We start from the raw sequence: 144,179 nt of genomic DNA, 5'->3' as shown, positions 1-144,179 counted from the left end.
TGTAGCCTCCAAAACCAGTAGCTTCCTAAAGTCGTTGCACGTTGCCAAAACCTCGATGTTTGATACGACCTCATCCCTCCTCAGAGTCGACAGGTGGTCGCTATTCATCTGTCGTTTGGGTCCTTCGTCTTGAAGGTGGGAGGTGATTCTCCTGCTCAAGTTGGTGGAGGCGGGACTATTGTAGCTACTGCTGGGACGGAGTGCACAGTCTTGGGTGTTACATTTATATGTGTACACTACATTGGTCTTCAGCAATATTACATCGTGATATTGTTTTAATGTGTTGTGTCATTTAGTATCGTGTTAGAAGCAGTGAAAAGTTTTTATCGAGGATGTAAGGCATGTGTACGTGTAGGAAGAGAGGAAAGTGATTGGTTCTCAGTGAATGTAGGTTTGCGGCAGGGGTGTGTGATGTCTCCATGGTTGTTTAATTTGTTTATGGATGGGGTTGTTAGGGAGGTAAATGCAAGAGTTTTGGAAAGAGGGGCAAGTATGAAGTCTGTTGGGGATGAGAGAGCTTGGGAAGTGAGTCAGTTGTTGTTCGCTGATGATACAGCGCTGGTGGCTGATTCATGTGAGAAACTGCAGAAGCTGGTGACTGAGTTTGGTAAAGTGTGTGGAAGAAGAAAGTTAAGAGTAAATGTGAATAAGAGCAAGGTTATTAGGTACAGTAGGGTTGAGGGTCAAGTCAATTGGGAGGTGAGTTTGAATGGAGAAAAACTGGAGGAAGTGAAGTGTTTTAGATATCTGGGAGTGGATCTGGCAGCGGATGGAACCATGGAAGCGGAAGTGGATCATAGGGTGGGGGAGGGGGCGAAAATTCTGGGGGCCTTGAAGAATGTGTGGAAGTCGAGAACATTATCTCGGAAAGCAAAAATGGGTATGTTTGAAGGAATAGTGGTTCCAACAATGTTGTATGGTTGCGAGGCGTGGGCTATGGATAGAGTTGTGCGCAGGAGGATGGATGTGCTGGAAATGAGATGTTTGAGGACAATGTGTGGTGTGAGGTGGTTTGATCGAGTGAGTAACGTAAGGGTAAGAGAGATGTGTGGAAATAAAAAGAGCGTGGTTGAGAGAGCAGAAGAGGGTGTTTTGAAGTGGTTTGGGCACATGGAGAGAATGAGTGAGGAAAGATTGACCAAGAGGATATATGTGTCGGAGGTGGAGGGAACGAGGAGAAGAGGGAGACCAAATTGGAGGTGAAAGATGGAGTGAAAAAGATTTTGTGTGATCGGGGCCTAAACATGCAGGAGGGTGAAAGGCGTGCAAGGAATAGAGTGAATTGGAGCGATGTGGTATACCGGGGTTGACGTGCTGTCAGTGGATTGAATCAAGGCATGTGAAGCGTCTGGGGTAAACCATGGAAAGCTGTGTAGGTATGTATATTTGCGTGTGTGGACGTATGTATATACATGTGTATGGGGGTGGGTTGGGCCATTTCTTTCGTCTGTTTTCTTGCGCTACCTCGCAAACGCGGGAGACAGCGACAAAGTATAATAAAAAAAAAAATAATATATATATATATATATATATATATATATATATATATATATATATATAGGGATAGGGGATATATATATAGGATAGGGGAGAAAGAATACTTCCCACGCATTCCTCACGTGTCGTAGAAGGCGACTAAAGAGGACAGGAAAGGGGGACCAGAAACCCTCCCCTCCTTGTATTTAAACTTTCTAAAAAGGGAAGCAGAAGAAGGAGTCACGCGGAGAGTGCTCATCCACCTCGAAGGCTCAGATTGGGGTGTCTAAATGTGTGAGAATGTAACCAAGATGAGAAAAAAGGAGAGATATGTAGTGTGTTTGAGGAAAGGAACATGGATGTTTTGGCTCTGAGTGAACCGAAGCTCAAGGGTAAAGGGGAAGAGTGGTTTGGGAATTTCTTGGGAGTAAAGTCAGGGGTTAGTGAGAGGACAAGAGGAAGGGAAGGAGTATCACTACTCCTGAGATAGGAGTTGTGGGAGTATGTGACAGAGTGTAAGAAAGTAAATTCTAGATTGATATGGGTAAAACTGAAAGTTGATGGAGAGAGGTGGGTGATTATTGGTGCATATGCACCTGGACATGAGAAGAAAGATCATGAGAGCAAGTCTTTTGGGAGCAGCTGAATGAGTGTGTTAGTGGTTTTGATGCACAAGACCGGGTTATAGTGGTGGGTGATTTGAATGCAAAGGTGAGTAATGTGGCAGTTGAGGGAATAATTGGTATACATGAGGTGTTCAGTGTTGTAAATGGAAATGGTGAAGAGCTTGTAGATTTATTTGCTGAAAAAGGACTGGTGATTGGGAATACCTGGTTTAAAAAGCGAGATATACATAAGTATGCGTATGTAAGTAGGAGAGATGGCCAGAGAACGTTATTGGATTACGTGTTAATTGATAGGCGCGCGAAAGAGAGACTTTTGGATGTTAATGTGCTGAGAGGTGCAACTGGAGGGATGTCTGATCATTATCTTGTGGAGGCGAAGGTGAAGAGTTGTTGGGGTTTTCAGAAAATAAGAGAGAATGTTGGGGTGAAGAGAGTGGTGAGAGTAAGTGAGCTTGGGAAGGAGACTTGTGTGAGGAAGTACCAGGAGAGGACTGAGTACAGAATGGAAAAAGGTGAGAACAAGGAGGTAAGGTGAGTGGGGGAGGAATGGGATGTATTTAGGGAAGCAGTGATGGCTTGTGCAAAAGATGCTTGTGGCATGAGAAGCGTGGGAGGTGGGCAGATTAGAAAGGGTAGTGATTGGTGGGATGAAGAAGTAAGATTATTAGTGAAAGAGAAGAGAGAGGCATTTGGACGATTTTTGCAGAAAAAAAAATGGAAATGAGTGGGAGATGTATAAAAGAAAGAGGCAGGAGGTCAAGAGAAAGGCAAGAGGTGAAAAAGAGGGCAAATGAGAGTTGGGGTGAGAGAGTATCATAAAATTTTAGGGAGAATAAAAAGATGTTTTGGAAGGAGGTAAATAGAGTGCGTAAGACAAGGGAGCAAATGGGAACTTCAGTGAAGGGGGCTAATGGGGAGGTGATAACAAGTAGTGGTGATGTGAGAAGGAGATGAAGTGAGTATTTTGAAGGTTTGTTGAATGTGTTTGATGATAGAGTCGCAGATATAGGGTGTTTTGGTCGAGGTGGTGTGCAAAGTGAGAGGGTTAAGGAAAATGATTTGGTAAACAGAGAAGAGGTAGTAAAAGCTTTGCGGAAGATGAAATCCGGCAAGGCAGCAGGTTTGGATGGCATTGCAGTGGAATTTATTAAAAAAGGGGGTGACTGTATTGTTGACTGGTTGGTAAGGTTATTTAATGTATGTATGATTCATGGTGAGGTGCCTGAGGGTTGGCGGAATGCATGCATAGCGCCATTGTACAAAGGCAAAGGGGATAAGAGTGAGTACTCAAATTACAGAGGTATAAGTTTGTTGAGTATTCCTGGTAAATTATATGGGAGGGTATTGATTGAGAGGCATGTACAGAGGATCAGATTGGGGAAGAGCAGTGTGGTTTCAGAAGTGGTAGAGGATGTGTGGATTAGGTGTTTGCTTTGAAGAATATATGTGAGAAATACTTAGAAAAGCAAATGGATTGGTATGTAGCATTTATGAATCTGGAGAAGGCATATGATAGAGGTTGATAGAGATGCTCTTGTGGAAGGTATTAAGAATATATGGTGTGGGAGGCAAGATGTTAGAAGCAGTGAAAAGTTTTTATCGAGGATGTAAGGCATGTGTACGTGTAGGAAGAGAGGAAAGTGGTTTGTTCTCAGTGAATGTAGGTTTGCGGCAGGGGTGTGTGATGTCTCCATGGTTGTTTAATTTGTTTATGGATGGGGTTGTTAGGGAGGTGAATGCAAGAGTTTTGGAAAGAGGGGCAAGTATGAAGTCTGTTGTGGATGAGAGAGCTTGGGAAGTGAGTCAGTTGTTGTTCGCTGATGATACAGCGCTGGTGGCTGATTCATGTGAGAAACTGCAGAAGCTGGTGACTGAGTTTGGTAAAGTGTGTGAAAGAAGAAAGTTAAGAGTAAATGTGAATAAGAGCAAGGTTATTAGGTACAGTAGGGTTGAGGGTCAAGTCAATTGGGAGGTAAGTTTGGATGGATAAAAACTGTAGGAAGTAAAGTGTCTTAGATATCTGTGAGTGGATCTGGCAGCGGATGGAACCATGGAAGCGGAAATGAATCATTTGGTGGGGGGGGGGGCGAAAATTCTGGGAGCCTTGAAGAATGTTTGGAGGTTGAGAAGAAAGAAAGAAAAAATGGGTATGTTTGAAGGAATAGTGGTTCCAACAATGTTGTATGGTTCCGAGGCGTGGGCTATGGATAGAGTTGTGCGCAGGAGGGTGGATGTTCTGGAAATGAGATGTTTGAGGACAATATGGGGTGTGAGGTGGTTTAATCGAGTAAGTAATGTAAGGGTGAGAGAGATGTGTGGAAGCAAAAAGGGTGTTGTTGAGAGAGCAGAAGAGGGTGTTTTGAAATGGTTTGGGCACATGGAGAGAATGAGTGAGGAAAGATTGACCAAGAGGATATATGTGTCAGAGGTGGAGGAAACGAGGAGAAGTGGGAGACCAAATTGGTGGTTCAAAGATGGAGTGAAAAAGATTTTGAGTGATCGCCGCCTAAACATGTAGGAGGGTGAAAGGCGTGCAAGGAATAGAGTAAATTGGAACGATGTGGTATACCGGGGTCGACGTGCTGTCAGTGGATTGAACCAGTGCATGTGAAGCGTCTGGGGTAAACCATAGAAAGTTGTGTGGGGCCTTAATGTGGAAAGGGAACTGTGGTTTCGGTGTATTATTACATGACCGCTAGAGACTGAGTGTGAACGAATGGGGCCTTTGTTGTCTTGTCCTAGCGCTACCTCGCACACATAAGGGGGGAGGGGGTTGTTATTCTACGTGTGGCGATGTGGCGATGGGAATGAATAAAGGCAGACAGTGTGAATTATGTCCATGTGTATATATGTATATGTCTGTGTGTGTATATATATGTGTACGTTGAGATGTATAGGTATGTATATTTGCGTGTGTGGACGTGTATGTATATACATGTGTATGTGGGCGGGTTGGGCCATTTTTTCGTCTGTTTCCTTGCGCTACCTCGCTAACGCGGGAGATCGCGAGAAAGCAAAATAAATAGGAAAAAGATTATATATATATTGAAAACTACCAGTAAAATGAAACCCAATAGGTTCCCAAGTGCACTTTCGTGTAATGATTATATCTTCAGGGGAAATTCAAGAATGACGTAGAAGGGTTAAAACAGTCAGCTTATTTACAAAATACAGGCGGAGCTACGACGCCATTGGTACGCAAGTGTTCCCGGTTTTTGTTGTTCGGGTCTGTTACCATGACTGTCGTAAAATCTTATTATGTCAACAAGACAGGGAACCGTTTACAAATTTTGCCTACGACAAAGTTATCCAGCTTGTATAGACCTTCACAAATATCCATGTCACAAAATTTGTGTATTTGATAAGAGATGATTCGTTGATACAACTCTTGGTGGAGTTGCAGTCAATAATTGAATTAGCGTTACTCCAGTCGATATAAAGCGTTTGAATCTTGTCCTGTTCTTATGTTTTTTGTTCCTTAAGTCTAACGCAGAGATCCTTATCAGTCTGCCCAACATAGAACATCACACAGCTTTTACAAGGTATTGTATAAACAGCTTGCATAATTTTCTGGCGAGTTTTTGATTAAGGTATTCTTAATAGTGCTGTTATTGCTGAAGACTATATTCGCATCAAAGGATTTAAGCAACTTGGGAAGTAACAAAACTATCACAGAATGGGAAAACTTAAAGGTGTAAGTAGGTGTAATTAGGGTAAAGGGTGGGGGAATAGTTGTATTAGAGTGATTATATGTAGATTTTTTTTGTGACTGACCTCCTGTCAGGTATGGTAGGTTTGTGGCTCCTTTTTGCATAATGTTTCATGAGTATGATCGTGTGTTTTCTTGGAGATGGGATGTTACTGTATTTGGTGAGCAGGGCTTCTATGGATGACAAGATGGTATGGAATAGGTGATATGTGATATGTGCTGTTGTTTTATGGGTCATCATGCTCAGGTAAGAACGCTACTTTGCTTTTTTTTTTATTCATTAAGGTGATGATAGTATTATATAGAATGTGGATTTGTTCATATATCTGAGTAATGATATTGGCTGTGTGTTTTTGTTTGCTGAAGTTTTCGACGTGGGAAGATGTTAGGGATTTATTGTTTCCTGTCTATGTACAGTGCTTCCTTGTTTTGTTTTCTTGGCTTTCTGATGATGTCATTGAAGTGAGAGATGGCATGGTGTGGAGGTAGGAAAATGTCTTTAGTGAAGTCTTGGTGCTTAGATTCTGTATAATGAGTAAATGCTGGCCATTTTGCTTCTCTGTGCTTTGTGTATGATCTTACGTGAGTTGTTGATTGGGTTAAGTACAGTCAAATCAGGATGAGTCTGTGGTCAGGAATGTCTGGTTGGCTGATGGCGGAGACTAGGCTACTGACGAAGTTAAGCTGATCTACGATTAGTGTAAATCAGTAAGTCCCGGATGGTCAGGCAAAATGCCATAAATACGTGATTTTCCGTTTTTGCATTTTCAGTGTGAAGAGCTAGTTTGTCTTAATATGTATATTTTGCCTATTTTCCTTGATTCTTAATACATTATCGCTATGAGAGAAACTCCAGTGTTTATGAATTACTGTTTGGCAGTCCATGGAATTCAGAAAATGTCCCGCTCATTTCCACGAGGCAAATACCTACGTGTTAGAATGGAGCATTTCCTGCGGTACAGATCTGACCGGTACCAGACATGTGGCTGCATGACGGGTACAACACAGCTCTCCGTCCTCAGTCGCCTGTATCCTACTGGTTGAGTCAATATAATTTTTCTTTTAATGTTGGACACTTTTCACTTACAATGCCAAAAGTAGGTGCTTCTTCAAAACTTCATAATTTAGTTGAAGCGTTTATTAGCAATGTGTTCTCTACAGATGGGGCAATATAATATTATTTCGCCACATGTGCAAAAGAAAAACGTGAAATGATATATTTTACTAGTAATGTTTTAATATCATACAAAATGTTTTATGATTATTGAAGTGAAGCGATTAGTGACTTTACGGATTCATGTTGCATTTTCTGTTGCCTTCTTCAGCTGTTTGTTTTGCCTATTTGCCACCTTTCTCACAAATATTACGTGTCAGAACATCCAGCATCTAGTGATTACCTCATTGTAATTACCGATTTGTCCTGTGCGGGGAGGGAGTCATATCTTGAACATGTTTATGTAGTTACTATTTGTGTGTCACGGGGAATGAGTTTTACATTATTGTTGAACCGTCTAATGAATTTGTATGTATGTACCATGTGTTGTCACACACACACACGCACACACACACACACACACACACACACACACACACACACACACACACACACACACACACACACACACACACACACACACACACACACACACACACACACACACACTAGCCTAAGCCAGTTGCCTTTTTTTAGATTAATCCCGAATGAGAGAGAGAGAGAGAGAGAGAGAGAGAGAGAGAGAGAGAGAGAGAGAGAGAGAGAGAGAGAGAGAGAGAGAGAGAGAGAGAGAGAGAGAGAGAGAGAGAGAGAGAGAGAGAGAGAGAGAGAGAGAGAGAGAGAGAGAGAGAATGTGTGTGTGTGTGTGTGTGTGTGTGTGTGTGTGTGTGTGTGTGTGTGTGTGTGTGTGTGTGTGTGCGTGTGTGTGTGCGCGTGTGTGTGTGTGTGTGTGTGTGTGTGTGTGTGTGTGTGTGTGTCGCAACTCCTCTCAAGAGCTTTATCCTGAGTGTGTTGTGTGTGTGTGTGTGTGTGTGTGTGTGTGTGTGTGTGTGCGTGTGTGTGTCGCAACTCCTCTCAAGAGCTTTATCCTGAGTGTGTTGTGTGTGTGTGTGTGTGTGTGTGTGTGTGTGTGTCGCAACACCTCTCAAGAGCTTTATCCTGAGTGTGTTGTGTGTGTTGTGTGTGTGTGTGTGTGATTACCACGTATAAGAGCAGTGGTCTGTCCTCCACCCATCCCGCGACAGCACAGGTTCAAACGTAGTGCACACAGCGCGGGAATAAGCATGGGACAATTCCAAACATATTTCTGTCCAGGTGTGTTAGAGAGGAACCGACTTACGTGGAAAGGAACGTGAGTGATGTAGTGATGCTTAAACAACAGCTTTCCATCAATGAATACAAGCAACACTATCATAGGAAACTAGAAAAATTCTTCCTAAACCAAAGCCTCTTCTCTAAGAGTCAAGAAGGCCATCATACACACAAAAGAAAGTGCGAAACCTTCAGAAAATGAATGTGTGGCTAATAGCTCTATAATCACATCCTCGTTTACATAATGACGACATCATCTGCAAGTTGATAACGTGAAGCTTCCCTCCAAGATGTCCTCCCGGCCTGGGTGTGGGAGGATGGCTCGCGGGTCACTGGGTCAGTGTAGACGTGGAGATAGACGAGGGAGGAGGAGATGAGGAAGGAAGGATAGGGGAGGAAAACTGGAAGAAGAGGATAGCTAAGAATGAGACGATAGATAGAAAAGAGAGAGGGGAGGAGAGGAGGAAAAGAAGAGGAGAAAAGGAGAAGAAGGAGAACATGGAAGAGATAGAAAGAAGAGAAGAAGGAAGAAGTAGAAAAGAGCTGGAGACGAAGGAGGCCGAGAAGAAGGAACAAAGAAGAGAAAGGGAGATTGGAACCTAGATAAATGGAAAAGGCGAAGGAGGAGGATCTGATGATAGTGATGATAATGATACAGAGAGAATAGTAAGAGACGTAGCTAGAAACAGAGGAGGGAACCCTGTTCTGCCCGTCTTACAAGTGGATGAGTTAGGAGTCCTTGGACCGGGCGGTGTGGGGTGAAGCAAGTGGTCAGGTCTGGGTGGTTGACAGACCACGAACGAACACCCTCCCCTCCTCTCCAACAACAGGGGGACCACAATACACTAACACCAGCAATATGCCGGAAATAATCATACACTTAGCCGCTGTCTCCACCATCACTTCAAGCGTTGTCCTCACTGGTTCAACGGCGTCATACTGAGCGACCCCCAGCGGAGTTCGTTGGTTCACGGCGTCATACTGAGCGAGCTCTGTGACTGGTCGGGGTCTCGGCCAGCAACTGCAGGCAGCCTCCAGCTCTGGGTCATGATGCCTTTGTCTGCCGCCGCCACGCCCTGTTCCCTCCCACCTTCCCCCACTCCCACCTCCCCAGCCTCCCGCCTCCCTGGCCGCTTGCCACCAACCCTCTGCTCCCCTTCCATGGTACCCTACCCCTGGCCTTGCCTTTTCCCCCCCGTCCCATTCCCTAACTCCCTTCCCACCCTCCCCATCCCACCCCTGGTTCCCCCTCCCTTTCCTCCCCTGTATCTCCTATCCACCCCTCTCCTGTCTTCCCTCCCCTTCCTCTTCTCTGACTCTCTTCCCCCCTACCTTTCCCTCGTTCCCTCCCCCTCTTTGTACAAAGAAATTAATTTTCAAATTAAAAACAAATAAGTGCTAACAAGAAAACATTTCAACAATCACAGAATAAACTGGAATTTCCTAACAGGTGACGATGAAGGAAACAGACGATTTGTTTTCATATGTACTGTATTTAAAATCAGTTGATCCATGACCTGACGCGGGTAACTGTAATCTAGAATTAGGACCATCTACAGATAAAGATGAACTCTCTCTTCTGGGGTCGGCGAAAAGTTAGGTAAAAGCGATCACCAAGTCATTAGATTCACTGTCAAGTTCTACTTTGTTCGTAGAGATAAGGTCATGATGATGGTAAATTAAATCAGCTGATACTTCATGAAATGTTTTCGGGCATTAGAATATTTCGGGCATTAGCAATTTACGTAAACTGGATCAAACCTTTGGACGAAAATCCATCTAAAAAGATATGATGCAACTCTAGAAATAAAACATCTTTCCTTGAGGGTGATAATACCTCAAGAATAAAAGAGAAATGTCAAGATAGACAAAAAGAAATTGATTTAATGATCTCATTACATGTAAAAGAAATGCAAACTAGAAACCCAACGTAAGTGGCAATCAACAGGATCATGGAGTGTCAGAATACAAGGATAGTGTTGGAAGATTATTGGAATTAGGAACAGAGAATATGAAGTTGTTTTTTTTTTCCTTTTGTCTCAACGGAGAGAAGGACCTCAAAAAATTCTTTTAGATATAAAAAAAAGCAAATAGATATCAGATCCTGTGGACCCGTTTTCTAACGATTATGAAAACTGGATAAAGAACGAAAAGGGAACGGGATCTTTGTTATAGAGTGTTCAGTATCAACAATATATAGCACAATTACAAAGTGTGTTTCCAGGTATGTGGCTAGCATTACCGATCATGACGCATGCACTTCCTTTCCCTGGTAATGTGGGTTAATCTTTTCAACTTTAGAACATTAGATGAAACTAACACCAGATGTAGCAGTGACTACCACCAACTTTTAATCAAGCTTGGACAAACATTTCATTTATATCTAATACCAGTAAATAATCCTGCTCTAAGAAGAATTAATGCACTTTCTGCCTTTTCTTTAAGAGTATGAGGCAGTTTCTATTTGGATCAGGGAACATTTCCCGGTTAGTACTTTCCTACACAATTTCCAAGCAGTGTACTTTCTCCAAACTGTTCCATACTCCATAACTATCCCCCTGCTTGTTGTTGAACCACAGGGAGAGGTGTATGGAAAGATGCCTTCTGCTTTACAATCTTGCGTCTTCCACAGTTACGAATATGACCACAGGTAGTCTCGTCATAAAATATAATGACACCTGTGATTTGTCTTTTCCATGCGCTTTCTCCTTTTCTTTGGTTCTCTTTTTTTTTCCTTTTCACTGGTTCTCCCACTCCCCTCCCATGCCCTGGCCCTCCTACCTCGGGGTATCCTCCTTTACCATAATCCTCGTCATCCCTTCCAACCCTCGTTTCATATCTTGTTTCGTCGCTGCTTTGGTACGTTTCTTCTACATCCTTCTCTCCTCTGTCACATCCTTTTGGCTTCCTCTGCTTCACTCCTGCCTTGCTAAACTCTCCTCACTTCATCTTCCCACCTTTGTTTTAACATCTCGGGATAATTCTGTTACATCGTGCAAAACAAGCAAATGATTTCCTTCATTTCACTAATGCAGGAACACTATAACGCAGTCAAGTATTGGGAAAAAGTGTTGTCATTACAAAGACTACACCACCAGTATTACCAGCAATTCAGTACAGAGTGACAAGGAAAAACTACATACGATATTGTTTTAGAAAGCAAGCGTTCATATGATGTGTATGATGCATCAAGGAATACAAGGCTCAAGAAGAAAAATTCTAGAATAAAAGATGGTTTGCATCTTTAACCACACTGGCACCTGACAACCTTTTTGTGTTTTTTTAGTGTCCAATTTTATCTGCATAGTTTCTATGGAGATAATACGTTCGTCACTTCCACTGTCAAACTGCCCTCCAACCCCTTATCATCTTTCGTGACATACGTCTTAGGTAATCAGTGTCACTGTATACTCACATGCAAAATTCTTGGGAGGAGCCTGATCGAAACAGTGCTAAAGCATCAGTCATTGAAAGGTAGTGCTCGAGGGCTCGGATGGTTTCCCACAGGTGCCTTCCTGAGGCTTCGGGGATTCCGGCTGGTCCCAGGAGCTCTGTCGATGGTTGTGCTCCACATGACTTACAGGCTGCGATGCGAGACATACATTTCGACTCTAGTCACACATGTGTCTCATATGATCCAAGTCTCATCATTCCTGTCCCTTCTTATTTCTCTTTTTTTTTTTCATTTTGGAGGAACACACAGAAATGTTATTGGATTAGCAAAGCATCACACAATAAGGAAGAACATTTTCCTATAATCTCAAAGTCATGTAAGGTCGCTGATAACTGATAATGCGAGAGGGTGACATTTTGAACAGTGAAGCACACCACAGTGTAGCAGGCACATATAAATGGAAATTGTCGTCAAAAAGGCTGATATATTGTTCAACGTGGTACACACTGGTTGTCGGTACAGTCCAATTGAGCCACAGAATTTCAAAGCTTTTATGAGAAGTGATTTAAAGTCAAAAATTCAGTTGTGACTTATGACGCAAAATCTGCTAAGATTCCTATGAAAAATAAGTTCCAAAGGTAGAAAAGCAGGTCTTGTTGACGACATGTGTGAAAGTATCGAACTCTGCTATGAGGCAGAACTTCATCCTCTAATCTGTGACGCTACAAAAAAGTAAGAATTTTGATGACAGTATAGACCACTACAAGCACTGCTCCATCCACGCCACGGTCATCATCAACAAAGATCCGAGCGTATAGCGGAGAAAATCGTTGCGAGAATATATATATATATATATATATATATATATATATATATATATATATATATATATATATATATATATATATATATATATATATATATATATATATATATATATATTATCCTTGGGGATAGGGGAGCAAGAATACTTCCCACGTATTCCCTGCGTGTCGTAGAAGGCGACTAAAAGGGGAGGGAGCGGGGGGCTGGAAATCCTCCCCTCTCGTTTTTTTTTTTTTTTTTTTTTAATTTTCCAAAAGAAGGAACAGAGAATTGGGCCAGGTGACGGTAGTCCCTCAAAGGCCCAGTCCTCTGTTCTTAACGCTACCTCGCTAATGCGGGAAATGGCGAATAGTTTGAAAGAAAAAAGAAAATATATATATATATATATATATATATATAAATAAAGAGAGAGAGAGAGAGAGAGAGAGAGAGAGAGAGAGAGAGAGAGAGAGAGAGAGAGAGAGAGAGAGAGAGAGAGAGAGAGAGAGAGAGAGAGAGAGAATTGGAACGATGTGGTATACCGGGGTCGACGTGCTGTCAATGGATTGAACCAGGGCATGTGAAACGTTTGGGGTAAACCATGGAAAGTTTTGTGGGGCCTGGATGTGGAAAGGGAACTGTGGTTTCGGTTCATTATACATGACAGCTAAAGACTGAGTGTGAACGAATGTAGCCTTTGTTGTCTTTGCCTAGCGCTACCTCGCGTGCATGCGGGGGAGGGGGTTGTCGTTTTATGTTTGGCGGGGTGGCGACGGAAATGAATAAAGGCAGCAAGTATGAATTATGTACATGTGTATATGTGTATATGTATGTGTATGTATATACATGTGTATATATGTATATGTATGTGTATGTATATACATGTGTATGTGGGCGGGTTGGGTATTCTTTCGTCTGCTTCCTCGCGTTACCTCGCTAACGCAGGAGTCCGCGACAAAGTATGATAAATATAAACATATATATATATATATATATGTATATATATATATATATATATATATATATATATATATATATATATATATATATATATATATGTATATTATATATATATATATATATATATATATATATATATATATATATATATATATATATATATATATATATATATATATATATATATATATTCTTGCAATCCAATGTTCAACCGTCTTCGGTGGAGTGGTAAATGTATCGCAACTTCTCTGGTAGAGAGACGGAACGGATGTATTACCTGGCTGGAAAGAGACACAAATAACTTTATTGCGCATGACGGAGGTAATGATTCAGAGCTAATGTTTAGCTGGTGAGACACAGTGAATGTGAATGTTACTGCCCAAGTGTCGAAAGACCAGTATTGCTCTTTTCGTTTAGTTTAGAAATGAAATATCAAATTTCTAACTAAAAGACACACATCGTTTTAATAAAGCAAGTAACAACACATGTTCTAAACATCCAATGATATATTTTTCCCCTTCATCACTCGGAACCAAATCATAATCAGGTCATAACATTTTGCTAGAACCTGACTGTGTCCTGGATTGTCTAGATGTGGTACCCGGGTCTGTCATCACTCTTCCCTGAGCTTCACTGATGTCTCACTGAGATCACGTGATTTTTGGATGAAGTGACTATCTGCCGACTTTCCATCCTCTCTCATCTGAGATTTCTTAACCTGTTGTTCTTGCGTCAGACTAACATACATTTCTGTTCTCTGTAGCCCATATCACAGACACGCTGAACGTTACTGCATCATTGTTTAAATGTGAATGATTTACCGAATCACAGTTTTAGTTGATCATGTCACTGTTATGTGGGGATGAGGAAATAATCCTCAAACAAAGGAAAATGTATACCACTGCCAACAAGCTACGTATGTTGTTACTGTGAAGGATTTCCAGTCTGGGAAGATGCAATATTCTAATGTGGGTTTAGTTTAAACTACGAACACTTCTCATGTCAGTAGGTTATAAGAGTTAAAGTTTTTTTTACTCGATTACACATCAAACATATGGTACGGATCATGGCTCAATGAATAATGCCATTTTCTTTTTAACGTTGGTAATTATATATGTTAAAGCTCTGGTTAAAGTTAGAGAGAACATCACCAAAGCAATGATCCACGACCAAGTAAACAAGAGTTATCCACGTGCATCTCTGGTTGGTAAGATGGTTGTTTGGGATATAGGCTTATGACCCTCCAGGGTCACAATGGATGTCAGTGTCAAGCTACTGTGCTTCAACCAAGTGAAACATCTTTAACACCGTCATCACGTGTTAAGGACATGTTCTAACACTACGTGTTCTATCGCTGTGTATGTGGCCTTTTGCCTCTCATTGGTGAAAAGCAAGTATATAGATAATCCTGTATCTAGTTCTATATTCTTATTCAAGTGAACAAAATCTACCTATAATTTACTTATCAACGTTAAATCTAACTGTTCGAAATAATGTTATTTCGGTGAGGGTGCGTTAATACGTTAGCCACCTGCAAACAGTCATCAAGGGAAACAAGCCTCCCTTCACAGTCCTCGTTTTCTGTGAAGCCTTGCTCGCTCCGCTTGGGTGTGACACTTGTAACACTGATCCAGGCACGGTATTCCCTTCTCCCATACAGCTCCTCCTCCTGTTCAAACGAAATTATATGCATTGATTACTAAGGCTTGATTATCTAGGTGCTCATAGGGAAAGTATCTTAGCAAAAGTTTGAACGAAGGACACGCAACAAAGGGTATGCTGTCAAGCATGGAACTTGCAGTGGGTACTTACAATACATTGATATAGGAGGGTAGCAGGTAGGCCCGAGAGAATCCTAGGATCCACTGGGTCCTCATGCAGCTGGATAAGATGGAGCCAATGCTAACTATATTGATGTTAACATCAGAACAAAGAGGTACACTGGGTGAGATGGTGCAGAAGGAAGATGATAGTTTCACAACACATTTAACTGGTCAAGGGCATAACAAATTTTGGATGTAATTTAAAAGAATATCCTCAGTATCATTACCTCCAGGGATCACAAAGTTCTTGATCTCTCAGGTAATGAAGTCTGAGATCAGTGGTTTGCGACACTTAAGTGTTACGTTCAAGTGATTATCTATTACCATAAGAGGCAGCCAAAGGGTGTTTATACGTGTGTATCTGTACTATATGTTATAAACCAAGAGTGAGGATGTGAGAGCTTTGTATTTCCTGTATAATCATATGGACTAGAATAGTAAATGATAACCATACAGTAAGATCAGGACAAGGAGCACACAAAGGACAGGCCTTCAGCAGGTCAGCGCGTCAAATACATCACTGCAACCCTCGAACAAAACACTCTAATTTCGATGAGAGTGAGTCTATTATATTTTGCTGACACAAATTCTCTTTCTCTGATTTTTCTTTCTTCGTGTTGTAAAATGGCTTCAGGTAGATTATGTCTGTTGTAACTCTTGCTGTTGCTCTCGTTCAAAACATTTACGGAAAAATAACCGGATTTTCAACATAAAAATCATAAGATTGAATATTTGATCACAGCATCAGGGACACGAGCTTACACGTGTGACAGACCTCCCATGACATGACAGACCTCCCATCAAGCATATAAAAGGGAATCTAGATAAGCGCATTTCTTTTCATCAGCTTCTCTCATACAGGTTAGGTCACACCTTCTTCCAGAAGTTGGTGACGTCAGGTAGAAGAACACGGGGTACTGTCGAGGACTTGATGGTTCTCAGGTGGAGGAAGATGGGCTGCTGCAGATGAGGACTTGGTGATCCTTACGTGATGGAGGACAGGCTTCTGCCAAGGACTTGGTCGTTCTTATGTGTATCCTTACAACTATCCACATATCCCCAATGTCCATCCAATCATTACATATGTATGTATTCTATACTCTACTGCCTCTCTCGCATTAGCAAAGAAGCATCAGGAGAAAATTAAAAATGACCTCATTTCCATACATCCAGTCTCCAGCTGCTGCCTATAAAGTACCTACCATCCACGGCTAAACTCCACAGACCACACCATGGTTTATTTTCATTGCTTCATCCGCCCTGGTTCAGCTCACTGGAAGCACATCGCCTCCAACATACTGCATGAAACTAATGCTTTCCATCCAGTGCGTGCGTGTCACCCTACTAAATCTTAGGCCCCGATACACTAACGCCTCCATCATTCCATCTCTCCATGCCATACACAAGCAGTAGAGCGCCATATGAAATCAATTACAGAAGCATCAACTAAAGTGTGGCAATAATGCACAGACGGGTACATAAGAACAATCCTTCAAAGTAGAGAGGCTCAGCCAAAATTTGGCTCGAAAAAGGGATTCACGACATGAAAAAACACAGCTTCTTATATGGCTGGGTGGTTGAGGAGGAGTTAAGGTGGAACTCATAATGCAGTCACGTGGGTCCACGTCGTGAGTTCTGGGTTATTTCTGAAATATTGTACTTCTTATATCTGGATTAGTACGATACTAAAAAAGAAAAAGTGAAGAGCTCCATAAAATAGACTATTTGTTATATCTTAAAGGAAAACCACACAGTAAACTTCAAAGTTCATTTCATATCAATATTGAAATGACATATGAAATATAATGGCATTTATTTACGAATCTAATACTTCTGTAATGAAGAATGAGTTGTCATTTTTACCTAATGCTGTTCATATACTTCAATTACATTCAAGACATCATTGTTGTAACACATATAGCTGAAAAATATTACAATTAGATTTTAGCGGTTATCAAAATGAGTGGTAGTTATATATAGATGTTATATTTTCAATTTCATTGAGGGCTGAAGGAGTTGTTCAATTACTTCCAGATTTCAGAAATACTTTATTTAAGTGTATTTCCATAGAATTAACTCTACCCCATTCAAAAATAAACATATTTTCAGCTTTAGATTTTTTTCTATAAATGCTCGTTTTTGATACCTAATTTTTCATTTTTTTAGCTCCTCGTGGGGGCTAAAGATGTTGGCGCAGAGAACCCATATTTTTTGCAGAATTTTGTCTCATGGATCCACAACTTTTCGGTACTAACCTCATATGAAGATCACGATCCACCCTATCATTCATCTGTACTTGAAGCTACCTCACTAAAGCGGAAAATGGCGAATATGTATAAACATATACATGTAATATATGTATGTATGTATATACGTGTGTGTGTGTGTGTGTGTGTGTGTGTGTGTGTGTCTGTTTTACCGGACATCGCCTACTCGAGGTTACATCGCAAGTGAAGAATCGCATTTGGGAGGCTGCATCAATGGGACTAGAGTCTCGTCAGAGAAAGCCTCACTCGAAAGGAGTCCACATTTCCCTGCTGAAAGTAGCGCACCCTTGAGCTGCAGAAGACTGTAGAATGAGCTCCTGGGTGACACCAGGACTTCTTCTTAGACAGAGGACTTGGTGTCATGATGAATGAAAAGATATATAAACATACAAATGCATATATCATTGTTTGTACATAAATTCCTGTTACATACAGTTGAAAAATTGAACATAAACAGCATTTCAGTTCCAAGTGGATGCAGATAAAGATGTGAAAATGTTGACCGTTCAAATTAGTTTTCCGAGATGAAGAACTTTAGGAGGAATTCGTTCGAGTGTTCACAGGTGAGCAGATGGTGAGGGAAACAGAAGGGAAGGTGGAGGGTAGGTCGTAGGGCCTCAGGTAAACCATGATTGCGTCGATCTGAGTCATTTCTTTTATGTCTTATTCTCGTGTCTTCAGAGGTGTATGAACAAGAGCTTGATCACCAAGAGATATAAAGGTTATTAAATCAATTTACAATTATGTCAGTGGGAGATCGAATACATACCAGTCGTCAAGAAAGAATGAATAACAGTTCACTTATCTATAACGTCGTCTTCATGGTAACAATTCCACTCGACAAGAAGGTATCACTGGCCTAGCAAGAATCCTGGATGTTACAAAATCACACAATTTGTGTTGCTGACAGCGGAAGTCTCGCTGTTATGTTGTGTAAATAGAAATTCATTTCTATTTGTGAATGGTATCGACACGTTCGCTATGGCTTCCCTAATTCACACACCATATGATGTTCAACATGTAAAGCCCAATGTGCCCATGTGATAAGGCTTCATTTTGTACGAATTTGGAAACTTGGGGTAAAAAGGAATTTCTTGTCTCGTTTGTGGCCGAAGTATTTTTGCTGAACTCTCCCAAGTTCAGTCGTCCTCATTCACATAGTAAACTGAACTTCAGCTTTTGAATTTTGGTTTGCAATAAAAAAAAAGGATACGCAGTCTCCCGGATCAAACAATCATAAATGGAGGCGTATAGACATATATAGGCTGTTTGTTTAAGGTGTATATATATATATATATATATATATATATATATATATATATATATATATATATATATATATATATATATATATATGTATATATATATATACGTATATATATATATATATATATATATATATATATATATATATATATATATATATATATATATATATATATATATATATATATATATATATATGTATATATATATATATATATACATATAGTGTGTGTGTGTGTGTGTGTGTGTGTGTGTGTGTGTGTGTGTGTGTGTTTTACCGGACTCCGCCTCCTTCAGGTTAGGCACAAGTGACAGCCTTATCTTTAGTGAGGCTGTAGTATTGGACGTACAGTCTCGTCAAACGGCTTCTCGATAGTCCTAGATGAACACTAATCTAAACAACCTACACTTAATTTGTCGAACCACCTGGTCATCACTAAGCACAACCCACATGACCATCACCCAAGACTGACCACCTGGTCTTCGCCAAGGATAGGCCACCCGGTCTTCACCGGTGACAGGCCGCGTGGTTATTGGCAGGGATTAAGCACCTGAACATCGTCAAGGACTAACATTTCTGTCGTTGCAAAGATCTGGCTACTTGGTCACTGCCGAGGACTATTAACCTGGTCATCGCTAAGGATTAGCCACGTGGTCATCACCAGTCATCGGCTACATGGTCATTGCCAAGATTTGCCCACCTTATCATCGCCACAGTCTGGCCACCTGGTCATTCCCAAGTACAGGCTGGCAGGTGATTGCCAATGACTCGTCCCCTGGCCATCGCCTAGTTCTGATCACCTGGTCATCACCAAGAACAGGCCTCCCTTGGTTATTGCTAATGACTGACCACTTTGTCATCATCAACTTCGCCACAAAGGGAAAGGATCATCATTAGAACTCTCATTGCCAATTTTGCCACAGGAAAATCCCACTAAACGTGCATCGTGCTCCTCTGTCATTCGTTCGTAGAGGCATCTGATGAGCAAGATGTTTTCTACCATATGTGAAAGTGATCATCTGTAAAGGGTTTCAGACAGCTCACGTTTGCCACATTGACGTGTGGGACGGTCTTATTCAGGTGTCTCAGTCAATATGGTAAATCTCATTGTTTCTTATCCCCCAAAATAGGCGTCTGTTTATTCCAGTTCCGAATGTGGAATTTGTTTTATGTTCCTCTTCCTTTTTCCCTTCGTTATAAGTCTTCCACTGTAATATAAGATGACACTATCGCTGTAAGTGCTCCGAATATCTTTAGGCATTCCTATTTAGGTATTGTTTCTCTTTTCATTAAACAAGAATTCAGTGGTTGTTGTACAGATAAAAGAATGAATGGATAGCATTAATGATGATCAAACAACTAATAGATAAGGTAGATACATAAGTTTGATAGTTACATGATATCAGATCAGCTGGCGATCATAAACATAATATATTGCTTCTTGATCATTTTCCTGCTGTCACTGATCCACTGTACCAAACCCTCAAGGATTCACCAGTTACGTTTTTGAAAAATTACGACATAGTCTCAGATCTTCACTGAAATATAGATTCATCAATTCCTTCCAGTCATCTCTATTATGAAACTCTTTACGTCTCTGTCTTAAAGAAGTTCCATCTATTTTCTGCTTCTCATGATCACTTGTCCCCGTTAACTTCATCAGTTTCAGCAGCGTCAGAACTTTTCGTTACCATCATCCGTCAGCCACAATGTCTGTCATTTTCTCGTTGTCTTTCATTTGCGTTATATTTCCTTCATCACTTCCCTCATTCTCCGGTCCTTGGCGTCGTTCGCTTTCCCTCACTTGGCCCCATGCAATCCCTCCCCCTACGCCAACCCAAACGAGCCTCCCCCTGACCAGGGGTCGGCGTTGCACCTGCCTTGCCTTCACAACCCGCTCTCCCTTTAGTGCTTTCATATGGAAATTAGGTCGCCTTATATATGTCCCTTCGGACTCGCGGAATAAGATCACATATCCACTTCCACTAAGGTTGTCATTCACATGTTGATATGAGAGTTCATCGACCATCAGATAGTTGTGATGCTGGACTGCCTTTACTTGTCTTATTGAACGATGCGCGGTGGTGGACATGAGGGTAACGTCCTTGTGCTGCCTAGGTCTGTGATTCTCTTACACATATACAAGATAATCGACCATAACAACCCAAGCGAGATGATACTATTTCGAGCCTTTGTATAGCCTGCAGGGGACTGAATGTGATATTGGAGTATAACCTAACGTGTCTGTGGTAAAGGAAAACAGCGGGTGTTGGTGGCTCAAGACGAAACGTTCATACGAGCGGAGGCTAATTCGAATCCTTTACTGTCCACAACACACAGAAAGAAACTGCCCAGCAGGACGTCTCAGCAGATCCGGACCAATTACGGGAATCATTTTTCTTTTTTCCAGTTCATGAACGCCGGTTACCCGAAGCACTTATCCTGTTGCAGAGATAAGGAACTTAGCTGGCATTCAGCTGTGATGTTACACCACAATCATAGTACTACAGTAACACTGTAACAAGCACGACGCAATGCAACTACAGTAACGATAATGTAATACTAGGATGAACGATACAATGCGTCAACAAAAAAGACAGAACCAAGGTGAGAAAGATACAGAGATGTTGAATAGATTGTAAACGTATGTACTAAACCAACTTGTTTTATATTTTGTCATGATCAACTGCTCGGTTGCGTCTGAGAAAGACTCCTGGAGACCTTTATTATCCTTTTACGCTACCGTTCCTAGTGTGGACATGGGGTGCACAATATATTAACTATTGATAGCGACAAAAACTCAAAGGTACAGCGTAAATATGGTGACACTATGATATCTACATCAATCTTGATCGAGTTTTGTCCATCTTTGCAGCAATGACGTAGAATGTGTATGGTTGGCATCTCAGACTCAGATGGTGAATCATTGCTAAGGAGAGGTTGACCTGGTCGCAAAGGACCTGAAGATATAGAAACAATGAATAGATAACAATAACAGATTTCCATCAGAAGCACCGGACAAAGACATAGACTTTTATAGTATGTTGATGATTAAGCAGGATGATTCACATATCTTTATAGACTTTAAGAATGATAGGAACTATGATTTGGTGATGATAAGAGAACACGTGTCACAGCAGGTTGCAGTTAGACTTCTATAACGTAACCACAGACATCCTCATGATGTGTTTGAATATCTCCTTACCAGGAAAAAAAGGGAACTCGAGTACAAGTTGTAATGCCATTCTTTTGGCAGCGATGTTGATGTGTTTTCCAACAGACTGGTGAAACCTTCACAATGATTTAACATTTCTCCCGTCCCCCAGCTTCCACTTAATTTCCTGGACCCATCTTGTGCAGCCAACAAAAAGGGTTGGATCCTCCCTGGGGAGGCAAGAAGCGACGAAAAAGGTATCAATACATTTAAATATCCTCATTTTGTGGGAACACCATGGGTGGAGGAGGGAGGGAAGGGACAGGTGAGGATGGTTCTGAGAATACCAAACGTAGTCTCGCTAAAGTGGCAGAGAGAAGGTGATCTACACATTACAGTCATCACTTCGGAGTAGAGGGAAGAGATGAACCACCGCTCAACCCTCTTACACCTTCAAAAAACGTGTCTACCTTCTATAACACATGAACATTTTTGGAAAGAAAGATGAGGGAGGCTAGGGTGATATGCGTTTCCCATACAGAATGTCTGATATTATTACACCTATCATGGCTCTTTTCCTCTATATTGACGTTGAGACGTTTAGAAGTGAGACAGAAAGGAGGGAGAGAAGGATAGCTTCATCTACATACGTACACCGAGAATTGCTTACGGTGGCTGCTGGCTACTGAACGATCGCTCAGCCAGAGATCGTAACACATAAGCAGCAGGGAAAAAACTTGGTCGACTCGAAAGGGTAGAAGGTAAAAAGTGTGGCTTGACCCCACAAAAGGTCTTAAACGAATTATGACACATCTGATCGTCATCATTTTGTGGAGGAGGCGTGTCGTGGGTGCTGGGGGAGACGAGGACAGCGCGCCTATGGCTGGTACCGCGGCAGCCTGCCGGACCCACACACTGAGGTATCATCTTACTGGCAACCAAACGTTCACTTCTGAAGGAAGAACCTTATTAACTTTGTTGTTCACCGTAGGTGCGAATAAAATCTTCTCTGATATATGTTTATCACGAAACAGGCGTTAAGAATGAGAAACCCTATCAGCAATACTTCATTGTGTCATATTACCAAAAGGAAAAAGGAGGGATTGAAATAATTTATCAAGATATATTACATTTGTGTTTTGTGGTAATATTTTCCACATACACAATAGCACTGTGTTTTATCACCGCTACTGCGGCCACCAGTAATGTTGCAGTGGAACACGACATAAACAATGCCTGATATAGAAATTCTAATTTTCTTTGTTCCATTAAGAGTCAAGAAGGCAAGCAAGTCCATCCTCTATTGTCTCATCAAGAAAAGGTCAAGATGAAACATGATCTCTGGATAAAGCTGAATTATCTGATCATGGCTTTTCACAATGAAACATAATGTTATTACCACGGTTAACAGCATCAAGATGAGACAAAGATACAACACTCAGTACAAAGCATCATAGATCCTGAAAGAACAAAGTACACTTGCAGATATGACAGACACTGTAGACCAACTCATGGTGATTCAAATCACAGAAAACCTGCGCTGACGAAGGTTCACAATTACTCACAACAACAGTATACTTGCCAATGCCAGTACTTGACTGGAGGTGCACATACTGGAGGTGCATGTTCTGTCACTCTACTCATAGATAACTCACAATGTAAGTTTGGCTGCTTTCTGGGCCAACAGCTACTGGTGATACTGATCCGGACCATTATGATAATGCTTCAGATGGTGTTTGGTTGGTTATCTAATGCTAAGCATCACCAGAAAAAGTATCATAACACTTCATTGATTTCAATAATATAACCTTTGAACCAGCCATCAATATTTTTTCCAATGAAGGTCTTTCAACAACTCAAGGATGTATTTTGTTTGACCGATAATAAACAAGGATTCATGTCTCCATTCAACGCTTAAAGAAAGCTCAAATAGGAGTCAAAGATCACCAGGCAAATGCAGAAAGAGCCGGCACCTTCGTCTCTTAACCTGATGCATCTCTCAGTCTGTCTACTCTGATGATACAGTAGGTTATAAGGAGGCGAGGCACAATGACATACTTCACCCGTGACCAACTCACTTAGTGATGGGGTTCAGCGTGAGGAGGGGGAAAGCCAAGGTATCATACCAGAGTATGATGACGCTGCTCTACAGGATAATACCACTAAGATGTCCAACGGTCTTAGTGGATCTCTTGTTGTGACAGGTTCAGAAGGATTGGCCGACGATTTCAATATGGAAATCCATAGAACTTATTTTGCCATAAAGTTATCATTTCTTTTCTCTCCAAGATGTTCACTACATAATTTCATCATTTCAACAACCACACAAATCCCTAAATGTATGCAGATTCTCAAAATCTTGTCCTGTATCTTTGTCGACAAATTTTTCCGTAGCGATGTTTGGAAAACGTAAATGGGAAACTCATTGAAATGCCCACTTGCAACATTGACATGAAACTGATAGCACTGGTTATAATCGCAACGTACAGGAGGGATTGTCTGAGCCGCAGGAAAGGTATACAACACATCCTCATTCCTCAGGGTCCTCTTGAAACAGGTGTTCATGGTGAACAAAGAAAAAGGTATATACTACTTTTGACGCTATTTTCATTCTGCATCTCCAAGATCATCTAAGTTTGTGGTTCATCAAAATAAAACGATCCTCAGTTTCAGTTTTTTTTTATATCCCATTTCAGAAAGGATAAGATCTCAGAAAACTTTCGGGTGAACGGATCATCTGCAACAAAAAAAATTAATCATATTCATAGTTTTGGGGATCTAATATGTCATTGTAAGTCACTAAAGAGTATCAGCAGTCATTCATGGGGTTCCGACCCCATGGTATCCTTCTAAAAACTCATATTCACTATCGCAAGTCTTTCCCAGGGCTGCCCCAGTGTGGGTCTCATATTTTCTCAGTGTCAGCTCGAGTCAGAGATCCTAATCGCTCCCTGCATTGTCCCGAGGGCCAGTGGTGCACGGCACGCAAAGCGACCACCCTTGTCCTTTCGCCCTAATAGGTCTATCGTTTTCAAAGGCGCTGACCCATTTTTAGCCTTATGAAAGGGCACTTGTGATAAATAAGAGCTGTTTAAATGGTAACATTAAAGGCTGCCGGAGGAATAACCCTCATACAGAGATGCTTCAGGCAAATACAGAATGGGACAATGAGGGATATTTTTTCAAGTTTTGAAAAGCCTCGATTTCCATTCCCACATTAACAAGGAGGTTCATTCAGCAGTTAAGTGCAGCTATAGATCGTTATTCATACGTGTAATGGGAGCGGCAATGCAGATGCAGCCCTATTCACGATGCAGTCAGGTGGCTGCACCTTCTCTGTCGCCTCTGATTATACGAATGCAAATGACGACCGCTTCCAGCAGCGAAGACTGAGGTCAGCCGTGTTGCTACCCTCTTACTCGCTTCCTCAGCTACAGAGAAGTCAGCGACGGTAACTGATTATCTAAAATCTTACTGCAAATCATTATTTAAGATCTCATTCCAGTGAAGACTCGCGGCTACACTAGTCGTCCGAAATTTGTTGTTAATATAGATCAATTAAATCCAGGAGGCAGATGCCTTTCAGATCCTTAATAGTCTATTCATGATCATCCAAAACTGCTATGTGACTGATAGTCAAGGTAATGATTGAATCTTTACTGTATAAACAGACAATACATTTCACTTGCGTCTGTCACGTATTGTATCATATTTTCTGTTGAAGTTTATTCTTTTCTATCGCTGTGCTAAGAGAACGAGAGAAAAAAATCATCAGGTTTGCCATCATGTAGGTATATTGGAATTGTAGGATGCATACTGCGGCCAACGTGAGAACAGAAAACAAATTAAATATTCTGTTGCGACTGGCACGAATGAAGATGGCAAATGGTAAATTCAATTTCGTAATAAACTGCTGCTGAAAGTGCGTGCTTGGCTTGAGCCGTGAGTGTTAGAATACAGATAATGATAATAAACTTGACACACCATTATAAACACAATCTAAACGTCATTTGACCAAGCCTGACCTACGTTCAGACGAGTGGCAAGCATAACACTTACTTATGATAATATTTTTAGAGCACACACGGCTTACAAGCTTGATCGATTCTCTCCGCCAGCTTTGGTCGAGAGAGAGAGAGAGAGAGAGAGAGAGAGAGAGAGAGAGAGAGAGAGAGAGAGAGAGAGAGAGAGAGAGAGAGAGAGGTTACTCCTGTAGCAGCAAGACGATGCCACCAGTACAGCAGGACCTCACGTTACTATAGCCAAGGCCGTCATTAATGTCATGGGCCATATACATACACCCTGAGAGTGTTTCTGATCTTAGAATAACCTTTAACTACATGTTGACGTAGACGGCCTTGATGACTCCGGTAGCTGGTAGGCCCTAAGCCCACCTGACCAACCAACCAACTCACCGTAAAGTAGCAGAGGCAGAGCAGTGCCGTCAACTTTATGATATTCTCGTCACCTGGGGAACAGAGTTATGTATGATGTTATAAGAATGGAGTCGCCTCAGGTAGAGAATGGTGTTGACAGATTCTTGCCTTTTTTCGTGTCTTCATGCCAACTATGTCCATATAGAAGGATGTGAAAAGATAGAAAAATAAACAAAAGTGAAAATATACAGTTAATTGATGATATATTTTGTTATCCAAATACTTATCCCAGATTACTCGGCAAATTAGAGGTAAACTTGATACCCATTAGCTAAAAACACTATCAGAATCGATATATCCAGAATTGTGAAACTAAAAATCCGGTTTAGGCTACTTACTATTCGAATCGTCATTTCCCTATTAGGGGCGATAAAAGCCTAGCATTAGCACTCCCGCCTGCTACTCAGGGGTCCCAGGTTCGAGCCTGGCTGGTGAAAGTTTGTGTATTCTATTAAAGTGCGCGTTCATATGCACTATATTCGTATGCACATACCTCCTTGTTGTACAGTTAGGTTCTGTAAAATGTTATCTGCTGGTTGTGTTAGCCTGAGGAGGTTTGACCGGTCCAGACCCAGTTGTTCACCAACGGGAGACGAAAGGTATTCGATCACTTAGTAATGAAATAGTCACCAAAGTATGAGCCGGATTTCAGGCAAATATCTGAAGGAGTTGAGAAGTTTTGAGATTCGTTGACACACGTATGTGAAAAAGAAATTGCTCACAAAGAATAATACATCACACACGCTTTGTGGTATAATGAACATCATCAGAGCCCTAGAAATGAATATATATATATATATATATGTATCTCCGCCAGTTCTATGAGTGTACCAGAAGTATAAATCACCCGCGACCAGCGGGGAGCGAGCCTCCATATATCACAGTGTTTGCGACGCTTTCACAGAATCACAAAACTGCGTCACCCATCCCAAGGTCGGCTGCTACAGGACGCTGGCAACATCGTCTGCCTCTGCTCGTGATAGTTCTCCAGAACGGCTGCGCAACATCACCTCGTCTCAGTAAAAGGCGCAATATATCGTGACTCTGAATTTTTCTTCGGTGGGAGAAGATAAGGGAAATGTGCCACGCTAGGGTGCGTGAGTCACTCCTAATGATTCAGAGGATAATGATGGAGGTCTGGTGAAGAATGGCGAGAGGGGCGACGCATCATTTCTTGGTGGTAGTGATGGACATTAGATATGTTTCTCTGTGTGCACAGTCGTCTGGCTGGCCAGGCCAAAAGGCAAATTATTCTTCTCTGAGTTATGTATGTGCGTTTTCTTGGTTTTTATGGCTAAAATAAGTACTATCCGTTCATGATTATTTGATTTACTTCGTGGTGGGCCTTTGTGTCATTTATCATATGAAACTACTGATCCTACTTTATTCACAAAATGATTTTCAGAGACATCAATCTCTAGAGAAACAATCCTAAACAATACATATTTAGCGATTTCTCAATGGTATGGAAATTTAGAAATGGAGGAACTTATGTTATGATCATGGGTACACTAAGGTCCTTTCTCATGCATAATCAAAATCTAATGACTGGCATAATCTCTCTCTCTCTCTCTCTCTCTCTCTCTCTCTCTCTCTCTCTCTCTCTCTCTCTCTCTCTCTCTCTCTCTCTCTCTCTCTCTCTCCCTCTATTTTTTCTTTCTTTCAATTGATATTTATTATACTTAGTCACTGTCTCCCGCGTTAGCGAAGTAACGCAAGGAAACAGACAAAAGAATAGCCCAACCCACCCACAAACACATGCATATTCATAAACGCCCATACACGCACATATACATACCTATACATTTCAACGTATACATATATATATACATACACAGACATATACATATATACACATGCACATATTTATACTTGCTGCCTTCATCTCTTCCCGTCGCCACCCTGCCACACATGAAACAGCACTACCCTCCCCCCGCGTGCGCGCGAGGTAGAGCTATGAAAAAACAACAAAGGCCACATTCGTTCACACTCAGTCTCCAGCTGTCATGCGTAATGCACCTAAACCACAGCTCCCTCTCCACATCCAGGCCCTATAAAACTTTCCATTTTTACCCAAGACGCTTCACATACCCTGGTTCAATCCATTGGAAGCACTTCGTCCCCGGTATACCACATCGTTCCAATTCACTCAATTCCTTGCACGCTTATCATCCTCCTGTATGTTCAGGCCCCGATCGCTCTTTTTCACTTCATCCTTTCACCTCCAATATGGCCTTCCACTTCTCCTCGTTCCCTCCCCCTCTGACACATATATACCTTTTGTCAATCTCTCCTCACTTGTTGAATGTGTTTGATGATAGAGTGGCAGATATAAGATGTTTTGGTCGGGGTGGTGTGCGAAGTGAGAGGGTCAGTCAGAATGGTTCGGTAAACGGAGAAGGTAGTGAAAGCTTTGCGGAAGATGAAAGTCGGCACGGCGGCGGATTTGGATGGTATTGCAGTATAACTTATCAAGAAAGGGGTGACTGTGCTGTTGATTGGTTGGTAAGGATATCTAATGCATGTATAGATCATGGTGAAGTGCCTGAGAATTGGCGGAATGCATGCATAACGCTATTGTACAAGGGCAAAGGGGATAAAGGTGAGTGTTCAACTTACATAGACATAAATTTGTTGAACATTCCTGGGAAATTATATGGGAGGGTATTGATTGAGAGGGTAAAGGCATGTACAGAGCTTCTGATTGGGAAAGATCAGTGTGCTTTCAGAAGTGGTAGAGGATATGTGGATCAGGTGTTTGCTTCGAAGAATGTATATGAGAAACACTTAGAAAAACAGATGGATTTGTATGCAGCATTTATGGATGTGGAGAAATATGATAGGGTTGATTGAGATACTTTGTGGAAGGTTTTAAGAGCATATCGTATGGGAGGTAAATTGCTAGAAGCAGTGAAAAGTTTTTACCAAGGATGCAAAGCATTGGTACGAGTAGGAAGAGATTAAAGTGATTGGTTCCCAGTGAATGTCGGTTTCCGGCAGGGGTGCGTGATGTCGCGATGATTGTTTGATTTGTTTATGGATGGGGTGGTTAGGGAAGTGAATGCAAGAGTTTTGGAAAGAGGGGCAAGTGCGGAGTCTGTTGTGGATGAGAGGGCTTGGGAAGTGAGTCAGCTGTTGTTCTCTGATGATACAGCGCTGGTGGTTGATTCGGGTGAGAAACTGCAAAGGTTGGTGAATGAGTTTGGTAAAGTGTGTGAAGGAGAAAGTCGAGAGTAAATATGAATAAGAGCAAGGTTATTAGGTTCAGTAGGGTTGAGGGGCTAGAATACTGGGAGGTGAGTTTGAATGGAGAAAAACTGGAGGAAGTGAAGTGTTTTAGATATTGGTAGTGGACTTAGCAGAGAATGGAACCATGGAATCGGAAGTGAGTCACAGGGAGGGGGGGGGAAGTTCTGGAAGCTGAAGAATGTGTGGAAGGAGAGAATGTTATCTCGGAGAGCAAAAATAGGTGTGTTTGAAGGAATAGTAGTTCCAACATGTTATATGGTTGCAAGGCATGGACTATAGATGGGGTTGTACGGAGGAGGGTGGATGCGTTGGAAGTATGTTTTGTGAAGTGGTTTGATCGAGTCAGTAATGAAAAGGTAAGAGAGATGTCCGGAAATAAAAAGAGTGAGGTTGACAGAGCAGAAGAGCGTGTGTTGAAATGGTTTGGTCACATGGAAAGAATGAGTGAGGAAAGATTGACAAAGAGGATATATGTGTCAGGGGTAAGGGGAAGACGGAGAAGCGGGAGACCAAATTGGAGGTGGAATGATATAGTGAAAAAGAATTTGAACGATCGGGTCCTGAACATACAGGAGGGTGAGAGGCGTGCAAGGAATAGAGTGAATTGGAACGATGTGTTATACTGGGGCCGACGTGCTGTCAATGGACTGAACCAGGGGATGTGAAGCGTCTGGGGTAAACCATGGAAAGGTCTGTGGAGTTTGGATGTAGATAGGGAGCTGTCTTTGTGGTGCATTACACGTGACAGCTAGAGACTGAGTGAACAGATGTGGCCATTTTGTCTGCTTTTCCTGGCTCTACCTCTCTGAAGCGGGGGGGGGGGGGGGGTAGGCATGCTGTTTCATGTGGGGTGGGATGGCGCCAGAATGAATGAAGGTAAGCATAAATGTATATATATGTATTCATGCACATGCCTGTGTATGTGTAAGTATATGTATGTATATGTGTATATATTGATATGCATATGTGTATCCTTGAATATGTGTAGGGGCATATATATATATATATATATATATATATATATATATATATATATATATATATAAATATATATATATATATATATATATATATATATATATATATATACATATATATATATATATATATATATATATATATATATATATATATATATATATATATATATATATATATATATATATATATATATATATATATATATATATATATAAGAGTAAATGTGAAAAAGAGCAAGGTTATTAGGTACAGTAGGGTTGAGGGTCAAGTTAATTGGGAGGTAAGTTTGAATGGAGAAAAACTGGAGGAAGTAAAGTGTTTTAGATATCTGGGAGTAGATCTGGTAGCGGATGGAACCATGGAAGCGGAAGTGAATCATAGGGTGGGGGAGGGGGGCGAAAATTCTGGGAGCCTACTACATGACAGCTAGAGACTGAGTGTGAACGAATGGGGCCTTTGGTGTCTTTTCCTAGCGCTACCTCGTACACATGAGGAGGGAGGGGGTTGTTATTCCATGTGTGGCGAGGTGGCGATGGAAACAAATAAATGCAGACAGTATGAATTATGTACATGTGTATATATGCATGTCTGTGTGTGTATATATACGTGTACATTGAGATGTATAGGTATGTATATCTGCGTGTGTGGACGTGTATGTATATACATGTATATGTGGGAGGGTTGGGCCATTCTTTCGTCTGTTTCCTTGCGCTACCTCGCTAACGCGGGAGACAGCGACAAAGCAAAATAATAAGTAATAAATAATATATGTGTATACATATATATATATATGAATATATATATATATATATATATATATATATATATATATATATATATATATATATATATTTTATATTTATTTATTATACTTTGTCGCTGTCTCCCGCGTTTGCGAGGTAGCGCAAGGAAACAGACGAAAGAATGGCCCAACCCGCCCACATATACATATATATATATATATATATATATATATATATATATATATATATATATATATATATATATATATATATGTATGTGTGTGTGTGTGTGTGTGTGTGTGTTTCTTCTGTCTTTTGGCGCTAACTCGCTGACGCGGGAAACAGCGATTAAGTATAATAATGATATAGTAACATATTCATTATACATGGTAAATATCATGGATGGGTTTTGACTGATAGGTTGAAGGCATGTACAGAGCATCAGAATGTAGCAGTATTGTTTCAGAAGTGGTAAAGGATGTGTGGATCAGTGGTATGGTTAAAGAACGTGCGCAAAAAATACTTAGGGAAACAGATGGATTTGTTTTTGCCATTACTGATCTAGAGATGTCATATGATAGGGCTGGTGAAAATGTTCTTCGAAAGGTCTTAAGAATGTATGGTATGGGGGAAAAGCTGCTAGAAGTGAGTTTTTATCAAGGGTGTATGGCGCGTATGCGAGTAGGAACAGAAGAGAGTGAATTGTTCTATGTGAAGATTAGTCTGCGGGCAGGGGTTTGTGATGTCACCATGTTTGTATAATTTGATTATAGATTGGATGGTGAGGAAAGTAAACACGTGAGCTTTGGGGAAGGGCGAGTATGCAGTCTGAGAGGAATAGGAGACCATAGAACGTGAGTCAATTGTGGTTTGCTGATGATACATCACTGGTGGCGGATTCGGGGTGAGAAAATGCTGCAGCTGGTGAATGAATTTGGAAGCGTGTGTGAAAGGAAAAAGTTGAAAGTGAATGTGAATAAAAGCAAGGTTATTAGGTTTAGCAGGTTGGAGGGATATGTTAGCTAGGATGGGAGTTTGAATGCAAAAAAAATTAGAGGAACTGAAGCGTTTTAGATATCTGGGAGTGGACATAGCAACGATTGAAATCATGAAAGCGTAGGTGAGTCGTAGTGTGGGAAAGGTGGTGATGGTTATGGAAGCACTGAAGAATGTGTGGCAAAAGAGAACTTTATTTGGGAGGTCAAAAATGGTATGTTTGTAGGAAAAGTATTCCCACCTATATAATTTGGATGCGAGGCATGGACTACAGATGAGGCTCTGTGGAGGAACGTGGATATGTTGGAAATGAAATTGTTTAGGAGAGATTCTGGTGTGAAGTGGTTTGATCGAGTAAGTAATGGAAGGGTAAGAGAGATATGTGGTTTAAAGAGTTTGGTTGAAAGAGCAGAGAGGGTGTGCTGGAACTGTGTGGACATGTGGAGATAATGAGTGAGGAAAGGTTAACAAAGAGGATATATGTGGCAGAAGTGGAGGAAACAATGAGAATGGGAAAACTAACTGGAGTGAAAATGATTTTGAGCAATCGGGGCCTGAACATGCATGAAAGTGAAAGGCATGCACGGAGTAGAATAAACTGGAACGATGTGGTATACTGGGGTCAATCTGCTGTCACTGGACTGAACCAGAGCGTTTGATACATCCAGGGTAAACCATGGAAAGGTCTGTTAGGCCTCAATGTAGATGGGGATCTTCGGTTAAGTTGCACTAGACATAACAGATGGCAGTGAGTGGATGTGGTCTTTCTTCGTCTGTTCCTGGGATTACCTTCCTATCGCGGGAAACGGCAATCAAGCATATATATATATATATATATATATATATATATATATATATATATATATATATATATATATATATATATATGTTTGCACGAACAAGTTCCACATGTATTTGTATATCTACCTATTTACATATTCATTCATTCATATATACAGTTCGTGGGTGAAATAAAGTCAGTATCCTTTCATATGAAGCTTTAGATTATTCTGTCATTGTACGTCATTGTATGGGTTTCCGAGCAAGAGTGACATGCAAAAGTTAATGAAAATATTGCTGATGTATTCTGGAATTAGGCACATAAAATTAATCTTGATCTAAAACATTACGATTATATTAATCTTTTTAGATATAGAGAAAATGGGCATAATTCTACATTTAGAAATATGTAAAGAACTGCTGGAAGTACAACAAATCATTCAAGTATTATAGGTGAATATAGTATGATAACTTAATGATAATTCTTTAGGAAGGTTTTGATCCAACACGTGAAAAATACTGCCTTCACACACATCGCTGCATGTCCCTGATTCTATTGTGAAGCTGAAAAGGATTCAAACCACCAAACGTTTGGCCCATTATTCACTTTTTTAGGTGTGTTCTGTGATTGGTCGACGGGGGGTGAAACTCCAGCCAATAATGCAATTAATGTTTCACTTTGTGGCTCGGTAATTGGTCCCTGACTGTAATGACATTACTGCCGCTGCTGTCTTCCCCCAATCCTTTGGTGGTGGTGGTGGTAGGGGCCCGCCGGGGGTGGTGGGGAAGGGCCTGTTGGCCGTGGTGGTTATGGTGGTGGTGGTGGTCGTGTGGGGAGAGCCTGGTGGTTATGGTGTTAGTGGTGGTTGTGTGGGATAGAGCCTGGTGGTTATGGTGTTAGTGGTCCTCGTGTAGGGGAGAGCCTGGTGGTTATGGTGTTAGTGGTGGCGGTGGTGGCTGCTTGCTGGAGGTGATGGAGAATATGGTGATGGTTGTTGCTCCTTGGCGAGGAGGAGGAGGGAGGGGGAAGATGGTGGTGATAATGGTTGTGATACCAGTGGTCGTAGAGGTGGTCGTGGGGATAGTGGTGGCAGTGATGGTGGTATCGGAGGTAATGGTGGTGATGGTGGTAGTTACCTAAGGTATGGGAGTAAAAGCAGGGGGTTGGATGGTAATACGGGTGGTAGGTGATTGGCGGAATGTGGGAATGGAGAGAGGAGGGCTTGGCGATGGTGATGGTGCCACTAACTGTGATAATTAAGGTGGTAGTGATGACGTAAATGATGATTATGACATGGATGGCGGCGGGGATAGAGATAGCCATTTGTAATGATAGCTGACGAAGACTCGGATGTAGACGGTCACTTCAGACACACGTTTCCCTCTACAGGAAGGCAAACAATGATAACAGTGAGGCTGCTCCCCGAGCACTGCTTGGTAGTTATGTACGACAAACTGTAGCAAACTTCTCAAGGATGCGCCAGTCAGAACAGGAAATGAAACTGAAGATAAAAAACGTAATTCATCATTAAATGTCTTGAACACGTAAATACGTTTTGTTGAAAAGGCATAAGTATCTTTATTTCTTTATCAAGAGGATGACCAGCGGACATGCGATACGTGTGAAACCATCAGAAAGTATATGGCGATTCACACCAACTGAAATAAAAAGGATTGCATCCAAAAGTGTGCAGTGACGTGAGTATACACAGATGCATAGAACATGGTGGCGGTGTATATATATATATATATATATATATATATATATATGTATATATATATATATATATATATATATATATATATATATATATATATATATATATATATATATATATATATATATATATATATTCTTTCTTTTTCTTTCAAACTATTCGCCATTTCCCGCGTTAGCGAGGTAGCGTTAAGAACAGAGGACTGGGCCTTTTTTGGAATATCCTCACCTGGCCCCCTCTGTTCCTTCTTTTGGAAAATTGAAAAAAAAAAAGAGAGGGGAGGATTTCCAGCCCCCCGCTCCCTCCCCTTTTAGTCGCCTTCTACGACACGCAGGGAATACGTGGGAAGTATTCTTAATCCCCTATCCCCAGGGATAATATATATATATACATATATATATATATATATATATATATATATATATATATATATATATATATATATATATATATATATATATATATATGCAGACAATGTTCAACCCCGTGAAAATGCAGAGTACGAGCGATAGCCTTACATTTTACAAAGATAATTTTGGCTCGAAGTTACTACATGTTTTGCTTCAGTCTGTTGATATATATATATATATATATATATATATATATATATATATATATATATATATATATATATACACATTTATATATATATATATATATATATATATATATATATATATTTTTTTTTTTTTTTTTTTTTTTTTTTTTTATACTTTGTCGCTGTCTCCCGAGTTTGCGAGGTAGCGCAAGGAAACAGACGAAAGAAATGGCCCAACCTCCCCCCCCCCCATACACATGTACATACACACGTCCACACACGCAAATATACATACCTACACAGCTTTCCATGGTTTACCCCAGACGCTTCACATGCCTTGATTCAATCCACTGACAGCACGTCAACCCCTGTATACCACATGACTCCAATTCACTCTATTCCTTGCCCTCCTTTCACCCTCCTGCATGTTCAGGCCCCGATCACACAAAATCTTTTTCACTCCATCTTTCCACCTCCAATTTGGTCTCCCTCTTCTCCTCGTTCCCTCCACCTCCGACACATATATCCTCTTGGTCAATCTCTCCTCACTCATTCTCTCCATGTGCCCAAACCATTTCAAAACACCCTCTTCTGCTCTCTCAACCACGCTCTTTTTATTTCCACACATCTCTCTTACCCTTACGTTACTTACTCGATCAAACCACCTCACACCACACATTGTCCTCAAACATCTCATTTCCAGCACATCCATCCTCCTGCGCACACCTCTATCCATAGCCCACGCCTCGCAACCAAACAACATTGTTGGAACCACTATTCCCTCAAACATACCCATTTTCGCTTTCCGAGATACTGTTCTCGACTTCCACACATTTTTCAAGGCTCCCAAAATTTTCGCCCCCTCCCCCACCCTATGATCCACTTCCGCTTCCATGGTTCCATCCGCTGACAGATCCACTCCCAGATATCTAAAACACTTCACTTCCTCCAGTTTTTCTCCATTCAAACTCACCTCCCAATTGACTTGACCCTCACCCCTACTGTACCTAATAACCTTGCTCTTATTCACATTTACTCTCAACTTTCTTCTTCCACACACTTTACCAAACTCAGTCACCAACTTCTGCAGTTTCTCACATGAATCAGCCACCAGCGCTGTATCATCAGCGAACAACAACTGACTCACTTCCCAAGCTCTCTCATCCCCAACAGACTTCATACTTGCCCCTCTTTCCAGGACTCTTGCATTTACCTCCCTTACAACCCCATCCATAAACAAATTAAACAACCATGGAGACATCACACACCCCTGCCGCAAACCTACATTCACTGAGAACCAATCACTTTCCTCTCTTCCTACACGTACACATGCCTTACATCCTCGATAAAAACTTTTCACTGCTTCTAACAACTTGCCTCCCACACCATATATTCTTAATACCTTCCACAGAGCATCTCTATCAACTCTATCATATGCCTTCTCCAGATCCATAAATGCTACATACAAATCCATTTGCTTTTCTAAGTATTTCTCACATACATTCTTCAAAGCAAACACCTGATCCACACATCCTCTACCACTTCTGAAACCGCACTGCTCTTCCCCAATCTGATGCTCTGTACATGCCTTCACCCTCTCGATCAATACCCTCCCATATAATTTACCAGGAATACTCAACAAACTTATACCTCTGTAATTTGAGCACTCACTCTTATCCCCTTTGCCTTTGTACAATGGCACTATGCACGCATTCCGCCAATCCTCAGGCACCTCACCATGAGTCATACATACATTAAATAACCTTACCAACCAGTCAACAATACAGTCACCCCCTTTTTTAATAAATTCCACTGCAATACCATCCAAACCTGCTGCCTTGCCGGCTTTCATCTTCCGCAAAGCTTTTACTACCTCTTCTCTGTTTACCAAATCATTTTCCCTAACCCTCTCACTTTGCACACCACCTCGACCAAAACACCCTATATCTGCCACTCTGTCATCAGACACATTCAACAAACCTTCAAAATACTCATTCCATCTCCTTCTCACATCACCGCTACTTGTTATCACCTCCCCATTTGCGCCCTTCACTGAAGTTCCCATTTGCTCCCTTGTCTTACGCACCCTATTTACCTCCTTCCAGAACATCTTTTTATTCTCCCTAAAATTTACTGATAGTCTCTCACCCCAACTCTCATTTGCCCTTTTTTTCACCTCTTGCACCTTTCTCTTGACCTCCTGTCTCTTTCTTTTATACTTCTCCCACTCAATTGCATTTTTTCCCTGCAAAAATCGTCCAAATGCCTCTCTCTTCTCTTTCACTAATACTCTTACTTCTTCATCCCACCACTCACTACCCTTTCTAAACAGCCCACCTCCCACTCTTCTCATGCCACAAGCATCTTTTGCGCAATCCATCACTGATTCCCTAAATACATCCCATTCCTCCCCCACTCCCCTTACTTCCATTGTTGTCACCTTTTTCCATTCTGTACACAGTCTCTCCTGGTACTTCCCCACACAGGTCTCCTTCCCAAGCTCACTTACTCTCACCACCTTCTTCACCCCAACATTCACTCCTCTTTTCTGAAAACCCATACTAATCTTCACCTTAGCCTCCACAAGATAATGATCAGACATCCCTCCATTTGCACCTCTCAGCACATTAACATCCAAAAGTCTCTCTTTCGCGCGCCTGTCAATTAACACGTAATCCAATAACGCTCTCTGGCCATCTCTCCTACTTACATAAGTATACTTATGTATATCTCGCTTTTTAAACCAGGTATTCCCAATCATCAGTCCTTTTTCAGCACATAAATCTACAAGCTCTTCACCATTTCCATTTACAACACTGAACACCCCATGCATACCAATTATTCCCTCAACTGCCACATTACTCACCTTTGCATTCATATATATATATATATATATATATATATATATATATATATATATATATATATATATATATATATATATATATATATATATATATATATATTATATATATATATATATATATATATATATATATATATATATATATATATATATATATATTTTTTTTTTTGTTATTTTCCTTTGTCGCTGTCTCCCGCGTTAGCAAGGTAGCGCAAGGAAATACCCGAAAGAATAGCCCAACCCACCCACATACACATGTACATACATACACGTCCACACATGCAAATATACATACCTATACACCTCAATGTACACATATATATACACACACAGACATATACATATATACACATGTACATAATTCATACTGTCTGCCCTTATTTATTCCTATCGCCACCCCGCCGCACATGGAATAACAACCCCCTCCCACTTCATGTGTGCGAGGTAGCGCTAGGAAAAGACTACAAAGGCCCCATTCGTTCACACTCAGTCTTTAGCTGTCATGTAATAATGCACCAAAACCACAGCTCCCTTTCCACATCCAGGCCCCACACAACTTTCCATGGTTTACCCCAGACGCTTCACATGCCCTGGTCCAATCCAAAACTGGAGGAAGTAAAGTGTTTTAGATATCTGGGAGTGGATCTGGCAGCGGATGGAACCATGGAAGCGGAAGTGAATCATAGGGTGGGGGAGGGGGCGAAAATCCTGGGAGCATTGAAGAATGTGTGGAAGTCGAGAACATTATCTCGGAAAGCAAAAATGGGTATGTTTGAAGGGATAATGGTTCCAACAATGTTGTATGGTTGCGAGGTGTGGGCTATGGATAGAGTTGTGCGCAGGAGGGTGGATATGCTGGAAATGAGATGTTTGAGGACAATGTGTGGTGTGAGGTGGTTTGATCGAGTAAGTAATGTAAGGGTAAGAGAGATGTGTGGAAATAAAAAGAGCGTGGTTGAGAGAGCAGAAGAGGGTGTTTTGAAATGGTTTGGGCACATGGTGAGAATGAGTGAGGAAAGATTGACCAAGAGGATGTATGTGTCGGACGTGGAGGGAACGAGGAGAAGTGGGAGACCAAATTGGAGGTGGAAAGATGGAGCGAAAAAGATTTTGAGTGATCGGGGCCTGAACATGCAGGAGGGTGAAAGGCGGTCAAGGAATAGAGTGAATTGGATCGATGTGGTATACCGGGGTTGACGTGCTGTCAGTGGATTGAATCAGGGCATGTGGAGCGTCTGGGGTAAACCATGGAAAGTTTTGTGTGGGGCCTGTATGTGGAAAGGGAGCTGTGGTTTCGGGCATTATTGCATGACAGCTGGAGACTGAGTGTGAACGAATTGGGCCTTTGTTATCTTTTCCTAGCGCTACCTCGCACACATGAGGGGGGAGGGGGATGGTATTCCATGTGTGGCGAGGTGGCGATGGGAATGAATAGAGGCAGACAGTGTGAATTGTGTGCACGGGTATATATGTATGTGTCTGTGTGTGTATATATATGTGTACATTGAGTTGTATAGGTATGTATATTTGCTTGTGTGGACGTGTGTGTATATACATGTGCATGGGGGTGGGTTGGGCCATTTCTTTCTTCTGTTTCCTTGCGCTACCTCGCAAATGCGGGAGACAGCGACAAAGCAAAATAATAATAATAGAAATGATGATAACAAAGTAGTAAGAGTAATGATGATCATAAAAATGATTATCATAATCATAGTAATGATAATATAAGGAATATTGACAACAACGTAATGTTAGCAATAGTTGCATTAACTATGATAATGATAACGAAATAATGATAATGATAATTATAATAATTTTTTTTTTTTTTTTTGCTTTGTCGCTGTCTCCCGCATTTGCGAGGTAGCGCAAGGAAACAGACGAAAGAAATGGCCCAACCCACCCCCATACACATGTATATACATACGTCCACACACGCAAATACACATACCTACACAGCTTTCCATGGTTTACCCCAGACGCTTCACATGCCTTGATTCCATCCACCGACAGCACGTCAACCCCGGTATACCACATCGCTCCAACTCACTCTATTCCTTGCCCTCCTTTCACCTTCCTGCATGTTCAGGCCCCGATCACACAAAATCTTTTTCACTCCATCTTTCCATCTCCAATTTGGTCTCCCTCTTCTCCTCGTTCCCTCCACCTCCGACACATATATCCTCTTGGTCAATCTTTCCTCACTCATTCTCTACATGTGCCCAAACCATTTCAAAACACCCTCTTCTGCTCTCTCAACCACGCTCTTTTTATTTCCACACATCTCTCTTACCCTTACGTTACTTACTCGATCAAACCACCTCACACCACACATTGTCCTCAAACATCTCATTTCCAGCACATCCATCCTCCTGCGCACAACTCTATCCATAGCCCAAGCCTCGCAACCATACAACATTGTTGGAACCACTATTCCTTCAAACATACCCATTTTTGCTTTCCGAGATAATGTTCTCGACTTCCACACATTCTTCAAGGCTCCCAGAATTTTCGCCCCCTCCCCCACCCTATGATCCACTTCCGCTTCCATGGTTCCATCCGCTGCCAGATCCACTCCCAGATATCTAAAACACTTCACTTCCTCCAGTTTTTCTCCATTCAAACTTACCTCCCAATTGACTTGACCCTCAACCCTACTGTACCTAATAACCTTGCTCTTATTCACATTCACTCTTAACTTTCTTCTTTCACACACTTTACCAAACTCAGTCACCAGCTTCTGCAGTTTCTCACATGAATCAGCCACCAGCGCTGTATCATCAGCGAACAACAACTGACTCACTTCCCAAGCTCTATCATCCCCAACAGACTTCATACCTACCCGTCTTTCCAAAACTCTTGCATTCACTTCCCTAACAACCCCATCCATAAAGAAATTAAACAACCATGGAGACATCACACACCCCTGCCGCAAACCTACATTCACTGAGAACCAATCACTTTCCTCTCTTCCTACACGTACACATGCCTTACATCCTCGATAAAAACTTTTCACTGCTTCTAACAACTTTCCTCCCACACCATATATTCTTAATACCTTCCACAGAGCATCTCTATCAACTCTATCATATGCCTTCTCCAGATCCATAAATGCTACGTACAAATCCATTTGCTTTTCTAAGTATTTCTCACATACATTCTTCAAAGCAAACACCTGATCCACACATCCTCTACCACTTCTGAAACCACACTGCTCTTCCCCAATCTGATGCTCTGTACATGCCTTCACCCTCTCAATCAATACCCTCCCATATAATTTACCAGAAATACTCAACAAACTTATACCTCTGTAATTTAAGCACTCACTCTTATCCCATTTGCCTTTGTACAATGGCACTATGCACGCATTCCGCCAATCCTCAGGCACCTCACCATGAGTCATACATACATTAAATAACCTTACCAACCAGTCAACAATACAGTCACCCCCTTTTTTAATAAATTCCACTGCAATACCATCCAAACCTGCTGCCTTGCCGGCTTTCATCTTCCGCAAAGCTTTTACTACCTCTTCTCTGTTTACCAAATCATTTTCCCTAACCCTCTCACTTTGCACACCACCTCGACCAAAACACCCTATATCTGCCACTCTATCATCAAACACATTCAGCAAACCTTCGAAATACTCACTCCATCTCCTTCTCACATCACCACTACTTGTTATCACCTCCCCATTTGCGCCCTTCACTGAAGTTCCCATTTGCTCCCTTCTCTTACGCACTTTATTTACCTCCTTCCAGAACATCTTTTTATTCTCCCTAAAATTTAATGATACTCTCTCACCCCAACTCTCATTTGCCCTTTTTTTTTCACCTCTTGCACCTTTCTCTTGACCTCCTGTCTCTTTCTTTTATACATCTCCCACTCAATTGCATTTTTTCCCTGCAAAAATCGTCCAAATGCCTCTCTTCTCTTTCACTAATACTCTTACTTCTTCATCCCACCACTCACTACCCTTTCTAATCAACCCACCTCCCACTCTTCTCATGCCACAAGCATCTTTTGCGCAATCCATCACTGATTCCCTAAATACATCCCATTCCTCCCCCACTCCCCTTACTTCCATTGTTCTCACCTTTTTCCATTCTATACTCAGTCTCTCCTGGTACTTCCTCACACAAGTCTCCTTCCCAAGCTCACTTACTCTCACCACCCTCTTCACCCCAACATTCACTCTTCTTTTCTGAAAACCCATACAAATCTTCACCTTAGCCTCCACAAGATAATGATCAGACATCCCTCCAGTTGCACCTCTCAGCACATTAACATCCAATAATAATAATAATAATAATAATAATAATAATAATGATAATAGTAATACTACCAATAGTAATAACAACAATAATGATGATAATAATGATAAAATAATAATGATAATAATGACAATGATAATAATGATAATTATAATGATAATAATAATAATCATATTTATTTACTTATTTATTATACTTTCTCGCCGTCTCCCGCGTTGGCGAGATAGCGCAAGGAAACAGAGGAAAGAATTGCCCACATACACATGTACATACATACACGTCCACACACGCACATGTACACACCTATACATTTCAGCGTATACATATATCTACACATATGCAGACATACATACATACACATGTACATAATTCATACTTGCTGCCTTTATTCATTATCGTCGCCACCCCGCCACACATGAAATGTCCCCCCTGCAAGCGCGCAAGGTAGCGCTAGGAAAAGACAACAAAGTCTCTAGCTGTCATGTGTAATGCATTGAAACCACAGCTCCCTTTCCACATCCAGGCCCCACAAAGCATTCCATAGTTTACCACCAGACGCTTCACATGCCCTGTTTCAATCCATTGACAGCACGTCGACCCCGGTGTACCACAATGTTCCAATTCACTCTATTCCTTGCATTCCTTTCATCTTTCCGATAAAGTGTTCCTCCCAAAGAATAATGTAATACTGAAACGATCAGGGGACACACGGAGCACATGACCTGCGACATCCAGTCCACCAATCAATTACCCATGACGAATTAACCAGATTCTCGGCAAACAGACAACCAGTATGTAATCTGGACACATGCTTAACGTGATGCGCTGTTACAAGACACTAACATTTCTGCAACTCGTTGCTCAGGAATTGGAGTAGTTGTCTCGTAAATCGAAACATCTAAGGCAAAAGAAACAATTTTGTCTGATCTGTAACGAAACCAAATGATTCATTTAGAAAAAGGAACAAAGAAAAGAAAAACTTAAAAAGGCGGTGAAATACAGAGCCTGAGAATGTGACACGAAAGGTCGTACTCTGGAGTTCAGACAATGCGTTTCCACATCGTCCTTAAGGGATAAAATTGTATATAACATCGATGGAATTCCAGCCTTCATGACGGACGTGTTATGCCCGAACCTTCATGGACGGTCCACTTTCCATTTTTATTTGATTGGTTGTATAGGAGGGGAAGAAGAGGGACGGAGCGGCCAAGGAAAGTATATCTGAGGATATCAAGAATATCTGAAGATGTACATACTGGCCAGCCAGTGGCTGGGACCCCACGAGCAGGTGCTGGTGCTATTGTATTGCCCGCCGTGGAGGATGGGATAGAAAGGATGGGACAGTGAGGGATGGGGTGACATGGTAAGAGATGGTGAATAAAAGGAAAGCTGTGCCAACACCAGCATCATCACCACCTTAGCGTATAACATATTCCCTCAACTTAACTGACGCTTCTCCAACTGTCAGTGTAGCCACAACCTCCACCATCATTACCATTCTCATGAACATCACCACTCCAGCCAGCGTTATGCCCTCTGTCTCCAACCCTCATCATAAAGCCATTTATGCAACATACCACCAGCAATCCGACATATACAACTGATAATCCGGCAGTCGTTAGCTAATTCTGTTATGCAGCGTAAATGATTGGCATATCAGAGCAGTTGGTCTACATTCATATTGCAATGTTAGTAAGATGAGGGGCTGCAGTGCTGGGCTGAGTCTCGAGGACAGGCCTGGCGCTGGGGCAGACCAGAGCTGGGATTTCCTGCTGCTGGCATGGCCTGGTGCTGGGGCAGCCTAGTGCTGAAGTGGCCTTGTGCACTCGGGTAGCCTGCTACTAGCGTGGCCTGGAGCTAGGGCATATTGGTACTGAGGTTACTTGGTGCTGGGGTGGCCTGGTGTTTGGGCAGACTGAGGCTGGGGTGGCCTGGATGTCGGACTGAGTTGGCCTGGTGTTACGTTGACCTGGTGCTGGAGTGGTTTAGTGTTGGGGCAGCCTGATGCTAGAATGACCTGGTGCTAGGGCAGCCTGGAGCTTAGGTGGCCTGGTGATGGTGCGGCCTGATGCTATGGCAAATGATGCCTGGTGCTGGGGGATCTGATGATGGGGTGGTGGCCTGGTTGTGTTTAGGCCTGGCTGCTGGGGTAACCTGGCGCTGAGGTGCCCGTGTGCTGGGTGACCTATGGGTTGGGTTGCCCTGGTGTTAGGTGTCGTGCTATGTGCTTGGGGTATTACAGATAGCCAGGAGGACATGGAGGAAGAGGAAAGAGGGGAAAGGGGAATTCAAGTGTCAACAAAATATATATATATATATATATATATATATATATATATATATATATATATATATATATATATATATATATATATATATATATATATATATATATATATATATATAAAAATATCACATTTTTCTTTATTCATTATACTTTGTCGCTGTTCCCGCGTTAGCGAGGTAGCGCAAGGAAACAGACGAAAGAATGGCCCAACCCACTCACATACACATGTATACACATACACGTCCACACACGCACATATACATACCTATACACTTCAACGTACACATATTCATACATACACAGACATATACATATATACACATGTACATAATTCATACTTGCTGCGTTTACTCATTCCCGTCGCCACCCCACCACACATGAAATGACAACTCTCTCCCCCCGCATGCGCGCGAGGTAGCGCTAAGAAAGGACAACATTCGTTCACACTCAGTCTCTAGCTGTCATGTATAATGCACCGAAACGACAGCTCCCTTTCCACATCCAGGCCCCACAAAACTTTCCGTGGTTGACATCAGACACTTCACACGCCCTGGTTCAATCCATTGACAGCACGTCGACCCCGGTATACCAAATCGTTACAGTTCACTCTATTCCTTGCACGTCTTTCACCCTCTTGCATGTTCAAGCCCCGATCGCTCAAAATCTTTTTCACTCCATCTTTCTTCTTCCAATTTGGTCTCCCACTTCTCCTCGTTTCCTCCACCACTGACACATATATCCTCTTTGTCAATCTTTCCTCACTCATTCTCTCCATGTGCCCAAACCATTTCAAAACACCCACTTCTGCTTTTTCAACCACACTCTTTTTATTACCACCCATCTCTCTTACCCTTCCATTACTTACTCGATCAGACCACCTCACACCACATATTGTCCTCAAACCTCTCATTTTCAACATATCCACCCTCCTCCACACAACTCTATCTATAGCCCACGCCTCGCAACCATAAAACATTGTTGGAACCACTATTCCTTCAAACCTTCCCATTTTTGCTTTCCGAGATAATGTTCTCGCCTTCCACACATTTTTCAACGTTCCCAGAACTTTCGCCCCCTCCCCCATTTCCTCCTGCATTAGCAAACTAGCATTAAGAACAAAGGAAAGAGCCTTAGAGGGAATATCCTCACTTGGCTCCCTTCTCTGTTCCCTCTTTTGGAAAATCAAAAACGGGAGGGGAGGATTTCCAGCTCCCTGCTCCCTCCCCCTTTAGTCGCCTTCTTCAACACACACGGAATACGTGGGAAGTATTTTTTCTCCCCTATCCCAAGGGATAATATATATTTATGATAGGATCACAATTTTGCGCGTAATAAAGATATTCCTATGAGTCCACGGGGAAAATGAAACACGATATGTTCCCAAGTGCACTTTCATGTAATAATCACATCATCAGGGGAGACACAAGAGAGAAATATAACAGTCAATTGATAACCATTGAAGAGACGAAGCTCTATATATATATATATATATATATATATATATATATATATATATATATATATATATATATATATATATATATATATATATATATATATATATATATATATATATATATATATATATTTATTTATTCATTTATTTATTTATTTATTTATTTTGCTTTGTCGCTGTCTCCCGCGTTTGCGAAGTAGCGCAAGGAAACTGACGAAAGAAATGGCCCAACCCACCCCCATACACAATGTATATACATACACGTCCACACACGCAAATATACATACCTATACATCTCAATGTACATATATATATACACTCACAGACACATACATATATACCCATGCACACAATTCACACTCTCTGCCTTTATTCATTCCCATCGCCACCTCGCCACACATGGAATACCATCCCCCTCCCCCTCATGTGTGCGAGGTAGCACTAGGAAAAGACAACAAAGGCCCCATTCGTTCACACTCAGTCTCTAGCTGTCATGTAATAATGCTCGAAACCACAGCTCCCTTTCCACATCCAGGCCCCACACAACTTTCCATGGTTTACCCCAGACGCTTCACATGCCCTGATTCAATCCACTGACAGCACGTCAACACCGGTATACCACATCGATCCAATTCACTCTATTCCTTGCCCGCCTTTCACCCTCCTGCATGTTCAGGCCCCGATCACACAAAATTTTTTTCACTCCATCTTTCCACCTCCAATTTGGTCTCCCACTTCTCCTCGTTCCCTCCACCTCCGACATATATATCCTCTTGGTCAATCTTTCCTCACTCATTCTCTCCATGTGCCCAAACCATTTCAAAACACCCTCTTCTGCTCTCTCAACCACGCTCTTTTTATTTCCACACATCTCTCTTACCCTTACATAACTTACTCGATCAAACCACCTCACACCACACATTGTCCTCAAACATCTCATTTCCAGCACATCCACCCTCCTGCGCACAAATCTATCCATAGCTCACGCCTCGCAACCATACAACATTGTTGGAACCACTATTCCTTCAAACATACCCATTATTGCCTTCCGAGATAATGTTCTCGACTTCCACACATTCTTCAAGGCTCCCAGGATTTTCGCCCCCTCCCCCACCCTATGATTCACTTCCGCTTCCATGGTTCCGTCCGCTGCCAGATCCACTCCCAGATATCTAAAACACTTTACTTCCTCCAGTTTTTCTCCATTCAAACTTACCTCCCAATTGACTTGACCCTCAACCCTACTGTACCTAATAACCTTGCTCTTATTCACATTTACTCTTAACTTTCTTCTTTCACACACTTTACCAAACACAGTCACCAGCTTCTGCAGTTTCTCACATGAATCAGCCACCAGCGCAGTATCATCAGCGAACAACAACTGACTCACTTTCCAAGCTCTCTCATCCACAACAGACTTCATACTTGCCCCTCTTTCCAAAACTCTTGCATTCACCTCCTTAACAACCCCATCCATAAACAAATTAAACAACCATGGAGACATCCTGCCGCAAACCTACATTCACTGAGAACCAATCACTTTCCTCTCTTCCTACACGTACACATGCCTTATATCCTCGATAAAAAGTTTTCACTGCTTCTAACAACTTGCCTCCCACACCATATGTTCTTAATACCTTCCACAGAGCATCTCTATCAACTCTATCATATGCCTTCTCCAGATCCATAAATGCTACATACAAATCCATTTGCTTTTCTAAGTATTTCTCACATACATTCTTCAAAGCAAACACCTGATCCACACATCCTCTACCACTTCTGAAACCACACTGCTCTTCCCCAATCTGATGCTCTGTACATGCCTTCACCCTCTCAATCAATACCCTCCCACATAATGTACCAGGAATATATATATATATAAATAGAGAGAGAGAGAGAGAGAGAGAGAGAGAGAGAGAGAGAGAGAGAGAGAGAGAGAGAGAGAGAGAGAGAGAGAGAGAGAGAGAGAGAGAGAGAGAGAGAGAGTCAATGAGATGGCCTTGATTAGGGATTCAGTCGCCCGCGTCTCGCGCATTCAGTACAGTGAGAGGGAAAGCATGGCAGGAGAGGTAAGTGATGAACGGAAGATGGTGCGTGCAAACTACCGTCACTAACCTAATCTGCTGAGAAGGATAAGTGGTAGAAAGAATAGGCACTGGAATGGAAAATGGGGAACAGAGGAAGGAGGGAGAGAGAGATAATGGAAGAAGAAAGTAATGGATGAGTATAATAGAGTTACCGGAGGACTTTAGGGTCTTGAGAACTGTAGAGCAAAGTCAGATGGACGGAAGAGAAAAAGGTAAGATAGATGGAGAGAGGAGCAATAAGAGGGGAGGGAGAACACCGAGGGAGAGCTGGGAGGGAGTGAGGACCAGGGAGAGTGGATGGGGTTCAGGGAAAGGGGAATGGGTGGAGAGTGGAGAGGGAAGGGAAGAGTTTGTTGGATGTAATGATGATTTATGGTCACCGTGTATGACAACAATATACAGATATGTCGAGTGAGGGAAGGTATACTCCTCGTGTTGTTGTTTTTGTTGTTGTTGTTGTTGTTGTTGTTGTTGTTGTTGTTGTTGTTGTTGTTGTTGTTGTTGTTGTTGTTGTTGTTGTTGTTGTTGTTGACGTTGTTGTTGTCTTTGTTGTTGTGGTGGTGGTAGTGATGTCCGTGTTGCTGTGATAAAGCCATTCTTGATATTCCATGGGGATCTATCATTCCCATGTTTATTTCTTATATATATATATATATCTATATATCTATATATATATATATATATATATATATATATATATATATATATATATATATATATATATATATATATATATATATATATATATATATATATATATATATATGTATATATATATATATATATATATATATATATATATATATATATATATATATATATATATATATATATATATATATATATATATATTATTCTTATTTATTTATTATACTTTGTCGCTGTCTCCCGCGTTTGCGAGGTAGCGCAAGGAAACAGACGAAAGAAATGGCCCAACCCCCCCCCCATACACATGTATATACATACGTCCACACACGCAAATATACATACCTACACAGCTTTCCATGGTTTACCCCAGACGCTTCACATGAATTGATTCAATCCACTGACAGCACGTCAACCCCGGTATACCACATCGCTCCAATTCACTCTATTCCTTGCCCTCCTTTCACCCTCCTGCATGTTCAGGCCCCGATCACAACTCACTCCATCTTCCACCTCCAATTTGGTCTCCCTCTTCTCCTTGTTCCCTCCACCTCCGACACATATATCCTCTTGGTCAATCTTTCCTCACTCATCCTCTCCATGTGCCCAAACCACTTCAAAACACCCTCTTCTGCTCACTCAACCACGCTCTTTTTATTTCCACACATCTCTCTTACCCTTACGTTACTCACTCGATCAAACCACCTCACACCACACATTGTCCTCAAACATCTCATTTCCAGCACATCCATCCTCCTGCGCACAACTCTATCCATAGCCCACGCCTCGCAACCATACAACATTGTTGGAACCACTATTCCTTCAAACATACCCATTTTTGCTTTCCGAGATAATGTTCTCGACTTCCACACATTCTTCAAGGCTCCCAGAATTTTCGCCCCCTCCCCCACCCTATGATCCACTTCCGCTTCCATGGTTCCATCCGCTGCCAGATCCACTCCCAGATATCTAAAACACTTCACTTCCTCCAGTTTTTCTCCATTCAAACTCACCTCCCAATTGACTTGACCCTCAACCCTACTGTACCTAATAACCTTGCTCTTATTCACATTTACTCTTAACTTTCTTCTTCCACACACTTTACCAAACTCAGTCACCAGCTTCTGCAGTTTCTCACATGAATCAGCCACCAGCGCTGTATCATCAGCGAACAACAACTGACTCACTTCCCAAGCTCTCTCATCCCCAACAGACTTCATACTTGCCCCTCTTTCCAAAACTCTTGCATTTACCTCCCTAACAACCCCATCCATAAACAAATTAAACAACCATGGAGACATCACACACCCCTGCCGCAAACCTACATTCACTGAGAACCAATCACTTTCCTCTCTTCCTACACGTACACATGCCTTACATCCTCGATAAAAACTTTTCACTGCTTCTAACAACTTTCCTCCCACACCATATATTCTTAATACCTTCCACAGAGCATCTCTATCAACTCTATCATATGCCTTCTCCAGATCCATAAATGCTACATACAAATCCATTTGCTTTTCTAAGTATTTCTCACATACATTCTTCAAAGCAAACACCTGATCCACACATCCTCTACCACTTCTGAAACCACACTGCTCTTCCCCAATCTGATGCTCTGTACATGCCTTCACCCTCTCAATCAATACCCTCCCATATAATTTACCAGGAATACTCAACAAACTTATACCTCTGTAATTTGAGCACTCACTCTTATCCCCTTTGCATTTGTACAATGGCACTATGCACGCATTCCGCCAATCCTCAGGCACCTCACCATGAGTCATACATACATTAAATAACCTTACCAACCAGTCAACAATACAGTCACCCCCTTTTTTAATAAATTCCACTGCAATACCATCCAAACCTGCTGCCTTGCCGGCTTTCATCTTCCGCAAAGCTTTCACTACCTCTTCTCTGTTTACCAAATCATTTTCCCTAACCCTCTCACTTTGCACACCACCTCGACCAAAACACCCTATATCTGCCACTCTATCATCAAACACATTCAACAAACCTTCAAAATACTCACTCCATCTCCTTCTCACTTCACCACTACTTGTTTTCACCTCCCCATTTGCGCCCTTCACTGAAGTTCCCATTTGCTCGCTTGTCTTACGCACTTTATTTACATCCTTCCAGAACATCTTTTTATTCTCCGTAAAATTGAATGATACTCTCTCACCCCAACTCTCATTTGCCCTTTTTTTCACGTCTTGCACCTTTCTCTTGACCTCCTGTCTCTTTCTTTTATACATCTCCCACTCAATTGCATTTTTTCCCTGCAAAAATCGTCCAAATGCCTCTCTCTTCTCTTTCACTAATACTCTTACTTCTTCATCCCACCACTCACTACCCTTTCTAATCAAGGTGAGAACAATGGAAGTAAGGGGAGTGGGGAAGGAATGGGATGTATTTAGGGAATCAGTGATGGATTGCGCAAAAGATGCTTGTGGCATGAGAAGAGTGGGAGGTGGGTTGATTAAAATATATATATATATATATATATATATATATATATATATATATATATATATATATATATATATATATATATATATATATATATATATATATATAAATATATATATATATACATATATATATATATATATATATATATATATATATATATATATATATATATATATATATATATATATATATATATATATATATATATATACATATATATATATATATATATATATATATTTTTCTTTTTTTTTTTTTCTTTGTCGCTGTCTCCCGCGTTTGCGAGATAGCGCAAGGAAACAGACGAAAGAAATGGCCCAACCCACCCCCATCACATGCCTTGATTCAATCCACTGACAGCACGTCAACCCCGGTATACCACAGCGCTCCAATTCACTCTATTCTTTGCCCTCCTTTCACCCTCCTGCATGTTCAGGCCCCGATCACACAAAATCTTTTTCACTCCATCTTTCCACCTCCAATTTGGTCTCCCTCTTCTCCTCGTTCCCTCCACCTCCGACACATATATCCTCTTGGTCAATCTTTCCTCACTCATTCTCTCCATGTGACCAAACCATTTCAAAACACCCTCTTCTGCTCTCTCAACCACGCTCTTTTTATTTCCACACATCTCTCTTACCCTTACGTTACTTACTCGATCAAACCACCTCACACAGCACATTGTCCTCAAACATCTCATTTCCAGCACATCCATCCTCCTGCGCACAACTCTATCCATAGTCCACGCCTCGCGACCATACAACATTGTTGGAACCACTATTCCTTCAAACATACCCATTTTTGCTTTCCGAGATAATGTTCTCGACTTCCACACATTCTTCAAGGCTCCCAGAATTTTCGCCCCCTCCCCCACCCAATGATCCACTTCCGCTTCCATGGTTCCATCCGCTGCCAGATCCACTCCCAGAAATCTAAAACACTTCACTTCCTCCAGTTTTTCTCCATTCAAACTCACCTCCCAATTGAATTGACCCTCAACCCTACTGTACCTAATAACCTTGCTCTTATTCACATTTACCCTTAACTTTCTTCTTTCACACACTTTACCAAACTCAGTCACCAGCTTCTGCAGTTTCTCACATGAATCAGCCACCAGCGCTGTATCATCAACGAACAACAACTGACTCACTTCCCAAGCTCTCTCATCCCCAACAGACTTCTTACTTGCCCCTCTTTCCAAAACTCTTGCATTCACCTCCCTAACAACCCCATCCATAAACAAATTAAACAACCATGGAGACATCACACACCCCTGCCGCAAACCTACATTCACTGAGAACCAATCACTTTCCTCTCTTCCTACACGTACACATGCCTTACATCCTCGATAAAAAGTTTTCACTGCTTCTAACAACTTGCCTCCCACACCATATATTCTTAATACCTTCCACAGAGCATCTCTATCAACTCTATCATATGCCTTCTCCAGATCCATAAATGCTACATACAAATCCATTTGCTTTTCTAAGTATTTCTCACATACATTCTTCAAAGCAAACACCTGATCCACACATCCTCTACCACTTCTGAAACCACACTGCTCTTCCCCAATCTGATGCTCTGTACATGCCTTCACCCTCTCAATCAATACCCTCCCATATAATTTGCCAGGAATACTCAACAAACTTATACCTCTGTAATTTGAGCACTCACTCTTATCCCCTTTGCCTTTGTACAATGGCACTATGCACGCATTCCGCCAATCCTCAGGCACCTCACCATAAGTCATACATACATTAAATAACCTTACCAACCAGTCAACAATACAGTCACCCCCTTTTTTAATAAATTCCACTGCAATACCATCCAAACCTATATATATATATATATATATATATATATATATATATATATATATATATATATATATATATATATATATATATATATATATATATATATATATTTTTTTTTTTATTATACTTTGTCGCTGTCTCCCGCGTTTGCGAGGTAGCGCAAGGAAACAGACGAAAGAAATGGCCCAACCCCCCCCCATACACATGTATATACATACGTCCACACACGCAAATATACATACCTACACAGCTTTCCATAGCTTACCCCAGACGCTTCACATGCCTTGATTCAATCCACTGACAGCACGTCAACCCCGGTATACCACAGCGCTCCAATTCACTCTATTCTTTGCCCTCCTTTCACCCTCCTGCATGTTCAGGCCCCGATCACACAAAATCTTTTTCACTCCATCTTTCCACCTCCAATTTGGTCTCCCTCTTCTCCTCGTTCCCTCCACCTCCGACACATATATCCTCTTGGTCAATCTTTCCTCACTCATTCTCTCCATGTGACCAAACCATTTCAAAACACCCTCTTCTGCTCTCTCAACCACGCTCTTTTTATTTCCACACATCTCTCTTACCCTTACGTTACTTACTCGATCAAACCACCTCACACAGCACATTGTCCTCAAACATCTCATTTCCAGCACATCCATCCTCCTGCGCACAACTCTATCCATAGTCCACGCCTCGCGACCATACAACATTGTTGGAACCACTATTCCTTCAAACATACCCATTTTTGCTTTCCGAGATAATGTTCTCGACTTCCACACATTCTTCAAGGCCCCCAGAATTTTCGCCCCCTCCCCCACCCAATGATCCACTTCCGCTTCCATGGTTCCATCCGCTGCCAGATCCACTCCAGAAATCTAAAACACTTCACTTCCTCCAGTTTTTCTCCATTCAAACTCACCTCCCAATTGAATTGACCCTCAACCCTACTGTACCTAATAACCTTGCTCTTATTCACATTTACCCTTAACTTTCTTCTTTCACACACTTTACCAAACTCAGTCACCAGCTTCTGCAGTTTCTCACATGAATCAGCCACCAGCGCTGTATCATCAACGAACAACAACTGACTCACTTCCCAAGCTCTCTCATCCCCAACAGACTTCTTACTTGCCCCTCTTTCCAAAACTCTTGCATTCACCTCCCTAACAACCCCATCCATAAACAAATTAAACAACCATGGAGACATCACACACCCCTGCCGCAAACCTACATTCACTGAGAACCAATCACTTTCCTCTCTTCCTACACGTACACATGCCTTACATCCTCGATAAAAAGTTTTCACTGCTTCTAACAACTTGCCTCCCACACCATATATTCTTAATACCTTCCACAGAGCATCTCTATCAACTCTATCATATGCCTTCTCCAGATCCATAAATGCTACATACAAATCCATTTGCTTTTCTAAGTATTTCTCACATACATTCTTCAAAGCAAACACCTGATCCACACATCCTCTACCACTTCTGAAACCACACTGCTCTTCCCCAATCTGATGCTCTGTACATGCCTTCACCCTCTCAATCAATACCCTCCCATATAATTTGCCAGGAATACTCAACAAACTTATACCTCTGTAATTTGAGCACTCACTCTTATCCCCTTTGCCTTTGTACAATGGCACTATGCACGCATTCCGCCAATCCTCAGGCACCTCACCATAAGTCATACATACATTAAATAACCTTACCAACCAGTCAACAATACAGTCACCCCCTTTTTTAATAAATTCCACTGCAATACCATCCAAACCTATATATATATATATATATATATATATATATATATATATATATATATATATATATATATATATATATATATATATTTTTTTTTTTTATTATACTTTGTCGCTGTCTCCCGCGTTTGCGAGGTAGCGCAAGGAAACAGACGAAAGAAATGGCCCAACCCCCCCCATACACATGTATATACATACGTCCACACACGCAAATATACATACCTACACAGCTTTCCATAGCTTACCCCAGACGCTTCACATGCCTTGATTCAATCCACTGACAGCACGTCAACCCCGGTATGCCACATCGCTCCAATTCACTCTATTCCTTGCCCTCCTTTCACCCTCCTGCATGTTCAGGCCCCGATCACACAAAATCTTTTTCACTCCATCTTTCCACCTCCAATTTGGTCTCCCTCTTCTCCTTGTTCCCTCCACCTCCGACACATATATCCTCTTGGTCAATCTTTCCTCACTCATCCTCTCCATGTGCCCAAACCACTTCAAAACACCCTCTTCTGCTCTCTCAACCACGCTCTTTTTATTTCCACACATCTCTCTTACCCTTACGTTACTCACTCGATCAAACCACCTCACACCACACATTGTCCTCAAACATCTCATTTCCAGCACATCCATCCTCCTGCGCACAACTCTATCCATAGCCCACGCCTCGCAACCATACAACATTGTTGGAACCACTATTCCTTCAAACATACCCATTTTTGCTTTCCGAGATAATGTTCTCGACTTCCACACATTCTTCAAGGCCCCCAGAATTTTCGCCCCCTCCCCCACCCTATGATCCACTTCCGCTTCCATGGTTCCATCCGCTGCCAGATCCACTCCCAGATATCTAAAACACTTCACTTCCTCCAGTTTTTCTCCATTCAAACTCACCTCCCAATTGACTTGACCCTCAACCCTACTGTACCTAATAACCTTGCTCTTATTCACATTTACTCTTAACTTTCTTCTTCCACACACTTTACCAAACTCAGTCACCAGCTTCTGCAGTTTCTCACATGAATCAGCCACCAGCGCTGTATCATCAGCGAACAACAACTGACTCACTTCCCAAGCTCTCTCATCCCCAACAGACTTCATACTTGCCCCTCTTTCCAAAACTCTTGCATTTACCTCCCTAACAACCCCATCCATAAACAAATTAAACAACCACGGAGACATCACACACCCCTGCCGCAAACCTACATTCACTGAGAACCAATCACTTTCCTCTTTTCCTACACGTACACATGCCTTACATTCTCGATAAAAACTTTTCACTGCTTCTAACAACTTTCCTCCCACACCATATATTCTTAATACCTTCCACAGAGCATCTCTATCAACTCTATCATATGCCTTCTCCAGATCCATAAATGCTACATACAAATCCATTTGCTTTTCTAAGTATTTCTCACATACATTCTTCAAAGCAAACACCTGATCCACACATCCTCTACCACTTTTGAAACCACACTGCTCTTCCCCAATCTGATGCTCTGTACATGCCTTCACCCTCTCAATCAATACCCTCCCATATAATTTACCAGGAATACTCAACAAACTTATACCTCTGTAATTTGAGCACTCACTCTTATCCCCTTTGCCTTTGTACAATGGCACTATGCACGCATTCCGCCAATCCTCAGACACCTCACCATGAGTCATACATACATTAAATAACCTTACCAACCAGTCAACAATACAGTCACCCCCTTTTTTAATAAATTCCACTGCAATACCATCCAAACCTGCTGCCTTGCCGGCTTTCATCTTCCGCAAAGCTTTCACTATCTCTTCTCTGTTTACCAAATCATTTTCCCTAAGGGCGCAAATGGGGAGGTGATAACAAGTAGTGGTGATGTGAGAAGGAGATGGAGTGAGTATTTTGAAGGTTTGTTGAATGTGTTTGATGATAGAGTGGCAGATATAGGGTGTTTTGGTCGAGGCGGTGTGCAAAGTGAGAGGGTTAGGGAAAATGATTTGGTAAACAGAGAAGAGGTAGTAAAAGCTTTGCGGAAGATGAAAGCCGGCAAGGCAGCAGGTTTGGATGGTATTGCAGTGGAATTTATTAAAAAAGTGGGTGACTGTATTATTGACTGGTTGGTAAGGTTATTTAATGTATGTATGACTCATGGTGAGGTGCCTGAGGATTGGCGTAATGCGTGCATAGTGCCATTGTACAAATGCAAAGGGGATAAGAGTGAGTGCTCAAATTACAGAGGTATAAGTTTGTTGAGTATTCCTGGTAAATTATATGGGAGGGTATTGATTGAGAGGGTGAAGGCATGCACAGAGCATCAGATTGGGGAAGAGCAGTGTGGTTTCAGACGTGGTAGAGGATGTGTGGATCAGGTGTTTGCTTTGAAGAATGTATGTGAGAAATACTTAGAAAAGCAAATGGATTTGTATGTAGCATTTATGGATCTGGAGAAGGCATATGATAGAGTTGATAGAGATGCTCTGTGGAAGGTATTAAGAATATATGGTGTGGGAGGCAAGTTGTTAGAAGCAGTGAAAAGTTTTTATCGAGGATGTAAGGCATGTGTACGTGTAGGAAGAGAGGAAAGTGATTGGTTCTTAGTGAATGTAGGTTTGCGGCAGGGGAGTGTGATGTCTCCATGGCTGTTTAATTTGTTTATGGATGGGGTTGTTAGGGAGGTGAATGCAAGAGTTTTGGAAAGATGGGCAAGTATGAAGTCTGTTGGGGATGATAGAGCTTGGGAAGTGAGTCAGTTGTTGTTCGCTGATGATACAGCGCTGGTGGCTGATTCATGTGAGAAACTGCAGAAGCTGGTGACTGAGTTTGGTAAAGTGTGTGAAAGAAGAAAGTTAAGAGTAAATGTGAATAAGAGCAAGGTTATTAGGTACAGTAGGGTTGAGGGTCAAGTCAATTGGGAGGTAAGTTTCAATGGAGAAAACTGGAGGAAGTAAAGTGTTTTAGATATCTGGGAGTGGATCTGGCAGCGGATGGAACCATGGAAGCGGAAGTGAATCATAGGGTGGGGGAGGGGGCGAAAATTCTGGGAGCCTTGAAGAATGTGTGGAAGTCGAGAACATTATCTCGGAAAGCAAAAATGGGTATGTTTGAAGGAATAGTGGTTCCAACAATGTTGTATGGTTGCGAGGAGTGGGGTATGGATAGAGTTGTGCGCAGGAGGGTGGATGTGCTGGAAATGAGATGTTTGAGGACAATGTGTGGTGTGAGGTGGTTTGATCGAGTAAGTAATGTGAGGGTAAGAGAGATGTGTGGAAATAAAAAGAGCGTGGTTGAGAGAGCAGAAGAGGGTGCTTTGAAATGGTTTGGGCACATGGAGAGAATGAGTGAGGAAAGATTGATCAAGAGGATATATGTGTCGGAGGTGGAGGGAACGAGGAGAATTGGGAGACCAAATTGGAGGTGGAAAGATGGAGTGAAAAAGATTTTGTGTGATCGGGGCCTAAACATGCAGGAGGGTGAAAGGCGGGCAAGGAATAGAGTGAATTGGATCGATGTGGTATACCGGGGTCGACGTGCTGTCAGTGGATTGAATCAGGGCATGTGAAGCGTCTTGGGTAACCCATGGAAAGCTGTGTAGGTAAGTATATTTGCGTGTGTGGACGTATATATATACATGTGTATGGGGGTGGGATGGGCCATTTCTTTCGTCTGTTTCCTTGCGCTACCTCGCAAACGCGGGAGACAGCGACAAAAAAAAGAAAAAAAAATATATATATATATATATATATATATATATATATATATATTCCTGGGGATAGGGGAGAAAGAATACTTCCCACGTATTCCCTACGTGTCGTAGAAGGCGACTAAAAGGGGAGGGAGCGGGGGATGGAAATCCTCCACTCTCTTTTCTTTTTTTCAATTTTCCAATAGAAGGAACAGAGAAGGGGGTCAGGTGAGGATATTCCCCTAAAGGCCCAGTCCTCCGTTCTTAATGCTACCTCGCTAATGCGGGAAATGGCGAATAGTTTGAAAAAAAAAAAAAAAAAAAAAAGAATACTTCCCACGTATTCCCTGCTTGTCGTAAAAGGCGACTAAAAGGGGAGGGAGCGGGTGGCTGGAAATCCTCCCCTCTCGTTTTTTTTTTTTTTTTTTTTTTTTCCAAAAGAAGGAACAGAGAAGGGGGGCAGGTGAGGATATTCCCTCTAAGGCCCAGTCCTCTGTTCATAGCGCTACCTCGCTGATGCGGGAAATGGCGAATAGTACGATAGAAAAGAAATATATATATATATATATATATATATATATATATATATATATATATATATATATATATATATATATATAAAATGGTATGCAGAAATTACTTTATATGGCTAACAATTGTTCTCTCTATTCTATATAATGTGTTGTATGCTTCATGTTAGCGCCTTCATTACAATACAGCTTCATAAACATGTTGTCTGTCACACATGAATTGATGTCGGTGACTGAGACAAAGATGTCCCTGCGCCCAGCATTGCCATGTTTATCATTCTGCTCCATTATTCTCTGAGCGATGAAAATTTCCTGCTTTTGGCAAAGTACCGTAATGGCTTCACTAGTTATACAGATGAATGACTCCCGTAACGTTAAGCGTGCGGGGAGTCATGTCTCTCTTGCATTTATATGAAATCACATTCACATCAGATTTCAGCTTTGAACAGTGTATGTACCTGAATGCCCCACACTGAGAGCCTCTCTGCCCAGAGGCAGTCTCAGAGAGGTTGACCAGAGTGGTGTTAGTTCTCATTTCATCACAGATATTGAGTTCACTGCAAATTCTGAACACGCCACACTCGACAGCACCTCTTCATGCACTGCGTCTCCAATGACAAAGCCAATATTGACCTCCTTGAGCTCAACCGTAAGAAATTTTACGTTAACAAAAGCTCTTAGAATATCAGTTTTACTCTCACCACGGCCGGTGATTGCAAGCACCGCCCGTTGAGCGGCGAGTGAGTTACAGTGACAGACTTGTCTGTACACAGCTTCAACCATAACGTAACGAAAGATGATCTAGAAATATATATGAATTTCTTGAGACTTGATGATATGCTTCGGGAAACAAAGAAAATTAGAACCTTTGTTTCTCAACCATGTTTGATTATATTTATCCATATCATAAGACATGTTTATTTAATTTAGGATATCCTAACGATTATATTTAACACTTAAGATATTAACGAAAGCATTTTACGAATGATGACAATGGTGAAGGAAATGCCTGTGGGGAAGACAGCGAAATACAATAATATGGTGAAACAATGACTTAGTGGTTTATAAGGCAAGGATAACATGAACATGATCGGAACAGTCAACAACAGAGAGATATTTAACTTTAGTACATACACAACTACATACAGTGAACATAATGACTGATATCTGTAATCCTTCACCGAGGTTCCCACCACCAGAGTGGCTTCCTCTGTTGTAAAGATGAGCTTGGCTGAGTGGAGTCCGGATCTTAGGAGAGGATGATCTCATTTTAGCCGAGAGCGAACCCCTGGGGTTACAGGACTGGCAACTGGTGTATGTTGAGGGGAGTGAGGGTGACATGGAGTGCACATAGAAGATGAGGGGAAGAACGAGGACTGGGACAGAGTATGTGAAGATGAGGGGAAGAACGAGGACTGGGACAGAGTATGTGAAGATGAGGGGAAGAACGAGGACTGGGACAGAGTATGTGAAGATAACAGAGACACGTAGAGAGGCTACTAGTAAGGCATATATGTATATAAAGAGCGAGAGGAGAGGATATAGCAAGAAAATAATGTATCTCAGCATGCATGAGTGGGAAATTAGCAGATCTGTCAGTGATAAAGTAACCTTATGATTAATGGATGTATGGCAAAGGCAAGAATAAAGCTTCTATTATCTCCCGATCACCCTGCACGATTAACTTTCACTGTCAGTTGCGTGCAACAGCAGCAGCGTTGCAGGGCAGGACGGTGGCCGGCCAGGCTCTCTCGCCCCTCGCAGCGCCATGCAAGACAAAGACCATTTTACAATACATTAACCGAGCGACAAGACCAGCCAACCCAGGCCAGACCAGGACCAGACACAACGCCGAGCAAAATGGACTGTAAACATCGTTGTTAAAGTTCTCACGGTAAACGTTTGCAACTCTCGTCTGATGTAAACAAACCCTCACCCCAGCTGACTGCGGAAAAAACAAAAGACGAATGGCGGCCATTAAGCAACGCCTTCAGCAGGAGTTCGCGTAATACCCGGGTCTCGTGTGACAGAAGGGCCGCGACTAATCCCTCCATGGGTGATATGTTAGAGTTTCAATACGGATTACTGGTTCTTTCAGGCAAGCATAGGCTAGGGACCGACCAGTCCTAGAGCTGGATACCTTCTTTTTCATGCAAAACGTTGCGCTAATAGAAACTTGTCGTTATGTACATACTTGTACTGCTTTAGAGTAACAATTTTCACTAACACAATTATTCATTTTAAGGAAACCACATATCCTATTCATAATGATGTAGGTGTATGTGAAGGTAAAACCAGCAGACTTTTGAAGTAGCGCACGAAAATCTTTCAAGGTTATTCGTAGACAATATGATCCCTTTGACAATATCTCTTAACAGCGCTATTGTTAAGTGGAGCGATGGAAAATTCTATTCCAAATAGATATTTTATATAAGAAATGGCAAGGGAGACCACTGACTGGATATACAACGAATCAACATGTAGACCAAACAGAGTTTACAATATCGTTTTAGATTCCAGGAGCACCGTCTGCAAGTCTTTAGAGTGTATTGTGTCTTAGGGTTTACGTCATGCCACTGGAAAATTAGAGAGGACTAAAGCCACGGACTGGAGATACTCCACTATAACCACTTCATACACAGCCTCGCAGCGGCGCAGAGTTGGCGAAATGGCAGGCGATAATGTGTCCCTGGCAACCTCATTTCTGAGTCAACACACAGGTGGCTTGGGGCATTCTAAGCACGTCTAGTAAGATCTTCTCTGGATCTGTATTTGTTCCTCACAAGACGTTGCTAGGAAAGATTCCCTCTTTGCTATCTGCTTTCTGAGATTAGATCTGCCACCTGTGGGTGATGGATCACACTCGGCAGAAAATACTGCTAATACTGTTATCATCCTCGATTATTCTCGCCATCAATATTTCACAAAATGATAGGAAGTTCGCGTATCCGTTCCCTCCAGCGTCGAAGTAAGCAGTACGAAGCTAACTACTATTAAGATAATCAAAGTCATCACCGGACGGGATAACTACATCTTCTGTATGAAGAGATATGCTGAGCGCATCTACAGTCTGACTGAGGTTATCTCTAATCGAGTTAAGAGCGTCGTCTGTAATCTGGCTGAAAGTTTCTGCAGTCTGGAGCACCATGAAAAAAAAAATCACCACACCAGAGACCTCGTCAAGGGGGTACATGAGCGCATAAGTGCGCTCACATCACCGCCCAACAGCAGGTGCTGTGCTTACGATCCTTCAACCGACGACCAGACTGATCCACGACTGTACCTACGAAGGAAAAAATACATTTCTTTAACTAATATAAGAAAATGATAAAGTCAATCAACGCCAGTTGTTCTGCAAGATTTGGCATACAGTTGGGCCGTCCCATGGTAGTCAGGGTTCACTTCTCCCGGTTCCAAATATGGACGATCTGGACATTGATCGTCGCCGGATTCAAAGGCCAATAAAAGATATGTAAAAGAATACAGCCTTGTTTTGCAGCTGCATGAATACAAGCTGCTCATCGGACCGATTGTGTCTACAACAAGCTCAGTTTTGTTGTAATTCATTAGTATATCAGACGCTGTGTTCTGGTTGTCGGCTCTGAATGCGTGGTGGACAGGAGTAGTACAAACTTGTTTTTGTTCTTGGATTGTTATGAAAGGATGGACAGATTCTTGTCGTAACAAAATGCTCTGCTTTCTAGCTGATCGGTGAGATTTGGTTGTAATTTACGGTGGAATATGTCCCTCATTGGCACATGTCGTCCCAGTAATTGAGCCCAGAGGTTGCCTTGCAGGTCGCCTGCCAATCGTACAAACGTAAGCCAACTGTCTATAGTGATGTTCCTGTGTGAACTGTAGTACCAATGTGTCAGTTCCTTTATAGAATAGTGACCCAGTTGCAGTGGCCTGCCGGCTGGTGTTTCTCTTTACGTACGGGATGGTGTTCAGCTCATACTTTGGGTCTACAAAGAATATCATGACGATTTTCAGACCGTATTTTCCAGGCTTGTTAGGAGGTGTACGTATTATGTGAATCCACATCGTCTTCGATATTCAATCAGTTTCTCGCGCAACGTCATGTGGTCTACAGTTAAAAGTGAAATACTTCACTGTTCCACAACTATGTCCCACACCACTGCAACAGATTTTGCCAGTCTGGGCCCTTTCTGCCCCTGCCGCGGCATCATCTAAGCTGAGGTAGCTGCAGAGGATGCAAAGTCACTTTTCGCTTTCTCCAGAAACTGGGATCCAGTTCTTAGCCTTGGACTGTTGATTGTTCAGTCTGTTGCCACAAGAGATGAGAAGGCCACACGTCTCCTCGGTCATTGCAGACATTGCACTGAACTTCGAGGCAATTGTTCTAATATGAGCAATGGTGTGTAGCACGATTTCTTTGATGATTGCATCTGTCAAGAACACCGACAGGCATTGTGCTGGCATTTCTGCTTTTATCGCCTGTCTGCTAGCTGCTGGTCGTTCATTGATGACAATGTTACGCCTTGGCGTTCTTTTAGTTGTACTCATGGTCGGAGGGGCACTCCAGTCATAACCACAGCGACCATATACCGTGTCTTTGGGAAATGCACAAACTGAGTCAAGGTCATGACGCCCATCAACTGCCAAGTCCCTGCTCTCAAGGTAAGGAAGCAGCTGGCCTGTCATCAGGAGCATTACTCTCATGTACACTCACTACAGACGCAACGTGTGCGTCATTATCGTACATAAGTTCAACCTCAACAATATCAACATCAGAACCAGAACCAGGGGCCATTTCATGCAAGATCTCTTCCAAGATGGGTTCTTTATTCATTCAGCCATTTTGTTAGCAGCACAAATAACTTTTTCATCCTAAGATATGTTGAATGAAGAAAAGAAACGGTTGCATAAACATGCAATATACACACGCGATAAAGGATTCATTGAATGTTTTTAGTCTCTCGAAATATGTATGGGAACATATAAATAGTTGTGTCCGTTAAGGTGGCATGGGATGACGTTCACCTCAAGCTCCCATGTAAAACACACACTTGTTTACCACAGGAAACCATTAATCATATCTAGTTTTTAATAAAGTTTTCATGAAAAACTATCATGATGAATATTTTCTGTGATTTCGCAAATAGTACTCTGCAGATATGGTGGGGTAAAGTTATCTCTAGTCTCCCTCTAACACATCAATCATGGGAAGGAAAAATCTATACACCTGCCACCGATAATGTCTGGACTAATACTGAAGGCAAGAGAATCCACAACACACTGCTACTCGCAAAACCTACGAACCAACATTAGAAAATCACTTAAACTTTTCATAAAACATCTCAAACAAGCAATGTTCAACACTTCGAGTGTAAGACCTCTTCTCCAACACAAGATATCAATGAAGAGATACACTAACGCCATTCAGTCTGTCTTGAGGAAGGGAGCTTCACAGACGTTGTTTACCATGCATCCACTGGAGAAGCTCTTCGGTGACGTATTGACTCGCCATCCACAGTAGAGGCTTTAGCAGCACTGCGATAAGGAGCCATCCATGGGGGTTGTCTCTTACCCACATTCAGGTGGACTGTAGTTCTGTCCTTCTGGAGTGTTTCCATCTGCAGTATTACTCTCCCGTGTGTCTACATTGACTGATATCAAAGGACGAACACAGTTCCTTGTTCCGTTGCATTAAGTTCTAGCATGATTGCAACAAAGGATCTTGTCAGTCCACAGCCTTAGTTGTTCAACAAAGTAAACTCAGTGTTTAACATGGGCAGAATGTGTGTGTGTGTGTGTATGAATGACCCTCGAGGACCACGGTTGGTAATCTTACTTATTTGATGGGCGGTACGCGTCGATGCTCAACCAACGGAGGCAATGAAGATGTTTTTTTGTTTACCTCTGCCTAAGTGACAAGATGGCAGCATAGTAAGGATGAACTTGACGGGTCCAGCTGAGTCTAAGCCAGCACAGAGGGAGTGACTGAGAGATCGGCAATATTCTGTTAGAAATCTGTTGTCGTGTTGTCTGACGGTTAGCTTAGCACCTTCTCCCTGCCGCTAGTGTTGTTGGTCCGACTGTCTCAGTGATGCAACTCCAGCGGTTAGCAGGTGTCAGCCTCTGTCTTATTGTAACACAGTTTATGCTGACACTATCATCCAGCCAACAGCTCGGTCTACTCCCAACCAGTACCATTATAAGTCTACTATCCAGTCCACTCTCCATCTAGGATTACTAGCTAATAGCAAGCAGCAGTTGACGCTCCTCAACCAGAGTGATGGGAATCAACAATAGCCTATAATCTTCGTAACCTCTGTTTCCAGACTTCACGTTTCATTAGTCCTGTTACACCATTACAATTATATCATTATTGTTATATTAGTAATATTAGATCATTCCACTACATAAGTGCTCCTGTGTGGATTGGTAGTAACCTCACACTAAAACACAATAACCTGGAAATTAAAAGCATCATTTTTCATAGATAAGATTTATTGAACCGGTTCGTAAATGCCTGTTGTTTACATAAAGTGTCTCTGGTGTTTACCATTCCTGCCATACGAGATATTTGTCAACAGTTCACCTATGGTGATGTATCATTACTTGGGAAGCACCTCGACCATCCTTACTGCAAGTAGTTTACTTATCAAGTCATCTGCTTTTTGATTCATATGCTGAACCCAGTTCCTAGAGCTTATGTGGATTCTCGATCGTCTTTTGCGCCGCCGTTGCAGGTTGGGCAGGAGAACACAGTGAAACCTCGCAGATGTTTATGAAGAATATCAAATAGCATTATTCATCTGAGCATCAAATTGTGATAGATGTTAAGCAGCAATACTAAATAGAGTTTCTAGTTCACAGGATGACCATATGCTGCCCCTAGGCTTAAAACATGAAAAGAACATCAATGCATACGAATTTCTCCTCTTTCTTTGCTGTACAGAGAATGATTATATGGGTTATGAATGAAAAAAAAAGAAATGCATGAAAACTTGTGTGTTTGTATAAGACTGTCAATATCATTTGTGCATCTATAGATTGCCATGTAGAAATTGTGATAAGTTTTATGTTGGACAGACTGGTAAGGATCATTCTGTTAGACCTAAGCAAAATAAATATAGTATAAGAACGGGACAAGAATCAAATGCCTTGTTTAATCACCTTGAAAACTATGATCATTGTATTGACTGAGTAATGCCATCTCAGTTATTAACTCTAACTCCAGTAACATGAGAAATATTATTGATTCTTCTATTGTTAAATACATTCACCTTCTTGTCCACATGATAAGCTTATGATACGCTTGTTGTCTGTCTTGGACAATCACATGTTTACCAAATGGCGTCCTAGCAACGTTTCTTCGTTGTATATCAACTGACTGTTCTATTTCTCTCTTGTGTCTCCTCTGATGATATGATTATTACACGAAAGTGCACTTAGTAACTTATCGTGTTTTATTTTCCATGTGGACTCATAGGATTATATATGTATATATATATATATATATATATATATATATATATATATATATATATATATATATATATATATATATATATATATATATATATATATATAAATATATATTTTTTTTTTTTTTTTTTTTTTATACTTTGTCGCTGTCTCCCGCGTTTGCGAGGTAGCGCAAGGAAACAGACGAAAGAAATGGCCCAACCCCCCCCATACACATGTACATACACACGTCCACACACGCAAATATACATACCTACACAGCTTTCCATGGTTTACCCCGGACGCTTCACATGCCTTGATTCAAATCCACTGACAGCACGTCAACCCCTGTATACCACATCGCTCCAATTCACTCTATTCCTTGCCCTCCTTTCACCCTCCTGCATGTTCAGGCCCCGATCACACAAAATCCTTTTCACTCCATCTTTCCACCTCCAATTTGGTCTCCCTCTTCTCCTCGTTCCCTCCACCTCCGACACATATATCCTCTTGGTCAATCTTTCCTCACTCATTCTCTCCATGTGCCCAAACCATTTCAAAACACCCTCTTCTGCTCTCTCAACCACGCTCTTTTTATTTCCACACATCTCTCTTACCCTTACGTTACTTACTCGATCAAACCACCTCACACCACACATTGTCCTCAAACATCTCATTTCCAGCACATCCATCCTCCTGCGCACAACTCTATCCATAGCCCACGCCTCGCAACCATACAACATTGTTGGAACTACTATTCCTACAAACATACCCATTTTTGCTTTCCGGGATAATGTTCTCGACTTCCACACATTTTTCAAGGCTCCCAAAATTTTCGCCCCCTCCCCCACCCTATGATCCACTTCCGCTTCCATGGTTCCATCCGCTGACAGATCCACTCCCAGATATCTAAAACACTTCACTTCCTCCAGTTTTTCTCCATTCAAACTCACCTCCCAATTGACTTGACCCTCAACCCTACTGTACCTAATAACCTTGCTCTTATTCACATTTACTCTTAACTTTCTTCTTCCATATATATATATATATATATATATATATATATATATATATATATATATATATATATATATATATATATATATATTTTATATTTTATACAGTCCCTTAGCCTAGCGGTTAGCATGCCTTCCTCTTGCACAAGGGGTCCCAGGTTCGATCCTGGCTGATGGAGCTTTGTATGTTCTATGAAGGTGCGCGTTCATATACACTTTATTCGTATTCATTTAACTCCGCGTTGTACAGTCAGGTTCGGTAAAACGCTCTCAGCTGACTATGTGTTCTGTTCGGAAACAACCGATAGACCCCGTTGCTCACCATAGTGAGACGAAGGGTATTCGAGTACTTAGTATTTCGAATAGTTGTTTTCTATTATACAGTCCCTTAGCCTAGCGGTTAGCATGCCTGCCTCTTGCACAAGGGGTCCCAGGTTCGATCCTGGCTGATGGAGCTTTGTATGTTCTATGAAGGTGCGCGTTCATATACACTTTATTCGTATTCATATAACTCCGCGTTGTACAGTCAGGTTCGGTAAAACGCTCTCAGCTGGCTATGTGTTCTGTTCGGAAACAACCGATAGACCCCGTTGCTCACCATAGTGAGACGAAGGGTATTCGAGTACTTAGTATTTCGAATAGTTGTTTCCTATTATACAGTCCCTTAGCCTAGCGGTTAGCATGCCTGCCTCTTGCACAAGGGGTCCCAGGTTCGATCCTGGCTGATGGAGCTTTGTATGTTCTATGAAGGTGCGCGTTCATATACACTTTATTCGTATATATATATATATATATATATATATATATATATATATATATCATCGGATCCAAGGTAGTCTTGCATTTTGTTAATAAAAAACAATAATCTTAATATAAAACAATATACATTGTATGCATACATGTTTTAACAGTCAATGAATGGTATATTTTAAGTGTTGGTGAGCTGATTTTATTTTGCACTTAATTGCATGCCATATGCACACCAGTAAAATGGATGGGAAAAGAGGGAATCTGTCCAGTTGCTTACCTTGGAGCAAATGTCAGATTAGGAACATTGTACAAATGGCCTTTTGTAACTGTTTTATGTATATATGATGATGATATTGGTTCAGAGGGAGGGGCCCCAAATTATATATTGTCTCTATATTAAGGAACCACAGAGATACTTAAAAGGTTAGAGTGGTATGAAATGTGACCTTTTGATACTATTAGAGAAATTTCAGCTAGAGTATTGAAGGGGCTTCCAAGATGAGCTAGGGAGGGGGAGGCCATCAATAGTGTCTCCATTCATCCAGTAGTAATTGTCTGATTATGCACTGTAAACTACGGACTTCTTCAGCTGTAGAATCATTTTCTAGGGCTATAAAGCTTTTGAGGCTATGCTCCACATGGGAGCATGGTAAGGTGGACTCCTCTGAAATGGATGGTTCTTACTACTTGTAGATGGAGTAAACAAACATATTTTTCATACTGGAGTGCCAATCCTGCATTATCATGGTAGCACAAGAACAGACAAAGAAAGGCCACATTTGCTCACATCCAACCAGTAGCTGTCATATGTAATCCACCAAAACCATAATAGCTCCCTTTTCACAACCATGCCCCACAGACCTTTCCATGGTTTGCCCTGGCCACTTTACGTGCCCTGGTGCAGTCCACTGACGGCACGTTGACTCCTTTATAATAAAATCGATTATGGTAGTGATAGAAGAAATATACAAATAAAACATATATATATATATATATATATATATATATATATATATATATATATATATATATATATATATATATATATATATATATATATATATATGCGGTTTCAGAAGTGGTAGAGGATGTGTGGATCAGGTGTTTGCTTTGAAGAATGTATGTGAGAAATACTTAGAAAAGCAAATGGATTTGTATGTAGCATTTATGGATCTGGAGAAGGCATATGATAGAGTTGATAGAGATGCTCTGTGGAAGGTATTAAGAATATATGGTGTGGGAGGCAAGTTGTTAGAAGCAGTGAAAAGTTTTTATCGAGGATGTAAGGCATGTGTACGTGTAGGAAGAGAGGAAAGTGATTGGTTCTCAGTGAATGTAGGTTTGCGGCAGGGGTGTGTGATGTCTCCATGGTTGTTTAATTTGTTTATGGATGGGGTTGTTAGGGAGGTAAATGCAAGAGTCCTGGAAAGAGGGGCAAGTATGAAGTCTGTTGGGGATGAGAGAGCTTGGGAAGTGAGTCAGTTGTTGTTCGCTGATGATACAGCGCTGGTGGCTGATTCATGTGAGAAACTGCAGAAGCTGGTGACTGAGTTTGGTAAAGTGTGTGGAAGAAGAAAGTTAAGAGTAAATGTGAATAAGAGCAAGGTTATTAGGTACAGTAGGGTTGAGGGTCAAGTCAATTGGGAGGTGAGTTTGAATGGAGAAAAACTGGAGGAAGTGAAGTGTTTTAGATATCTGGGAGTGGATCTGTCAGCGGATGGAACCATGGAAGCGGAAGTGGATCATAGGGTGGGGGAGGGGGCGAAAATTTTGGGAGCCTTGAAAAATGTGTGGAAGTCGAGAACATTATCTCGGAAAGCAAAAATGGGTATGTTTGAAGGAATAGTGGTTCCAACAATGTTGTATGGTTGCGAGGCGTGGGCTATGGATAGAGTTGTGCGCAGGAGGATGGATGTGCTGGAAATGAGATGTTTGAGGACAATGTGTGGTGTGAGGTGGTTTGATCGAGTAAGTAACGTAAGGGTAAGAGAGATGTGTGGAAATAAAAAGAGCGTGGTTGAGAGAGCAGAAGAGGGTGTTTTGAAATGGTTTGGGCACATGGAGAGAATGAGTGAGGAAAGATTGACCAAGAGGATATATGTGTCGGAGGTGGAGGGAACGAGGAGAATTGGGAGACCAAATTGGAGGTGGAAAGATGGAGTGAAAAAGATTTTGTGTGATCGGGGCCTGAACATGCAGGAGGGTGAAAGGAGGGCAAGGAATAGAGTGAATTGGAGCGATGTGGTATACAGGGGTTGACGTGCTGTCAGTGGATTGAATCAAGGCATGTGAAGCGTCTGGGGTAAACCATGGAAAGCTGTGTAGGTGTGTATATTTGCGTGTGTGGACGTGTGTATGTGCGTGTGTATGGGGGTTGGGCCATTTCTTTCGTCTGTTTCCTCGCGCTACCTCGCAAACGCGGGAGACAGCGACAAAGTATAAAAAAAAAAAAAAAAAAAAAAAAAAAAAAAAAAATATATATATATAAATATATATATATATATATATATATATATATAATTTATAATATATATATATATTATATATATATATATATGTGGGGAAAGGGGAGAAAGAATACTTCCCACGATTCCTTGCGTGTCGTAGAGGCGACTAAAAGGGAGGGAGCGGGGGGCGGGAAAATCTTCCCCTCTTGTTTTTTTTTTTTTTTTTTTTTTGGGAACAGGGGAAGGGGGCCCCAAGTGGATTCCCCCCAAGAGGGCCCTCCTGGGGAAAAGCTCCTCCTTAAACCCCCCAAAGGGTGAATGGTTTTAAAGGAAAGTTTTTTTAATATTTTAATTTTATTTTCCTAATTTATTTTAATTATATTTTAAAAAATATTATATTATTAATTTATTTTAATTATATATTATTTATATTTCCCCCCAAATTTTATTTCCTTTAAAAGGGGACCCAAATTTGGGGTTGGCCCTGGCCCCAGGGTTTTGACGGGTGGCTGGTTGCCTCCTTTATTTCCTGCCCCCCCGGGGCCCTTCCCCTTTTCCATTGGTTTTTCCTCACTTGTTTTCCGCCTCCCGGGGTTTTCCCCTGCCTTCCAAATTCCCCCCCGTTTTTCTCCCCCTTGTTTTTAAATTCCCTACATTTTTATTCCCTCCCCTTTTCTCCTCCCTTTTGGGTTCCTTCCCGGGGATTCTCCCACCATTTTTCTTCCCTTTTGGCTCCTCCCTTTTGGCCTTCCTCCTGTTTTTTTTCCTTCTTTTTTCCCCTATTTTAAACCCCTTTACTTTTTCCCTTTCCCAAAATTTTTCTCCTCCCCTGCCCCCCCCTTTTCCCCTCCCGTTTTCTCTCCCTCCCCCTTTTACCCTCCAGGGAAGGCGGTCCAGTTTTTTCCCAATATTTTAGGTGGTCAAAGGGGATTTCCAAATTTTAGGGGCCCCCAAGGGGAAAAACTGGGGTGGCCCCAATTTAAAAAGGCCCAAACCCCCTCTTGGGATGGCGCCCCGGGGAAAATTTTTCGGTCCATTTTATTTTTAAATTTTTTCCCCCCGGGGTTATGATGGTAATTTTATATGGAATTTTATGATGGAATGGGAGGTTTGAATGGGTAGAGGCCTAATGGGGTATGATGGAATGGGAGGGATATGATTGGTGAAATGGGGTATGATGGAAGGGGAAGGGAAGGGATTTTGAATGGGTAGGTTGATATTTTGGAGGGTTGAAGGAGGGAAAATGGGGTAGGGTATATGGGGAGGGTTGTAACGGGAGGGATAGGGGGAGGGTATATGTTAGGGTTGGGAAGGGTATGAGGTAATTGGTATGATGGAATTTTATGGTTTGAGGAGGGATAATGTGGTAGGTTGAAGGGGATTTTTAATGGGGATGGGAAAAGGGTATGAGGGCCTAAGGGTTGGTTGAATTTTATTTTTGAAGGGGAGGGAAGGGATATGGAAGGGGATAAATTTTAGGGTTTGTAATTTTGGATGATGGAATGGGAGATGGAAGGGTTTTTGGGTAATTTTGGTATTTTTGAATGGGGTTTGAGGAATTTTGACCCCAATAGGAACCCCTAAGGGGGTATGATGGAAGGGGATGATGGAAGGGTATATGGTAATTTTATGATGGCCCTAATGTGGATGGGAAAAGGATATGGATTGGTAGGTTTAAGGGTTTTGGCTGTTTTGTGGATTTCCCCCGGGAGGGTTGAATGGGATAGGGTAATGGGTTTTTGAATTGTTTGGTTGTTTTGGGAGGGGTAATGTGGAAGGTTGTACATGTAAAGGTTGAAGGGAGGTTTAATTGGGGATAGGTAATTTTAGGGTTTGAAAGGGGAATGGGGGTTACAGGATATGGAGGTGTTGGTTCCTTTTGGGGGCCCTTAATGTGGTATTTTTGGGGTTTCACTGGGGTATTTGCCCCCCATGTGGTTGGTTGCCTCAATGTGGTAGGGTGCCCCCTAAAGGGAGGGTCGCTCACTTGGTATGGCCCTTTCACATGGGGTTTTTTGGTCTCCCTCAATGTGGTAAGTCGGCCTCTTTTTGGGGTTTTATGATCGGCCTCACATGGGGTTTATGGTGGGCCCTCACATGTGGTATGATCGGCCCCCACATAGGGTATGGTCTGCCTCCCTTTGGGGTTTATGGTCTGCCTCACATGGGGTTTTATGGTCTGCCTCACATGTGGTATGGTCTGCCTCACATGTGGTATGGTCTGCCTCACATGTGGTATGATCTGCCTCACATGTCGTATGGTCTGCCTCACATGTGGTATGGTCTGCCTCACATGTGGTATGGTCTGCCTTACATGTGGTATGGTGACCCCTCACATGTGGTATGGTGTGCCTCACATGTGATATTGTCCGCCTCACATGTGATATGGTCTGCCTCACATGTGGTATGGTCTGCCTTACATGTGGTATGGTGACCCCTCACATGTGGTATGGTCTGCCTCACATGTGATATGGTCCGCCTCACATGTGATATAGTCCGCCTCACTTGTGATATGGTCTGCCTCATATGTGGTATGGTCTGCCTCACATGTGGTATGGTCTGCCTCATATGTAGTATGGTCGACCTCACATGTGGTATGGTCTGCCTCACATGTGGTATGGTCTGCCTCACATGTGGTATGGTCTGCCTCACATGTGGTATGGTCTGCCTCACATGTGGTATGGTCTGCCTCTCATGTTGTATGGTGACCCCTCACATGTGATATGGTCTGCCTCACATGTGGTATGGTCTGCCTCACATGTGGTATGGTCTGCCTCACATGTGGTATGGTCTGCCTCACATGTGGTATGGTCTGCCTCACATGTGGTATGGTCGGCCTCACATGTGGTATGGTCTGCCTCACATGTGGTATGGTCTGCCTCACATGTGGTATGGTCTGCCTCACATATCTTATGGTCGGCCTCACATGTGGTATGGTCTGCCTCACATATCTTATGGTCGGCCTCACATATGGTATGGTCTACCTCACATGTGGTATGGTCTGCCTCACATGTGGTATGGTCTGCCTCACATGTGGTATGGTCTGCCTTACATGTGGTATGGTGACCCCTCACATGTGGTATGGTGTGCCTCACATGTGATATTGTCCGCCTCACATGTGATATGGTCTGCCTCACATGTGGTATGGTCTGCCTTACATGTGGTATGGTGACCCCTCACATGTGGTATGGTCTGCCTCACATGTGATATGGTCCGCCTCACATGTGATATAGTCCGCCTCACTTGTGATATGGTCTGCCTCATATGTGGTATGGTCTGCCTCACATGTGGTATGGTCTGCCTCATATGTAGTATGGTCGACCTCACATGTGGTATGGTCTGCCTCACATGTGGTATGGTCTGCCTCACATGTGGTATGGTCTGCCTCACATGTGGTATGGTCTGCCTCACATGTGGTATGGTCTGCCTCTCATGTTGTATGGTGACCCCTCACATGTGATATGGTCTGCCTCACATGTGGTATGGTCTGCCTCACATGTGGTATGGTCTGCCTCACATGTGGCATGGTCTGCCTCACATGTGGTATGGTCTGCCTCACATGTGGTATGGTCGGCCTCACATGTGGTATGGTCTGCCTCACATGTGGTATGGTCTGCCTCACATGTGGTATGGTCTGCCTCACATATCTTATGGTCGGCCTCACATGTGGTATGGTCTGCCTCACATATCTTATGGTCGGCCTCACATATGGTATGGTCTACCTCACATGTGGTATGGTCTGCCTCACATGTGGTATGGTCTGCCTCATGTGGTATGGTGACCCCTCACATGTTATATGGTCTGCCTCACATGTGGTATGGTCTGCCTCACATGTGGTATGGTCTGCCTCACATGTGGTATGGTCGGCCTCACATATGGTATGGTAGACCTCACATATGGTGCGGTCGACCTCAAATGTGATATGGTCGGCCTCACATATGATATGGTCGAACTCCAACTCAAACAAAGCTAAAACTGTCAGAAGACTAATGACATTTCCCCGCCCAGGTGACAGACCCCAGTATATACCCAGTGGCAGCTGAATTTTTCTACATTTTTTTCTGCTGTTACAGTATGATAACATTTCTTGCGAAGTATATATATATATATATATATATATATATATATATATATATATATATATATATATATATATATATATATATATATATATATATATATATCATTATTATTATCATTACTATTATTATTATTATTATTATTATCATTATTATTATTATTATCATTATTATTATTATACTATGACACTGTCTCCCGCGTTAGCTAGGTAGCGCAAGGAAACAGACGAAAGAATGGCCCACACACGAACATATACATACCTATATATTTCAACGTATACATACTTATACGTACACAGACATATACATATATATATATACATATACATGTTCATATTCATACATGCTGCCTTCATCCATTCCTGCTGCCACCCCGCCACACATGAAATGACACCCCCTCCCCCCCCGCGTGCGCGCGAGGTAGCGCCAGGAAACAACAAAGGCCACATGCGTTCATACTCAGTCTCTAACTGCCATGTGTAATGCACCGAAAACACAGCTCCCTTTCCACATCCAGGCCCCAAAAAAACTTTCCATGGTTTACCCCAAACGCTTCACATGCCCTGGTTCAATCCACTGACAGCACGTCGACTCCGGTATACTACATCGCTCCAATTCACTCTATTCCTTGCGCGCAAGGGAGGAGGGTACCATTTCATGTGTGGCGGGGTGGCGACGGAAATGGGTGAAGACAGCAAGTATGAATATGTACATGTGTGTATATGTTTATGTCTGCGTATGTATATGTATATATATGTTGAAATGTATAGGTATGTATATGTGCGTGTGTGGGCGTTTATGTACATACATGTGTATGTGGGTGGGCTGGGCCATTCTTTCGTCTGTTTTCTTGCGCTACCTCGCTAACGCGGGAGACGGCGACTAAGTATAATACATGAATGAATATAGATGAGAAGAACGGAGAGATAGATAGTATGTTTGAGGATGTTTGAGGAAAGAAACCTGGATGTTTTGGCTCTGAGAGAAACGAGGCTCATGGGTAAAGAGGAAGTGTGGTTTGGGAGAAAGTTAGGGGTTGATGAGAGGACAGGAGCAAAGGAGGGAGTAGCACTACTCTTGAAGCAGGAGTTGTAGGAACATGTGAAAGAGTGTAAGATAGTAATTCTGGATTGATTTTGGTAAAACTGAAAGTGGATGGAGAGAGATGGGTTATTAAAAGAAAGATCATGAGAGGCAGAATGTTTTGGGAGCAGCTGAGTGAGTGTGTTAGCAGCTTTGATGCACGAGACTGGGTTATATTGATGGGTGATTTGAATGAGGTGAGTAATGTTGCAGTTGAGGGTATAATTGGTGTACATGGCATGTTCAGTGCTGTAAACGGATATGGTGAAGAGCTTGTGGATCTGAGTGCTGGAAAATGCCTGGTGATTGGGAATAACTGGTTTAAAAAGAAAGATATGCATAAGTTTACGTACGTGAGTAGGAAAGATGGTCAAAGGGCGTTATTGGATTACGTGTTAATCGATAGGTGTGTAAAAGAGTGACTTGTGGATGCTAATATGCTGAGAGGAGCAGTTGGAGAGATGTTTGATCACTATCTTCTGGAGGCGAAGGTGAAGATTTGCAGAGGTTTTCAGAAAAGAAAAGAGAATGTTGAATAGAAGAGAGTAGTGAGAGTAAGTGAGCTTGGAAAGGAGACTTCTGTGAGGAAGTACCAGGAAAGAATGAGTGTAGAATGGCAAAGGTTGAAAGCAAATCAGGTGAGGGGAGTGGGTGAGGAATGGCATGTATATAGGGAAGCATTGATGCCATGCACAAAAGACGCATGTGGCATGAGAAAGGTGGGAAGTGGGCAGATTAGAAAGGGTAGTGAGTTGTAGGATGAAGAAGTAAGGTTGTTAGTGGAAGAGAAGAGGGAGAGAGGCGTTTGGACGGTTCTAGCAGGGAAGTAGTGGAAATGATTGGGAGATGTATAAAAGAAAGCGGCAGGAGGTCAATAGAATGGTGCTAGAGTTGAAAAAGAGGTCAAATGAGAGTTGGGGTGAGAGGGCATCATCAAATTTCGGGGAGAATAAAAAAGATGTTTCGGAAGGAGGTAAGTAACGTGCGAAAAACAAGAAAACAAATGAAAACATCGGTGAAGAGAGCAAATGGGGAGGTAATAACAAGTAGTGATGAAGTGAGGAAGACATACAATGAGTATTTTGAAGGTGTGTTGAATGTGTTTGATGATAGATTGACAGAAATAGGGTGTTTTGGTTGGGGTGGTGTGCGAAATGAGAGAGTCGAGTAGAATGGTTTGGTGAAGAGAAAAGAGGTGCTGAAAGCTTTGAGAAAGATGAAAGCCCGCAAGACGGCGGGTTTGGATGGTATTGCAGTGGAGTTATCAAAAAAGGTGGTGACTGTGTTGTTGATTGGTTGGCAAGGATATTCAAAGTATGTATGAATCATGTAAAACACTTCACGTCCTCCAGTTTTTTCTCCATTCAAACTCACCTCCCAATTGAATTGACCCTCAACCCTACTGTACCTAATAACCTTGCTCTTATTCACATTTACTCTCAGCTTTCTTCCTTCACACACTTTGCGAAACTCAGTCACCAGCTTCTGCAGTTTCTCACATGAATCAGCCACCAGCGCTGTATCATCAGCGAACAACAACTGACTCACTTCCCAAGCCTTGTCATCCACAACAGATTGCATCCTTGCCCCTCTCTCCAAAACTCTTGCATTCACCTCCCCAAAACCCCATCCATATACAAATTAAACAACCATGGAGACATTACGCACCCCTGCCGCAAACCTACATTCACTGAGAACCAATCACTTTCCTCTCTTCCTACACGTACACATGACTTACATCCTCGATAAAAACTTTTCACTCCTTCTAACAACTTGCCTCCCACACCCTATGATCCACTCCGCTTCCATGGTTCCATCCGCTGCCAGATCCACTCCCAGATATCTAAAACACTTCACGTCCTCCAGTTTTTCTCCATTTAAACTTAGCACCCAATTGATTTGTACCTCAACCCTACTGTACCTAATAACCTTGCTCTTATTCACATTTACTCTCAGCTTTCTTCCTTCACACACTTTGCGAAACTCAGTCACCAGCTTCCGCAGTTTCTCACCCGAAATCAGCGACCAGCACTGTATCATCAGCGAACAAGAACTGACTCACTTCCCAAGCCTTGTCATCCACAACAGATTGCATCCTTGCCCCTCTCTCCAAAACTCTTGCATTCACCTCCCCCAAAACCCCATCCATATACAAATTAAACAACCATGGAGACATTACGCACCCCTGCCGCAAACCGACATTCACCGAGAACCAAGCACTTTCCTCTCTTCCTACTCGTACACATGCATTACATTCTCAATAAAAGTTTTCACTGCTTCTAACAACTTGCCTCCCACACCATATATTCTTAAAACCTTCCTCAGAGCATCTCTATCAACTCTATCATATGCCTTCTCGAGATCCATAAATGCTTCATATAAATCAATTTGTTTTTCCAAGCGTTTCTCACATACATTCTTCAAAGCAAACGCCTGATCCACACATCCTCTACCACTTCTGAAATCACACTGCTCTTCCACAATCTGATGCTCTGTACCTGCCTTCACCCTCTCAATCAATACCCTCCCATATAATTTCCCAGGAATTCTCAACAAACTTATACCTCTGTAATTTGAGCACTCACCTTTATCCCCTTTCCTTTTGTACAAAGGCACTATGCATGCATTCCGCCAATCCTCAGGCACCTACCCATGAGCCATCCATACATTAAATATCGTTACCAACCACTCAACAACACAGTCACCCCCATTTCTAATAAATTCCGCTGCAATACCCTCCAAATCCGCCGCCTTGCCGGCTTTCATCTTCCACAAAGCTTTTACTACCTCTTCTATGTATACTAGATCATTCTCCCTAATCCTTTTACTATGTACACCACCTCGACCAAAACACCCTATATCTGCCATTCTATCATCTAATACATTCAACAAACCTTCAAAGTACTCATTCCATCTCCTTCTTACATCACCACTGCTTGTTATTACCTCCCCATTTGCGCCCTTCACTGAAGTTCCCATTTGCTTGTGGCATGAGAAGAGTGGAGGTGGGTTGATTAGAAAGGGTAGTGAGTGTTGGGATGAAGAAGTAAGAGTATTAGTGAAAGAGAAGAGAGAGGCATTTGGACGATATTTGCAGGGAAAAAATGAAATTGAGTGGGAGACGTATAAAAGAAAGAGACAGGAGGTCAAGAGAAAGGTGCAAGAGGTGAAAAAAAAGGGCAAATGAGAGTTGGGGTGAGAGGGCATCATCAAATTTCGGGGAGAATAAAAAAGATGTTTCGGAAGGAGGTAAGTAACGTGCGAAAAACAAGAAAACAAATGAAAACATCGGTGAAGAGAGCAAATGGGGAGGTAATAACAAGTAGTGATGAAGTGAGGAAGACATACAATGAGTATTTTGAAGGTGTGTTGAATGTGTTTGATGATAGATTGACAGAAATAGGGTGTTTTGGTTGGGGTGGTGTGCGAAATGAGAGAGTCGAGTAGAATGGTTTGGTGAAGAGAAAAGAGGTGCTGAAAGCTTTGAGAAAGATGAAAGCCCGCAAGACGGCGGGTTTGGATGGTATTGCAGTGGAGTTATCAAAAAAGGTGGTGACTGTGTTGTTGATTGGTTGGCAAGGATATTCAAAGTATGTATGAATCATGGTGAAGTGCCTGAAGTATGGCGGAATGAATGCATAGTGCCGTTGTACAAAACCAAAGGGGATAGATGTGAGTGTTTCCAATTACAGAGGCATGAGTTTGTTGAGTATTCCTGGGAAATTGTATGTTCAGACTCAGTCTCTAGTTGTCATGTATAATGCACCGAAACCACAGCTCCCTTTCCACATCCAGGCCACACAAAGCTTTCCATGGTTAATCCTAGACGCTTCACATGCCTGGTTCAATCCATTGACAGCACGTCGACCCCGGTATACCACATCGTTCCAGTTCACTCTATTCTTGCGCGCAAGGGAGGAGGGTACCATTTCATGTGTGGCGGTTGTGGCGACGGAATGGGTGAAGACAGCAAGTATGAATATGTACATGTGTGTATATGTTTATGTCTGCGTATGTATATGTATATATATGTTGAAATGTATAGGTATGTATATGTGCGTGTGTGGGCGTTTATGTACATACATGTGTATGTGGGTGGGCTGGGCCATTCTTTCTTTTGTTTCCTTGCGCTACCTCGCAAATGCGGGAGACATCGACAAAGTATAAAAAAAAAAAAAAAAAAAAAAAAAAAAATATATATATATATTATATATTTTTATATATATATATTATATATATATATATATAGATATATATATATTATATATATATATACTTATATATATATATATAAATATTATATATATATGTATATATATATATATATATATACTATATATATATATATATATTTATATATATATATATTTTTTTTTTTTTTTTTGCTTTGTCGCCGTCTCCCGCGTTTGCGAGGTAGCGCAAGGAAACAGACGAAAGAAATGGCCCAACCCACCCCTATACACATGCCTTGATTCAATCTACTGACAGCACGTCAACCCCGGTATACCACATCGCTCCAATTCACTCTATTCTTTGCCCTCCTTTCACCCTCCTGCATGTTCAGGCTCCGATCACACAAAATCTTTTTCACTCCATCTTTCCACCTCCAATTTGGTCTCCCTCTTCTCCTCGTTCCCTCCACCTCCGACATATATATCCTCTTGGTCAATCTTTCCTCACTCATTCTCTCCATGTGACCAAACCATTTCAAAACACCGTCTTCTGCTCTCTCAACCACGCTCTTTTTATTTCCACACATCTCTCTTACCCTTACGTTACTTACTCGATCAAACCACCTCACACCACACATTGTCCTCAAACATCTCATTTCCAGCACATCCATCCTCCTGCGCACAACTCTATCCATAGCCCACGCCTCGCAACCATACAACATTGCTGGAACCACTATTCCTTCAAACATACCCATTTTTGCTTTCCGAGACAATGTTCTCGACTTCCACACATTCTTCAAGGCTCCCAGAATTTTCGCCCCCTCCCACACCCTATGATCCACTTCCGCTTCCATGGTTCCATCCACTGCCAGATCCACTCCCAGATATCTAAAACACTTCACTTCCTCCAGTTTTTCTCCATTCAAACTCACCTCCCAATTGAATTGACCCTCAACCCTACTGTACCTAATAACCTTGCTCTTATTCACATTTACTCTTAACTTTCTTCTTTCACACACTTTACCAAACTCAGTCACCAGCTTCTGCAGTTTCTCACATGAATCAGCCACCAGCGCTGTATCATCAGCGAACAACAACTGACTCACTTCCCAAGCTCTCTCATCCCCAACAGACTTCATACTTGCCCCTCTTTCCAAAACTCTTGCATTCACCTCCCTAACAACCCCATCCATAAACAAATTAAACAACCATGGAGACATCACACACCCCTGCCGCAAACCTACATTCACTGAGAACCAATCACTTTCCTCTCTTCCTACACGTACACATGACTTACATCCTCGATAAAAACTTTTCACTGCTTCTAACAACTTGCCTCCCACACCATATATTCTTAATACCTTCCACAGAGCATCTCTATCAACTCTATCATATGCCTTCTCCAGATCCATAAATGCTACATACAAATCCATTTGCTTCTCTAAGTATTTCTCACATACATTCTTCAAAGCAAACACCTGATCCACACATCCTCTACCACTTCTGAAACCACACTGCTCTTCCCCAATCTGATGCTCTGTACATGCCTTCACCCTCTCAATCAATACCCTCCCATATAATTTGCCAGGAATACTCAACAAACTTATACCTCTGTAATTTGAGCACTCACTCTTATCCCCTTTGCCTTTGTACAATGGCACTATGCACGCATTCCGCCAATCCTCAGGCACCTCACCATGAGTCATACATACATTAAATAACCTTACCAACCAGTCAACAACACAGTCACCCCCTTTTTTAATAAATTCCACTGCAATACCATCCAAACCTGCTGCCTTGCCGGCTTTCATCTTCCGCAAAGCTTTTACTACCTCTTCTCTGTTTACCAACTCATTTTCCCTAACCCTCGCACTTTGCACACCACCTCGACCAAAACACCCTATATCTGCCACTCTATCATCAAACACATTCAACAAACCTTCAAAATACTCACTCCATCTCCTTCTCACATCACCACTACTTGTTATCACCTCCCCATTTGCGCCCTTCACTGAAGTTCCCATTTGCTTGTGGCATGAGAAGAGTGGGAGGTGGGTTGATTAGAAAGGGTAGTGAGTGTTGGGATGAAGAAGTAAGAGTATTAGTGAAAGAGAAGAGAGAGGCATTTGGACGATTTTTGCAGGGAAAAAATGAAATTGAGTGGGAGACGTATAAAAGAAAGAGACAGGAGGTCAAGAGAAAGGTGCAAGAGGTGAAAAAAAGGGCAAATGAGAGTTGGGGTGAGAGAGTATCATTAAATTTTAGGGAGAATAAAAAAAAGATATATATATATATATGTATATATATATATATATATATATATATATGTATATATATATATATATATATATATATATATATATATATATATATATATATATATATATATATATATATATATATATATAAAATAGATAGATAGATATTGCTATGTTAGTGAGTCCAATGTGAACTTATAGACCAATATTGAAAAGTACTCCAAAAATATATTTTTCCCAGAAACATAAGAAGGTCGTAAAGGAAGTACTGTAAATTAAGAGTGAACATCAAAGAAATTTAGCATTTCGTTCTCCTTTTCACTTTTATACACCACAAAATTCTCTCACGTTTCTTACCGTTGCAGTGCTTCAAGATGGACAATATTGTTTGTTTTCCCGTCCGGTGGCAAGATGAAACTGGTCATGAGAAAAGCATGGGCTTTGTAAGCTGAGACCCACAAATGTGAGTGATTGGCCATGAGAGTTGCTGATGTTCATGGCAAAGCTGAGTCGAACTGGGTACTGGAGACGATTGAATTGAAATGGCGGGGAAATGGGATGATTCGGATACGTGGAATGAAGACATCCCGTCCTTCAGCATGACCAGTCATGACTCGAGCTTCAGTGACAAGTGTTCCATCTCAGTGTTGGTGGGTCCAGATTCCTAAGAAGAATGATGTGTGCAGCAACTGTGTGATCTAGATTGTGTGGTGATCCATCTTGAGGTGCAGAAAAATCTAGAATTTCTGTAGGGTAAATGAGTGATTAACTGGTGTGTGGAACACTGTCAGTTGATCTGTATCTTTGCAAAACTGATTCTCTAAGCTTTTGAAGTGTTGTGACAGTTTTATCAATTTCTTCTACTAAGAACTTTTCATGCTGATTCTCAGAATCAGTTGTATCATTTACCAGCTGGAATAGTCTTCCTAGAAAAGCTCCCGTAGAAGCATCACCTGTCAAATACATCTCGCATTTTCATAGGTTGAACCGCTAAATGTTGTTCCAAATATATGAAGCTTTGATGCAGGTCTGCAGTTCATCTGCTCTGGGTCCATGCAGAATGGCTGAGAGTGTTTGTGGCAAGTCCCCAGCCAACACCAGACACCTCCTATTATCCTGTCATTATGCCGCATTTCTTGCAGGGTTTGGCCTAGAAGCAAAAGACTTTTTTTCTTTTTTCCTCCAAGAAGGTTTCTGGCAGTAGTCCTTGCCGTTCTGCTGGCAGCATTAACTGCTCGCTATTCTGTGTTCGAGCTGCTTTGGCAGGAGTTTCTGTAACTGCTCCTGTAGTCATAATTCTTGCAGATTGGTAAGCTCTTGTAGTCATAGTGCTTACAAACTGGTAGACTCTTGTAACCATAATACTCACAGACGAGTAGGTTTCTGTAATCATGATACCAACACTCGTGTGTATACGCACCTACCTACATTAGGAGTGATTTCCGGAAGTGTAATCCTACCTGAGACTATATAGTTTAGAGTCTTTACTACAGCCCGCGGGGTTGGAGGATATGTTCTTCAGAAGACTTTTCCTAAAGTTTTAAGAGGCTCTTTACAATATTACTTCTGGCGAGACACTTTACACACGGGAGAAATGTTGCAATGGTACGTGCATTATTGTTTATCACACATGCCAACGTTAAGTCGAGAATACAGCTTTTTAGATACACGTCTTTTTATTAAAGGATATGAATGCAGTAATGTATCGCATTTCCAAAGGGACAGGTTCTCTCTCATCGGTGGTTCAGTGTACCACCTGTCCACCTGCTGTTTTTGGCAGTTTGGGTTGGAAGTCAAACATCAGTAGGAACTTACTAACAAATGGGAATATATGATAACCCAAGTTTGAATGAGCACTATTTCTACCAGAAAGACGAAGAAAACGCAGGAAGCAGACATTCTCTCACTCATCACTACATCTTGAACAACAATCACGTCAACTGTCAAATGAAATAATTGGGGATTGATAGCTGTTTGAGCAGCGTCCGAGGTGAATGCCCCTGGATGATATTAGTTAATAGCTTATAAGTTGACTCTGAGCCTAGGAATTCATCACAAGGGAGACAGTCGTCACTGTCCGCCATTCTCCTCACCACAACACTTCCACCTTTAGCACACTATACTCAGTCGCCACTTTCCTCCATGTTTCAAAGACATCATCCCAGTTTGACAGAGATTTGCCAGAGGTTGTGTCCGACTTCACTATCTTGCTTCTAGCGTGACCTTTACATCACTATCACACAGCTGACGTACATTGTTCTTATATCACAACTTCATCCCAACACCCTGATGTTATTGTTGTATATGTACGTCAAACAAAATGGAGAGAGAGAGAGAGAGAGAGAGAGAGAGAGAGAGAGAGAGAGAGAGAGAGAGAGAGAGAGAGAGAGAGAGAGAGAGAGAGAGAGGATATTCCCTAGAAACATAGATGATATGATCTGGATAGTTCACAGAAAAACAGGCTTTGGCCGCCACCTTATTAGGGTAAACTCTAAATGCTATTGCTATCGTAATTTTATCATTATCATTGTTATTATTATTACTATTTCATTATCATTATTATCATTATCATCATCATTATTATTTTCATTATCAGTATTATCATTATTATGATTATTATCATTATCATCATTATTATTATTATTATTATTATTATTATTATCATTATTATTATTATTATTATCATTATTATTATTATTATCATTATTATTATTATTATCATTATTATTATTATTATCATTATTATCATTATCATTATTATTATTATTATTATTATTATTATTATTATTATTATTATTATTATTATTATTATTATTATTATTATCATTATTATTATTATTATCATTATTATCATTATCATTATTATTATTATTATTATTATTATTATTATTATTATTATTATTATTATTATCATTATTATTATTATTATCATTATTATTATTATTATTATTATTATTATTATTATTATTATTATTATTATTATTATTATCATTATTATCACTATCATTATTATTATTATTATTATTATAATTATTATTATTATTATCATTATTATTATTATTATCATTATTATTATTATTATTATTATTATTATTATTATTATTATTATTATTATCATTATTATTATTATTGTTATTATTATTATCATTATTATCATTATCATTATTATTATTATTATTATTATAATTATTATTATTATTATCATTATTATTATTATTATCATTATTATTATTATTATCATTATTATTATTATTATCACTATTATTATTATTTTATCTTTTCTATTTTTTTCTGTTCATTCTGCAGTTGTAGTTGTAGCACAGCAGCCGCCCTGAGAAGCATTGCCATTCTGGCTGAGAAGAGTTTATGTGATGAGCGGAACCATCGTACACCCTCCGTGTCATCACTTGCTCAGGAAGTGTTCCCCTCCTAACTCATAACTGCTGAAGTGATGGTTAGAGCCATCTTACACCCTTTGTGTCTGGATTGCTGGACTTACTTTATTTCTTATCAAAACTACGTTATCAGGCTAGATAATTTCCTTTCTTTTATACGCCATGCATTTATCCTCCTATCTTTTTAGTTTTGCTCTCACTTCAGTGAAGGAGACTGCCTCTGGTGAGCTTTTACGTCCACCATTATATGCCACTAATTTATGAAAAATATCTGATTGTTTGGTAAAGAATGATTGATCGAAGTCAAATCAGAGTGCGTTGTGGTAATGCACATCTCTGATACGTTCCAGAAACATCGTACACATCTGCTACTGTTATGTCTTAATTGTTGTTATCCAATACTTCACTAACGCAAAAATGATGAAAGAAATCATCGAGAAAATGATAATCACACAGAACATCCACAATAGGATTTATATGACAGGAACAGCCACTGATAGGACTCTAATGTCTGCTGGGGTAGTAATGAGACTCGGGCTCACTCACTGCTAAGGATGTATTAGAATTTCATTCAGTATAAACCCATTAATGTATCTCGACAAGAAGGGGATATAACAAATTGGTCGAAGTGTTCATTGAAATTTTCCGAATATGTTTCAGAAAGATTATAATACTTTATTTGGACTTTCAGAATATCAAAACATCAGCCAGTACTTCGTTGATTTGTTCAGCTTTTCGAGTATCACAATGGAAATTAACTTCGAGGTAATAAACATCGACGAAGCAGTACAGACGAGACAAGTGAGCGGCGGAGTGTGAGAATCAGAGGCGCTGGTGGACGTTCCCTGTGGCGACTAATGGAACAAATAACCATCAATTATGTCAATCAACTGTGTACTTCACTGTCGCCAACGTTCTCGCCAGACTCCCCGCTGTCGACACGTGTGTGGCTGCCGGAGGTCACCAGGTGCTGTACGTGCAAATATTTATCTCGGACATAAATGCAAATAACAAAACAAAATCTTGTGTTAATAACAAGGAAGTGAATAAGTAAGAACGAATCCAGTTCTGTATGGATCACATGCAATCATATGGGCCAGGTTCGTCAGTGACAATAAGCGAAAAGTACAAGAGTTACCTCAAATGTTACGGGTCGAAGTGGTCACGTGTCCAGCGGCGGGAGTCCAGGGCTGTGATTGGTCTTGAGGCTAACTAAATGGCCTAACTGACTCGGGGATTTCGTAAACTCGAAAAGATATTTCGAGAATCACAGTTCTGAATGTGGTCGTGTTCTTCATAAACAGGAAAAATAGATAAGAAATAGAATACCAACCCAGAGATACCCCTACAGCGCCAGTCTAAGGTCAAGACCAACAAACGACATATTGGACAGATCTCAAAGGTATCCCGTAGGGCCGCGCGCCGACCCTCCCACTGGAGGTAATCTAGTTAGACGAGTCTTCACAGGTCAATAGAGAGTTGACTCAACGACTCATTATTAACTCATCCGTGTGTGTGGAACATTGTCCTGGGAGAGGCAACTAAAGGATGAGAGTGAGGGAGAGTGGGGGAGATTGGAGAGAGAGAGAGAGAGAGAGAGAGAGAGAGAGAGAGAGAGAGAGAGAGAGAGAGAGAGAGAGAGAGAGAGAGAGAGAGAGAGAGAGATGACGGGAAGAAGACCTAAGGAGGTTATATGGGATAGACAGATAACAGACCTAATTATCTAGGACGAAGCTATCTGCTGTAGGATAGTAATCCTATGGAGTTAGTGTGGTACAGCAGGAGGCATCGGCTCACCCATCATTCCCTCAGGCACAAAACCTGGCAGGAAAATGTCTAAGAAGGAGCACCATGTCATATGAGGGAAAAATGCTGCTAAAGAAATTTTTATAGGAAATTGCTAATAGGAAAAGTAGCCAAATCTAATACTGCAGCGGAGTGTTCGGGGTGGAGACTTAAAACGTAACAATTAGAGAAACTTGTCATTGGATGAAGTTGGATTTATCACTGAATGAAGATGGGCTTGTCACTGGGTCAAGCTGTGATTTCCGCTGAGTCAAGCTGGGCTTGTCACTGGGTAAGCTTGTCACTGGGCAAAGCTGTGTTTCTCACTAAATAATTGTGGGTCAGTCAGTCTTTGAAGCTGGGTTTATCACTGGACGAAGCTGGGATTGTTAATGGATAAACCTGTGCTTGTCACTGGATGAAGCTGGGCTTGTCAGTGGATGATGCTCGGCTTCTCACTGGATAAAGCTAGGCTTGTTGTTGAGTGGAGCTGGGCTTATCATTGGGTGAAGCTGGGCTTGTCATTGGAGGAAGCTGGGCTTGTCACTGGTTAAGCAGGGATTAACACTGAGTGAAGCTGGGCTTGAAAATGGGTGAAACTGGGCTTGTCACCAGGCGAAGCAGGGCTTGTCAGTGGGTATAGCTTTGTTTATCACTCATGAAGCTGAGTTTTATCACTGTTTAAAGTTAGGCTTGTCACTGGGCGAAGCTGGGCTTCTTACTGTATGATGCTGGGCTTGCCACTGGACGTAATTGGTCTTATCAGTGAATCAGGCTGTGTTTGTAGCCGGATGAAGCTGGCCTTTTCAAAACTGGGCCTCTTACGGGATGTAGAACACAAACCCTTCTTCTGTGATAAACCAGTCCAATAAACAACTAGATAAGGATTCCTTGTGTGCCTTAGGCTATGGATTAAGTTTTGTGTGCTCAAACAGGGAAGCCAGCTGTGTCGATGTCACAAAGTCTTTTTGCAATTTAGAGAAATACAGTAATTTAACTAATGATGAAATTAATATCTGTAAGGGTTTAGTGTATGCCAGGTTGTCAAAACCAGTGGAACCTAATTGCCCTAAAAGATTTATAAGAGCTATTAACACCTTAAAGAAAGACAATTATATACAATGTTATCATACAGTGGATAAGGCTAACACCTGTTGTGATTTTAGACAAAAGTAACTATTCATCTAAAAATGAATGATTTGAATGATGACACAACATATTCTAAACTCAATAAGAATCCCCTAGAAGCATTTAATTCCCATTTCAATAAAGAAATGAAGTTGTTGTTGAAAGGTAATGGTTCTCTTATCAAAGGTTTGTCATCTCTGTCCCCTTCATTGCCATATATGTATGGACTTATCAAAACACATAGATAAAATTTTCCAGCAAGACCTAAAGTGAGTTCAGTAGGCTCTATCACATATAAATTGTCAAAATGTTTAGTTTCTTTATTAAGCCCTTTAGTGGGTAAGATATCAAATTCTAATATCATTAACAATGTAGATTTAGTCAACACGCTTAACAATATCATTGTTGATTTTGATTTCAAACTAGTTAGCTTTGATGTTTCCTCACTTTTCACAAAAGTTCCAGTTGCTAACCTTTTAGAATATTTGTTTGATGTCTTGGATGATACTCATTTACCTGTTTCAAAGTCTGTTTTCATTGAACTGATTAAATTGTGTATAAAAGACTGTGTACTTCAGATTACTTGAGATTATTATGCTAAAAAATTTGGTATGGCAATGGGTAACCCTCTTTCATCTGTGCTAAGTAATCTTTATATGGATTTTTTTTGAAACACAATCATAAATTCTAATGCAATTTGGTTCAGATATGTAGATACTGTTCTTTGTGTTTGGCCAGCAAATGAAAATTTACAAATATTTCTCCCCTTCCTTAACAATTCAGCACCTTCCATCAAATTTACTGTAGAAAATGAAAATAATGGTATGAAACCATTCTAAGATTGCATTATCCATAGGCAAGGAAACAAGTTTAAGTGTAGCATATAGAGAAAACCTACCAATTGATGCTCATATATCCATTATTATGTACAGAGCATGAGATTGGGGAAGAGCGTGTGGTTTCAAAAGTGGTAGAGGATGTGTGGATCAGGTGTTTGCTTTGAAGAATGTATGTGAGAAATACTTAGAACAGCAAATGGATTTGTATGTAGCTTTTATGGATCTAGAGAAGGCATATGATAGAGTTGATAGAGATGCTCTGTGGAAGGTATTAAGAATATATGGTGTGGGAGGCAAGTTGTTACAAGCAGTGAAAAGTCTTTATCGAGGATGTAAGGCATGTGTACGTGTAGGAAGAGAGGAAAGTGATTGGTTCTCAGTGAATGTAGGTTTGCGGCATGGGTGTGTCATGTCTCCATGGTTTGTTTATGGATGGGGTTGTTAGGGAGGTGAATGCAAGAGTTTTGGATAAGAGAGCTTGGGAAGTGAGTCAGCTGTTGTTCGCTGATGCTACAGCGCTGGTGGCTGATTCGTGTGAGAAACTGCAGAAGCTGGTACTTAAGTTTGGTAAAGTGTGTGAAAGAAGAAAGCTGAGAGTAAATGTGAATAAGAGCACAGTAGGGTTGAGGGACAAGTCAACTGGGAGGTAGGTTTGAATGGAGAAAAACTGAAGGAAGTGAAGTGTTTTAGATATCTGGGAGTGGATTTGGCAGCGGATGGAACCATGGAAGCGGAAGCGAATCATAGGTTAGGGGAGGGGTCGAAAGTTCTGGGAGCGTTGAAAAATGTATATATATATATATATATATATATATATATATATATATATATATATATATATATATATATATATATATATATTATGCAAAAAAAGGCGGAGCTAAGACACCTTTGTTTGTGGTTTGCCGTTATATGTTGGCACCGTTCTGTCATGGATTTTTATTGTATGGGCAAAATAGAAAATCATTTACAAATTTTGCCCTGCGACAGAGCTATCCCATTTAAATAGACTTTCAATGATATTCATGTTAAAATTTTTTGTATATTCAATTAGAGAAGATCCAGTGATATTTCTCTTAGTGAAGGAGTTACAAGTTACAACTGAATACTTACTATTCCCATCGATACAATGATCATAACTTTCATCATGATTAAGCAAAGCATTTGAGTTTTGTCCTGATCTTATACTACATTTATGTTGCAAGCCTAGTAAAAAACATATTACGTCTTTTGCAAGGTATTCTGTAGACACTACATGCAAAATTTTCTGGCGAGTCTTTTATTACGATATTCTTAATAGCATTGTTATTGCTGAAAGTTACGTTCACATTACAGGATTTAAGTTAGTTGGGAACGGAACGAAGGTAAGATTATCACTATATGGAATAAGTAATAGATTCTTGGTTCAAGAGGCGGGACGAACATGCAGGAGGGTTAGAGTGAATTGGAATGATGTGATATACCGGAGTCGACGTGCTGTCAATGGACTAAATCAGGGCTTTTAAAAGGTCCAAGGTAAACCAGGGAAATGTCTGTCGGGCTTGGTTGTGGATCGGAAACTGTGTTTTCGCTGCATTACACATGACTGCTAGAGAATGGATATGAACGGATGTTCCCTTTCTTCGTCTGTTCCAACCACTTTCTCACTAACGCAGGAAACGGTGTTGGTTGGCCTTTAAGACCAAGCTCTGGTATCTTTGGATATCACCTTTCATCGTGAGATACTTCCATTAGAACATGTGAGTGCTATGCTGCCTATTTTGAATGAATGCAATAATCTAACTGTAATATTTAGGGCTTGAGTGTATTCTGTGGTCTTTAGCGGCCTCAAAATGGCGTTTAAGACTAACTTGCGGTAGCCTAAAACCTGGCCCAAATTACAAACGTGCAGGTATCTTAAAACCTGCCCCAGATTCTGAAGTACATACTTCAAAATCCGGAGCTTCTCGGTGGTACGGTTCGGCTTTTCATAAGTTGTGTCCAAATACAATCTCACAAACGCACGACAACATGAAATTATTAAGACATTAGGAAACTTCAGGAGGGATAAGAAAATATTGTGGAAAGAGGATGACAGTGTAAAGAAATACGAGAACAAATGGAGGTATCGGTCAAGGGGCAGATGGGAAAATGTTGATAGACAAATGTGGTGAAGAGGAGGTGGAGTATGTATTTTGAAGGATTTTTTAACGAGTTCGTTGACAGCTTTCAAGATGAGGAGTGTTTTGAACATGGAGGTATGTAAAGTGAGAGAATCATGGAAAGTGGTTTTAGTGAAGAGAGGAGGTGGTGAAAACATTTGGTAAGATAAAGTGCGGCAAAGCGCTTGAAGTGGATGATAGTATTGCAGTTGAATTTCATAAAACAGGGGGTGCCTGTGTTGATGCTTGATTGGTTAGGATTTTCAGTGCGTGTATGGATCATTGTGAGCTAAGCCGATATATACGAAGTCGACCCACTCTGACACCGAAAAACGGACCGAGCCGCGCAGGCCGACTTGTGACACCATGCGGCCCTGAACCCTCCCACTGCTCTCAAAACACGACCGTGCTTCCTGACACACAGATAAACAAACTATATATTTCGTTATCTATGTACCTGCACTTTTGTGTGTGTGTGTGTGTGTGTGTGTGTGTGTGTGTGTGTGTGTGTGTGTGTGTAGGGCCAGTGACGTAGTATACAGGCTCCACCCATATGATTATGTGTCGACTTGTGAGGTGTCTGAGGATCAGCGGAATACCGCGAAGTGCCTTTGTATAAAGGCAAGGGACACTAAAATGAGTTTTCGAGTTACGGATATGTAAGTTTGTTTTGTGTACCTGGTAAGCTGTACGAGAGAGCGGTGATGGAAGGGATGGTGTCAAGCACAGATAATCAGACTAAGAAATAACAAAATGGCAATTAGAGTGGTAGAAGACTGTGAGTGAGAAATGCCTGGAGAAACAGAAAGATTTCTATATAGCATTCATGGATCTGGATTGCGCGAATGATAAGGTTGATAGACGTGTTATGTGGAGGGTGTTGCGGGTATATAGTGTGGGAAGAAAGCTATTAAAAACAGTGAGTTTTATCAAGAAAGTAATGTGTGTGGATGAGTAGGTAGAAATGAGAACGAGTGGTTCTACGTAAAGGTGGGTCTACTGCAGGGGTGCGTGATATCACCATGGCTCTTAAGTCTGTTAATGGACTGCATGATGAGGGAGGTGAATGCAAGGTTTTGGAGATAGGGGTAGGTATACAGTCACTTGGAGGGGCTTGTGAAATGAGTCAGTTGTTGTCTGCTGATGACACAGCGCTGGTGACAGATTCGAGTGGGGCATTGCAAAATCTGTTGTCTAAGTCTGAAAGAGTGTGCGAAAGTAGAAAGCCGAAAGTAAAAGTATGTAAAAGAAAGATTATTAGGTTTATCAGTGAATAAAGACAGGTTAGTTGGAGTACTATTTTGCATGGAGAGAACATGGAGGAAGTGGAGTATTTAGATACCTGGGAGTAGATTTGGCAGCGTTATGGAACCTTGGGAGCTAAAATGAAGCATTGTATGGATGAGGTTGCAAAGGCCTCGGGTTCACTGAGGAATGTGTGAAAAGAGAGGTAGCTGTTTTTACGGGCACAATGGGTATTCTGATGTTATAGTAGTCTCTAAATAGTGTTGTATGGATGCAAAGCGTAGGCATCAGAGAAATGTGTAAATAACAGGGTAAGTGTGTTGGAAATAAGATATTTGAGGACGATAAGTGGTGTGAGGTAGGGTTAATTGAATAAGAAATCATAGGAAGAGAGAAGTGTTGTAGTAAGATCATGAATGAGAGAACTGAAAAGCTGGTGCTGAAGTGGTTTGGACGTATGGAGATGATGAGTACGGAAAGGATGATTATGACGGTATAGTTGTAAGACCTGAAGGAAATGAAAAAAAGGGAAAAGCCAAAGAGGAGGCGGAAGGATGGATTGTTTGAAAGTTCTGGGCTTGGATGTGCAGGAGGGCGCTTATTCCACCTCCAATTTGGTCTTCCCCTTCCCCTTGCCCCCTCCACTTCCGACACATATATTCTCTTTGTCAACCACTCCTCACGCATTCTCTAAATATTTCCTAGACATTTCAACACACCCTCATCAGCTTTCTCAACCACAGTCTTCATATTGCCAGATCTCTCACTTATCATATATATATATATATATATATATATATATATATATATATATATATATATATATATTTTTTTTTTTTTTTTTTTTTCAAACTTTTCGCCATTTCCCGCGTTAGCGAGGTAGCGTTAAGAACAGAGGACTGGGCCTTTTTTGGAATATCCTCACCTGGCCCCCTCTGTTCCTTCTTTTGGAAAATTAAAAAAAAAAACGAGAGGGGAGGATTTCCAGCCCCCCGCTCCCTCCCCTTTTAGTCGCCTTCGACGACACGCAGGGAATACGTGGGAAGTATTCTTAATCCCCTATCCCCAGGGATAATATATATATATATATATATATATATATATATATATATATATATATATATATATATATATATCCTTGAGCGGACTGAGAGACAATTCCAGGTTACCGAGAACAGCAGGTGGACAGCGTACCACTAGACCACCGATCGGACAAAAACTTATCCTTTTGTTACCGCTGTCTACACCTCTTGGTCCCACTCATTGTGGGCCGGTATGGTGAGACAGGCCGCCCACACTTTTCAGGCCCACGGTGAGTGGATATGGCCATTGAACTGCAGAAAACAGTTCCAGATACATAGATGTTTATCTCGTCGGTGGTTCATTAGTACGCTGTGCTCATGCTGTTTCTCGAAGCCTGGGTTCGTCCTGGGCCGCGCATTAATCAAATTGTTTAGAATGTTTTACGTACAAACATTACATGTTCTGATATATATATATATATATATATATATATATATATATATATATATATATATATATATATATATATATATATATATATATATATATATATATATATATATATATATATATATATATATATATATATATATATATTTTTTTTTTTTTTTTTCTTTAATCTTTTTTTTTTTTTTTTTTTCCAAAAGAAAGAACATCGAAGGGGGCCAGGTGAGGATATTCCCTCAGAGGCCCAGTCTTCTGTTCTTAACGCTACCTTGCTAATGCGGGAAATGGCGAATAGTTTGAAAGAAAGATATATATATATATATATATATATATATATATATATATATATATATATATATATATATATATATATTTATTTTTTTTTTTTTTTTTTTTTTATACTTTGTCGCTGTCTCCCGCGTTTGCGAGGTAGCGCAAGGAAACAGACGAAAGAAATGGCCCAACCCCCCCCCCCCCCATACACATGTACATACACACGTCCACACACGCAAATATACATACCTACACAGCTTTCCATGGTTTACCCCAGACGCTTCACATGCCTTGATTCAATCCACTGACAGCACGTCAACCCCTGTATACCACATGGCTCCAATTCACTCTATTCCTTGCCCTCCTTTCACCCTCCTGCATGTTCAGGCCCCGATCACACAAAATCTTTTTCACTCCATCTTTCCACCTCCAATTTGGTCTCCCTCTTCTCCTCGTTCCCTCCACCTCCGACACATATATCCTCTTGGTCAATCTTTCCTCACTCATTCTCTCCATGTGCCCAAACCATTTCAAAACACCCTCTTCTGCTCTCTCAACCACGCTCTTTTTATTTCCACACATCTCTCTTACCCTTACGTTACTTACTCGATCAAACCACCTCACACCACACATTGTCCTCAAACATCTCATTTCCAGCACATCCATCCTCCTGCGCACATCTCTATCCATAGCCCACGCCTCGCAACCATACAACATTGTTGGAACCACTATTCCTTCAAACATACCCATTTTTGCTTTCCGAGATAATGTTCTCGACTTCCACACATTTTTCAAGGCTCCCAAAATTTCGCCCCCTCCCCCACCCTATGATCCACTTCCGCTTCCATGGTTCCATCCGCTGCCAGATCCACTCCCAGATATCTAAAACACTTCACTTCCTCCAGTTTTTCTCCATTCAAACTCACCTCCCAATTGACTTGACCCTCACCCCTACTGTACCTAATAACCTTGCTCTTATTCCCATTTACTCTTAACTTTCTTCTTCCACACACTTTACCAAACTCAGTCACCAGCTTCTGCAGTTTCTCACATGAATCAGCCACCAGTGCTGTATCATCAGCGAACAACAACTGACTCACTTCCCAAGCTCTCTCATCCCCAACAGACTTCATACTTGCCCCTCTTTCCAGGACTCTTGCATTTACCTCCCTAACAACCCCATCCATAAACAAATTAAACAACCATGGAGACATCACACACCCCTGCCGCAAACCTACATTCACTGAGAACCAATCACTTTCCTCTCTTCCTACACGTACACATGCCTTACATCCTCGATAAAAACTTTTCACTGCTTCTAACAACTTGCCTCCCACACCATATATTCTTAATACCTTCCACAGAGCATCTCTATCAACTCTATCATATGCCTTCTCCAGATCCATAAATGCTACATACAAATCCATTTGCTTTTCTAAGTATTTCTCACATACATTCTTCAAAGCAAACACCTGATCCACACATCCTCTACCACTTCTGAAACCGCACTGCTCTTCCCCAATCTGATGCTCTGTACATGCCTTCACCCTCTCAATCAATACCCTCCCATATAATTTACCAGGAATACTCAACAAACTTATACCTCTGTAATTTGAGCACTCACTCTTATCCCCTTTGCCTTTGTACAATGGCACTATGCACGCATTCCGCCAATCCTCAGGCACCTCACCATGAGTCATACATACATTAAATAACCTTACCAACCAGTCAACAATACAGTCACCCCCTTTTTTAATAAATTCCACTGCAATACCATCCAAACCTGCTGCCTTGCCGGCTTTCATCTTCCGCAAAGCTTTTACTACCTCTTCTCTGTTTACCAAATCATTTTCCCTAACCCTCTCACTTTGCACACCACCTCGACCAAAACACCCTATATCTGCCACTCTGTCATCAGACACATTCAACAAACCTTCAAAATACTCATTCCATCTCCTTCTCACATCACCGCTACTTGTTATCACCTCCCCATTTACGCCCTTCACTGAAGTTCCCATTTGCTCCCTTGTCTTACGCACCCTATTTACCTCCTTCCAGAACATCTTTTTATTCTCCCTAAAATTTACTGATAGTCTCTCACCCCAACTCTCATTTGCCCTTTTTTTCACCTCTTGCACCTTTCTCTTGACCTCCTGTCTCTTTCTTTTATACTTCTCCCACTCAATTGCATTTTTTCCCTGCAAAAATCGTCCAAATGCCTCTCTCTTCTCTTTCACTAATACTCTTACTTCTTCATCCCACCACTCACTACCCTTTCTAAACAGCCCACCTCCCACTCTTCTCATGCCACAAGCATCTTTTGCGCAATCCATCACTGATTTTTAATAAAGTACTGACGTTTAATAAAGTGTCAACATTGTGTTGTTGACGCCATGACGAATCACCAGCGTTCGTCACAAGGAGGTAACTAAGGCAGACCAGAAATTACAGTGACGTCCATCTGGATGAAGAAGACATACCGAGGGTGTTGGATGACCTTGATGACGGTTGTCACACCCAGCAGCTAGCTGGTGCTGTGGACGACGGGAGTTCAGGCTTCATCTGGCCATCATATACAGCTGACCAACCAGGTGTATGGGTGTGTACAGCCCCGCCCGCTTCCTCCACACGTCTCACAGTGAGATGCCGGTTCGTCGTGGGCAGCCGTAGAGGAAGGTGTCGCGGACCAGCAATTACCTGTAGTGCTCACCACCGCCACCACAAGCTATGTGTCTGTGGAGACCCGTACATCCAGGCCCTTTTAATTACTGGCCCTTCGATAGGAGACCGTGGCCTCTCTACGACCTTGTCTCCCGTTTCATTGTATCAGCCAGGAGCGAGGGAGAAGCCAGCTTTCTATCTCAGCGCCTCAGCCTAGCTGTCCAGCAAGCACTCAAGTGTCTTGCCTCAAGGAGGATGGTACCTCCTTTCACGTAAGACCGATTTCGACGATGAAGGCCTGCACTGTGGCTGAGAGATTGACTTGGGGAGGCAGAAGTGATATTGTGACAGTGATTGTGTCAGCGTCGCGTCGCCTCGCCGCAGTGTATCGAGACAGACTTCCCCAGAACTTTTAAAGGGGAAGTAAATGTTTATAGTTGTGTTAATGGAGTGATAGTTTTTATGCATGGTGTTTTTGACAAGAAAATAGTGAAGTTGGAGAAAAATGTAGCTTAGACATTGAAGCTTATTGATACAGTGGTGAAATTGATGAGAACTGCTATTGACGTTTGTGTGAATAAATTGTACATTTCCTTTTCCATAGCCAGAGGTTGAACCATTATGTGACATTCATTTTTTTTTTCATTCATTTCAAGCTAAAAGTTTGTTTTCTAAATTGTTTCTTACATTTTTCATATGTATATATATGTATGTGTGGGTGTGTGTGTGTGTATGTGCGTATGTGTGTGTGTGTGTGTGTGTGTGTGTGTGTGTGTATATATATATGTATATTATCCCTGGGGACAGGGGTGAAAGAATACTTCCCACGTATTCCTCGCGTGTCGTAGAAAGCGACTAGAGGGGACGGGAGCGGGGGGCCGGAAATCCTCCCCTCCTTGTATTAACTTTCTAAAATGGGAAACAGAAGAAGGAGTCACGCGGGGAGTGATCATCCTCCTCGAAGGCTCAGAGTGGGGTGCCTAAATGTGTGTGGATGTAACCAAGATGTGAAAAAAGGAGAGATAGGTAGTATGTTTGAGGAAAGGAACCTGGATGTTTTGGCTCTGAGTGAAACGAAGCTCAAGGGTAAAGGGGAAGAGTGGTTTGGAAATGTCTGGGGAGTGAAGTCAGGGGTTAGTGAGAGGACAAGAGCAAGGGAAGGAGTAGCAATACTCCTGAAACAGGAGTTGTGGGAGTATGTGATAGAATGTAAGAAAGTAAATTCTCGATTAATATGGGTAAAATTGAAAGTTGATGGAGAGAGGTGGGTGATTATTGGTGCATATGCACCTGGGCATGAGAAGAAAGATCATGAGAGGCAAGTGTTTTGGGAGCAGCTGAATGAGTGTGTTAGCGGTTTTGATGCACGAGACCGGGTTATAGTGATGGGTGATTTGAATGCAAAGGTGAGTAATGTGGCAGTTGAGGGAATAATGGGTATGCATGGGGTGTTCAGTGTTGTAAATGGAAATGGTGAAGAGCTTGTAGATTTATGTGCTGAAAAAGGACTGATGATTGGGAATACCTGGTTTAAAAAGCGAGATATACATAAGTATACTTATGTAAGTAGGAGAGATGGCCAGAAAGCGTTATTGGATTACGTGTTAATTGACAGGCGTGCGAAAGAGAGACTTTTGGATGTTAATGTGCTGAGAGGTGCAACTGGAGGGATGTCTGATCATTATCTTGTGGAGGCTAAGGTGAAGATTAGTATGGGTTTTCAGAAAAGAGGAGTGAATGTTGGGGTGAAGAAGGTGGTGAGAGTAAGTGAGCTTGGGAAGGAGACCTGTGTGGGGAAGTACCAGGAGAGACTGTGTACAGAATGGAAAAAGGTGAGAACAATGGAAGTAGGAATGGGATATATATTTATATATATATATATATACCAATAAAGTGTATATGAACACGCACCTTCATAGAACATACAAAGCTCCAACAGCCAGGATCGGTTAGCATGCCTGCCCCTTGCACAAGGGGTCCCAGGTTCGATCCTGGCTGTTGGAGCTTGTATGATATATATATATATATATATATATATATATATATATATATATATATATATATATATATATATATATATATATATATATATATATATATAGAATATATATATATATATATATATATATATATATATATATATATATATATATATATATATATATATATATATATATATATATATATATATATATATAGAATATATATATATATATATATATATATATATATATATATATATATATATATATATATATATATATATATATATATATATATATATATATATATATATATATATATATATATATGTGTATATATATATATATATATATATATATATATATATATATGTGTATATATATATATATATATATATATATATATATATATATATATGTGTATATATATATATATATATATATATATATATATATATATATATATATATGTGTGATGTCTCCATGGTTGTTTAATTTGTTTATGGATGGGGTTGTTAGGGAGGTGAATGCAAGAGTCCTGGAAAGAGGGGCAAGTATGAAGTCTGTTGGGGATGAGAGAGCCTGGGAAGTGAGTCAGTTGTTGTTCGCTGATGATACAGCGCTGGTGGCTGATTCATGTGAGAAACTGCAGAAGCTGGTGACTGAGTTTGGTAAAGTGTGTGGAAGAAGAAAGTTAAGAGTAAATGTGAATAAGAGCAAGGTTATTAGGTACAGTAGGGTTGAGGGTCAAGTCAATTGGGAGGTAAGTTTGAATGGAGAAAAACTGGAGGAAGTGAAGTGTTTTAGATATCTGGGAGTGGATCTGTCAGCGGATGGAACCATGGAAGCGGAAGTGGATCATAGGGTGGGGGAGGGGGCGAAAATTTTGGGAGCCTTGAAAAATGTGTGGAAGTCGAGAACATTATCTCGGAAAGCAAAAATGGGTATGTTTGAAGGAATAGTGGTTCCAACAATGTTGTATGGTTGCGAGGCGTGGGCTATGGATAGAGTTGTGCGCAGGAGGATGGATGTGCTGGAAATGAGATGTTTGAGGACAATGTGTGGTGTGAGGTGGTTTGATCGAGTAAGTAACGTAAGGGTAAGAGAGATGTGTGGAAATAAAAAGAGCGTGGTTGAGAGAGCAGAAGAGGGTGTTTTGAAATGGTTTGGGCACATGGAGAGAATGAGTGAGGAAAGATTGACCAAGAGGATATATGTGTCGGAGGTGGAGGGAACGAGGAGAAGAGGGAGACCAAATTGGAGGTGGAAAGATGGAGTGAAAAAGATTTTGTGTGATCGGGGCCTGAACATGCAGGAGGGTGTAAGGAGGGCAAGGAATAGAGTGAATTGGAGCGATGTGGTATACAGGGGTTGACGTGCTGTCAGTGGAGTGAATCAAGGCATGTGAGGCGTCTGGGGTGGACCATTGGAAGCTGTGTAGGTATGTATACACGTGTGTGGACATGTGTATGTACATGTGTATGGGGGGGGGGTTGGGCCATTTCTTTCGTCTGTTTCCTTGCGCTACCTCGCAGACGCGGGAGACAGCGACAAAGTATAAAAAAAAAAAAAAAAAAATATATATATATATATAACGTTAATACAAGGAAATCCTCCCCTCCTTGTATTAACTTTCTAAAATGGGAAACAGAAGAAGGAGTCACGCGGGGAGTGATCATCCTCCTCGAAGGCTCAGAGTGGGGTGCCTAAATGTGTGTGGATGTAACCAAGATGTGAAAAAAGGAGAGATAGGTAGTATGTTTGAGGAAAGGAACCTGGATGTTTTGGCTCTGAGTGAAACGAAGCTCAAGGGTAAAGGGGAAGAGTGGTTTGGAAATGTCTGGGGAGTGAAGTCAGGGGTTAGTGAGAGGACAAGAGCAAGGGAAGGAGTAGCAATACTCCTGAAACAGGAGTTGTGGGAGTATGTGATAGAATGTAAGAAAGTAAATTCTCGATTAATATGGGTAAAATTGAAAGTTGATGGAGAGAGGTGGGTGATTATTGGTGCATATGCACCTGGGCATGAGAAGAAAGATCATGAGAGGCAAGTGTTTTGGGAGCAGCTGAATGAGTGTGTTAGCGGTTTTGATGCACGAGACCGGGTTATAGTGATGGGTGATTTGAATGCAAAGGTGAGTAATGTGGCAGTTGAGGGAATAATTGGTATGCATGGGGTGTTCAGTGTTGTAAATGGAAATGGTGAAGAGCTTGTAGATTTATGTGCTGAAAAAGGACTGATGATTGGGAATACCTGGTTTAAAAAGCGAGATATACATAAGTATACTTATGTAAGTAGGAGAGATGGCCAGAGAGCGTTATTGGATTACGTGTTAATTGACAGGCGTGCGAAAGAGAGACTTTTGGATGTTAATGTGCTGAGAGGTGCAACTGGAGGGATGTCTGATCATTATCTTGTGGAGGCTAAGGTGAAGATTAGTATGGGTTTTCAGAAAAGAGGAGTGAATGTTGGGGTGAAGAAGGTGGTGAGAGTAAGTGAGCTTGGGAGGAGACCTGTGTGGGGAAGTACCAGGAGAGACTGTGTACAGAATGGAAAAAGATGAGAACAATGGAAGTAAGGGGAGTGGGGGAGGAATGGGATGTATTTAGGGAATCAGTGATGGATTGCGCAAAAGATGTTTGTGGCATGAGAAGAGTGGGAGGTGGGCTGTTTAGAAAGGGTAGTGAGTGGTGGGATGAAGAAGTAAGAGTATTACTGAAAGAGAAGAGAGAGGCATTTGGACGATTTTTGCAGGGAAAAAATGCAATTGAGTGGGAGAAGTATAAAAGAAAGAGACAGGAGGTCAAGAGAAAGGTGCAAGAGGTGAAAAAAAGGGCAAATGAGAGTTGGGGTGAGAGACTATCAGTAAATTTTAGGGAGAATAAAAAGATGTTCTGGAAGGAGGTAAATAGGGTGCGTAAGACAAGGGAGCAAATGGGAACTTCAGTGAAGGGCGCAAATGGGGAGGTGATAACAAGTAGCGGTGATGTGAGAAGGAGATGGAATGAGTATTTTGAAGGTTTGTTGAATGTATCTGATGACAGAGTGGCAGATATAGGGTGTTTTGGTCGAGGTGGTGTGCAAAGTGAGAGGGTTAGGGAAAATGATTTGGTAAACAGAGAAGAGGTAGTAAAAGCTTTGCGGAAGATGAAAGCCGGCAAGGCAGCAGGTTTGGATGGTATTGCAGTGGAATTTATTAAAAAAGGGGGTGACTGTATTGTTGACTGGTTGGTAAGGTTATTTAATGTATGTATGACTCATGGTGAGGTGCCTGAAGATTGGCGGAATGCTTGCATAGTGCCATTGTACAAAGGCAAAGGGGATAAGAGTGAGTGCTCAAATTACAGAGGTATAAGTTTGTTGAGTATTCCTGGTAAATTATATGGGAGGGTATTGATTGAGAGGGTGAAGGCATGTACAGAGCATCAGATTGGGGAAGAGCAGTGCGGTTTCAGAAGTGGTAGAGGATGTGTGGATCAGGTGTTTGCTTTGAAGAATGTATGTGAGAAATACTTAGAAAAGCAAATGGATTTGTATGTAGCATTTATGGATCTGGAGAAGGCATATGATAGAGTTGATAGAGATGCTCTGTGGAAGGTATTAAGAATATATGGTGTGGGAGGCAAGTTGTTAGAAGCAGTGAAAAGTTTTTATCGAGGATGTAAGGCATGTGTACGTGTAGGAAGAGAGGAAAGTGATTGGTTCTCAGTGAATGTAGGTTTGCGGCAGGGGTGTGTGATGTCTCCATGGTTGTTTAATTTGTTTATGGATGGGGTTGTTAGGGAGGTGAATGCAAGAGTCCTGGAAAGAGGGGCAAGTATGAAGTCTGTTGGGGATGAGAGAGCTTGGGAAGTGAGTCAGTTGTTGTTCGCTGATGATACAGCGCTGGTGGCTGATTCATGTGAGAAACTGCAGAAGCTGGTGACTGAGTTTGGTAAAGTGTGCGGAAGAAGAAAGTTAAGAGTAAATGTGAATAAGAGCAAGGTTATTAGGTACAGTAGGGGTGAGGGTCAAGTCAATTGGGAGGTGAGTTTGAATGGAGAAAAACTGGAGGAAGTGAAGTGTTTTAGATATCTGGGAGTGGATCTGTCAGCGGATGGAACCATGGAAGCGGAAGTGGATCATAGGGTGTGGGAGGGGGCGAAAATTTTGGGAGCCTTGAAAAATGTGTGGAAGTCGAGAACATTATCTCGGAAAGCAAAATGGGTATGTTTGAAGGAATAGTGGTTCCAACAATGTTGTATGGTTGCGAGGCGTGGGCTATGGATAGAGATGTGCGCAGGAGGATGGATGTGCTGGAAATGAGATGTTTGAGGACAATGTGTGGTGTGAGGTGGTTTGATCGAGTAAGTAACGTAAGGGTAAGAGAGATGTGTGGAAATAAAAAGAGCGTGGTTGAGAGAGCAGAAGAGGGTGTTTTGAAATGGTTTGGGCACATGGAGAGAATGAGTGAGGAAAGATTGACCAAGAGGATATATGTGTCGGAGGTGGAGGGAACGAGGAGAAGAGGGAGACCAAATTGGAGGTGGAAAGATGGAGTGAAAAAGATTTTGTGTGATCGGGGCCTGAACATGCAGGAGGGTGAAAGGAGGGCAAGGAATAGAATGAATTGGAGCGATGTGGTATACAGGGGTTGACGTGCTGTCAGTGGATTGAATCAAGGCATGTGAAGCGTCTGGGGTAAACCATGGAAAGCTGTGTAGGTATGTATATTTGCGTGTGTGGACGTGTGTATGTACATGTGTATGGGGGGGGGGGAGGGTTGGGCCATTTCTTTCGTCTGTTTCCTTGCGCTACCTCGCAAACGCGGGAGACAGCGACAAAGTATAAAAAAAAAAAAATAATATATATATATATATATATATATATATATATATATATATATATATATATATATATATATATATATATATATATATATATATATGCATATATATATATATATATATATATATATATATATATATATATATATATATATATATATATATATATATATATATATATATATATTTATATATATATATATATATATATATATATATATATATATATATATATATATATATATATATATATATATATATATATATATATATATTTATTTATTCATTTTGCTTTGTCGCTGTCTCCCGCGTTTGCGAGGTAGCGCAAGGAAACAGACGAAAGAAATGTCCCAACCCACCCCCATACACAAATGTATACACACACACGTCCACACGTCAACCCCGGTATACCACATCGATCCAATTCACTCTATTCCTTGCCCTCCTTTCACCCTCCTGCATGTTCAGGCCCCGATCACACAAAATCTTTTTCACTCCATCTTTCCACCTCCAATTTGGTCTCCCACTTTTCCTCGTTCCCTCCACCTCCGACACATATATCCTCTTGGTCAATCTTTCCTCACTCATTCTCTCCATGTGCCCAAACCATTTCAAAACACCCTCTTCTGCTCTCTCAACCACGCTCTTTTCCACACATCTCTCTTACCCTTACATTACTTACTCGTTTAAACCACCTCACACCACATATTGTCCTCAAACATCTCATTTCCAGCACATCCACCCTCCTGCGCACAACTCTATCCATAGCCCACGCCTCGCAACCATACAACATTGTTGGAACCACTATTCCTTCAAACATACCCATTTTTGCTTTCCGAGATAATGTTCTCGACTTCCACACATTCTTCAAGGCTCCCAGGATTTTCGCCCCCTCCCCCACCCTATGATTCACTTCCGCTTCCATGGTTCCATCCGCTGCCAGATCCACTCCCAGATATCTAAAACACTTTACTTCCTGCAGTTTTTCTCCATTCAAACTTACCTCCCAATTGACTTGACCCTCAACCCTACTGTACCTAATTACCTTGCTCTTATTCACATTTACTCTTAACTTTCTTCTTTCACGCACTTTACCAAACTCAGTCACCAGCTTCTGTAGTTTCTCACATGAATCAGCCACCAGCGCTGTATCATCAGCGAACAACAACTGACTCACTTCCCAAGCTCTCTTATCCACAACAGACTTCATACTTGCCCATTTTTCCAAAACTCTTGCATTCACCTCCCTAACAACCCCATCCATAAACAAATTAAACAACCATGGAGACATCACACACCCCTGCCGCAAACCTACATTCACTGAGAACCAATCACTTTCCTCTCTTCCTACACGTACACATGCCTTACATCCTCGATAAAAACTTTTCACTGCTTCTAACAACTTGCCCCCCACACCATATATTCTTAATACCTTCCACAGAGCATCTCTATCAACTCTATCATATGCCTTCTCCAGATCCATAAATGCTACATACAAATCCATTTGCTTTTCTAAGTATTTCTCACATACATTCTTCAAAGCAAACACCTGATCCACACATCCTCTACCACTTCTGAAACCACACTGCTCTTCCCCAATCTGATGCTCTGTACAAGCCTTCACCCTCTCAATCAATACCCTCCCATATAATTTACCAGGAATACTCAACAAACTTATACCTCTGTAATTTGAGCACTCACTCTTATCCCCTTTGCCTTTGTACAAAGGCACTATGCACGCATTCCGCCAATCCTCAGGCACCTCACCATGAGTCATACATTCATTAAATAACCTGACCAACCAGTCAACAATACAGTCACCCCCTTTTTTAATAAATTCCACTGCAATACCCTCCAAACCTGCTGCCTTGCCGGCTTTCATCTTCCGCTAAGCTTTTACTACCTCTTCTCTGTTTACCAAATCATTTTCCCTAACCCTCTCACTTTGCACACCATCTCGACCAAAACACCCTATATCTGCCACTCTATCATCAAACGCATTCAACAAACCTTCAAAACACTCACTCCATCTCATTCTCACATCACCGCTACTTGTTATCACCTCCCCATTTGCGCCCTTCACTGAAGTTCCCATTTGCTCCCTCGTCTTACGCACTTTATTTACCTCCTTCCAGAACATCTTTTTATTCTCCCTAAAATTTAATGATACTCTCTCACCCCAACTCTCATTTGCCCTCTTTTTCACCTCTTGCACCTTTCTCTTGACCTCCTGTCTCTTTCTTTTATACATCTCCCACTCAATTGCATTTTTTCCCTGCAAAAATCGTCCAAATGCCTCTCTCTTCACTTTCAGTAATAATCTTACTTCTTCATCCCACCACTCACTACCCTTTCTAATCAACCCACCTCCCACTCTTCTCATGCCACAAGCATCTTTTGCGCAATCCATCACTGATTCCCTAAATACATCCTATTCCTCCCCCACTCCCCTTATTTCCATTGTCCTAACCTTTTTCCATTCTGTACTCAGTCTCTCCTGGTACTTCCTCACACAAGTCTCCTTCCCAAGCTCACTTACTCTCACCACCCTCTTCACCCCAACATTTATATGTATATATATATATATATATATATATATATATATATATATATATATATATATATATATATATATATATATATATATATATATATATATATATATGTATATATATATATATGTATATATATATATATATATATATATATATATATATATATATATATATATATATATATATATATATATATATATATATATATATATATATATATATATATATATATATATATATATATATATATATATATATATATATATATATATATATATATATATATATATATATATATGTATATATATATATATATATATATATATATATATATATATATATATATATATATATATATATATATATATATATATATATATATATATATATATATATATATATATATATATATATATATATATATATATATATATATATATATATACATATATATATATATATATATATGTATATATATCTTTACAAACTATTCGCCATTTCCCGCGTTATATATATATATATATATATATATATATATATATATATATATATATATATATATATATATATATATATATATATATATATATATATGTATACATATATATATATATATATATATGTATATATATCTTTACAAACTATTCGCCATTTCCCGCGTTAGCGAGGTAGCGTTAAGAACAGAGGACTGGGCCTTTGAGGAAATATCTATATATATATATATATATATATATATATATATATACATATATATATATATATATATATGTATATATATCTTTACAAACTATTCGCCATTTCCCGCGTTAGCGAGGTAGCGTTAAGAACAGAGGACTGGGCCTTTGAGGAAATATCTTCACCTGACCCCCTTCTCTGTTCCTTCTTTTGGAAAAAAAAAAAAACGAGAGGGGAGGATTTCCAGCCACCCGCTCCCTCCCCTTTTAGTCGCCTTCTACGACACGCAGGGAATATGTGGGAAGTATTCTTTCTCCCCTATCCCCAGGGATGAGGTATATATATATATATATATATATATATATATATATATATATATATATATATATATATATGTATAATTATCCCTGGGGATGGGGGAGAAAGAATACTTCACACGTACTCCCTGCGTGTCGTAGAAGGCGACTAAAAGGGGAGGGAGCGGGTGGCTGGAAATCCTCCCCTCTCGTTTTTTTTTTTTTTTCCAAAAGAAGGAATAGGGATGGGGGCCAGGTTAGGATATTCCCTCAAAGGCCCTGTCCTCTGTTCTTAACGCTACCTCGCTAATGCGGGAAATGGCAAATAGTATAAAAAAAAAATATATATATACCTATATATATATTTATATGTGTGTGTATATAACATTTGTTTACCTTCATAGGGCGCTTTATTTGTGGATTTATTTAGGTCTTTCCTACAGAGGAAAAGCTGTTACACTTATCGACCATACTTGGTAGTTGTGATGATGATACTCTACATTAGAAGAGTAATCTTAACAAAGAAATGCAGTAAGTAGAATGAGAGGAGGTGTTTTATGTGTCTTTGTTTACAAGAGATGCGAAATGATGCCATCTGTAAGTAAATGTACGGAAAACTGCACTTAAGCAACTTCGTCTTAACCCAACCTGAAGCCTGCCAGCCAGCGATCTCCTGAGGTGATAGCGGGTGATAAATAAAATGAATGCGACGTCCACACTTTACAAACAAAGAAAACGGAGGTGAGCCAACGTAGTCCATGCGTAAAAGTCATTCTTTTTCTCCTTATCAGTATCATTTTGCGAATTATTTCGGTCAACAACGCTCTGAAACATGATAAAGAGTTAATGAAAGAATAATCAATAAAAAGAGTAAAGAAACTTATGAACATAAAGGACTCGTACTATGTGCAAAAGTCATACAATCCAGAGATTGCTACGTCCTTAGAAGACTGCAACAGTCCGTAGAAGACTGTTACGATCAGATACTGATTCATCGTCCAGTATATTATTGAAACAAAAAAAAAAAAGACGAGACTATGAACTCCCTGTTCGGCGCCCAATGGAGATAGTCACATTATTTACTGTGACGCACACACACATACACACACACACACACACACACATAGATATATATATATATATATATATATATATATATATATATATATATATATATATATATATATATATATAGATATATATATAGATAGATAGATAGATAGATAGATAGATAATGCTGCCTCTGTGAAGGCGAAAACTTGAATGAAATAAAATGGATAACTTTGGACAACTGGTGTTTGAGCACCCATTAACATTAGTATACTACTGAGAAGATTAGAGAACGTAAGAAAAAAGATTATCAATTCTAGATATGCTTTCGTATTCAATTCTATGTGTACTGGAGAAAACCTGCTGCCAGCTTATACTAATATATCTAAATATATAAGAATCACTCTGCTCTTGAGTTGATATCAGTTTCGGGCTCCTTAATTTTCCTTTTAGTCTATCAACAGTTTCCAAATTGCGATTTCTTTTAACCTGTCTCTCATCTGTTAGAGTTTATAACTTCTCCTAACGAGTAAACTATCCTCCAAACTCTTTTTGTTCCTCAAGTTGCACAATCTATTGTTCTCCAAGTTTTCAATTTCCTTCAGTTCTTCCATTCTCTTCTACAACACGTTTTGCTTCACTTTCATCTCTCACAGTGTTTTCCTCCTTTTTACTGTTCCCGTTCCTCCTACCCAGACCTCATTTTTGACTACACCTCCCAACCACTTTTAACATCTCGCCTCCTCCCCATTCTTATCGCGTCATCTTCATCCCATTCTTAATATCTGACTTTCCCATCGTCTTTCCTATTGTCCCACCTCCCCAGTTTCTTACGTCTCAGCTCCTCCCGTCGTTAGCGTCTTACCTTCACATCTTTCAACGTTTCTTCTCTTCCCCCTATTTAGTATTTCTCCTCCGGTCTTTAACTCCTCTTTTCATTCCTTTACGTAAAGCTTCACTTTCTTCCCTTTTCATCGGCCTCATCATCAGCCCATTTTTAGTGTCTCACCTTCTTCCCCTCTTCACGGCCTCACTTTCACCCTATTCTTAGCGCCTCACACGTTTGCACCTTCTCATCCCCTTCTTACTGCCTCACATGTTCCCCTTCTTTACGACCTTACCATCATTCCATCCTTCATGCCCTATTTTCTGCATGTCTCAAACCCCTGGCCTCCCTCCATCTTTACTGTAAGTTCCGCTTCATCCACGTCTGTAGCACTCTACATCCTCATTACCACTGGTATTTTACTCCTTCCGTCTCATACGCCTCATCCACTTCCTACTTTCAGCATCATTCAATCACCTCTCCACCATGCCATCTCCTCCCCACGCTAACGCCTCCCATATTCCCCTTTTACTAACGTCTTACCTCCTTTCCATAGCTAACGCCTCCCATCCTTAGCGTTACTAGCGTCTCACTCCTCCCCATCGTTAACGCTTTCCATTCTCCCCACTCTTCTCCATCACCATCGTCTCACCCATTGTTCATCAAGGACACCTCCTACCCTCTCCGTTGCTAGCGCCCCTCCTCTTCCCCAACACCAGCCCCTCACCCCCACATTACCAACTTGCTATTTCCTTCTTTATCTTTCCTTCTCCTAACCCTCCAGCTGCTCTTATTCGCCATCCTTGTCTTGCTCTCTCCCTCGTATCTCCCCTCCCTCCTTTCCTCAGTCCTCCCTCCATTCCTTCTCCGCAGCCTTCCCCCTTCCCTGTCCCTTCGATATGCAGATCAGAGTTAGTGCGTAGGGGAGGGAGGGAGGGAGGGAGGGGTGTGGGCGTCCCAGGGTCATCAAGACCAAATTAGGTGTAACGTCACGGGCTGGGTCACACTGCCTCGGTCGTCCAAGATCTAGAAGGACGAATGTTCCCTCTCCAGACTGACCTGAGACAAGGAATCTCAGGTCTACACATCGAGGAAAGTCTGACAAAGCTTCTTCCTCAGTTTTAGAGATAAAGTATCCATCCTCACTGAACACCAATACTGATAATCCAGCAGTCGGAAGTTTCTGAATATCATCTCTTCCATATAAGCCTTGCAGTGGGCATCCTGGAAGAGTTTAGCAGCGTCTTGTACTAAAATACTAAGACAAAACCCCTCTCACTGCTTCTCCTTACCGTAGGGGTCACCTCAGCGCATGTTTCTTCCCCTGACAAGTTTTGTAGCCACATCGTCTCGACACTATTGAACCCATGAAGCTAAATCACCAGCATCTCGTATAGTTTGCTTTACTTGGGTTCTTAAAGCTGTAGGGAACAGATTTCTTTTACTTGTACACCTTATTCGATGTATTACTATCGTATGTGAACTCATGTAGCCTCTCACTTGTTTACAACCATCCAGTGTGTATGGAGTATTTCACAAATAAATCTTCTCAGTCCCTGCCATGCTTCAGTCTTTGTCGTTTAGCCTCGCTCACTCCCATGGTTTTTCTCATGTCTGGCCTCACATAATCTAGCGTCATTGTACCAACCCTTCCCCCAGGATATGCAGATTAGAAGGTTGGCTGTCACATGGGCTTTACGGAGGCGTAACAAAGTGGTGTCAATCTTCTCAGATCGGAGACCCTGCCACCACGAAAACACACACACACACACACACACACACACACACACACACACACACACACACACACACACACACACATATATATATATATATATATATATATATATATATATATATATATATATATATATGATTTCAGCTATCTTTTCCAATGGGTTCTGCAGTCAAGGTTAAGGTACATCCGTTACAAGGAACAGGATAGTCTTCTTTGAAGCGAAAAGTGTTAACCCAGGACCCGTTTTCCACGGAATCCTAAGCTTAAGGTTGCGCTATACTCAGTAGCAAGGACAGGATGGACTCCTTGGAGGTGATAAGTTTTTTGAAGAGACTCCCTCGCTTCGACTTGTTCTTATCAAATAGTTAGTGTTCTGAGGTGTGTTGTGAGACTATAACTTTCATCTCCAGAGATTGCTGGAACATCACCAAAATGTTTATCAAAGTGACCCAGTTACAAATTACATTTCCAAGGCACTGAGGTTTCCCAGCGGATGCAGCAATAAACAACAACGATTATGGGACATGTACAACAGGAATACAAACACAGACGACTCAAAGCTAACATTTCGCACGACACACAAAGCACACGCGTGTTCTCCCTCATTAGCATCACCAATCTCCGTTTTCTTTGACGCGTAGCAGCCCGTGGCCCGGGTGTAACAGGACCCCATGCAAATAGTAGGTTCACTCCCCCTACATTTGTCGCCTCCCGCTTGATTGACAAGACGTGTTTCCGCAGATATCGCTTCTCGTTCCCCACGTGACCAGCGCCTGGCGCCTGGGTCCCAGGACGGTTCCCAGCGGATACGTGATATGCCCACCTTCAACGGGTATTAACAATGAATGATGGGGGTGAGGCGTCACCCGTGGGGTCAGTAGTGGCGGAGGACAGTGTGTATGAGCGGGTTTAAGTGGGAGGCGAGGTCTGTTATGATGAATATTCCGTGGCAATGGTCATAACTGTGGCTAAACAGCGAGGAGTCAGCTGTCACAATCGAATTAATCATCGGATGGTTGAAGAGTCGGACGAAAGATGGAATTGTCGGGTGTGACTGAGCAGCAGCTAATTCGGTTTTAATAATGAAATTCCCTAACTCCCTGTATTGTAATGGGATCCGGATACGGCCAATTCCCTTCAATCCCTTTCTTATCAAGGTCTGTCTGGCAGTTTTAGATGTGTAGATGTTAAACATTTCTTGCCAAATGGTGTGCGTTTCCGATGGACACTTCATCACAAAGTCTCTGATGTGCTGCAGCGTTCCACGAGGCTCAGACATGAGACCTATCTGATTCAGTATACCATTTATGAGCAATGGATACTTTTGTTTATTGGAAGTATGTGTACGACTCATTGGCAACAGTATAAGCAACAGTTCTCCCAGCTACATCACCATCCATAACGTCCTTAGTAACCTATAGAACTGGACCACCGCCAACCACTTCACTATCAGGAAAATCAAGACGATGTTCATCTACATCAGCCTTGTTTCCTGACGTATCGTATCCTTTTACTATTTTCTAGGATCCAATCCCCCAACCTTTCTCGTGAAACAATGGACAAGAGACTTAGGTGGAAGGAACGCTATGGTACTATAACAAAAATTTCAAACTACCGACTCTACATTTTGCATTGAAGAAGACATTTGTGCTCTGCACCTGAACTAAAAAGAACATCTACACTGCTTTCATTTTTCCTAAAAACGCCTATGCCTCCTCCGCTTGTTCTTTTCTTTCTTTTTTTACTGTCCAACGCATTGTATAAACGCATGCGTAAAAAATGCTGAACACTAGGAAAGCCGATAGAGAGATCCATTTGGCGTCATTTATGCCAATAATCCAAAAGTACCAGTCAGCTATTCTCACCACAGTCACCTTCTGTCACATGATATCCCAGTCCCTTGAGCTGCCGTTGCATCTTACACGAGTCTTGACGGACCATTATGAGAACAGTCTCACTGTCAACCCTGAACATTACCAATACCATACAAACTGTGCAATATCCTCTGCCTTTGTGTATAGACTTGTTTCTTAACACTCCTCCTTTCTATAAGCCCTTGTATATTGTTACGTGTAATTTCTTTGTATACTGTCATCCTTTAGCTGCAGTTATTTCTGTAATATTGTTGTCATTGTTATCATCATTGCCATTATTATTGTCAATAGCACTATTATTATCGTCATTATCATTATCACAAGACTCATCATGCATAAGAAGCTCATAAGTGCTATATGTAAACATGTGCCAGGGCATAACTGTACCAACATAAACACACCACATATACGTCACAGGCGAACGGCTGTGAACACAATAAACGAAATCCCAGCCGTGCGACACTACAACAGTACGCTCAATCTTCCTCAGCGACCGGAAGCCACAAATTCACAGCCGAGTCTCGAGATTCACTGTAATAAATTCTGCTGATGCCAAACTTTCTGGTGTCGTAAATCACAGAGAGTGCCAAGTCGGGCTTCCTAGGGGAAGAGGTACGGATGTAGGGGTGTGCCGTCACGATTCTCATTCCTGCAGGAGATGGAAGATGGGCGGGCCATCATCATCACACCATCTACTCCTGCAGAAGACGGGATCGTCCAGCCATCACCTATCTCCTGCAGGAGTAGAGAGGTGGGGGGAGATGTCATCAACACTGAACCCCTTCAGCGGTAGAGGAGGACGTACCATCACCACAAACCCTCCAGGAGTTGAGGAAAGAGCAACCTACCATTATCACTCGCATGGGAGGAAGACGTAGTGCCATGAACGCCCATCTGCAGTAGTAAAGGTGGTTGCACCATCACCACAATCCTACATGCCATCACCTCCCATCCCTGCAGCAGTAGAAAGGAACGTTCTCACCACCACACAGTTCCTGCAGTACTTAGCGCCTGAAGCATAAGAATGATATGACATATATTATCTCATCTCAAATCTTGCCAATACTTGAGTTCCAGTAGTATAGAAAATGTTTCGGTTTTGAAGAATCTTTCAGAGGTAGAGTGTGGTTTAGTTTTTTGCTCTCATTTTCTGATCTGACCCACTGAAACATCTCATGAAATAACGAAGTACTATAAACTCTCTTCACACCCACAAAATTCCCAGGTGATGTAGAAATTTTACTTGGGGCTTTGGGACCACGCGTAACGAGTAGAAACAAACCTTGTATTAGGAAATCAGGGTACATGGAGAATTATTTTCGCTGTACTGGGCGGGAGTGGATAGTTCGAACATTGAAAAAAAAAGAAACAAACATGTATATGGAAAAGAGAAGACGTGATATTTTATGGGATATATGGGAATCTATGAGAGAGAAAGGATGTGCGCTGTTGACCCAGCACGATCACACACACACACACACACACACACACACACACACACACACACACACACACACACGTTATCCCGCCAGCACACTGTCAGACGAACCTTCCAAAGCGGCATACGACACGGATAATCCCTGGATAGTTTTGCTAACCCTCCTTCATGCACACTTTTGTCCTATTTGTTTTCCCCTTAATCTTTGTGTTCCGGTCCTCATGTCTTCGCTGTAAGTGATCTGTGGGTCTACTGTCAGGGGAATATCTGTGTACATACGTACATACATTCAGTGTAGTATTGAGGAATAAATCAATAGATCAATAAAGAACGGTTTACTGATTTCAATGAGCCATTCGTCTGAAAATGTACATTGAGAGATTACATAACTAGAGCGTCATAATAGTAATTAGTTAATCAATCAAAAGAACTTAAGATCAAAGTGGGACTGGATACTTCTATGAATTAGATAAACATATAATTGAGTGAAATCTACATTGCACAGGAAGTTTCACAGAGCAAAGCTTATAATCAATATATCATGCATTTAGTAGTGATCATTATGAAGCCATCAATGTACTTAACTTGCTTCGTACGTTAGAAAGGAAACACTGTTGATCATACTCTCTTATGATGAAATTTACTTTCTGCGATAACTCATTTTACATCTGTGTTGCACGAGGCAGACACAGAGTGTGACGATGACTGGAATGTTGCGTAAATATCATCCTTGGTGCTACAATCTCTTATGCGTTATCTTCTTCCTTTAATGATGTTATTTTCTTCATTACTACCAACTCCTCTGGATGTATCGTCTTACTTTAGTTCCATCATATTTTCCCGCCCTAACGTCTCCTCCAGCAGCGGCAGGAGTTTTAGTACGACAATACCTCTCAGTCGACCCGTCTCCTCTAGTATTACGGTCTCGTCTAACGCTGTCCTCTCCGCCGGTGCTTCCGTCTCTTCCATCTTTACACTACTCCTCTTGTGCTATCGTCCATCGCTGAGTCACACAGAAGTTCCCAGTTGATTTACGCCTTGGACGTCGGGTCGAAGTGCAAAGATTGAATCCCTCCTGCACAGCCAGGGGGATGTTCAGCTGATGTACGACTCCGGCGCTGGGCCGAGGGGTAGGGGTGTCAGGGATATACACTATGTTCCGACGGGTCACACGCACAAGTGCGGGGGCTTCCCATGGAGTAGTCCTTGCCGGTGAGAGTAATTGCTGATAGTACCAGACAGTCTTGAGTATCCTCCATTAATACATATATACAAAGACAGGCCAGGAAGGCCAGGATGATCTACCGCCGACCTTCAACTATACATAGGGTCAGAGTGCACATATTTCAGAGGCTTAAGTGAATGAGTTGACTAAGATCCTTGACCTTGTGACTTTGACCTTAATCTGCCGATTTTAAAAAAATATGCTCTAAGATCTTTTTATATGAATCTCGCAATTCTAGAGAGTGGACACAATGGCTCTCAGCCTCTGTCACTAATAACATTTAAGAAATTACTTATATAAGCAGCAGACAAATGTGCTAGTAACAGTTTTGCTAGTGTCGATGCCTTGCTACTCCGTGAGGCATATGTTTACTTCACACTCATATTAGACCTGTTATATGACGTGGTGAACAGATGTCTTTGTATATACTGTGGTAGTATGTATAGCCCTTATCTTGGAAACGGAAGTGGGGATAATGCGAACACTATGAATACCATCACCTGATACAGCAAGCAAAGTGGCAGCTGTGAAGGCTGTGGCAACTGTAGTAACAGCGAGAAAAGTACTTAAGTCATAGCAGACAACAAGAGTACTACCGTCTGTAAAGGAAGAATACAGTGTACCAGACAAAGCATCACATGTTCAGAGTCTCAGTAGCTCCTTCCTTCCTGTCTTCACGTATCTACGTACTCTCTGTCCTCTTTTCTTCCCCGCCCCTCACAGACCGTCATCCATAAATAACGTCCACTTGCAGTGACAGCTGACTCTATTATCATTCAAGACGTGGAATGGTAAACGCATGGCGGACATTATAGTAACTGCGGCACTAGCCTCCGTGCAGGATATCTTTGTGCAGATGGGATATTTCATCAGAAGATGACAGAGGGAGACAGCCATGGCTGTTCCAGCTCTAGCAGCCTGTAAGCCAAGAGGCGATGTCTTCTTTATCATTACCAACAGCTGGAGGTAATTCTGGTTGTGCCGGGAATTGATGTAGTTGACGTGTTGAGGCAAGTGTCTCGGTACATTGCTTGGTTGTGTTGTTCCATGTACGTGTTGTGCTTCATCTCCCCAACAAAGGTATAATAAGATAAAGACGACAGAATATATTTGATATAAGTATAATGACAGAAGAAAACCATGCTGTGTACTGGCTATGAAGAGGAAAAATTATGAATAATTAAACGAACAGAAAAAATGATTAATTATAGTCATGTTCATTACACTCATTTCTAAAACACACTCGACACCACTGTATTGTTTTTGACCTGACACTTACGGGTCAGGTCAAATGCATGTTCACCAAACCAACATATGAGGGCTGAATGTTGGGAAGACAAATCACATACTGATAATTGTGTATCTGTGGATAGTGTTGTGCGGAGGAGGGTGTATGTGTTGGAAATGAGATGTTTGAGGACAATATATGGTGTGAGGTAGTTTGAACGAGTAAGTAATGAAAGGGTAAGAGAGATGTGTGGTAACAAATAGAGTGTGTTTGAGAGAGCAGAAGAGGTTGTTTTGAAATGGTTTGGTCACATGGAGAGAATGAGTGAGGAAAGATTGACAAAGAGGATATATGTGTCAAAGGTGGAGGGAACGAGAAGTGGGAGACCAAACTGGAGGTGGAAAGATGGAGTGAAAAAGATTTTGAGCGATCGGAGCCTGACATGCACGAGGGTGAAAAGCGTGCAAAGAATAAAGTGAACTGGAACGATGTGATATATTGGGGTCGACGTGCTGTCATTGGATTGAACCAGGGCATGTGAAGTGTCTGGGATAAATAATGGAAAGTTTTGTGGGGCCTGGATGTGGAAAGGGAGCTGTGGTTTCGGTGCAATATACATGACAGGTAAAGACTGAATGTGAACGAATGTGGCCTTTGTTGTCTTTTCTTAGCGCTACCTCGCGCGCATGGTGGGGGAGGGGGTTGTCATTTCAAGTGTAGCGGGGTGGCGACGGGAATGAATAAAGGCAGCAAGTATGAATTATGTACATGTGCATATATGTATATGTCTGTGTATGCATATATATGTATACGTTGAAATGTATAAATAGCCTAGCGGTTAGCATTCCTGCCTCTTGCACAGGGGTCCCGGGATCGATCCTGGCTGTTGGAGGTTTGTATGTTCTATGAAGGTGAGCGTTCATATGCACTTTATTCGTATATATATATATATATATATATATATATATATATATATATATATACATATATATATATATATATATATATATATATATATATATATATATATATATATATATATATATATATAATTGGGGTGGAAAGATGGAGTGAAAAAGATTTTGAGTGATCGGAGCTTGAACATGCAGGAGGGTGAAAGGAGGGCAAGGAATAGAGTGAATTGGAGCGATGTGGTATACCGGGGTTGACGTGCTGTCAGTGGATTGAATCAAGGCATGTGAAGCGTCTGGGGTAAACCATGGAAAGCTGTGTAGGTATGTATATTTGCGTGTGTGGACGTATGTATATACATGTGTATGGGGGTGGGTTGGGCCATTCCTTTCGTCTGTTTCCTTGCGCTACCTCGCAAACGCGGAAGACAGCGACAAAGCAAAAAAAAGAAAAAAAAAAAAAAATATATATATATATATATTCTTTCTTTCTTTCAAACTATTCGCCATTTCCCGCGTTAGCGAGGTAGCGTTAGGAACAGAGGACTGGGCCTTTTTTGGAATATCCTCACCTGGCCCCCTCTGTTCCTTCTTTTGGAAAATTAAAAAAAAAACGAGAGGGGAGGATTTCCAGCCCCCTTGCTCCCTCCCCTTTTAGTCGCCTTCTACGACACGCAGGGAATACGTGGGAAGTATTCTTAATCCCCTATCCCCTATATATATATATATATATATATATATATATATATATATATATATATATATATATATATATATATATATATATATATATATTTATATTGTTATTATTGTTATCATCATTATTATACTTTGTCGCTGTCTCCCGCATTAACGAGGTAACGCAAGGAAATAGACGAAAGAATGGCCCAACCCACCCACATACACATGTATATAGATACACGTCTACACACGCACATATACATACCTATACACCTCAACGTATACATATGTATACACACACAGACATATATACACATGTACATAATTCATACTGTCTGCCCGTATTCATTCCCGTCGCCATACCGCCACACATGAAATGAAAACCCCCTCCCCCCGCATGTGCGCGAGGTAGTGCTAGGAAAAGACGACAAAGGCCACGTTCGTTCACACTCAATCTCTAGCTGTCATGTATAATGCACCGAAACCACAGCTCCCTTTCCACATCCAAGCCCCACAGAACTTTCCATGGTTTACCCCAGACGCTTCACATGCCCTGGTTCAATCCATTGACAGAACGTCGACCCCGGTATACCACATCGTTCCAGTTCGCTCTATTCCTTGCACGCCTTTCACCCTCCTGTATGTTCAGGCTCCGATCACTCAAAATCTTTTTCACTCCATCTTTCCACCCCCAATTTGGTCCCCCACTTATCCTCATTCCCTCCACCTCTGACACATATATCCTCTTTGTCACTCTTTCCTCACTCATTCTCTCCAAGTGACCAAACCATTTCAAAACACCCTCTTCTGCTCTCTCAACCATACTCGTTTTATTACCACACATCTCTCCTACCCTTTCATTACTTACTCGATCAAACCACCTCACACCACATATTATCCTCAAACATCTCATTTCCAGCACATCCACCCTCCTCTGCACAACTCCATCTATAGCCCACGCCTCGCAACCATATAACATGGTTGGAACCACTATTCCTTCAAACATACCCATTTTCGCTTTCCAAGATAATGTTCTCGACTTCCACACATTTTTCAACGCTTCCAGAACTTTCGCCCCCTCCCCCACCCTATGATTTACTTCCGCTTCCATGGTTCCATCCGCTGCCAAATTCACTCCCAGATATTTAAAAGACTTCACTTCCTCCAGTTTTACTCTATTCAGACTTACCTCCCAATTGACTTGTCCCTCAACCCTACTGTACCTAATGACCTTGCTCTTATTCACATTTACTCTCAGCTTTCTTCTTTCACACACTTTACCAAACTCAGTCACCAGCTTCTGCACTTTCTCACATGAATCAGCCACCAGCGCTGTATTATCAGCGAACAACAACTGACTCACTTCCTAAGCTCTCTCATCCACAACAGACTGCATACTTGCTCCTCTCTCCAAAACTCTTGCATTCACCTCCCTAACAACCCCATCCATAAACAAATTAAACAACCATGGAGACATCACGCACCCTTGCCGCAAACCAACATTCACTGAGAACCAATCACTTTCCTCTCTTCCTACACGTACACATGCCTTACATCCTCGATAAAAACCTTTCACTGCTTCTAACAACTTATTTCCTACACCATATATTCTTAATACCTTTCACAGGGCATCTCTATCAACTCTCATATGCCTTCTCCAGATCCATAAATGCTACATATAAATCCATTTGCTTTTCTAAGTATTTCTCACATACATTTTTCAAAGCAAACACCTGACCCACACATCCTCTACCACTTCTGAAACTCATAGAAATATATATATATATATATATATATATATATATATATATATATATATATATATATATAAAGGAAATGTATTCCAGGAAAAATAAGATATTAGATAGTTTGTAGTGAAGCTTAATGTAGCTGTATAACTTTATTACTTGAATTATAGATCCTGGAGTATTATGTTCCTTTAGCTCCACGGAGGAGGTATTCATGCAACTTCCATTCAGTTTCGATAATTCATATGTATACATGTATATTCATGGTCTCAAATACATATGAAAACCAAGAGTGTACAAACTGATGAAAGAATATATACAAAAATACCTAGACAAACGCACACACACACACGCACACACACACACACACACACGCACACACACACACACACACACACACACACTCTGACCTTAAGTGACCATCGGCCATCCCAGGGTCAGACCCGCATTGGTTGGACTCCTGTGTATAGCAGTCGGCCTACATCCACACCAAGTGTCAATGAATGGGTACCACCTGGCTTATGGTCTGGGGTGCGTGTGTGCACACACACGGGAGTAGAGACGTGGTACATATGTACACGTTTAGGAAACGGTGCAACATGAGTGTAAAACTCTCTCCTCGTAACACGCTAAAAATGATTATAAATGATAATCATGCGTACACACACACACACACACACACACACACACACACACAGTGTTTTGGTCAGCGGTTCTGACCGTAAGTCAGCAAGGGCCAGACCGGGGTCGACCCCGCATGAGTTCAAATCTGGGCTTAGTAGTCGGCCTGCACACATCCCAGGTCTTCATCCTTCTCTTAGGGTTGGTCTATGTATGGGTATCTACTTGAGGCTATGGTGTGTGTGTGTGTGTGTGTGTGTGTGCGTGTGTGTATGTGTGTGTGTGTGTGTGTGTGTGTGTGTGTGTGTGTATGTGTGTGTGTGCGTGTGTGTATGTGTGTGTGTGTGTGTGTGTGTGTGTGTGTGTGTGTGCGCGCGCGCTCGTGCGTGCGCTAATATATACAGGAGTAAAGACAAGGTACATATATACAAGGTTAAGAGACGGGGCAACACGAATGTAAAACACTCTGCCCGTAACACTCAACTAGCAATAATCACATCCAACGATAACTACAGGCTTTACCGTGTGAGGCGAACACGACACTCCACACGCTCGCACCGCTTCCGCCGAACGTACTAATTTCCCATCAATAATTTCCAGTACATCTTACTTACCCAGAAATTATTGTTATAAGAACCATCATTTCCACCACGGAGCCACTATGGATGGGAAAGCCACTCCTACTGTGAGCTGTACAGTATGATTTATTGACGTGGGATCGTAAATCTCTCGTGAGAAGGTTGTCAACTGGGGAAATAACTGTTAGCAGATTGACCTAAGGTTAGAGGACTCGACTGTGTGGTGCTAGTGATTGTCGGGAGGGTGGGGAGGTGAGTGAAATGGATGGAAGAGGTGGGAAAAGACACTGGTCATCAGTAGGATCGTGAGAACACGATGAAGAAGGGGAACGCTGCAGCTGTCGTATTGTTCGACAGATGCTAAGCTAGAGGAATGGGACAAGAGAAGGACTTTCCAGACTGCATGGGCGATGGGTGCTAACAAATCACAAGCCAGATTTCGGTGAGATGCAGTCTCGATGCGCAAGAAGGTCTGGCCATGATGAATTACGGTAATAATGTAATCTTATAAGATACGTTCAAGGAAGAGAAAGAGAGACGAAAAAAGGTTGGAAGGGAGCAGCAGGAGTGGCGTTCCTCTTCACCAACAAAGGACAATATTTCACGCCATATAACGCCAGCGAGAACACCATCCCAGCCTTACACACTATCAGGAAGGAGATCAAGACAAGTTCTTCCTCGCATCCTTCACACAGTTCCCTTGGTCTGCTGCTTCAACATCTTCATTCACCTCTTGTCTCCACTATGCTCCGTTGCCACTCGGGAAATGTCTTTCCTGATAAAATCTATACTTCACCCTGAGCACTGTCTCTACTGACTTCTCACATTTCGCTTGTTGCATCTGTCGATTTGTCTTATGTCCAGAGCACTAGATGAGTAGTGGATACTGACTACATCTCGTCTTCACATCTACCGGTGATATCAAAGTACAGCAATCTACAAACTGTTCGTTCTTTTTAACACCATTTTCTGATCTCACTAAATTTCATAACAAAATTATCCATTATAGTAAAGTTACGACACAACAAACCTCTCCAATGTTGTAAGATTACGACACAACAAACCCTTTCCATTATAGTAAGATTACAACACCACAAAGTCCAACAGTATTGGAGGGTTAGAGTACAACAAACTCCTCCATTATCAAAATGTTACGACACCACCCCAGTATAAAGGTTGCGACGCAACAAACCCATACAGTACTATAAGATTAAGACACAACAAAACCCCTCCAGTGTTGTAAGATCAAGGCACAACAAATTCCGCGGATATGACAGAACAAACCCCTGCAGCATTGTAAATATACGACGCAAACATATTCTTCCGTTATCTTAAGATTACGACACAAACAAACCCTACCAGAACTAATCTCTCTCCAGCATTGTAGATTTACGAAGCAACAAATCCCTCCAAATAATCAAACCCCTGCAGCAATGTAAGATAACAACACAACAAACCCATCTAGTATTGTAAATTTACGACAAAACAAATTCCTCCAGTACTATAAGATTACAACACACCAAGCCACTCCAGTATTGTAAGGTTACGACACAACAGCACACTCTCCCAAATACTGAAAGGTTACGGTAAATCCTTACGGCAATATGAACTAATCCAGTAATGTGTCACTGTGACGGAGGAAACACTGTATTGTGAGCTGATTTTACTAGACCAGAAACACCTGAAGTGTTCTTGTGTTATTCCCTTGTTCTGAATTGAATTTTTCCTTTCATAACATGGCAGAGTATACGTAATCGGTCTTAAGAAAAGAACATTATGTGACTGTCACATATTGCAGCATAACCTGTAGCCCCTACGTAAAGCTGTGGCAAAACCCGTATTGCTAGGGAAAAAAGAAAGAGAAACGTCTGGCGTTGTGGTTGAAAACGTTGCTGTGAAATAAGTTAAAAACAGTGAAATATATGACAATATAGAGCCAATTGTGTGAGTGTGTATAGGGCTGGAGAGTGGGTGATAAGTATAATATACAAGGCGTATATTGTCCCCCTTGTGGTGAGCAGTGGTTGGAACATACACAGATTTATCGTAATGCCATTATGATAATACGCTCGGATATATCCTGAGGCAAAGGATGGCACTCAAGTCTATTTCCTGACGTTTGATTCTCTGTATCTATTGCTCTCCTCATGCGTTCGCCTGGTGAGATCTACAGCATGTCAGGGGTACGTTTATGCTGAGGTATCTTCCAGTGAATAATGTACATGCCATCAGTTCGATTAATATCCACAGTCAGTAAGGAAATGGAAGAAACAAAACTTTGTTCCGTTAGGAAGGCATGGTTCCTGGCACCCGACATCAATATTCGGTGTTTTTTGTCATCAAGTGTTCGTGTTTATCTCCTTTCCGTATATCGGAGGCATTCATATGAGGGAAAAGGCAACATAACAACATACTTACACAAAGACAAACCATCAATCAACTGCTTCTTTATCATGGGCTACGCAAACCAGACCAAAAAGAATATTTCGTCATCTAGGCTTACAACAAGAAAATATAAACTTCACAATCCACGCTGTAACTTTACTCAACCGCCATCAATGTCCCTCGCCTTCTTCCTCCCACAGCCACAGCTCCCACACTTGAGAACATTCCCAGTAAGATAAAAACTCACTATGCATACAGTGATCACAGGCCAGGCCCTGGAGCCAGCCACAAGTCGTCCTGACGAACTAGTATCAGGGTTCGCAGTGCTGCCATTATTACATGGCTGCCAGAGACAGGGACGTTAACTACTACCGTTAGGGCTGCACATTTTTGTTATCTATAAGATGGATGACCTAGAGAGCTAAGCTGGAATATGTAGGCTTTTTTGGTTACGAAATATATATATATATATATATATATATATATATATATATATATATATATATATATATATATATATATATATATATATATATATATATATATATATATATCTTCATTTTCTTTCATACTATTCGCCATTTTCCGCGTTAGCGAGGTAGCGTTAAAAACAGAAGACGGGCCTTTGAGGGAGTATCCTCACCTGGCCCCCTTCTCTGTTCCTTCTTTACGGAGGAGATTGGATGTGTTGGAAATGAGATGTTTGAGGACAATAAAGTTATCCAATTTGCATAGACCATCACTAATATCAAGATTATGATTCTTTGTGCATTCAATAATCGTAGATTCAACGATATTACTCGTGGTACTGGAGTTAGAGTTGATAACTGAGATGGCATTACTCCAGTCAATACAATGATCGTAGTTTTTAATATGATTAAACTAGGCATTTGATTCGTGTCCTGTTCTTATACTATATTTATGTTGCTTAAGTCTAACAGAAAGATCCTTACCAGTCTGACCAACATAAAACTTATCACAATTTCTACACCCAGGAGAATTTTCTGGTGAGTTCCTGATTAAGATATTCTTTATAGTATTATTGTTGCTGAAGGCAACATTTACATTAAAGGATCTACGCGACATGGGAAGTAAAGCAGAATTATTATTAAAAGGGAGAACTAAAAGATTCTTGGTGCCAATGGGAGGTTTGGGCTCAACTCTATAAAATGATTTCTTTGCTAACTTAAGGTATTCATCAATGAAAGATCTAGGGTACTTTAACTTAGATCCAATGTAATACATCATCTCAAACTCATCATCAATATACTCTGGACTGCAAATACGTAACGCCCTAAGGAACATAGATTGAAATGATGATAATTTAATACTGTTATGTTGAGATGAGTAATAATGGATATATGAGCATACATTGGTAGGTTTTCGTACATGCTAAACTTAAACTTGTTTCCTTGCCTATGGATCATGCAATCTAAAAATGGTAACATACCATTATTTTCATTTTCTACAGTAAATTCGATGGAAGGTACTGAATTGTTAAGTACGGGGAGAAATATTTGTAAATTTTCATTTGTTGGCCAAACACAAAGAACATCATCTACACACCTTAGCCAAACTGCACTAGAAGGTAAGATATCCTTTAGTAATTTTGCATCAAAAAATTCCATATAAAGATCACTTAGTACATACAGGTGAAAGAGGGTTATCCATTGCCATACCAAATTTTTCCGCATAATGATCTCCATTGAATTGAAATTCAGTCTTTTATACACAATCTTGTCAGTTCAGTGAAAACATACTTTGAAACTGGTAAATGAATATTATCCAAAAATTCAAATAAATATTCTAAAGGGTCATCAACTGTAACTTTTGTGAAAAGTGATGAAAGATCAAAGCAAATAAGTTTCAAATGAAAATCATCATTGATATTGTTAAGCTTGTTAACTAAATCTACATTGATCATGACATGAGAATTTGATATCTTATCCACTAAAGGCCTTAATAAAGAAACTAACCATTTTGACACTTTATATGTGATGGAGCCTACTGAACTCACTATATGTCTTGCTGGAAAATTTTGTTTATATGTTTTGATAAGTCCATACATATATGGAAATGAAAGGGACAAACATGACAAACGTTTGATGACAGAACCATTATCTTTCAACAACAACTTCAGTTATTTATTGAAATGGGAATTAACTGCTTTAGAGGATTCTTACTGAGTCTAGAATATGTTGTGTCATCACTCAAAGGATCATTCATTTCAGATGAATAATGACATTTGTCTGAAATCACAAGTGTTAGCCATATCTGCTTTAGAAATATGTATATCACTATCATTTATTTAAGGTGTTAATAGCTCTTATAAATCTTTTAGGGCAATTAGGTTCCATTAGTTTTGACAAAATTGGCATATATACATAAATATATATATATATATATATATATATATATATATATATATATATATATATATATATATATACATTTATATATATATGTATATATATATATATATATATATATATACATATATATATATATATATATATATATATATATATATATATATATATATATATATATATATATATATATATATATAGGTGAAAAAAAGGGCAAATGAGAGTTGGGGTGAGAGAGTATCATTAAATTTTAGGGAGAATAAAAAGATGTTCTGGAAGGAGGTAAATAAAGTGCGTAAGACAAGGGAGCAAATGGGAACTTCAGTGAAGGGCGCAAATGGGGAGGTGATAACAAGTAGTGGTGATGTGAGAAGGAGATGGAGTGAGTATTTTGAAGGTTTGTTGAATGTGTTTGATGATAGAGTGGCAGATATAGGGTGTTTTGGTCGAGGTGCTGTGCAAAGTGAGAGGGTTAGGGAAAATGATATGGTAAACAGAGAAGAGGTAGTGAAAGCTTTGCGGAAGATGAAATCCGGCAAGGCAGCAGGTTTGGATGGTATTGCAGTGGAATTTATTAAAAAAGGGGGTGACTGTATTGTTGACTGGTTGGTAAGGTTATTAAATGTATGTATGACTCATGGTGAGGTGCCTGAGGATTGGCGGAATGCGTGCATAGTGCCATTGTACAAAGGCAAAGCTGATAAGAGTGAGTGCTCAAATTACAGAGGTATAAGTTTGTTGAGTATTCCTGGTAAATTATATGGGAGGGTATTGAGAGGGTGAAGGCATGTACAGAGCATCAGATTGGGGAAGAGCAGTGTGGTTTCAGAAGTGGTAGAGGATGTGTGGATCAGGTGTTTGCTTTGAAGAATGTATGTGAGAAATACTTAGAAAAGCAAATGGATTTGTATGTAGCATTTATGGATCTGGAGAAGGCATATGATAGAGTTGATAGAGATGCTCTGTGGAAGGTATTAAGAATATATGGTGTGGGAGGCAAGTTGTTAGAAGCAGTGAAAAGTTTTTATCGAGGATGTAAGGCATGTGTACGTGTAGGAAGAGAGGAAAGTGATTGGTTCTCAGTGAATGTAGGTTTGCGGCAGGGGTGTGTGATGTCTTCATGGTTGTTTAATTTGTTTATGGATGGGGTTGTTAGGGAGGTAAATGCAAGAGTTTTGGAAAGAGGGGCAAGTATGAAGTCTGTTGGGGATGAGAGAGCTTGGGAAGTGAGTCAGTTGTTGTTCGCTGATGATACAGCGCTGGTGGCTGATTCATGTGAGAAACTGCAGAAGCTGGTGACTGAGTTTGGTAAAGTGTGTGGAAGAAGAAAGTTAAGAGTAAATGTGAATAAGAGCAAGGTTATTAGGTACAGTAGGGTTGAGGGTCAAGTCAATTGGGAGGTGAGTTTGAATGGAGAAAAACTGGAGGAAGTGAAGTGTTTTAGATATCTGGGAGTGGATCTGGCAGCGGATGGAACCATGGAAGCGGAAGTGGATCATAGGGTGGGGGAGGGGGCGAAAATTCTGGGGGCCTTGAAGAATGTGTGGAAGTCGAGAACATTATCTCGGAAAGCAAAAATGGGTATGTTTGAAGGAATAGTGGTTCCGACAATGTTGTATGGTTGCGAGGCGTGGGCTATGGATAGAGTTGTGCGCAGGAGGATGGATGTGCTGGAAATGAGATGTTTAAGGACAATGTGTGGTGTGAGGTGGTTTGATCGAGTGAGTAACGTAAGGGTAAGAGAGATGTGTGGAAATAAAAAGAGCGTGGTTGAGAGAGCAGAAGAGGGTGTTTTGAAGTGGTTTGGGCACATGGAGAGGATGAATGAGGAAAGATTGACCAAGAGGATATATGTGTCGGAGGTTGAGGGAACAAGGAGAAGAGGGAGACCAAATTGGAGGTGGAAAGATGGAGTGAAAAAGATTTTGTGTGATCGGGGCCTGAACATGCAGGAGGGTGAAAGGAGGGCAAGGAATAGAGTGAATTGGAGCGATGTGGTATACCGGGGTTGACGTGCTGTCAGTGGATTGAATCAAGGCATGTGAAGCGTCTGGGGTAAGCCATGGAAAGCTGTGTAGGTATGTATATTTGCGTGTGTGGACGTATGTATATACATGTGTGTGGGGGGGGGGGGGCATTTCTTTCGTCTGTTTCCTTGCGCTACCTCACAAACGCGGGAGACAGCGACAAAGTATAATAAGAAAAAAATAAGAAAAAATATATATATATATATATATATATATATATATATATATATATATATATATATATATATATATATATATATATATATATATATTATTGATATTTATTTTGCTTTGTCGCTGTCTCCCGTGTTTGCGAGGTACCGCAAGGAAACAGACGAGAGAAATGGCCCAACCCACCCCCATACACATGTATATACATACACGTCCACACACGCAAATATACACACCTATACATCTCAATGTGCACATAAATATACACACAAAGACATATACATATATACCCATGCACACAATTCACACTGTCTGCCTTTATTTATTCCCATCGCCACCTCTCCACATAATGAATAACATCCCCCTCCCCCCTCATGTGTGAGAGGTAGCGCTAGGAAAAGACAACAAAGGCTCCATTCGTTCACACTCAGTCTCTAGCTGTCATGTAATAATGCCCGAAACCACAGCTCCCTTTCCACATCCAGGCCCCACAGAACTTTCCATGGCTTACCCAGACGCTTCACATGCCCTGATTCAATCCATTGATAGCACGTCGACCCCGGTATACTACATCGATCCAATTCACTCTATTCCTTGCACGCCTTTCACACTCCTGCATGTTCAGGCCCCGATCACTCAAAATCTTTTTCACTACATCTTTCCACCTTCAATTTGGTCTCCCACTTCTCCTCGTTCCCTCCACCTCCGACACATATATCCTCTTGGTCAATCTTTCCTCACTCATTCTCTCTATGTGCCCAAACCATTTCAAACTACCCTCTTCTGCTCTCTCAACCATGCTCTTTTTATTTCTACACATCTCTCTTACCCTGACATTACTTACTCGATCAAACCAACTCACACCACATATTGTCCTCAAACACCTCATTTCCAGCACCTCCACCCTCCTGCGCACAACTCTATCTATAGCCCACGCCTCGCAACCATACAATATTGTTGGAATCACTATTCCTTCAAACATACCCATTTTTGCTTTCCGAGATAATGTTCTCGACTTCCACACATTCTTCAAGGCTCCCAGGATTTTCGCCCCATCCCCCACCCTATGATTCACTTCCGCTTCCATGATTCCATCCGCTGCCAGATCCACTCCCAGATATCTAAAACACTTTACTTCCTCCAGTTTCTCTCCATTCAAACTTACCTCCCAGTTGACTTGACCCTCAACCCTACTGTACCTAATAACCTTATTCTTATTTATATTTACTCTTAACTTTCTTCTTTCACACACTTTACCAAAGTCAGTCACAAGCTTCTGCATTTTTTCAAAGGGATAGAGATGGAAAGCAAAAAGGTGTTTTTCATGAATGTACTGGAAAACTTGCGGTCCAGATAAACTTTTGGTCTGTCAAGACTTTATTATGGCGGATGACCAACTATCTACCCTCATGTATCCAAGATATAGTTGTACTTTGTGTAATGAAGACAATTGAGAAACATCATAAGCAAATATTCCAGTTTCATGATAAGAGAAGAAGTGGACCAGGCCAGTATGATACAGTGGTTAAATTGATGAAAACTACTATTGACGTTTGTGTAAATAAATCATACATTTATAGATTGATAACTGAATTCTACATATATATATATATATATATATATATATATATATATATATATATATATATATATATATATATATATATTCTTTTTTTTTATACTATTCGCCATTTCCCGCGATAGCGAGGTAGCGTTAAGAACAGAGGACTGGGCCCCTGAGGGAACATCCTCATCTGGCCCCCTTCTCTGTTCCTTCTTTTGGAAAATTGAAAAAAAACGAGAGGGGAGGATTTCCAGCCCCCCGCTCCCTTCCCTTTTAGTCGCCTTCTACGACACGCAAGGAATACTCGGGAAGTATTCTTTCTCCCCTATCCCAAGGGTCATATATATATATATATATATATATATATATATATATATATATATATATATATATATATATATATATATATATATATATATATATATATATATATATATATATATATATATATATATATATATATATATATATATATATATATATATATATATATATATATATATATATATATATATATATATATATATATATTTATATATATGTATATATATATATATATATATATATATATATATATATATATATATATATATATATGTATATATATATATATATATATATATATATATATATATATATATATATATATATATATATATATATATATATATATATATATATATATATATATATATATGTATATATATATATATGTATATATATATATATATATATATATATATATATATATATATATATATATATATATATATATATATATATATATATATATATATATATATATATATATATATATATATATATATATATATATATATATATATATATATATATATATATATATATATATATATATATATACATATATATATATGGGCAATGGATAGAGTTGTGCGGAGGAGGGTGGATGTGCTGGAAATGAGATGTTTGAGGACAATATGTGGTGTGAAGTGGTTTGATCGAGTAAGTAATAATAGGGTAAGAGAGATGTGTGGTAATAAAAAGTGTGGTTGACAGAGGTGAATAGGGTGTTTTGAAATGGTTTGGTCACATGGAGAGAATGAGTGAGGAAGGTTTGACCAAGAGGATATATGTGTCATAGGTGGAGGGAACGAGGAGAAGTGGGAGACCAAATTGGAGGTGGAAAGATGGAGTGAAAAAGATTTTGAGTGATCGGGGCCTGAACATGCAGGAGGGTGAAAGGCGTGCAAGGTATAGAGTGAATTGGAACGATGTGGTATACCAGGGTCGACGTGCTGTCAATGGATTGAACCAGGGTATGTGAAGCGTCTAGGGTAAACCATGGAAAGTTCTGTGGGGCCTGGATGTGGAAAGGGAGCTGTGGTTTCGGTGCATTATTACATGACAGCTAGAGACTGAGTGCGGACGAAAGTGGACGTTGTTGTCTTTTCCTAGCGCTACCTCGCACACATGAGGGGGGAGGGGGTTGTTATTTCATGTGTGGCGGGGTGGCGATGGGAATGAATAAAGGCAGACAGTATAAATCATGTACATGTGTATATATGTATATGTTTTGTGTGTGTATATATATATATGTATACCCTGAGATGTATGGGTATGTATATGTGCGTGTGTGAACATGTATGTATGTCCATGCGTATGTGGGTGGGTTGGGCCATTCTTTCGTCTGTTTCCTTGCTCTACCTTGCTAACGCGGGAGACAACGACAAAGCAAATTATATATATATATATATATATATATACATATATATATATATATATATATATATATATATATATATATATATATATATATATATATATATATATATTTTTTTTTTTTTTTTTTTTTTTTTGCTTTGTCACTGTCTCCCGCGTTTGCGAAGTAGCGCAAGGAAACAGACGAAAGAAATGACCCAACCCACCCCCCTACACATGTATATACATATGTCCACACACGCAAATATACATACCTACACAGCTTTCCATGGTTTACCCCAGACGCTTCAGATGCCCTGATTCAATCCACTGACAGCACGTCAACACCGGTATACCACATCGATCCAATTCACTCTATTTCTTGCCCTCCTTTCACCCTCCTGCATGTTCAGGCCCCGATCACACAAAATCTTTTTCACTCCATCTTTCCACCTCCAATTTGGTCTCCCACTTATCCTCCTTCCCTCCACCTCCGACACATATATCCTCTTGGTCAATCTTTCCTCACTCATTCTCTCCATGTGCCCAAACCATTTCAAAACACCCTCTTCTGCTCTCTCAACCATGCTCTTTTTATTTCCACACATCTCTCTTACCCTTACGTTACTTACTCGATCAAACCACCTCACACCACACATTGTCCTCAAAGATCTCATTTCCAGCACATCCACCCTCCTGCGCACAACTCTATCCATAGTCCACGCCTCGCAACCATAAAACATTGTTGGAACCACTATTCCTTCAAACATACCCATTTTTGCTTTCCGAGATAATGTTCTCGACTTCCACACATTCTTCAAGGCCCCCAGAATTTTCGCCCCCTCCCCCACCCTATGATCCACTTCCGCTTCCATGATTCCATCCGCTGCCAGATCCACTCCCAGATATCTAAAACACTTTACTTCCTCCAGTTTTTCTCCATTCAAACTTACCTCCCAATTGACTTGTCCCTCAACCCTACTGTACCTAATAACCTTGCTCTTATTCACATTTACTCTTAACTTTCTTCTTTCACACACTTTACCAAACTCCGTCACCAGCTTCTGCAGTTTCTCACATGAATCAGCCACCAGCGCTGTATCATCAGCGAACAACAACTGACTCACTTCCCAAGCTCTCTCACCCCCAACGCACTTCATACTTGCCCCTCTTTCCAAAACTCTTGCATTCACCTCCCTAACAACCCCATCCATAAACAAATTAAACAACCATGGAGACACCACACACCCCTGTCGCAAACCTACATTCACTGAGAACCAATCACTTTCCTCTCTTCCTACAGGTACACATGCCTTACATACTCGATAAAAACTTTTCACCGCGGCTAACAACTTGCCTCCCACACCATATATTCTTAATACCTTCCACAGAGCATCTCTATCAACTCTATCATATGCCTTCTCCAGATCCATAAATGCTACATACAAATCCATTTGCTTTTCTAAGTATTTCTCACATACATTCTTCAAAGCAAACACCTGATCCACACATCCTCTACCACTTCTGAAACCACACTGATCTTCCCCAATCTGATGCTCTGTACATGATTTCACCCTCTCAATCAATACCGTCCCATATAATTTACCAGGAATACTCAACAAACTTATACCTCTGTAATTTGAGCACTCACTCTTATCAGCTTTGCCTTTGTACAATGGCACTATGCACGCATTCCGCCAATCCTCAGGCACCTCTCCATGAGTCCTACATACATCAAATAACCTTACCAACCATTCAATAATACAGTCACCCCCTTTTTTAATAAATTCCACTGCAATACCATCCAAACCTGCTGCCTTGCCGGCTTTCATCTTCCGCAAAGCTTTTACTACCTCTTCTCTGTTTACCAAATCATTTTCCCTAACCCTCTGACTTTGCACACCACCTCGACCAAAACACCCTATATCTGCCACTCTATCATCAAACACATTCAACAAACCTTCAAAATACTCACTCCATCTCCTTCTCACATCACCACTACTTGTTATCACCTCCCCATTTGCGCCCTTCACTGAAGTTCCCATTTGCTCCCTTGTCTTACGCACTTTATTTACCTCCTTCCAGAACATCTTTTTATTCTCCCCAACTCACCCCAACTCTCATTTGCCCTCTTTTTCACCTCTTGCACCTTTCTCTTGACCTCCTGTCTCTTTCTTTTATACATCTCCCACTCAATTGCATTTTTTCCCTGCAAAAATCGTCCAAACGCCTCTTTCTTCTCTTTCACTAATACTCTTACTTCTTCATCCCACCACTCACTACCCTTTCTAATCAACCCACCTCCCACTCTTCTCATGCCACAAGCATCTTTTGCGCAATCCATCACTGATTCCCTAAATACATCCCATTCCTCCCCCACTCCCCTTACTTCCATTGTTCTCACCTTTTTCCATTCGGTAGTCAGTCTCTCCTGATACTTCCTCACACAAGTCTCCTTCCCAAGCTCACTTACTCTCACCACCCTCTTCACCCCAACATTCACTCTTCTATTCTGAAAAACCATACAAATCTTCACCTTAGCCTCCACAAGATAATGATCAGACATCCCTCCAGTTGCACCTCTCAGCACATTAACATCCAAGAGTCTCTCTTTCGCGCGCATGTCAATTAACACGTAATCCAATAACGCTCTCTGGCCATCTCTCCTACTTACATACGTATACTTATGTATATCTCGCTTTTTAAACCAGGTATTCCCAATCACCAGTCCTTTTTCAGCACATAAATCTACAAGCTCTTCACCATTTCCATTTACAACACTGAACACCCCATGTATACCAATTATTCCCTCAACTGCCACATTACTCACCTTTGCATTCAAATCACCCATCACTATAACCCGGTCTCGTGCATCAAAACCACTAACACACTCATTCAGCTGCTCCCAAAACACTTGCCTCTCATGATCTTTCTTCTCATGCCCAGGTGCATATGCACCAATAGTCACCCATCTCTCTCCATCAACTCTTAGTTTTACCCATATTAATCGAGAATTTACTTTCTTACATTCTATCCCATACTCCCACAACTCCTGTTTCAGGAGTATTGCTACTCCTTCCCTTGCTCTTGTCCTCTCACTAACCCCTGACTTTACTCCCAAGACATTCCCAAACCATTCTTCCCCTTTACCCTTGAGCTTCGTTTCACTCAGAGCCAAAACATCCAGGTTCCTTTCCTCAAACATGCTACCTATCTCTCCTTTTTTCACATCTTGGTTACATCCACACACATTTAGACACCCCAGTCTGAGCCTTCGAGGAGGATGAGCACTCCCCGCGTGACTCCTTCTTCTGTTTCCCATTTTAGAAAGTTAAAAAATACAAGGAGAGGAATATATATATATATATATATATATATATATATATATATATATATATATATATATATATATATATATATATATATATATATTATCCCTGAGGATAGGGGATTAAGAATACTTCCCACGTATTCCCTGCGTGTCGTAGAAGGCGACTAAAAGGGGAGGGAGCGGGGGGCTGGAAATCCTCTCCTCTCGTTTTTTTTTTTTTTGATTTTCCAAAAGAAGGAACAGAGGGGGCCAGGTGAGGATATTCCAAAAAAGGCCCAATCCTCTGTTCTTAACGCTACCTCGCTAACGCGTGAAATGGCAAATAGTTGTGCGCAGGATGATGGATGTGCTGGAAATGAGATGTTTGAGGACAATGTGTGGTGTGAGGTGGTTTGATCGAGTGAGTAACGTAAGGGTAAGAGAGATGTGTGGAAATAAAAAGAGCGTGGTTGAGAGAGCAGAAGAGGGTGTTTTGAAGTGGTTTGGGCACATGGAGAGAATGAGTGAGGAAAGATTGACCAAGAGGATATATGTGTCGGAGGTGGAGGGAACGAGGAGAAGAGGGAGACCAAATTTGAGATGGAAAGATGGAGTGAAAAAGATTTTGTGTGATCGGGGCCTGAACATGCAGGAGGGTGAAAGGAGGGCAAGGAACAGAGTGAATTGGAGCGATGTGGTATACCGGGGTTGACGTGCTGTCAGTGGATTGAATCAAGGCATGTGAAGCGTCTGGGGTAAACCATGGAAAGCTGTGTAGGTATGTATATTTGCGTGTGTGGACGTATGTATATACATGTGTGTGTGTGGGGGGGGGGGGTTGGGCCATTTCTTTCGTCTGTTTCCTTGCGCTACCTCGCAAACGCGGGAGACAGCGACAAAGTAAAAAAAAAAAAAAAAAAAAAAAATATATATATATATATATATATATATATTCTTTCTTTCATACTATTCGCCATTTCCCGCATTAGCGAGGTAGTGTTAAGAACAAAGGACTGGGCCTTTGAGGGAATATCCTCACCAGGCCCCCTTCTCTGTTCCTCCCTTTGGAAAAATAAAAAAAAAAAAAAAAAAAAAAAACGAGAGGGGAGGATTTCCAGTGTATATATATAGCGCTGGTGGCTGATTCATGTGAGAAACTGCAGAAGCTGGTGACTGAGTTTGGTAAAGTGTGTGAAAAAAGAAAGTTAAGAGTAAATGTGAATAAGAGCAAGGTTATTAGGTACAGTAGGGTTGAGGGTCTAGTCAATTGGGAGGTAAGTTGAATGGAGCAAAACTGGAGGAAGCAAAGTGTTTTAGATATCTGGGAGTGGATCTGGCAGCGGATGGAACCATGGAAGCGGAAGTGGATCATAGGGTGGGGGAGGGGGCGAAAATCCTGGGAGCCTCGAAGAATGTGTAGAAGTCGAGAACATTATCTCGGAAAGCAAAAATGGGTATGTTTGAAGGAATAGTGGTTCCAACAATGTTGTATGGTTGCGAGGCGTGGGCTATGGATAGAGTTGTGCGCAGGAGGATGGATGTGCTGGAAATGAGATGTTTGAGGACAATATGTGGTGTGAGGTGGTTTGATCGAGTAAGTAACGTAAGGGTAAGAGAGACGTGTGGAAATAAAAAGAGCGTGGTTGAGAGAGCAGAAGAGGGTGTTTTGAAATGGTTTGGGCACATGGAGAGAATGAGTGAGGAAAGATTGACCGAGAGGATATATGTGTCGGAGGTGGAAGGAACGAGGAGAAGTGGGAGACCAAATTGGAGGTGGAAAGATGGAGTGAAAAAGATTTTGTGTGGTCGGGGCCTGAACATGCAGGAGGGTGAAAGGAGGGCAAGGAATAGAGTGAATTGGATCGATGTGGTATACCGGGGTTGACGTGCTATCAGTGGATTGAATCAGGGCATGTGAAGCGTCTGGGGTAAACCATGGAAAGCTGTGTAGGTATGTATATTTGCGTGTGTGGACGTATGTATATACATGTGTATGGGGGTGGGTTGGGCCATTTCTTTCGTCTGTTTCCTTGCGCTACCTCGCAAACGCGGGAAACAGCAAAAAAAAAAAAAAAAAAAAAAATATATATATATATATATATATATATATATATATATATATATATATATATATATATATATATATATATATATATAATGCGGGAAATGGCGAATAGTTTGAAAGATATATATATATATATATATATATATATATATATATATATATATATATCATTCCCTTTGTCCGTCTGATAAGAATATAAACCTCGTTTCGTGAATATCTACAATGGAGGGTCCGTGGTCATCTCATACGCCCTAAATTTCTGTTTATATCCCACCCGTTACACGGAACTCTGATTTCTCCCCATGAACTTCTTCATTGTTGTGACTGTAAAGGAAGGATCTGTAAACTGTCGTCCGTTTCTGCTTTTCTCTAAGGAAAATTTTATACAGTTTATCATAAAAGTCATGAAATGTGTCAGTATATCAAACTTCTGCAGCCGGTTTTATAGTGAAGAGAATGGCCCTATGCCTACTGATGACTCATTGTCACCACCAGCCGCCCTCTGCCACATAATTCATAGGCCTAATTAAAGGGTGGGAGGAGCAATGCCTCGCCTGGAGCGGGAGGAGGGGTGAGGCCGGTCCTGGGAGAGACCACAAGGAAAGGGGAGATAGGAGAGGGCTGACCTGGGAGGGATAACAGGGAAGCGGGAGGAGGGGTGAGGCGTGACCTGGGAGGGACATTGGATGGGGAAGGTGGAGTGAGGTCTGACCTGGTAGGGAGCAGAGGAGGGGAGGAGAAACTCTTTAGGTCTACCCTTGGAAGTGTGTGTGTGTGTGTGTGTGTGTGTGTGTGTGTGTGTGTGTGTGTTTGGGGGGGGGATAGGAGAGGGGAGGAGAGAGATCTGGTCTGAGAGGGAACGTACGAGAAGGGGAGGAGGGGAGTGGAGTAACATGGGAGAGGAAGGACGATTTACTGTGGTGAGGAGTCTACGTCTGGCTAGATCCAGGTTGACGGTGGTAGGAAGAAAGGTATGTAGGACTCTGAGTTCTTTTCGTGACATCTAATCTGTGGTAATGTGATTAGGAACTTTGCATTTGACAAGAGCCGACGCCTGATTGTTTAGCTTTATGATGGGGATGTGGGCGATATAATGCTGACATTTTGACTGGATTCCGATTTCGGTTGAACCTATACACTGCGACTAGGAAGTGATACGGTTTGAGATGGGGTGAGAGAACTGGATGATCTGTGCTTCTGGATTCCTAGAAGATGAGAGGAAGTAATCAAAGAGAGGCTAGGATAACTGCACAGCTATGGTAATCTTGTGGAAGAAAACACACATGTTGCTTCACTTATTTCCTGACAGAAGCACACACTTTTCTTCCATGGCTCTACATTGGTCTAACCCACAGCCATAAATACTTTTATAGTGGTTAGGGGCGCTCCTGACTGTCCTATACACTCATACGTCATCCAAGTTTATCACTGTAGGTCACGTGACCCAAGTATTCCATGAGCTATCAACTTTCCTTGTGTGTCCAGGAATAGGCGTAACTGATGGATTGCGTGGTCTCAAGTTTGTGTACATATGTATCGGTGTTCTGTTTACCTTGTCCGATTTCTTTCCTTTTCTAAGTCCAAAAAAATTACTCAATAAATCAAGTTACCGAGGAATTCTTAATGGTCAGCGTTAATGGCCGCGGTAAAAGCCAACAATTCCTAAGGCAAGACTTCGTGTGAAATCGAGGTTCATGTTATTCGTAAGCTCCAGCGCACGCAAGAAATCCATCATCCTGATCTAAATGGCAATGCTGTGCAACATTAATGGCAGTGATGTAGTGAATCACGATATGAAATCGACTGCAGAAGTTGATGAGATGGATGCCATCCTTCTGTGGAGAAAAACAAGGGCCACACTCGTTCACTCTCAGTCTCTAGCTGTCATGTGCAATGCACCGAAACCACAGCTCTCTTTCCACATCCAGGCCCCACAAAACTTTCCATGGTTTACCCTAGACGCTTTACATGCCCTGGTTCGATACAGTGACAGCACGTCGACCCCGGTATACCACATCGTCCCAATTCACTCTATTCCTTGCACGCCTTTCATCCTCCTGTATGTTCAGGCCCCGATTGCTCAAAATCTTTTTCACTTCATCTTTCCACCTCCAATTTGGTCTCCCACTTCTCCTTGTTCCCTCCACCTCTGACACATATATCCTCTTGGTCAATCTTTCCTCACTCATTCTCTCCATGTGACCAAACCATTTCAATACACCCTCTTCTGCTCTCTCAACCACACTCTTTTTATTACTACACACCTCTCTTACCCTTTCATTACTTACTCGACCAAACCGCCTCACACTACATATTGTCCTCGAGCATTTCATTTCCAATACATCCACCCTCCTCCCCACAACCTTATCTATAGCCCGATGCCTCGCAACCATATAACATTGTTGGAACCACTATTCCTTTGAACATACCTATTTTTGCTCTCCGAAATAACGTTTCTCGCCTGCTCCCTCCCCCACTCTGTGACTCACTTCCACTTCCAGGGTTCCATCCGCTGCCAAATCAACTCCTAGATATCTAAAACACTTCACTTCCTCCAGTTTTCTCCATTCAAACTTACCTCCCAGTTGACTTGTCCCTCAACCCTACTGTACCTAATAACCTTGCTCTTATTCACATTTACTCAGCTTTCTTCTTTCACACCCTTTACCAAACTCAGTCACCAACTTCTGGAGTTTCTCACCCGAATCACCCACCAGCGTTGCATCATCAGCGAACAACAACTGACTCACTTCCCAAGCCCTCTTATCCACGACAGACTGCATACTTGTCCCTCATCAAAACTCTTGCATTCACCTTCCTAGCAACCGCATCCATAAAAAAATTAAACAACCATAGAGACATCACGCACCTCAGCCGCAAATCGATATCACGTGACGTAGAAGGCGGGGGACAAGAAACCCTCCCCTCCTTTTATTTCAACTTTCTGAAGGGGAAACAGAAGGAGTCATTCGGCGAGTGCTCATCCTCCTCGAAGGCTCAGACTGGCGTGTCTAAATGTGTGTGGATGTAACCAAGATGAGAAAAAAGGAGAGATAGGTAGTATATTTGAGGAAGGAAACCTGGATCTTTTGACTCTGAGTGAAACGAAGCTAAAGGGTAAAGGTGAAGAGCGGTTTGGGAATGTCTTAGGAGTGAAATCAAGGGTGGCTGAGAGGACAAGAGCAAAGGAAGGAGTAGCACTACTCCTGAAGCAGGAGTTGTGGGAGTATGTGATAGAGTATAAGAAAGTAAACTCTAGATTGAAATAGGTAAAACTGAAAGTGGATGAAGAGAGATGGGTGATTATTGGTGCCTATGCACCTGGTCAAAAAAAAAGAAAGATCATGACAGGCAAGTGTTTTAGGAGCAGCTGAGTGAGTGTATAAGTAATTTTGATGCACGAGACCGGGTTATAATGATGGGTGATTTGAATGCAAAAGTGAGTTATGTGACAGTTGAGTGTATAATTGGTGTATATGGGGTGTTCAGTGTCCTAAATGGACATGGTCAAGATCTTGTAGATTTGTGTGCTGAAAATGGACTGTTGATTGGGAATACCTGGTTTAAAAAGAGATATATACATAAGAATACACGTACGTAAATAGGAGAGATGCCCAAAGAGCGTTATTGGATCACATGTTAAATGATAGACGCGTGAAAGAGAGACCTTTGAAAGTTAATGTGCTTAGAGGTGCAGCTGGATGTCTGATCATTATCTTGTGGAGGCGACGGTAAAGATATGTAGAGGTATTCAGAAGAGAATAGAAAATGTTGGGGTGAAGAGATTGGTGAGTGTAAGTGAGCTTGGAAAAGAGACTTGTGTGAGAAAGTACCAGAAGATATTGAGTGCAGAATGGAAAAAGGTGAGAGCAAATGACGTAAGGGGAGTGGGGAAGAATGGGATGTATTTAGGGAAGCCGTGATGGTTGCGCAAAAGATGATTGTGGCATGAGAAGCGTGGGAGGTGGGCAGATTAGAAAGTTAGTGAGTGGTGGAATGATAAAGTAAGATCGTTTGTGAAATAGAAGACAGACGCGTTTGGACGAGTTTTGCAGTGAAATAATGGAAATGACTGGGAGATGTATAAAGGAAAGAGACAAGAAGTCAACAGAAAGGCGCAAGAGGTGAAAAAGAAGGGCAAATTAGAGTTCGGGTGAGAAAGTATCATTAAATTTCGAGGATGATAGAAAGATGTTTTGGAAGGAGGTAAATAAAGTGCGTAAGACAAGAGAACAAATGGGAACATTGTTGAAGGGGGCAAATGGGGAGGTAATAACAAGTAGTGGTGAAGTGAGAGGGAGATGGAGTGAGTATTTTGAAGGTTTGTTGAAAGTGTTTGATGATAGAGTGGCAAATATAGAGTGTTTTGGTCGAGGTGGTGTGCAAAGTGAGAGGGTCAGGGAGATTGATTTGGTAAACATTGAAGACGTAGTGAAGCGTTGCGGAAGATAAAAGCCGGCCAGGCGGAGGGTTTGGGTGGTATTGCTATGGAATTTATTAAAAACGGAGATGACTGTGTTGTTGAATGGTTTGTGAGGATATTCAATCTATGTATGGTTCATGGTGAGGAGCCTTAGGACTGGCGGAATGCATGAATATTGCCATTGCACAATGTCAAAGGGGATAAAGGTGGGAGTACAAATTACAGACGTATAAGTTTGTTGCGTAGTCCTGGGAAATTATATGGGAAGGTATTGACTGACAGGGTAAAGGCATGTACAGAGCATCAGACAGACACATACATCCTCTTGGTCAATCTTTCCTCACTCATTCTCTCCATGTGACCAAACCATTTCAAGACACCCTATTCTGCTCTCTCAATCACACTCTTTTTATTACCACACATCTCTCTTACCCTATTATTACTTACTCGATCAAACAAGCTCAGACCACATATTGTCCACAAACATCTTATTTCTAGCACATCCACCCTCCTGCGCACAGCTCTATCCATAGCCCATACCTCGCAACCATATAACATTGTTAGAACCACTACTCCTTCAAACATACCCATTTTTGCTTTCCGAGATAACGTTCTCGACTTCCACATATTCTTCAACGTTCCCAGAACTTTCGCCCCCTCCCCATCCTATGATTCACCTCCATTTCCATGGTTCAATCCGCTGCCAAATCCACTCCATTATATCTAAAACACTTCACTTCCTCCAATTTTTCTCCAATCAAACTCACCTCCCAGTTGACTAGTCCCTCAACCCTACTGTACCTAATAACCTTGCTCTTATTCACATTTACCCTCAGCTTTCTTCTTTCACACACTTTACCAAACTCAGTCACCAGCTTCTGCAGTTTCTCACCCGAATCAGCCACCAGCGTTGTATCAACAGCGAACAACAACTGACTCACTTCCCAAGCTCTCTCATCCACAACAGACTGCATACTTGCCCCTCTTTCCAAAACTCTTGCATTCACCTCCCTAACAGCCCCATCCATAAACAAATTAAACAACCATGGAGACAACACACACCCCTGCCGCAAACCTACATTCACTGAGAGCCAATCACTTTCCTCTCTTCCCACACGTACACATGCCTTACATCCTCGATAAACACTTTTTCACTGCTTCTAACAACTTGACTCCCACACCATATATTCTTAATACCTTCCACAGAGCATCTCTATCAACTCTATCATATGCCTTCTCCAGATCCATAAATGCTACATACAAATCTATTTGCTTTTTCAAGTATTTCTCATATACATTCTTGAAAGCAAACACCTGATCCACACATCCTCCACCACTTCTGAAACCACACTGCTCTTCCCCAATCTGATGCTCTGTACATGCCTTCACCCTCTCAATCAATACCCTCCCATATAATTTTCCTGAAATACTCAACAAACTTATACCTATGTAGCTTGAGCACTCACTTTTATTCCCTTTGGCTTTGTACAGTGGTACTATGCAAGCATTCCGCCAATCCTCAGGCACCTCATCATGAGTCATACATACATTAAATAACCTTACCAACCAGTCAACAATACAGTCACCCCCTTTTTTAATAGATTCCACTGCAATACCATCCAAATCCCGCTGCCTTACCGGCTTTCATCTTCCGCAAAGCTTTTACTACCTCTTCTCTGTTTACTAAATCATTCTCCCTAACCCTCTCACTTTGCACACCACCTCGACCAAAACACCCTATACCTTCCGCTCTTTCATCAAACACTTTCAGTAAACCTTCAAAATACTCACTCCATCTCCTTCTCACATCACCACTACTTGTTATCACCTCCCCATTAGCCCCCTTCACTAAGTTCCCATTTGTTCCCTTGTCTTACGCACTTTATTTACCTCCTTCCAAAACATCTTTTTATCCTCCCTAAAATTTAATTATACTCTCTCACCCCAACTTTCATTTGCGCTCTTTTTCACCTCTTGCACCTTTCTCTTGACCTCCTGCCTCTTTCTTTTATACATCTACCACTCATTTGCATTATTTCCCTGCAAAAATCGTCCAAATGCCTCTCTCTTCTCTTTCACTAATAATATTAATTCTTCATCCCACTACTCACTACCCTTTCTAATCCGCCCACCTCCCACGCTTCTCACACCACAAGCATCTTTTGAGCAAGCCATCACTGCTTCCCTAAATGCATCCCATTCCTTCCCCACTCCCCTTACCTCCTTTGTTCTTACCTTTTTCCATTCTGTACTCAGTCTCTCCTGGTACTTCCTCACACAAGTCTCCTTCCCAAGCTCACTTACTCTCACCACTCTCTTCACCCCAACATTCTCTCTTCTTTTTTGAAAACCTCCTCAAATCTTCACCTTCGCCTCCACAAGATAATGATCAGACATCCCTCCATTTGCACCTCTCAGCACAATAACATCCAAAAGTCTCTCTTTCACGCGCCTATCAATTAACACGTAATCCAATAACGCTCTCTGGCCATCTCTCCTACTTACATACGTATACTTATGTATATCTCTCTTTTTAAACCAGGTATTCCCAATCACCAGTCCTTTTTGGGCACATAAATCTACAAGCTCGTCACCATTTCCATTTAGAGCACTGAACACCCCATGTGCACCAATTATTCCCTCAACTGCTACATTATTCA

Source organism: Panulirus ornatus, chromosome 13, assembly GCF_036320965.1.
Source record: "Panulirus ornatus isolate Po-2019 chromosome 13, ASM3632096v1, whole genome shotgun sequence".
In the NCBI taxonomy this organism is placed as follows: domain Eukaryota; kingdom Metazoa; phylum Arthropoda; class Malacostraca; order Decapoda; family Palinuridae; genus Panulirus; species Panulirus ornatus.
Note: the sequence above shows the minus strand (reverse complement) of the source record.